The following is a 120,221-nucleotide window of genomic DNA, read 5'->3' on the forward strand; positions in this document are numbered from 1 at the left end:
GCAACCAGATTTGAGCCTGATCAATGTATATATCTTCAAACATCTTCATTTGTGTCTTACTTTGAAACTTCATTATGCTACAGAGGTTAGTTGAGTTCCATCTGAGAATCTAGAAAGTACAACATCACAAAGCTATACAGCAATGTGTAGCATCGATGGCCAGCAAAAACGGAAACATTAAGAAAATCTGCAAGACCTGAAGACCCATCCATGTCTCTTGCCATAAATACTTAAGCATCATGGAATCTTGCTCACAGCCTAGCATTGCACAGGGAAGGCTTTACTTATAGCTGTGTGGAAATTACTGACACATTGCTAGTTCACATGGAATATTCTAACAATGCTGGCAGGTGTTGCTATGTTTCTGTACCTTACTAAAAATATACAGTCAGACTTCGACTTAGTGTCCCTAAAACTCCAGCTCTCTGGAGAGAGATGGCAGGTTGGATGCCTCGGGTCTTTGGAACAGGACAATGACATTGCCTGGAGACTAAATGACGTGTGAATTTGAATTAGAAGGGGAAGGTGGACTGATGGGAGAGAACCCAAGAAAGAAAACAGGAGCCTTCTGTAAGCAGCACTAGGTGAAGGGAATTAGGTGGTCCAGAAGCTAGGGCTGTGCCAGCCACATTTTTCTGCATGAGAAAGAACCAGTAGTCCAGTAAGGAATAAGATATACCAGCCCAAAGTTGATATTAATCCTGCAACAGTAATACGGTGACCTGCTACAAATTAATTGCTTTTTCCTGTAGCATCATCTGAGGGCAAGTACAGACCCTGGTATGAATCCTCTGACTTTGTTCCTGACAGCCCAAGGCACATCTCAGTGAACTATTAGCATGAAATAGTCTACCGGCAGGCAAGGTAGAGGACAGTGTCTTTACTGCAGGACAGAGAGGTACCCTATTCTTGCTTTGAACTTCAGCTGTTAATCATCTGTTTAGCCCCAGGCCATACAGCCTTGGATGAGAGCAGGATGGTGGCCAAGGGGAAAAAAAGCAAGAGAGAAATCAGGATATATAGCAGAACGACAGAGGACAAAATTATCTATGAAGAAGGAAAAAAAATGGGATCCCAATGGGCTCCTCAGTTTCATTTAACATGGGTATCTGTGCAGCATTATCCAGTGCAGCTTCTTTCAGACAGGTGGTACAGTAGGCATAACTCTCTTCAGGTTGTGAGGGATGCCTTGGGGATGAATGTCAGCACTAGCAAGAATATGAGATGGGTATGCAACATGATTTTTGGACACACATCCTGGCAGCTGTTTGGCCTACTCCTGTTCCATCTCAGAGTAATACTGACAAAGATCCACTAGCTCCACAGAGAGCCCTGGGTGTCTGCACAGAGATATGCTGGTTTAGGTCCCTTTTCAGCTCCCTTTAGTTACAGAAAACTGTAACTTTCTAACTCTTACTCCCCAAACAAGTGTTTTTATTTGTTGTCCTCTGTAATTATCTGGTTTTCTGTCAAACTTCCTGTTTGCTTGTCTGCCTTCTCAGAGGGGCTAATCAGTCTTGCTAGAAGTCCCAAAAGAGAAACACAGCAACAATAGGTTCCTGAAAGGGAAATACTAGGGAAGAGAAAACAAAGTGGGAAGGTGAAATAACTCTCACCTGACATACTCCTAGGCTCCAGCTCTCCTCAACTCTTCTTAGGCCAAATGTGGTTTCTGAGTATTCAATAAAACTTGCTGAAGTGTAAGCAGCTACACTGCTGTTCTGGGAGAGGAAATGAAGCAGAGTCTTGGAGACAGCTGGAAGTTTTTTATGAAGGCTGTAACAACTGCAGCTGGAGTGTGATCAGGGTCCTGTGACCCTGCCCCAGTACAAGCAAGTTCAGGTCAAAGTGGTGAACCAGAGATGTGACCATTTGCTCAGCAGCATTCCTAGCCCATTAGGCAACAGTTTTGCGGTGGTGATGGTCCTGTAATGTGTAGGACTATCCCTAAGGGAGCAAGAGGACATGTAACAAAGCAGAAATGGTGAACAGGGAAGTGTGAGAGATGATGCCACACTCCTAGTGGAGCCTGGACTCTGAAGTGAACACTGTCACAGGCTGCTGTCTGCACTGGTCCCAGTTGCAGCTGAGTGTTGGGGCGTAATGAGGCAGAGATCTCTGGCATCTCCAGTCCATATCATGGGTCACAGTTCCGCTACTGCTTGTGTCAGCTCTGGACATTACCAACTCATTCAGCTGCACAGAAGTGCCTGTCTTAACTGAAGTGCACAGACTCATTTTTATGAATTAGCCACAGTGTATGATTCTTCATGGAAGGCTCAGCCCTTTCCCACTGAAGGCAGGAGGACAAACCTTCCCTGGTCCATTTGGTATCTTGCCAGTTCGAAGGTAGCCCGGTGAAGTTTTTTACACCAATTTTAGCTGCCAGACTGAACCTGAAATCTGCTGTATCCCTGCTGTGCCTCCACAGGTGTATAAAGGCCTATAGGTGGGTATACCACACTGCTAGCCTATAGAGGTAACCACAGAAGAGAGCTGATCTACTCTCATATTCTTCTGTCCCCCTGAACTGGTAAAAACATTGTTCCAGCTTATAGAGCAAGGTAGTTCTTAACTGTGATTAATAACAAGATCATAGCATGGATCACAGATCATCATCATAGATCATCAACATCCTCCCTGCCTTGGAACCTGGGTGCACTCACCCATGTGAGGACACATGGCAGGAAGATTACCTCTCTCAATATTAGCCCTGCACCTTTGAAAGCCACATCAATCCTTCAAATGGTATGCTCAGTAATAGTAATTACAACCACAGTAACAATGGTGGTGTATCTTATGCAGGTTTGGAAGCCTGAAGGGAAACCTGCCTATCACAAAAGTGTATGAGAGATTTAAAAGTCAAAAGCAGCCTTCAAAATACTCGCCACACACTTTGGCATCTACCTTTATGCTCTGACCTCTGCTCTGGCAGCAACCTGCTTTCTCCTTCCCTTTAGAAGCTCCGCTTATCCCTGCTGGTGTTGTCAGAACAAATGGTCTCTTCTGTGCCAAACCTCTCCACATTTCCTCTGTGCACAAAACCTGAGTATTTAATACATGTGTGATTAAATAATGTAATTTCTGCTCATAGAAACACCAAAGGGTCAGCACCAGGGAGGGGAGAAAAAACTGCTTTGAGCTAGAGGACAATGTTGGACACAAACATATATAGGCTAAAAACCCCTTAAGGGGCAAGTAGCAGGGGTCTGGACCCCATGACCCTGAAGCCCTTTCTGTCCTAGTTTCTGAGTACCCGCATGTAGGAGGGGGAGAGAGAACAAGCCACTGGGGTGAGGGGAGACACACTTTTAAAATCCCCCTTGTTTTTGCAAGGGTCTGGAGCATGTCTTTGCATTGTTTAATGGTAATCTGTTTCTTATTATTGTAATGTGATGTCCAAGGACGCTCTGTACTGACCTGGAGTAATGCTGTGTGCAGCTGTGGGAATGATGTCAGTGTCGTGCAAGCATGTTCTGAGGGTTGTAGAGAGCTGAACTCCTGGAGCCGATTGCAGCGAGGAACAACATCCCTACAGCCAACACCCTGGTAAAGTGTGCCAAACAGCCCCATGCACCAGGAGATGGCAGCCATGCCTGATTTTCCACATTTTACTGATAAACATCCCATCCCCTGTTTATCCTGTTCCCTCTGTTATCAAAGACCAACCCTGTACCTTGCTCTGCTGCAGAGTTGAAGCTTTCAGAGAGCGGGTGGTCTCTGTATCCCAGCCCCTGGGATGATAACGCACGCAGAAGTTGTAAGACTGTATGCGTCCCAAAGGTCTGATATTGCCAAAAGATCATGCAGACACATGCAGGATGACGTTCAGAGAGGATGAAGGAACTACCCCCAGCCTGTGTGCAGGATGATTTTCTAGAGCTCCCCAGGCCTCGTGAATGTGTGCTTACAGTAATGGTGTATAAAGCTTGAGCATGCAAAAAGCATTACTTGCATCAGTCACAGGACCAGATCTGATGAGAACGCATGTTTGTGCGAGATTTTCTGGCGATCTTTTATATCTTGTCATCAGTTGTGGCTTTAGTCCTTAGGGTGTGAGTAACAAGAGAACTGAGAGGTGGGCACCCTTGTGGAAAGCACGGCTTGGGGCAGCAGTTATACAGCTTTTTGGATGTGCCTGTGCGTTGTTCATCGCAGCAAGCCATGGGATGTTGGAACAATTAAGACTGAGGTTTTCAGCTAACAACGTAGGCCTGTCTCCATAAGGGACAGGTTGTAAACATAAGTGGTACTCAAGAGTATATAAGCAGCAGTGAAATGTTGCCTGTATACACAGTCTATTAACACAAAGCAAGCAAAGGTCTTAGGCTGAAAAAGTAATGTCACTGCATAACAGTCGTCCTCCAGGGAGGTATTCTTGGCAGAGACACCTAATCTGTTTGAGGTTGAATAATGCCAATTCAAAGAATACTTTGTAGCAAATAATAGGAATTGGTATTCGAGAACAGAAAAAATGCTGTTGAGACGAATCACTCTAGCAGGAGAGCCAAATTCCTATAGCTAAATCACACGGATTAGCTAAACAGTTCACTCTGAATTTAATCTGCTTTAGATTCAGAAGCAGCAACCTAGGATGTATTCTGAATGTAGTGCATGCTTCTTTGCATTCACTCTTTGCATTTATTCTCCTATTGTACAATGCCATCAATTGTCGTGTTTCAACAAGTATCTTCAGCTCAGTGTTTGACAGCATTTCAGCAAAAGTATCTCAACTGCGTTTTTAGAAAATGCCATGTTCTCTATCAGCTCTCCAACAATTTCACTGAGAAGGGCAATGGTGTTGCACAGGCCAACACCAAAAGCTGGAAGACAGTTACCCTTTTCCAACTCTTCTTCACTTCTGGTTTTGTGAAGTATGTTTAGTCAGCACTTCTGTTTTCACTTTAGTAATTTATGAATCATGAATGGGGATGATAGACTTTCAGTCAAAGGAAGAAGCATCTTGAACAACTTTAGCACTTACATCACAGATTTTTGGTAGCATTTCCAAAGTACCTATTGTCTGAACACTTTACCTGCCTTGATCTGCTGGGTGACATTGTCAACAATTTCAAAGTTACAAGTGAAAAGAATGAAGACATCTTAATAGGATAGTGCCTGCTTGTGTCTCCAGAAATCAGAAGAGATAGATTACACGTCAATCTTCTGTGTCAAATTTTACTTCCCTCACCCACATGCTACCAAAATAATGGCAAAAACAGATGCTCATTTGTAAGGCTTTTATTTATATAAATAATATCCACTATGTCAAACAAATATACAACACCATGCTTGCAAATTAATGCTTTGCAAAGAACTCTCATTGCTGTTCCTGATCAAAATTCCTCAAGCTGAGAGTGACTCAGGAGCCTGAAGTTGTAGGAAACTTGTGATGCACCCAGTTGTGACCTCTCCTAGCAGGTGGAGGCACTGTGGGCATGGGGTTCTCTGCTGTCTGCCTGGGACTGGCCTATTACCAGAGGAGGTGTTTTGAGGAGCAACACAGGAGCCTCCAGCCTGACCCAGGAAGAGGAGCAGCATGGAGCGGAGAACTCACAGCCATCCTGAAGGAAATGACAGAGCACCCCCAGAATGTGGGACATACTTAGCCTTGGCAAAGCCTCAAGAGGTTTAGATGGCAGAGGATCTATGATTTAGGCAGTGGGAAGGTGGTGGTGAGAAGGCAGGTACTATGAAACCATGTGTTCAATGTGGTAAAGACTGTGTCCACAAGATCAGGTGTTAATGAGGTTCCCCTAGTGGAAACACAGTGATTGCCATGCAGGAGAATGCTTTGATTTTGCCCCCTACAGAAGATGTCCATCTGCAGGCTATATAGCTTTGTACATGCTGGATGTTTTTTTCTAGTCAACTCTCAGTCCAGTCATCAACTAGCCATATCTGGCCATATTGTGGGCAGTAAAAGGCCTGAGAAAATCAAAGATTGTGGGACTGTTAAGGTGTCTCCATCAGAGGAAGCTAGGGAGAGAGCGTATTGCACATCTGATCTAAGAGGACACGTTCAGTGGATGAAGAGTACTCCAGTAGTGAGAGCTGTCATGCTTCTCCCTGACGTATGTGAAGAAACAGATAGTGACTGATGTGGAATCCTAGTATACCATCCAAAATGCTACAACCTCAACCTACACGTTAAGTCTGAGGGACAATACAAAATGGAAATGAATTGTGTTTTTCAATAGATGCATGCTGGAAAAAAAAAACATTGCAAAGGTGAAGTGTCTTGGTTGGCTCCTTTTCTGGCTGTGTGGGAGGTCCACACACTGATCAGTACTGACCCTGAGCTGCCATGTATCTCATCATAGTTAATAGGAGTTGAGTGGACTTCCTATTTCTGCAGGGCAAATGTCTTGCTGCACACCCATAATTGCAGCTCACACTTGAAAATGGCCAGCAAGTCTTCTGCTTTCATTTTAGGTTTTTATTGTCTAGATTCAACCTCTCCTAGGGCACGAAGCCTGGACCCAGATCTACTGAAGCTCCCTCTCTGGGCAGGAGGCACTACAGGGCCTGGGCCTACACACAATCCACTTAGAAGACTTGCTGGTTTCAAGTGAGGTTTTTAAGTTAAGCTACCTGGGCTGTCCAGGACTCACTTCAATACTCTGCCAAACTTTCCAGTAACTGCCCAGTTTCACTGTTAGGACATGGGCGACACCACTTAAATGGTGATGGATTTCTACTTCCTACCCACATCCAGAAGGACAAATAAACTGTTCCACAGGGTAGAACGCAGAGCAGCTCAGTGTAGTGCAGCTCTAAGAGACAAGAGACGTGCTCCCCAAAGCCCTCATGAAATATGCAGATCAGTGTGGTGCCAGTGAGAACAAACACAATTGCACAAACACCTTGCAGGCTGTCTGCTCCCACCTGGGCTAGGCTAAACCCAGAACTCCATTTAGTCGACCACTTGAATGAGCTCTGCAGGGACCGAGGGAGGGCAAATCACTCTCTGGCAATGTCACTGCAGTTCTGGCTATTCACAGCTAGCAATGGATGAAGTGTGAGTCTGGGGAATGTGTCTTCAGAAGTTCAGTCTAATTCTTCTTGGAAAAGAAAAAATAAGGATAGTCTAATCTGTAGACACAGGGCTGGAAGGGAGAGGTAAAGAGGGAAGAAGATAAAGATCTTTTGTAAGGGAGAGAGTTGGTAACCGAAGAAAAAATGTTTGTGAAGTCTTCTGGTTGCTGATGACTTTCACTTCAAAGTCCCAGAGTTTTAAAGGCATCTCGTAAATCATCTACTTCGTACAGCGGCTGCAGGGCAAAATATAAATGGCAGGTCAGTTGTCAAGTGAGCATAGGTTCCTTATGGGGAAGAAGGAAGGAATGGCAGGAGATGGGGTGAAGGAAGAAGAGAAGAATGAGGAGAGGATATAGAGGAAGTTGGGGGAGAGAGGAATGAAGCACACAGAACGTGAAGACACAGGAATGCATGAAATGGCAGATGGTAGAGATGGGCAGCAAGAGCAGAGAAAACTACAGGGAGGAAGAGATGAAGAAGCTGAAGGGAAGAGACACTGAAAGGAGAAGGAGAATTTGCCCTCACCAGGAGGATCCGTCGAAGTTTCCTGGACAGGTGTACAGAGTTTTCATGCAGCCCTTCCCAGGCTTCGAATGTCTTTTCTCTGTTTTCCACAAATGTGTTCCAGCAGTAGAAGTAATCTATGTAAGGCACAGAGGAGTTAAAGAATGCTCAAGGCTGTCCCAGAGAGGACATTGACCTCTCCTAGGATCACTAAAACATCACATCCTGCCATCATCTTCTCTGGCTCCTCATCCTAGCTTCTCCCATCCTCCTGGGTCCTCCTACCCTCTCCCCCCCCCCCAGCTCTCCATCATCTCTTTCTCACCTGCACATCTCACCTTTGAATGTCATGATGGCAATTTGGGCCCCTGCCCTGTGCAGGCGCCTCAGGCCCTCAGGCTCTGCCTTGCGGTCCTCACAGAAGTAGAGGCGTGCTGTGAAGATGCGGAGGGTCAGGTTGGGGTAGGCTCGCAGGAAGTCGGCCACATGTCGGGCGCAGTCATAACAGGGGCTCCAGGAGGTGAACCAGGTGATACGGTAGCAGCGGCCTGGGTCCAGGTCCCAGGCTGAGATGTAGCGCAGGAAGAGCACTTCCACGTGACAGCCCATCTTTGGGAAAGAGGGAGAGGTGCAAGGCGTAAGGCGGGGAGTGAGCAGGGTGTAAGACGATTGGGGAGGAAAGTGTGAGCAGCCCTCCTTTCCCTGCTACTCCAGGGAACCTGGAGCTGCATACACCTCAGCACGGATATAAGACCAGGATGTCAAGGTGTTCCCCATACCTTATTGCGTAGATATCCAAAGTCCAGGGAACATGATGTAGCACTGTCACGGCGCTTCACAACATAGCAGAGATAGGTTTCACGTCGGCCCTTGGCCCAGCGCAGGTTCTTGAAATTGTAAAGGAAGAGTTTCCTTTTCATCAGCAGGCTGCAGGAGGAGACAAGAGAGAGATTAGCTCCACCCTGGAGCCAGCAGTTGGCCATGTCTTTGTTGAGGGCTCAGCACCAAAAATACCCTCCTCTTGTCCAGGCCTCTCAGAACAAGAAGAGCATCAGTAATTTGCATGCAATGTGTTAGGGAAAGGGTGCAGACATGACTGTGGGGATGAAGCAGGTGACCTTGTGAGTGGAAACAGTAAGTGAATTAGTAGTGATCAGTCAAACAGCAACTATGGCTGGGTAGAGCGTGAAAATATCTGCAAATATCCAAAAGTTAGACACCAATGAGGGAGAAGGATGAAGGCATCTCAGAAGACCTGGGAAGACAAGAGGACCTGGATTTCAGTCAAGAAATATTATTTTTGCTGTATGAGATCCTGAAAAGAGGCAAGGGATGGATCAAATTAGAGCCTTTTATAGAAGACTGGACAGAGATTCTTCCTAGAATTGCTCAGAGGAAGAGCATGGTTGAAAGTGTGCAGGGCTAGGGGCTTGGATAAGGTGCCATACACTAGCTTGCAGAATACATAATGGGGTAGTCGTGCTGACACATCTCCAGACACAAGTAAAATTCACACATTAGACAAACAGTGAGACTAGAAGGGACTGCTCCCATGCCCAAGGATCCTGCTGGTGAGAGGCAGCAGGAGCACAGAAAGGATGATGTAGTCATGAGCTGTATCTAACAGCCTCACTGCCAAGTGGAGGTACACAGACAGTTGAGAACAGCTGTGTTCATTGAGGTGAGATGCTCACCTCCCCCACAGCAATGTAAAGCAAAAATTAATGGGTTAAAAATAATCCTGTCCCTTGTCATCTTTTCCCTCTGATAAACTGATATTCAGCAGGGAGATGGGAGTCAGTTTAAGTGACACTGAGCTGGATTTTTTGGGCGATCTCCAGTGAAATCTAGGAAAGGGGAATTTGAATTTGTTAGGAATTTAAATCCAATTTAAATCTGAGAGTCTAAGCAAGTAAAAGCTTCTTGAACAAACATCCTTCATCTGTTTGCCAACATCACCATAAAGCCTGAGCACTGCATAGCACTTCAGCTCCAGCTAGCAGTGGTATCCTCTCTGCCTCTCCAGGAGCTTCTATCATGTGTGTTTCCCCTGTCCACTTTTCTCTCTTGCACTGTGTGTTCTTCATCATCAGTTTTGGTTTATTTCTTACACTTAAAGCTGCCCCACTTCCCACCACCTTAGATTTACCCTGTTTCTCTGCCTTTGTACAAACTCTTATGAACATGTGTGTATTCCCTAATACACACACACACAAACACACACACATGTTGGTTCCCTCGCAAAACTGCCAACCAGTGGTTCATCTCAGGCTTCTCCCTCTCAGACATGTGTTATTGAAGAGAAGTGGGGAAGACTGTGTCCTGTAACAGAGGTGCTGGTGAGGCAACACCCCTGCCATGTGTGACAGATCTTCAGAGAGTATAACACAGACAATCACAAGGGAAATGAGCAGGTATGATAGGCCAGAGGGTTGCAAAGCTTTTACCTGGAATGTACCACAACAGCAGAAAACAGAGAGGAATTGTGAAAAATGCAATCACTTGTTGAAGAACCATATAAGCCAGGTGAAAAACGTTGACAATTATGTTGATGTTTCATCAATGGAAAAATGCTTTTCAACACACAAAAAAAGTTTAGGGAAAACAGGATTTCCATTTTCTCTCTCTCTCTTTTTTTTTTTTTTTTTTTTAAGTTTTGGGAAAAAAAAATTTGCTTTCAAATTGTTTCTGATTCTTCTTCTAACTTTCCCTTTTCTCACTTCTTCCCATTTTTCTTTATTAAATAGTTTTGCCCCGTGAAACAGCACGTGGATGCAAATAAGACTGAAGAACCAGAAATGACCCTCAAACCCAAAAAAATCAAATTATGATCACTTGGGTTATTTTTCAGTGTCAGAACAAAGTGAAGACAATTTTGAATGACAAAAGCCATTTGTTCAACTGGAACTGTTCATTAACATCAGTTCATGTTTTCCCTTCTATCTGGAGCTAACCATCCCAAGGTTTTTTTTGCTAAGGAGAATTTAGGAATGTGACTGGTACAAGAAGAAGAATAAATGAACAGATGTTGCATGAAGCAACTGAGCAGATTTGCGGTTAAGTACCAAGTGCTGGATACATGTGCAACTCCTATAGCTATAGGATAGTTCAAGGGAAAACAGCAAGGACACAGAAGCTGAGATTCTATGTGCAACTCCTATAGCTATAGGATAGTTCAAGGGAAGGCAGCAAGGACACAGAAGCTGTGATTCTATGTGGGCACTGAAGAAGCAGATTGAACAGGGACCTTCTCCTCAAATAAAGATTTGTGAAGTCAGTCCTCAAATCAGAGTGAAGGCCCTTGGGTGTGTGAATGATATGCAATTGTGGAGAGTGACTAGTGATAATTATCTCACAGAGCAATTGCAGTGCAAATAGAGGAATCCAGTGCTGCAACAGTCTGTGCTTACCAGCACAAATGAAATCTGGTGCAAGAGAAAGAACAGGTGGATAAGGAGAGAAGAGAGGGCAGGGATCAAGGTGTTTAAGTGGCAGATAGCATTCGAATATTTGTCTTTCTATTATCTTCTTTTGTTTCTAGAAAAGAAAAATAATGAAAAGGAACAGAGAATAGTCACGAGAAAGAGAAATGACAGAAAGGGAAAAGAGTACAGAGTGGCAGACAGTCAAAGAGAAAGAATGACTGAGACAGATGCAAGATACGAGAGCCGGTCGAGGCAGGGAGTTAGATCACTGAGTCAGATGGGGAAAGGGACTGTGAGCACCAAACAGGGAGCAGGTTAATTCTAAGAGAAAGACCCTCATTTCTTCTATGAGCAAGAAACTGGAGGCACTCATTTTACCTGTCCATGGCTGCCAGGGTCTCTGTCAGGTGGTGGTATTGCAGGGAGGTTGTCTTGCAGGCTCCCTCTGTGCAGCCCTCTGACTTGATGTACAGAAATGTGGATTCCCCTTGAGTTCCCTCCCCATTCACCCCTGTCTACCCTCTGCCAGATTTCATCGGGGTGTGGTTGAGGGAGGAGTTAGAAAGGTCTCTGGAGCTGCAGAAGCTGAAGAGCAAAGGGTTGAGATGAAAAGGGGCATCGGTTCTGAAAGATGCTCAGCAGTCATTGGTCACCTCCCCCCGCTGCACTCCCTATTGGGCCCTCTCCACCTGCAAAATTATTCTGAATTAATATCAATAACATAATGAGGCAGGAAGCATCGTCTAGTGGTTAGAGGAGGGCCTGCAACCTTGTGTACCACTAACGTGAATGTGGGCAAAACCACACTACCCCTCTGGGCCTTGGGCCATGCAGCAGTGCAGTGAAGGTGGTGATCCTGCCCTGTCCCACTACAGAGGGAGCTCTGCACAGTGCCCCGCAGCCATACAGCTGGAAGGAGCTCAGGGAACACCAAACTTGGCAGGCTTCCTCCCTCCTCCACATCCCCCTGAAAGGCCCAGCAGCTACTTAACAGCATGGGGCAACACCAAGGCCCAAGAGCAGACTGAGAAGGACCCAGCTCTGGAGACAGCCTGGGGTGTGATGAGGAGCACCTGGCCCCACTTCAGCACCTGAACATGGCCATGGGCACCTGAGCCATGTCCACACACCAGGAGTGGTAGCAAACCCGCATTGCAAAGCTGTATGCAAAGGACCTGTGGGGAATGACTCAGGGCCTGATCCTGCTGTTCCATGTGGCACCAGCACTGAGATCTGCCAGCAGCAGAGTGGCTGTCGGGACCCTCCATCTGACAGCTGCACCTGGCAGGCGTGTGGTTGTACGGTGGTGTCATGCCCGGGCTCACGTTCAGGATGCACACGCTGTGTTCTGCCAACATCACGCTCTGTTGCCCAGCCGCTGCTCCACCACAGCCCTGCAGCTGCTACCTGGGCACCCATCCACTCAGCAGGACTGAACGACAGCTAAGGGATAGGGCAGCATGTTTGGTCAGGCAGGGTGTGGAGGAGGCAGCCAGGGGATATTCTGCTGCTTTTCTGCCTCAAGTGGGGCATGGTCGATGCTACGGCTGAGAAACAGGGCCTTTGTTTACCTCATGCTAGGCTAGTTCTTCACTTTATTCTCTGCTTCACTTACTTTCCTTATTAATCTTACTGACATGCAGCATGCTAGGACTGTGTGAAACCAGTATATGCAAAAATATGAAAAGGAGAGATGAGTTGCCAGAACAGAGTAGGCGATTCTCTAGCCCAGCACTTTGACAGGACTTGTCTTTGAGAGTGGCTGTTGTGGCACAATTCAGGGAAAGGAGAAGCACTCCTGGAAAGTCCAGGGCTGGGCTGTCCTGCTCCTTGAGGAAATGTCTGGGAAGGGCATACACACAACAAAACCACATTTTGGAAGTTACATTGGTTTCAAGAGTTGTGGCAATTATCCCCTTCGAGGATCTGGCTCCTGGTGTTTGACCCAAGCTAGAAAAGCCTGCAGTCCTGCCCTATCCTACTTAGAGTTAGAAAGGACACTCCTGCTAATGAAACAGCTGTCTTCTTTCAGTCTTTCCCCTAGCAACACCTTGTGACAAACCTCCTCAGACAGACCAAGAGTCATTTTATCCCTCTTTCATACTAGTTTTTAATTTTAATAATGCAAGGAGGATGTTTGTTACACAGGACGTTAAAAATAAGAAAAGGAAAAAAAAATGCAACACACCCCAGGAAATCTGCTTCTTATATACCACAACTCTTTGTGTTACATCAGATAAATAAAGGTAGCTTCAGCTTTACTCTTGTTCTGGCTCCTAATTTCCATAGTCAAAACCCTGGAGAAAATTTAACACAACATTTTCTGCTCTGAAAACAGTCAATAAATATCTTAATGATCAGCCTGGTATCTCCTATAAATTAAATTTTGGGTAATGATTTTCTAAAAGGTTTAACATGTCAGGTGTCATAAAACATTTAACTAGATCCTTTCTCTGGTCCTGCCTGTAAGTGGAATTCCTTCTTCGATGTTTAAAACATCATCTATTTTCCTTAAATGTTGAGAGCCCCTTTGCTCTCCACAGAGATGAAAAAGAAAGAATGAGCAAATGAAAAGCTGAACTATATTTATGTCAGTCTTTGGCAGGGCTCTCTAGTCTAAATACTAACATAGAATTTCTAATGCCCTTCGTTTAGACCGGCAACTTCATACTGGAGGTGTGAGTGCACAAAGTCAGTGGCAGCAATTCTCTTCTTCTAGCTCTAATCCCCAGAGCATAAACTTCTTGATGTGAATGTGTTTTTAGTATCTTATAGTAAGTCCAGGGCGACACTTTGAGAGAGACCTTCAGCTCCTATGCAGTTCTGCCTAAAGTGGGAGGTGCAGCCTCTTGCCAAGGCAAGATCTTGCTCATTAGCAAATGTAATCTCTGCTCTGCTAAAAAAAATAGTTTGGAAAACCATGGAAAAGTTGCTGATCTGTGATCTAGGTGCTAGTCCCGCTTCCTCCTTGTCTGTGCCGTAAGTTGCCAAATCTTTAACACATGGTGAGACTACTGTGGCTAGGAGCTAATACACAAGGAGAGATGCTGGCCACTCTGGTTTTCCTTCCTCTCTCCTCAATGCAAACTTATTTGGAGAAGGGACTGGGAGTGGGAGAAAAAGACAGTTTTACCGAAGATTATTCCATCTCTGTTTGTGGCCAATTAAAGACTAGAGGGGAAGGCTAGAAAGGGTCTCTGTTCTCATGTGTTTGGAGTGTTGTCTAGCAAGAGACTGCTCCAGCTTATCAAGATCACAGAAGGGTGTTCTAGCATCCCTTCAGATTACTTGTTCTAGGGGTTCTATTCTCTGTCTTGAAGTGAGAAAAATAGATAAATAACAGCAGGCTGAAGAGCAGTGGTCAGGTGTAAAGGTGGAGGGGGAACATACTAAAGATTCAGAAAGAAAACTGCTAAGAAATCAAACAGCAAAAATGCGGTGAATAATTAAAAGTAATTACCTAGCCCCAAAGCAGAGGAGGTGTTGCTTGTTTAGTCAACAGGAAGCCACATGTTGGTGTGTACAGATATAAATACATATTTATTTTTTCCATTCACCCTTTGCTCAGAAATCACATATTGAAACAAGCACCCACGTTACCATTTGCTTGTTTCTTATGCTGAACACAAAAAATGCAGACACCTGCTTCCACTTGCCTCAAGCAAAAACCTCAAGCAGTAAAACTTTCTCTGCTCAACAAGTGCTGATGCACCATGGACACTGGCTTGCACAGACACCTCAAGCAGGGGGATGGTAGAGTTCCTTGCAGTTAGACACAGGCAAATAAATAAGCTGATGTGTTGATTTATTATAAGCACATATAATGTATTATGCTTATTTAATAAAATATTAAGAATAAGCACATACTAAAGCATTCCTTTATTATAAGCATGTTACATTATATTCTGTGTTCATTCCACAAAGATTTATCACCCTATTTTAAACAGGCCCAACACATAGGTAATAGGCTTGCTGAGGCACCTCTGCCAGGCAGATCATTCCCTTTACTCCAGTCCTAGGTGTAAATAAAAACCGCACTAGACGTAGAGGCAGCTTGCTGTCTAGGACATGGAGAAAAGGGCCTTGTCCTTAGAGCTGCCAACTCATATTGTGATACAGCTGTGGATGCCACGCATGGGGAGAAGATTTCAGCAGTGGCAAGGCACAGCATTGCCTTTCATGGTGTGGAATATTTGGCTCCATGGAGATATATGAAAGCTGTGAGGATGTGTGTGAGGTCTGCCTGGGTTGTACATCACCAGGAGGGGCAGGGGCTTGCAAACGCAAATCTAAAGCCCTGTGGGGTAAGTGTCGCTGAGGCTGCACCTATATTAGATAAGAGCAGGGATCCAAGGTCATGAGAAGGAAGTGGGAGAGAGAAAAGGCAGGAGTTCAGGATGTGTGGGGGTGCCACTGGGGGGGGTGGGTTTATGAAACCTGGACCCCCACCCTGTGCACCACTGCATGCTGCAGGATTGTAGGTGATGCCACTGATGCAGAATTGAGGGCAACTGGCTGCTGGGTGTACACTAAGATTATGCGTTATGATGCGTTTTACTAGTAATTTGGCTTTCCAGGCTTGCACTGCAAAACATTTACCTGGAGATTGACTCGTGGTTTATTTTTGTTCTACTGTTGAGCTTGTTTTGGTGCTGGGGGATAAGGCAAATTAGAGTGAAACTATTGAATTGAGTACACATTCTTCAACCACAGTCCTGTGAGCGCCTTTCATTCTTGCCCTGCAGTTCTCTACTGGCCCAGCCTTGGGCTTCTTATAGGAACTAATGACCCTTAATCCTGCCTCTGTGACCCCACAATATTTTCTCTCCCTGCCTATATTAATTCCCCCCACCACATCTTTAGGCAGCAGCAGTTCTATCCCTTGTTACCAGTGATTGACACCTGCTGGAATCACCAGCAGGAAGGGATGAAAAGGGGCTGGGTTTGGCTGAGGAGTTTAAGATTTGGTGAATGTCTTCCTCACCATGAATGCAGGTAAGAAATGTGACCAAGTTCCACGTGCGTGCACTAAATGTCCTCAAGTGTCTTCTCTATCTTGAGGCTGTGACATGGTTGTCAGCTTATCTCATTTACAGTCAGAAAAACACAGAGTCTGCAATCAAAGCTGCTGAGAGCTGGGGGTGGGAAAGTACCCACCAGAGCTGGTTGCACCTTGCTGCTTCCCATAGCAGTGCATGCACCTCCAACCTCCAGTGCACCCTGCCCATCTGACTTGGCTTCTGATTCAGTGCTGTACAGATCTGGAGAATACCCTGTTTTTGCACAGGGAACTGGAAGCTGCATTCCAGTGTTACTCTCTTCTCCTACACCTCAGGCGTCTGGCCTGGGAACCCTAGGCCCTGCTCCCAACCACATCTTCACCCTCCTGAATGGAAGTCACTGGCTCCATATCTCTGCAATCATCTGCTAGTCACGGGGAGAAACTCAGTTTTGCACCGCAGTTTTTCACAATGAGACTCATCTTGTAGCTGTGGTTATGCTTTCACAGACCAAAGTTGCCTGTTATTAGCTCCTGTTTGTGCAGGTGCAATAGCTCATGCTATTCAGTGCAAAAAGAGCTTGCACCTGGGGCCTGGGTGGTAAATCCTGATTTTAATTTCCCTGTTGTCTTTAGAGAAGTCCTTTGCTGGAGAGGCTGGGACAGAGGTGCTTGGAAGCTCACTAAGGAGCAGCATGTTGCACATTCCTTGGCTTACAGTCATGTGTTAAGAGTTCCCTGCAGTTGTACAAGCTTTCCTTGGCTGGAGATCCTCCTGAGCATTGTTTTTGCATCTTACAAAGTTTTCTTGTCAACAAAGCATGTGTTTTCAGAAGATTCAAGATCGCCTTGATAGTTTTTGTCTTCCTCCCCCCAAAGTTCAGAGCAGCCTCTGTGCACTTACCACGGGCTACATCGGGAAGGTTTGTGGGATGCCACCACTAACCTCTGTTCCCTAGTGCCAAAGTGTCAGGCAGTGGAACTAGGGTCTGTTCCTGCTACCTTGATACTTTTCCAAGGGCTTAGTGCTCTCAGCAATGGGGGTGGAATGGAAGACCCATCCTGAGGCCAGTGAAGAGAAGGAGAAAGAAGTGGAAAGTTATTCTCATTGCATGTAAAGGTCTCCTTTGCTGTTATGTCTCTGCTGTCTTCCTTGGTAGTGCACTGTCATGCCTAGCTGTGCTGACTGTTAGCATCAGTATTTCTTTAACCGTGACCATATGGGAGGCTCCCAAGTTTCTGGGGTAAGTTATGAGGTTAGAGTTGTGACACACTTGACTTGGCTGCCCAGGCATGGGAGTCTGAGAGCTTCCCAGCTAATTTTGTAGAGTTTAAAAGTACCTTTTCATGTTCCAGCTGAAAGCATGGGTGAAAAGGTTGGTAGAAGATTCAAGAAAGCAGTAAGAGAGAGAAGAGGAAGAATATGAAGGGGAAACAAAGACCCTGTGAAAGTACTTATTATGAATTATTATTATCAGATATTTTAGTTCACTAGTGCCCACTAGTTTTAGACAATGCTTGCAGCATCATGTCTGCTTCTCACTCAGAAGTGGCCCCAAATGACTATATCTCACTAAAATATACAGCTCTTGCATTCACATACACAAACAGTTCGTTTTCCTTTGCACAGTCTGTACTCAACCAGGGGACACCATGTTCACTCATCTGCCCTATCATTTCTTTGCAGGTACAGGTAGGTCAAGCAAGGCACAGACATATTTATTTTAAGATGGCTAGCTTGGTCCAATCTTGATTTGGAAAACTGGTGATAAGACCAAAAAAACCTCACAGATCGGAGATGCAAAAATTTAACCTGAAGTAGTGCCCCTGCGGGCTCTCAAATAACAGAAATGGCAAAGGGGCATATAGAGACTGTGAAGAGTTCAGCGGCCTTTTCTAAACTAAAGCAAAGGGAAACTACATAGATACCAGCTGATGGACAATGGAGCCAAGTGAAATGGTGTAATGATGGTGCTGGGCTCAAGTAGAGCTGATAAGAAAATTAGTCGTGACCACAGTGTAGAGAGTCTCAAGAATTACTACATTCACACTGCACCAGGCAGAAAAGAAGCTCTTTTGAACTCTTCCTCCACAGAAAGACCAGGCTGGCGTCTAAGTTTAGGTTGTGGAAGAAAACACTTTTTATTTGTTAATCCATAATAATGGCCAATGCAGCTTGCTTCAGCTGATCTGAGCTATTTGGGTACCAGACAAGACATAGTGAGGTGTAAGAATTTTCTAGTGGGTATGTTTTCTAATACATCTGACTGGTGCTACAAGGGAACAGTCAGAGCAGGTCATGCCCACAGGAATGCCTTTAGCATAGAAAGGCTTTGTAGGTACAAGGCACCCAATACATGGGTGGCATGCTGACATGTGCATTGGTGTGAAACCAAAACCTTGGTCAAAGCTATGCTGGTTATCATGTTTGAAACAACGGCTGCTGCTGCATGTGCCACTGGTGCTCCAGCCTCTAAGTCTAAGAAGCTGGAGAAGGTGGCAGGAAGATCCAAATCCTGCAAGCCCCCAGTCTCCAGGCGGGGGACTTATTATGAGTGCAATGACTGCCTCCAAAAAGCACAAAAGAACTTTCTCTCACCACTCTGAAAGGGAACTGAAGTACACAGCACAGAAGAATAACACCTGCACCAGGCTGGGACTCAGGAGCCTGGAGAAGGGCAGCACAAGAGGACTTGGTGCTTCTAGCTCCTTTGAACTCAACAAGCCAAGAGGCATGTACCAAGAAGCCAACAAAAGCCCAGAACCACCTGACCCTTGACTGGCACTGCCAAGAAGCCCAGAATAGCTGTGGCTGTGAAGGAAATCCCAAGGAAAGCCAAGAAACGTGCCACCATGGCCAAGAAAGCAATAAAGAGCTTAGAAAATACGAAAGCTGACAGACCAAAAAAGGCAAAGATCCAGCTAAGGGCAAAACAGTGAAACCCAAGACTACCAAAGCCAAAGCAGAGAAATTGAAAGTGGCCTCAGGCAAAGAAGGTAGGGCACAAGAAGTAGATGCTGTATGAGCACAGAGTCTCCTGCTTTAGGTACAGAGTATAAATCCTTTAATTGAACCATTGATAATGTTTATTCTTGCTATTTTCTTCAATTCTCTGCAGCAGTATTGTGGGGGAGATGGAGTTGTAATTTGCTCAGAGGTGCACAGCAAAATATTCTAGAATAGAGGCAACAGACAAAAACTGCAACAAAGGAATTTCTGATTTGACATCAGGAAAATATTCCCCGTCTTAAGCGTGGTACAGCACTGGAACAGGTGACCAGAGAGGTTATGGATTCTCCATCTCTGATGACTTTTTCAAAACAACCAGACACATCTCTGAGCAAACTGATTAGCTGTGAAGTTAGCCCTGCTTGCTAACTTTCAATGTAATTTTATCTATGATCTTAACTGGGAAGGCATACGATCTCAATAAGGACATTTATTTCAAAAAATTAATAACTTCACGTACATTTATTTTTATATTTAAGTAGGTGAGTTCTCTCATTTGTTATTATTTAGACACACTGAAATACATATATGTATTTATTACATCTTTTTACTAATGTCTAATTTGTGACAAGGTGCATTGGTATGGAAATGGCATTCTTAGTCAAATGCCAAAACCAGCATTCTGAAAGATAATTTTTTCATCAAATGAAGCTTTGCTCTGCCGATGACTTTCATCAATTCAGTTTTTTAGTATACTTCAACATAGTATTTGAAAACATATTTATTTGGAAAAAAATTACATTAATAGCAAAAGTAGACAATAAAAATCAGTCATTCTGTTTTGCACATTTTTTAATATCTTTTTTTAATGGACTGAAATATAGCTCTCTCTTTTCTGGGAATTTATTGCGGCTCGCTCCATTAAAAGAGCTAAGAATGGCAGGGAACGGAGAGAAACGAAACAACATACTGAAGATCAGAGAGTGGAGGTGAAGAGCAGATCCAGAAATGGAACTCAGTTCTCCTGTGCCTCGGTTAAGGGGTTGTTCACAACTGGGCAAATGTACACTACCAAATAATGTCAGACCATGTGGTGCCAGGAGTAAAAGTTTTGGGGTTGTGCACTTTTAAAATCTTCTTTCAAAACAAAACAAACAAAAACCAAACCCCCAACAAACAAACAAACATAACCAAACATCAACACAATGAATTTAAAACAAACAAACAAACAAAGCAAAACAAAAACAAAAAACCAAACCAAACCAAACAAAAAACCAACTAAATCCCTTTTGGTTTCAACCCACCTATTCCTCACATGACAGAGGTGCTCTTTCTGGATGTATTACAAGCAGTGCTGCTCTCTGTGAAGGAAAAGCCCACACCCCAGCCAGAAGTATGCTCTTGATGGATCCCTATCAGCTGAGAGGGCTGATGACAACACGTTCTATTCATTCTGCAGGTTCTTGTGGACAAGATCCAGGCAACATGGAGCTTCCAGGTGATGTGGCAGCTGCTTCCAACAGCCTCCCCATGCTTTCCTGCAGTAGTCCCCTTCCTCCCCACCTTGTTTCTGTAACCACGGGCTACCACCTCAAGGTATGCATTTTCTGTTCCCACAGTGCACAAGCTGATGTGAGGTGCCATTCTCTCCTCCCTGCTCTGACTGGCATGTTCTTCCCTTCAGAAAATCCTGAAATTGGCAGCTGAGGGAGCCACAGCTCATGAGAGCTGGAGGGCAAGAGAAAAGTAGAGCTGGCATGGGCCAAGCATTGCCCTCAGCCCCATCTGGCAATGCTGTGTGTCACCTCATCGAGCACCCTTCCTGCTGCCCACTTCAGCCTCACTGTCCTCCTCACGGTGTTTCTTGCTCTGAGATTAACATATGAACAGAGAAGAAAAAGATGAGGAAAACAGAGGCAGAGAATGAAGAGGACAAGGAGAGATGGGAAGGAGGAACAACCCTTGCTTTCTAGGTGCAGCAGAAAGCCCTCCCTGTGGCCAGTTTCCATTGAGGAGATCTCCAGATCCCTAGACCCAGCAAAGTGAGGTACCGCCTTAAGCTGGGGACCAGGCACCAGAGCACTGGCCTTGAAAAAGCAGCCTTCAAACTGGCAAGACTGGTTGGTACTTGGGAGCTGCGACAGCAAAATGACTCTTACAAGAACAACCATCGTGTAGAAAGCAACTGCAGGCCATCTAACTCCTGCTCCAAGTCAGAAGAGCTTATGAAAATCAGCCACAAACTCTAGATCATGCTTCTAAAATGGGATCCCGGCAGTTTTCTTTTTGGCTAGTCCAGCTTCACAAGAAACTAGACCTAGCTGCAGCTATATTTAAAACCATTTCCCTACAAGAGAAGGCAATATAAGTAAGGTTCTGGGAACAGGCAATGGCCAGAAACCAGTGACACAGCACCATGACAATTTAGGTTGGAATGGCAGGGGAGATAAATACATGCATGGGATAAGTGCTAATGAAGATGGGAAAGCTTCTCTGTGGACCCCCAGTACTGTAAGGAAAGGGAAGAATAAACCGAGTTACAAAAAGTGGATGGGATATGTTGTATTCTTGCTCACACAGCTGGTGGAACATGCTGATAGGACACAGCAAAGTCCAAGAGCTCATGAGTCAGAGCACATCTGTATAGATGGGAGCAACACCTACAGTCACCGGGACCAGGGCTAAGGCTGTTTTCAGTATAACAGTCTGAAATAGGGACACCACAGTGTTAGCCAGGAAAGAGCATTTGTTCTAGGGGACAGTGTTGTGCAATAACCTGCATTGTGTGGTTCAGTCCTGAAGAACTATGGGACACTGCTAGAGGCAGTTTAATGGGTAATTTGGGCCACAGCCACTTTTGTTCTAGAAATACCATCTAAATGCAGACTTGACTGCTCGCACATGAAGACAATGCCTGGAGTCCCCCATGCTTTGAGTGCTCCATCTTTTTGACCAAGATTCAATGTATAGATGGTGCCTGATGAATCTATGCAAAAGTCAGAACTTCAATGAAAGAGAAATTTTCCTAATCCTTTTGACCTAGATGTGTAATTTTTAATGTAGTCTTTCAGTTATTCCCATTACTGAATTAAATGGCTTTAGCGAACAAATTCTTCGTTGCTTATGAGGTGATTTATCACAGCTGTTCTCTTATTTCAGCCATCTTACCATTTTACTTGGAGATGGTAATTCTCCATTGGCAAGTCATGGCACATGCACAGTGAAAAGATGTGTTCTCAGCATAAATCTCATGGGAATTATCCCTGTGCTCAGCAGCTGTCAACTGTCAGGAAAACCTAGCACAGCCATCAATGCAAAAAATGTTGAAGATAATTTTCTGTGTCTCTAGAAAAATTAATGATCTCCCAGGAAGACCTGTGACAGGAGAGTGGAAGCTAGCAGGGAGAAAAGAGGTCCAAATGGCAGATATGGGCAGGAGGCAAGTCTGCTCTCAAATCTGGAAGGAAATACAGCTAGAGACAAATAAAGCCGAACACATGAGATTTGCCAAGAATAACAGGAAATAATTTTTCTTTTAATATTTTTGGGTGCATTATATGGACTCCAGCATTAAAGCAGTGTTCTCCTGGAGTGGAGCACCTCTTCCTGTCCCTGCTGAAAGCAAGCAACAGAAGGCTTCTAATCATTCCCCAAACTGTATGCATGTTAAATTTTTATATACTATACAGTAGATATGTTATACAGTTATATATCTATAGATCAGTTTACATTCAGCTCTAAATACAGACTTGAGACTTGGCCTAGTCCAGTTGCATCTAACATCTCAACTCCATCCCACCTTCCTCCACGAAGGCTAATTCTACAGGCGTCCCACTATAGAAGTCAGTGACTGCCAGTGGCTTCAACGTCTTTGAAATCAAGCTCTCAGTGCCCTCCTCTCTACAGAAACATGCATGCACTCAGTACAGAGAAATTCCTCCTCCATCTCTAGTCTCATGACCCTTGAGTACTCAAGAGGAACATGATCCTCTGTGTAGGGGTGTTATGTCCCTATGTATAGGATGAAATTCCAGTCACCACATAACTTGGAATTCTATCGCCTGTATACTGGATTAATATAGAGATTTAGCCCAACTATGGCAAATTTTGACCTTATATGGAATAAATCTGTGTCTGCACAGGGGTGTCTTCCTCCACACAGAGGATGTAACCAGCTTCCTGCAGCATATAGCAGAAACCCAAGTTCCTGGGAGAGACCCTTACATTAATTGTTTTGTTCTTCAGTTTTCTGAGGTATCTGCCTCTGTGAAGCCAACTGACCCCTATAGTGTGTGACCCTGACTCTGTGCAGCAGATTAGTGCTCCTGCAAGGTTGAATGGTACTCAGTTCAGCAGCAGAATACATTATGGGCAGGGTGTGAATGCCTACCCTAGCAAACTGGCTTTCTCTTAGTTGGGAACAACCCCTAGAGATCCTAGAGAGAGGGTCTTGCCAATCTTCTGCTGCAGTAAGCTAAGCTGCTCAGCTCTGGTGCTCCATGGAATCATGCCACTAAGAGTCATGTAAGTGATTAATACACTTCAGACAGCTCTTCCCCACTTACTCTACCCAGGCTCATAGTGAAAATGGCCTGTATACCTGGAAATGTTTCCCATATAATTGGAGAAGTTTTCCATACATCTGGAAAACAAAGTTCTCAAGCAGACCACAGACATCCATTGCTACCAGAGTGAATTTTTTTCCCAGGTTGGTCTGCTTCTATGCTTATACCTGCTGATATGTCTACCCCCCTACCCGCACCTGGCTCTGTGCAGATCAGCACAGCCAGAGAACCTGCAGGAAAAAACAGGGATCCCATATAACAATTCTTCTCCCACATCCCATTCCAATTTGTGCTTTCTGCTTTGTGCAGGAGCTCCCAGGTCAGCAGGTGGAACTCAAGTGGTGATATTGAAAGCAGGCTCAGCAACTGGAGAGTGTGGAGGGGGAGAGGGAGAGGGAGCACTCTGTTCCAACATGATCTTCTTGAGAGAAATATAATGCCATTCTAAATCCAGAATTCTTCCTTTCAGGAGCAGTTGTGTGTGAGGAAAGCAACAGGCTTAAAATGAAGAATTTCCCAGAGGTAGTTATAAATTATCTGCTGCCATACAGGGACAATGTTTGTCTTGGGTTAAGGACAGATCCCCTACCAGTTCTGTCAGTTCTCTGAGGCCAGCAGACACCAGAGGAGGCTGTGCTACCACACCGCAAGCTCAGCAGCTCAGGAGGGCCAGAGAGAGGTGCAGGCTGACTAACCATATCTGAATTCATACTGATGCAGTGCAAGAAACCTAGGCCAGGAGTCCTAGGGTATAAAGGTTTGCACTCCTCCACATGAGATGCAGCTTAAGTCATCTGTACCATTAGAGAGGACTACCTCTGATCCCCATGCATGTCTCTCTGCAGGGGCAAAGCAAGAGAAGATGCAGCACATTTATAAGGACCTCTGGGAAATGAGCAGTTCACAGCCTGTCAGAGTTTAAGAGAAAAGAGAGGAGCAGCCCACATTCTCAGCAACAGACTTAGAAGATTATAACAGCCACTATGTAGCAGAGAGGAGACTCTGTACTGCAGCACCTGAAAAAGAGGATGTGGGGGAAGGCAGAAAAGCAAGGAAATGGTGGGGAAATCACAAGCGAGGACTTGTCTTGGGCTGTAGGCAGTGAGAGATGATTTCTCTCCTCTCTCTTCCTTTTTCTCTCCTACTGTTGGTAGCTCACAGAGCGTCAGGCCTTTTGAGCTGCTGCTCCAGAAGTTTTCTGCAAGGGAGATGCATGGGTTGTCCAGATCGGCGGAGACGTGGAGAAAGGCCAGCCAGCTGGCGACAGATCTCATCTGAAGACATAGCAGACACACACATGTTGGCAGATAATCAAAGCTTCCTTCAAATTCTTCACCACCAGAACAGTTAGAGGTACATCCTTTACTGTGTCTACAAGAACTGTTGGAACTGCTGAATACTCATACACATGAGGCAAGTGAACAAGTCCTTGCACTTTTATTCATTTCCTTCTGGCTTTATTAATGTACAACACACATTAAAATCACATGTATTTTACTGCAACAAAGATTGCATAAGAAATTTAGACTTAATCCTGTTTCTATTCATGAATAGAAATACTGAGACTTATTCTTTAACCTCAAAGGAATGCAATTTTTAGTAAAGATGTCTCTGGGCCTAGTAGAGCATGATCAAGATCAAGGAAAGCAGAGCTCTCATACTTCTTAGTAGTACGATATCTACTTCCCAGTGTTTTTCATGGCATGCATGCTGGATAATAGGCTGTACTGCATTAGAGCTCCCCCAAAACAAGTCCAGGGAAACTACTACATATGAATTGGGACTGGGTAATTAGCTAGCTTTGAGATGGCCTCAGATATTCTTCTAGGCTAGCTTGTGCTATCACTCACCTTGCATGACCTCATTCTCCTTGCAGACAATGCGAGTGCACACCTCCTTGTTTATTATGTACATGCGACGTACACTGAGGGATCACCAGGAACACACCAAGGACAGTAGTGAAACGCACAGGGATGCAAAGAAACAAAAAAAGGGTACAGGCAATAAACTTGTATATTCACTAATGAGGAGGCAAATCCTACTATTTTAGGATTAGTTAGTCTAGAATAAGGCATTTGTCAATAGGAAAGTAATCTTTGTCAATACTTCATGAAATGGCCAAATACCTTAAATACAGATTACAATATAAGGTACATCAGAGCTCCTTAGTGCTGCACAGATAATACTTATTGTGCCATTATAATTAATTGCCCTGAAAGGACACTCTGAGGATAGGGCTCATCTCACCAACTGGTTCCCTGAGGAAAGCTCTAGTATTCAAATGGAACAATTGCTGAACTGGAGTTTTTAGGACTTTACTAAGGGACTGCTGGTTTCTTACCTTGTAACACAAAGGTAGCTGATACACTGCTTTACTGGTTTGTGAACAGAGTAGAGGCGTGTGCAAGGGAACTTTTCTTCGCGACAATCTGGAAACACACACACAGAAACAATCCAGCATCACTGGCATGTGCACTCATTCTGGCACATGTAACTTCATCACCAGGTACTGTTCTCCAGGCTTCTAGGGAAGGACTCTATCCTCTATTTTCCACTCTCTTGTGAGAGATGGGGATGGTTTACAGAAAAGAAAAATAAGGCAGACATTTCTGATCCCCTTGCCTCATAGGGCAAAACAAGGGAAAGTTGAGTGAAGTGTAAAACAAGCCCACTGGGAATCCTCAATACAGAAGACACATGCTGTTATGGGGATAGACACAAAGAAACAAAATGTACATTGCAGTCACATGTTTAAGACGTGTTTCTAATAGATCTGCAATCTCACACTTCATGACACAAACCTGGTTCCCTTATTTTCTGGACCATCAACCCTGTAGCTAACTATGATGGGTTTTCTTGTATTTCCTTCTGACGTGTCATGTCTTGGACACTGAAAATTGACAGAATAATGACCCAGCATGTCTTTTCTTGTGACCTGCCAGTTACTCCCTTCCTGGGTATGTCACCCAGGGTTAGACTTCAGATTCCACTACTGTCATTCTCCAGTACCTCTAACTCAAGGAACAGGGTGAAGGGAATTCTCCAGGAGACAAAGCTCAGTGCTCAGCCGGCATCTGCCTGGAGAGGTAACAGGCTGAGTGAAAGTGGGTCTGGAGGACGGGTACAGTAAACTTAAACATACCTGATGAAGCCGTTGTGGTTTCGCTATCAGATTGAACTGGAAGACAGGAGGTAACAAAGTTAGTCTGATTTACCATGATTCCTTCCCAGACATTAGCTTACACAAAACAAATAACTGGAAAGCTCTTTCAAGACCCCCCCATTTTAACTTCTAATGCAGAAAAAAGATTTCATTGTTACTGACATGAAGCTGTAAAAGAAGGTACAAATCCAATATGCATCTAGTGCCAGCTACCCAGCCAACAATGCTAAAAATCTGTCCAAGCTTTACCATAAAACATTACCACTACTGTTCAAAAATACACCATAAGGGCATCTTGACTTGTAAATCAAAAGGTCAGGTAAATGTATTTAGTTACTGTAATTGCCATCCATCTAGACAAGAAGTGAAGGAGCCTGTGACTGGCTCTTCCTAAGGAATGGTGACTCCTTTAAGAAACAGCATCGCCAGACCACTGGCTTTTTAATGTCCATGACAAGGGGTCAAAAGGAGATTCATTTGTTATTCCCTCTGATAAACCAATCCATCTGTACCACAGTAAACCAGTATATTTTATTATTTACCCAGTGACAAACTGGAAAGGGAGGACTGACTGCTAGGCACAAGTTTTCATACACAGTTACAGAGGACTTCTGCTGTTCACATGCCATAGTGTCAGCCAGAAGCATAGACAAAACACAAGTGGACGTAGAGTGGAGACTTTTGGGCATCAGGGCTGCAGTTAGGGTACGTCAGGGAAGGAAAAAGGAAGTGAGTTCCATAACATTTGGCTGTGAACTGAGAATAAACTCACCAGGACTAAGAAGCACAGGTGGTGTGACAGCTGCAGCTGGAAAAAAAAAAAATGTTCTGAAATATCTTAATTTGAGCTTTCAGTCTCTTTCCCTCTGCCACAGTTCTGCCAGTGGCTCCCTACTTCTGACCAGTAGCCATCCCACATCTGGTTCATAGACATTGCTGATTGTGATGTTGTTATCTCACTTGTCAGAGTAACTGCAGGCTTTCCCTGTGAATATGCTGAGTGTCCAAGAGCTGATGGGATACCATGGAGCAGAGCTATGTCCCATGGCACATCCTTTGTGAAGAGTTTCTTCTTGATCCCTCAACAATAAGCATTTTGAAGCCAAAGTCTACTGTAAAGGTTTCATCTTTAGTCTTTTCAGGTTTAGATGTAGGTTAGCCACCACCATTTTAGTCTGGACACCAAGTCTTATCTACCCTCCTACAGACTGACATGTCTCACACACTGAACACAAGACTGACTTTTACCTCCCATTCCCACCAAAAATATCAGGCACCTTGCATATACAATATTGTGCTTTCACTTTTCTCCTCTAGTGTTGTCCCATGACAGCTGGTCAGCTTGACCCACAACACTCTAGCCAGCAGATGAGCAGAGTCACAGGGCAGAGGAGAGACCATGGAACTGCTGTCCTGGTGAATGGGACACCACTGTCAGATGATCTCTCCTACACATGGCATGCTTCCCAGCAACAGCCAAGTGCTGCTGTCTCTCCTTTGTCTTTTGAACCATATCATTGACCAGATATGTTCTCCTTCTCCCTCTCCCTGCCCTGTCTGGTCCCCACCACCTCAGAGGGATGTGTTTGAGAGACTGCCCCAGCAGAGAGAGAAAGCATTTTGAGCCTGCCTCTGGCTGTCTCCTCCCCATTGTGAGTCCAGTAGGATCAGCCTGTCTTGTAAATGCATATGCTCCCATCAGCTCTGTGTCCTTCCCCTGGGCCTATCTTCACAGCAATACTTGGCTCTCTAAGGAGGTTCATTGAATGCTACCAATGTGCATTTTCAAGCGTCCTCCATCTACCCTGCCTTACACATACATTTTGCTGCCCCCCAGTGACATAGCCAAAGGCACAGCACGGAAGACAGTAATAAAAGAACATTTCCACTTCCCCATCCCACCACCACTCACAGTTTGCTTTATTACTGTCTTTTGTTTTTGTGCTACCTCTGTTTCCTGAGCACTCAAGCATTGCCAATGGCTGCCAGCAGACACGTACACAACCTGTGTCCCAGTGCCCCCCCAGTTAATTGGTGAGCCTGATCAATTTCTCTCCCTTGTCATTCAGTCTTTTCCTTTCTGCAACCTTCTCTGGAAGCCCAGGCTGAGCGAGCTTTGGATCTCATGGTTTTCTGCAGTGCAAACAGCTTCAGAGAGCCTTGGTAGGCCAGGCGAGATTGGCCTTTCCTTGGAAAACAGGCCATTAAGCCACCCCAAATTCATCTCTCTGCATGGAGCACAGAAAGGACTCCCAGATAGCCATAAACACTTGAAGAGTACTGCTAGATGTCAGAAGTGGGGAAGATGAGTTTCTGAGCATAAGGGGTAACTTCTGGGGCTACATAGACAGGAGTAAAGGGGAAAAAGGGAAAAGAAATCTGAAGTTGCTATGAGATAGGAGCTTACCAGAGTTGCTGATAAGAGCGTCAGTGCTAAGTTCACCTGGAAAAGAGAGAATGTCCTTGAGAGAGCTTGCCTTTGCTTTGTGGTCCATTACATATCTAGCCATTGCTAGCTTTAATTACTTTGGCTGCCATGGCAAGCTCATGGGACAACGGGATCCCACCCAGTAAATACCTAAATAAATACAGCACCCCCATCCCACCTGCATCCATGCCCCTTCTCAGTAGCTGGACTGGGTCTGGATTTCTTAGTGCACATGTTATATCAACCCTTACTGAACTCTGGATTTGCATTATGACTTCTCAGATAAGGCCACTGTGGGCATCTTGATAGGCAAGAAACAAGTCTGAAATTAAGGCGCTGATGGCTCCCACAGTGATAGAACAGACAGCTGAGGCACCTTCTGCACAGAAGGAGGGAGGCAACTCCAGAATCCAGCCTTGACTGCAGAAATTCATCAGTGGATGACTTTCTTTGAAAGGCAACTGATGGCAAAGATGGTGTGGATATGATGAAGAAGGAAAGGGAAGGGAAGGGAAGGGAAGGGAAGGGAAGGGAAGGGAAGGGAAGGGAAGGGAAGGGAAGGGAAGGGAAGGGAAGGGAAGGGAAGGGAAGGGAAGGGAAGGGAAGGGAAGGGAAAAGGAAGCTTGGTCGACGCATTTTGGACTGACTTCTGAGTAGTGCTCCAGGAAGCCCACATGACAGTATCATAACTGGGAGATGTCTGATGGCTTAGCCATGGACTGGACTTCAATTTGAAGAAAAGGCAGGCCTTTGTGGATGCTCTGGGTGTTGAAGCATGACACAAACCTATGTTAATTTTATTTTATCGTGTCACAGAAATGGAAAAAGGTCCAGAGGGATAAAGCAACCCCCAGCACTACAGTAGGTATGAAGACCAGTCAATATCCTTTCTCAGTGGCCCCACTGCTAAAGCACCGTGCCACTTGTGCACCCTTTGGCATTTTCCTGAGCAGCAGGAGAGTTCCCCAAGCATCTCATGGTTAAAGAGTTATCAGCTCTTGTGGATCTCCCACAACCCTTGACTGCAAACATAACTTCATGTGCTTCACCGAAGTGTTCTGGGCCCCAACACTAGTGAATTATTTGTAAAGAACACACAATGCTTAGCAGATTGTCTTGGAGGGCTTATTCAGTCTTCACTGAAAGGCAAGCTCACAATGTCATATGCAAGGAAATGAAGAAGAGCATTTGCAGTTAAACAGGCTGTAAGTACACAGGACAACTGGATCACATATGCAGTCTTTAGCACATAATACGCCTGTAATACTTACCAGTTGCACTTTCCAGTTCTTGCCCATTGACCATCCATGGAAACCAGGCTGCAAAAGAAGAGAAGGGAGTGAAGAAAGGACAGGGAGGGAGATTTCTGTAGCCTGCAGTCTTTCTGAGATTTTTTTTTTTTTTATGCTCATCTGTCCAGGAGACACCACTGCCCTCTGCTGAAGGGAGAAATGCTCTCCTCTGCCTCAACCTCCGCTGCTGGCTGGGTTTGCTCTTTAAGGACTTGTCCATACAGTGAGTGAGTCCTAATCCTATCCCTGCTGCTTCCACTAGGGTCAAAGGCTAGGCACAGAGACAAGACAGTAAATACCTCCAGATCTGCTATGAGACTTTGCATTTCTGAAACCCCATTTGATGCATTTTGAAAACAAATTGCATGTTGCCTCCCTGCTCTGGAGGTTGGTCAAAAGCCCCACCTCCATTTTATAAAAGAGGAAACTGAGTCATGGAAATCATTTGCTTGGGATCACAGATTAAGTCATTGGCACAGTAAGAAACAGACTGCAGGTCTTGTAGCCTCTTTAGGCAAATAATTTTCTGGTCCATCATCCTGCCTGGGTATGGAGCACAGAGCAGATGATCTTTCCCCTCTGAGGCTCTGGGCACACTGAAGAGGGCTAATGAAAAAGACTCGGCTGTGCATGCTATGTGGAAGAGAAATTGAAACTGAGCTAGACTGTTCATTTGTCCAAATATAGAGGGTGAATGAGCTGCTTCCTACAGCAGCCAGGAATAGGAAAATATTTCCTGCTAGCCACAGACAAGGGAAATGTCTGCATAACTGGGACGGGATGAAGGAAGGAGTTGGCAGGAAAAACCCAGTGATCTGGGGCACTGCAGGGATGTGTGTAGAACCAGCCCAAAAGCAGTACTCTCCTCTATGTCTTATGAACTCAGCCTTTAGCTTTCTGTTCTTAACGGGAGCACTGCATGGGTAAAAACTATCAGGTTTGGAGCTTTTCTCTTAATTCTTCCTCATTCCAAGAGCAGTTACTTGCAGGCTGCAGAGGGACTCTTGGGACCCCTATGTAATCCTGCTCTGCAGCATTACAGGAGTCACTGGACCCTGCTATTCCCTTCCCCACCTCGCTGCCAGGGCTCAGCTGCTGGTGACTGACCCAGGGAGAGCCAGAAATCTATAAAAGGTTAAGTGCACGAAAGAGTACAACCCAAAAACTTGTCCTGTTCTGGCTAATCTCTTAATGGTAATGTAGAGGAGAAAAATTATATTGAACTTTCTCATTTGTTTCTGATACAAAAGGAAGGATACAAATTCTGAAACCATTGCAGGGTCCAGCAGTCCCAGATTAGAAACAGGAGTCATATGGAAAAAGGAGGGAGGCTCCTTGAGGTCTGAGAAAACTGCAACCCGAATTCACCAAATCTGTAGCTCATTCAAAACCGAAAGAAACAATGAGAGACCAGCTAGTGATTCTTGTTTTCCAAGCTAAAACAAAAAACCACAAATAGAGATGCTAAAACAAAATAAACAAAATAAGAAATATAAGAAATATTCCTTTCAGGCCTCCCTCATGCATCATAAAAAACACAGCCTTTTTTTCTGCCTCTAACTTTGTAGGCTACTCACAAGCTCTCCTCACCTCCATGCTTCACATTCACAAAGACGACATCCTTTACTGTGCACCTTTACTGGAAGAGGTGCTATTGGGAGCAGAATCAAGCTTCAGTGTGAGGGGCGGACCAAGAAGAGTAGATTGGAATGACCTGATTTGAATGTGATAGGTGCAGTCATCTATCTCCTACACCCAGTCTTTCCTAGATGAAGCTTTTTCCTTTCACTGGAATTAATCCTATTTTGCTGTCTGATGCTGCCCTTATTTTTTCTTTTTTTTTGACAAATTTGATCCCACTTGAATTTTTGCCAAAGTAACTCTAAGCAACAAAGAAGTGGAACAACAAAACAGAAGAACAAAAGCAGACAGCAGTTTGAACTATGGGGGTTAGGTTTCTCAAAACAGATAGACAAAAACTACAAAACATCTCAGCAGCTGAGTGGCCTGGAATGGAGTCATTCCAACAGGAACCACTAGTGACAGCAAATGTTTCACAACTCTGACAGAACAAGTTTTGTGGAGCACTGGGAAATGCTCTGTAGGTCATGCAAACACAAGTGGTACAGCAGTCTATAGTAAGCACAAAGCACAGCTAACCCTCTTTCTCAACTCAAACTGTCTATTTTGCTTCCCCAAATACCCTTGCAGTGGAGGCTGTGGATCTCTGTCTCTAGCAACTCCCAGTACTTATGGGAGAGTGGACAAATACAGGAGCCAGTCCCCAGTACCTAAATTTTTCCTTACAACTCTATATCCACCTTGCCTTTCCTGTTCAGCCCTTCCGCCTTCATGATCATGTCTCCATTTTTCGGCTTAGGCCATTGCACATTAGCCTGCGTAGGAAACTCTGTAGGGCCAAGGTGGAGAAGAAATCCTCCCCCTGGCATAACGACTCACCAGCTGAGGACAAGCAGAGTGCTAAGAGACACAACAGTGTATGGGCACCAGAGGTCTTCATCCCTGTGGAACAGAGGAGAGAGGAGTCAGAGGAAAGCTAAGGCAGGAACAGAGATAGTCTCCCCTATAGCACAGAAACTCTTTTTTTTTTCTGCTCTGTTTTCCTCTCAAGACCCTTTGGTCTCCCCAGCCTCCGTTCCACCTGCCTCTCTCTTAACCTGGTCAGTTTTCAAGGTGTTTCTGAAACATATTGGACTGTACATATAACTCCATCTGCTTTCTTTCTCTTTCTACCTCATTTCTCCAGTCTTCGTTACTTTTCTCATCCAGGTGGCTAAACCCCCCTCCACACACGCCCCCAGCATGCAAAGAAGTTTCCCCTTGTCATCTTCCTCCACTCTCTTCTATTTTTAAATCATCTTAAGCAGCATTGATAGAATAGATAGGGTCCCCATCACTTACTGCAGCCCTCAGTCTCCACTCCCTTCAGCAGCAGACGCTCTGTCTTTCCCTTTCAGTGGTTCCCCCCACTTTGGCTATTGGATAAATCACAGGCAGGCACACCCAGAACATGTTCTACTTTTGGTTGTCTTCAAAATACGATTTTGGGGAAGAAAAAAAAAAAAAAGAAAAAAAAAAAGAAAAAAAAAAAAAAAAAAAAAAAGAAGAAGCCAGCGAGATGGTGGGATGTGGTGTCATCATGCATCTGGAATGAGGGGAGGAGCAAAGAGCCGCAGCCCACACCCTCATTCCAGAGTTTATTATCTTCCGATGGGAGCCCGCTCCTCCCATTCCCCCAGGATGGCCCAGCACCATGGACGGATTCTTGTGTCTACGCTACGCATCCGTGTATCGTTTTGGTTTTCCCTCCTATGCAGCTTCTCCTCCTCTCCCTCTTCCTCTCCCTCTCCCTCTCTTTCCCTCTCTCCTCTCCCTTACACCGCTACATTCAAGCCTGGTTTCCTCACTCAGTTCCTGCCTCTTTCCACCCCACTCCTTTGGTCCTTTTCTTACTGTTTTCCTGCCTGTCTCTCGCATATGGACACTGCAGAGCCCACAGCTCTGTTTGCCTAAAGGACGTGCTCAGCTTGCCACGGTGCCGGGACGGTCCCTCGCCCACCCCCGGGCTGTCACGCTCCGGAGACCCGGCTCAGCCGGCACGCCCTGCAAGTGATGCGCCTCCAGCCGCCACTACTGCGAGGCCTCTCCGTGCCGGGCGGGGCGCTCCGGCAGGGGGGGCTGCAGGCGGCCTTATGTGCCGCGGGAGCCGATCGCGGGCATCGGGGCCGGGAATGCGGAGCCGCGCCGGGAATGGGGCGCCGGCCGCGGGCAGACGGCGGGCTGGCAGGCAGCCAATCGGCTGGCAGCAACGGTGATGACATCACCCCGCTGCCCCGCGCCGGGGCAGCGCCCGGCGGGGTGACGCTGGGGCTCCGGGGCAGCGCAGGTGTGCGGAAGGGATGGGGAACAGACACCGGCGCACACGGTCCATTCTGCAGCGCTGGTGCCGTTCTGGGCAGCCTGAGAAAAGTGGGCGGCAGGGAAAGCGTGTGGGGAAAAGGAAAAAAAAAAAAAAAAAGAAATTAAAAAAATAGGAAAACGGGAGAGAAATAAACTGAGAAAGGAAGAAGAATGAGATCTGACCATCACTGTGCCATCCTTCAGACTGTCTCGCACTGCTTTGCCTCCAAGCTTGCTGTGTTTTACGAGTGAGGGAAGGACAAGCCCGTGAGCCCCACTCGAACACTCCCTCTCTCCTAAACCCATCCTCCAACAGCCCCACGGTCCTCGGTCTCCCGTTGCTTTCTCAGAGACTTCCTTTCCCTTTGCTGCTCCTAGAATTGCTTGTCTGCATCTGAGGAGGCACTAGCTGGACAGTGTCCCTTGTATGAGCTCCAAGGCACGATCTCAGTCCCGAAGCCAAGGGAGTTGAAGGAGAACGCTAGGAAAAGACACAAGCTCCCTCCCTCATACAGCCATGCAAGACAGAAACCATGTAGGGGAAAGCTGTGTCCCCTAAGGCTTATCCTGGTAGCTAGGTAACCGTCATTTGTTCTCAACAAATTGCAGACTAGGAATAAAACCCTATAATGCCTTGTACACAGCTACTAACGAAATCCTCACTGTTATTGCCACCCAGAAGAGTGCTACCAACATGGGACATAACTGAAGCCACCTTTTCTTACCTAACAGTGGCTGAGCATCAGTTGTGACAGTGCTCAAGACAGAAGACAGAACGACTGCTCCTTATCTCTGGTCCTCCCAAGATGGGGGTGGGGGGCAAGGCACTGGTGATGGGCAGTACCAGAAGAGGGGTAGACAGGATGGGGAAAGCTAGGCATTTCCCTGCTCACCAGGGCAGCCTTCTGGGCCAAAGCACCATCAGTCTGTATCACTGGAGCAAGGCATCACCATTCCCACTTTCAAGGGCCAGCTAAAACTCAGTCCACCAGAGATGCTCGAAAGGTGATTAAACAGCCAAAAAAAAAAAGTGATGTAAGTTCAAACCACATCCCAGTTTGAGGAATCCTCTCAGATCTTTGCCTTTTTCTGGAAGGCCACATAGTGGTATGTTTGGGCTAAATGTTTTCACACAGCTTGGTTTGGTTTTTGTTTTTCTCTGTGTCTTTGTTGTCACTTGAGCCTCTGTTACTGCTTAACTGGATAACTAAAATATCTTGAAGAACTTGTGTGTTCTGAACACACTTATTTGGAAACTTTCGTTGATGCTATATGTTTTGGTCTAGTGATGCACTGATGTACCACCATCTCCCACAGAGTGCAGGATTCACCTCTAGTCCTGGATGAGGTTCCTTCCAATTGCTTTTGAGCTTTAAATCTTTTTTTTCTGCCTGGAAGACCGTGTCCTCCCCCAGTTGTCCAGTCCAGGTAAGCCACTTGTGCTAGCAGCACCCTTCCATTTGGAGAGCTCGATGTGGATGGGTGGGATGCTCATGGTGATGGAATCGCTGGCTGGGAAGCAATTTAGTATTTTATATACCAGCCAAACTGCAGTGAAATAACTGGAGGTGTCCTGCTGCTCTTGCTTGCTGTGGACACGGGAGGGAGCTGCTGCATACTGGCATGCGAAGCCCTGTTTTTCTTCTTGAAGACCAAGCACATTGTTCAATAGATGTGGCCCTGTGTCTGCAGGCCCAGACCTGTTATGAAGGCCCTCCTCTTAGAACTGTTTAATTATTCTGCTTTTTGGGACGTAAAAGAATCTTGTTATTTTTACCCCATAACATTAACAAATATAGTTGGACAGCCCTCATGGCTAGAAGATATGAATAATTAACATCCTTCTGCACCTTCCCTTCTCGTTCATGTTGCTGTCTTCTGCTTTGCACACAGCCATGCTTCTGCAGCAGAAGGTAACTTGGGGACATCTACAGCAGATGACTCAAGGCGAAGCACTCTTCACCCTAAAAAGTCAGGTATCCATGCCACAGTATGGTGTGCTGCAGTAAATAGGGTGGGTGATTCACAAAGCAAACACTTCCATACATTCCCCTAAGCTGCTCTGACCCCAGTGTCTGTAGGTGTTTACCTGAGATCAGAAGCAGTGATAGTGATTCAGCAAAAACTTCTCTTCCTTCCAAGTTGCTACTGATTGCTTTATATTACCAGGGATGCTATAGTGATGGTAGTGTGGTATTTTGGATGAGAAACAAAATCACCCTTCCTAAAAATTAAAATCTCCTGGTGCATTTCACCCCAGAGGTTACTACATCTCATCAGAGAGGGAAGTGATCTTGGGACATCTTATTTGTAAAGGTCTTTGAGAGGCATATAAATGCCAGCTGATTTCTTTCCCACTCTCTCCTTGTCTCCCTGGCCTTCACATATCCTCACAGTAACCGGGCCTTAAATTACATCTGAGTGATGAGAAATTAATGAACTGCTGTAAGATATTTGACGGTATCATTTCAATAATGCAGCACTACTGGCCATGTGAATTGAGGTTGTAATGAATTTTCTTGGGACCCACACTGCTGATGGTTTCCATTAATACCTGAGGTCTGACACTAACCTGTAGTTGTTCCACTGGTGTTGCTGAAGTCATCAGTGGGAACAGACACAAGATCAAGGCCTGCTCCATCTGTCCCCAGTTTTGGGAGGTTCACATTTGACTTTTTATCCAACCCATTGTAGAATTGAAAACACTACAAAGTACAGGAGCCTGGACACAATCCGCTTCTGACTGACAGTTGTGCTTTCTGTTGCCCATTTACAAGAATAAGGAATACATCACCTTTACTTCCAAATCAACATGCCAGTGCTTAGAGGGCAGGCAATCTTGCAGTCACAAAATACCCTAAGGGAATACACAAAACTCTAATTAATACCTGCTCAGCTCCTTCAAATCAGTTCAACATTTGGGAAGAACTGAGCACAAGAAGAGGCAGACAGTGGGGTCTTTGCTCTTTGGTTGGAGATTTGGCTACATGCTTCAGGCTTCTCATGGCCAAGAAGTCAACAGTGAGAAGTTGTCAGGACCTTCCTTCTCTGCTCTTTCTGAAGTTCTTATTACCATAAATATCCTTCCTTTCTGGTCCTTAGGACTATCTCAGGGCTGATTCTTCCTGGCTATTTCACATCTCTCGGCACTTCCCTTTCTCCAAACAGCTGAGCTCAAATACAGCTTCTCTCAGGGTACTTTTTCCAAGACCACTCTCTCAGGGAGACAGGTAGTGCTTTAAGCTTAACAAGTATATAAATCCCCCCTGTAAGCCCAGTTATGTGTGCCCATACAGACCTTGGAGCACAAAGAAACACCACATTTAATTCAACTGTGCATAAGTTTTCCATACAGACAAGGTTGTGGCCACGAGTTAAACACCAGTAAAGACATGATGGATGCCTCTTCCCCTTCTCCCATCTCTTCTGGACATCACAGACCCTGAAGCAAAATCAACAGGATTAATCCTCCTGTCACAGCACAGCTATCGTGCACCCGAGCGGTAGCCAGAACTGACTAAAGAAGTCGCTACTAGGGAGCACAGGGGGGTCTTACACCTACACAGAGAGGTTTACCAGGGCTGATTTAGCAGAGTTCAAGTAACAGCTGATCTTTCCAAACAAGACGGCATCTGTCTCAATTGAGGTCCAGCCTTTTGTACCATTTCACTGTCTTTTAGTAGTCCTCCAAGGTGCAACAGATTTTGGTAGTTTTGCCTACTCTAACAGTCTAAAAAAATGAGTCATGCCCCCCAGTCCTCCTCTGTGAGCAGATCAGCTTCAAAAAATCACACCCTTAAGAGGCTATTCTGATATTCAAATGTTGCAGTGCTCAGGTATATGTTGCTCTGAGATCCTAACACAAGCTCACGCGTCTAGTAGTGTGGCTACAGAAAGTACTGGATACCATGTGATGAAATCGGGACAGCTGGCAGTGCCTCAATCAGACATGCCCTTTCAGTTAAAAATTACAACAGAAGGAGGAAGGTGTACAGGTGCACAGAATCATAGAATGGCTGGTGTTGGAAGAGACCTCTAGAGATCATCTACTCCAACCCACCTGCTAAAGCAGGTTAATCTAGAGCAGATCACAGAAGAATGCATCCAGGCGGACATGTCTCCAGAGGAGACTCCACAACCTCCCTGGGCAGCCTGTTCCAGTGTTCTGTCACCCTCGAAGTAAAGAAGTTTCTCCTCATATTCAGATGGAACTTTCTATGCTTCAGTCTGTACCCGTTGCTCCTCATCCTATCATTAGGCACCACTGAAAGGAGTCTGGCCCCCATCCTCTTGACACTCACCCTTGGGATATTTATAAACATTGATGAGATCCCCTCTCAGCCTTCTCTTTTCCAGGCTGAACAGACCCAGCTCTCTCAGTCTCTCCTCATAAGGTATTCTAGGCCCCCAATCATCTTTGTAACCCGCCATTGGAGTCCCTCCAGTAATTCCTTGTGCTTCTTAAACTGGGGAGCCCAGAACTGGATGCAGTACTCCAGATGTGGCCTCACCAGGGCAGAGTAGAGGGGGAGGAAAGCCTCCCTCGACCTGCTGGTCACATGCTTCTTAATGCACCCCAGGATACTGTTGGCCTTCTTGGCCACAAGGGCACATTGCTGGCTCATGATCAACCTGTTGTCAACCAGAATTCCCATGTCCTTCTCCACAACGCTGCTTTCCAGAAGGTCAGCCCCTAAACTGTACTGGTGCCTGGGGTTGTTCCTCCCCAGGGGCAGGATCCTACACTTGTCCTTCTTAAGCTTCATTAGGTTCTTCTCTGCCCTGTCCTCCAGCCTGTCCAGGTGTCACTGAATGGCACCACAGCCTTCTCGTGTGTATAGAGAGGATGTTTCATGTGCACATAGGGAGACTAGGGGTAGGTATAGCAATTTAAAATAAAATTAAAATATTCTATTCAATTCTATTCCTATTACATTGTACTACATTGTGTCATATTATATATTAAAAACTAGGCTATCCTATAAGCTTTTAAACATCATCAGAGAAGGGGGCAAAAGCAGCAACTTTAAAAGCAATTTGCTTTAAATTCTGTAACATTTAGAAAAATATATATTGTCAAGGCCTTTTTTTAAAACTGATGGCATCCAAAATATGCAAAGCGTTGAAAGCCTTCTCAGTGTCAGCATTGACAGTATTTATCTTGCTTCTGAAAGGATATAAGACAACAGCAATTGCACTGAGTAGAAGAAATGCAAATGATATACATGTTGGCAGGCAAACTGGTAAGATTTTATATTGTGGGGAAAATTAGGCAGCACCACCCCTCAGGTTATCTCTCCATTTCCTATACCTTCACACGGACTGTAAAGTCTGACTTATCTTTTAAATACTCAGTTATGTTCTATTCTACAGTTGACATTAGAGGAGTTTGAACAAACGAAAATTTTGGACGTTACTGCAACTGCATTGATATAAATCACTGTCTGTCCTGCAGGTACAGCTGACTTCAACCAGAGGACTTGAATTTTCTTCAGACCTTCCCCATGTATAGTCACTGTTCTTACTTGATGGCAGACTGAAACCAAGGCAAACGATGTTGATTAAAATCTGTCCTAATGTGATATGTATACATGCAAAGGACTTGTACTGATTTAGCTCACCTCTTGAAGAGACGAAAACAACACCAAATTCTGCATCAACATAACACATTTACAAGATCCCTGTAAAAGGGCAACAACACTGGTTGACGGAAAATCTAATCTGATATTATTCTAATCATTTCTTGGTTCTATACATCAATGCAGCTGCCCTGATACAGACTTTTTATGAAAAAAAGCCTTAAATTATTCACCCATAATTTTCTCATTTGTAATTGTTCTTAGAATAAAACCACACTGAAATTTCATTTGCATGCAGCTGTATAAAATATTTGCATTCAATCAAAACATGCTGGGTTTGCTTGTTAAAATATCTAAATGTTATTTCATTGTATCACCCTAGCCTCTTTAGCCAGGTTTCTTCGGCTATTTACTGTATCCTTCTTGAGTTCTCTTGCCATGCCTGCCATCTCGGGTTTCTCTCCAGTTTAATTCTTGGGTTTTGTTCTACATTTTATTTTTCCTACATCTAATCTTTCTTCCTTTCCCTGGTTTCTCTCTCTGCGCAATCTTTTCTAACTCTGGCTTTCTGTCTCCCTGGTTTCCTTTCAGTCACCTTCACTGGAATGTTGGCAGAAACGTTTTTTCTTTAAAAACAAAGAGGCTAAATAAGTAAAGGAACAAATAAAATAGCTGAAAGCAGACGGTAGGTTTCAGTTCCAGAAAGGTCTGTTATTTTGCCAGTTTTTCTCACTTTTTAGCAAAGGAGGAGATAGTTGCACTCCCTACCCACCCCCAGCCTCATAGGGAGTCAGGCTTCCCCCCCCCCGGCATGGGGACCTTGGCTGGGAGTGATGGATTGCACTGCAGTGAGGGCTGGGAGCACTGCAGGGAGAGGAGGGGGACGGATGGGGAAGAGAGGGTGGGAGGAGACAGGCTGCCAGCTTCAGGACAGGATGTAGTCGGGGCTGATGAGGAGGAGGGGAGAGCAGGAAATGAGGAAGGGGAGAGCATCGCTGACAGAGTGCGCCTTTCTGCAGGCTGCGCCGTGCCGAGCAGATTGGGGAGCGCAGGTCTGAGGGAGACTGAGCCGGGCCGGCACAGGGCAGAGTGGCCAAGGCTGTCACTGGGTAGCGGGGGAGACAGGCAGGGAAAATGGAAAAGCCACAGGGAAAGGGAGGACAGCAAGTTGGAGAGAGCGAGAGAAAGTAAGGCTTAGGTTGTACAGCAACGACAAAAGAACACAGCTCTTGCAATCTGAATTTCTTTGGAGCTCTAACAGGGGAGGCAAAGTCAGATATGTAGAAACACTGGAAGGTCAAACAATGCATACTGCAAACAGTACTGAAATGTACTTTCATTGCATTCCCATGGGTGATAACAGTATGACCTTTGGGCAGTAGCGAGGTACATCTGTACTGCTGAAGTCCCTGGTGATGGTAGGCATATTGGCATAGACTGGCTGCAGCAGCTTTATTGCCTTGTGGATTTTGGCAAGGGTGATATGTCCTTTTGCCTGGCCACTGTAAGGAATGCAGATGACCTTCTCCCCATTGCACCAATTATAAGTGCTGAAACATCACTTGTCATTGTTGCCTTTCATGCTTCTCCCTTTTTTAAAATATATATGCTTCCATCTGTTCCTTATTCATTGTCCAGATTTTTCTCCAGTTTCCTGTTTCCATGCACGCTCCTTTCTCCATTATTAACATCATTCTCTCAGCATTACCTTCCACCCTCCCCTTCCCTCCTCTCCCCTTCGCTGACCTCCTCCTGCTCACCCCTAGGCTTACTTCCCTGCTGGCTAAACGCGGTGCCAGGGCAGTGCTTTGCACGCCGGGGGCCCGGGGCAGGCATGGCAGATTGGTGAGGAAGGGGCCGGTGGCGAGTGCAGGGGGTGAGGTGCTGCAGAAAGATGGGGTGCGGGGTGTGTGGGGAGGGTGCTGGCAGCCATGTCCCGCCCCTGTAACTTCTCGGAGAGACTCCCCCCGCCCCCTCTCCACACAGCATGGCTCCTCTCACTCGACCCCTCTGGCTGCTGCTGCCTTTCCACCACCACCCCTCACCCCCGCCCCCCGACATCGCGCTGCGCCAGCTGCAGTTCCCAGCTACGCTGACCTAGTTCCCCCTCCTCCCTTAGCACCTGGCCGCGGGAAGAGGGAACGCGAAAGGTCCCCTCGCACTGCAGGGAGCTCCCTGAGCACATCTCCCGTAATGGCGCCAGACCCTGCCACGGGAGACCCGAATTTGAGATGCGGGCACCTGCCCCTTAATCTCCTCCATTGGTTTAAGGCAGGCAAGCGGGCACTGGGTGAATAACCACACTTGGTAGTGGCGAGAGCTAGCATCAGGATTAGATTAAGAAACCGCTCCCCATGAATAAGAGAAGTCTTAAAAACCAGATTCCTTGCAACATGGTCTTATCAGCTCTGGGCACAGAATTGCTGGACGCAGAAGGAAAACACCAACACGACTTGGGAGAAGCTCAGGGACATTTAACCTGCCACCTGAAGCTCTTTAGCTCACAGGGCAGATGTTTATCAATCTTAATGCAGCAAAGTACCTGCAAGGTACAGCCACCCTGTGGTTGCATCAGATCCTTCCCATCTGGCACTGAAATCTTAAGTCATCACTGCAACGGCATTCATCAAAAGACAACGGGGGTAAAGACAGAAAAAGACAGAACATGAGTCAAAATGATGGAGAGGAAAAGGAAACAAACAAAAGCAAGCAGACAGAAAAGAGAAAGGAATTTTCTCACGATGATAAAGGAAAAATGCACAAAGTGAGAAAGTAGCTGGAGAAGGAGACAAGCAGACAAAAAGGAGCAGCAGAAGGGAGATACAGAGAGAAGGAAACGTTTTCCTTCCAAATTATTGTTTCCCTCAAAGGCACATTTTTCCTTTTGTCCAGCTCCTCAGTACTGTTCCCTGTTTCCCTGCAGCATAACTGCAACTTAGCTGTGAGAAATGCACTCCCGTCTTCTGGAACTGGGAGCTGCTGGTTATACACCGGTCTTTGAAGCCTACCAGCTGCTATTAATCCATCCCATTGTTTCTGTTGTAAGTCTGCCTGCCTGAGCTTCTTTGTATCTCTCAGTTCTCCAACTGTGCCCAGAATAAGGACAGCAGAAGTCTCTGACCTTCTACAAAGTTACCTATTCAATGAGATGCATGCTCTCCTCTCTTATGTCCCCAAACGGCTGCCGTCTGGCAGGAAAAGTCCTTCAATGGCCCTGCGGAGACCCTTCCTTCTGGCAGGGTTGTGCCCTGAGCTTTTGCAGTCCTTGTTTCCAATGCTGGGAACAAGGTGGTTCCCGCTTCTTCTGTTCCACCACCTGCACAGACCCCTCCTCTTTCATTTTGTCCCAGTGTATACACCAAAGGAATTATTTTCCGCCCTAGCAGCCTCCTCGCTCCCTTCCCACCGCCCAGCGTAGGAAATGGACGCCGGTGCCCCCCCCTCGCCAGCCCGTTAGGCAGCAGCCGCACCCAAACAGGACCGGTCTCCATGCCAGGGTGGGGTGCAAACCTCCTTGGATCGAGACAAACGAGCAGCACACCCCCTCCAGCTCCTCTCCCCCCACCCCGGGTCCCCCCGCCGCAGGGCACTGCCCGAGCCGCGGGGGGAATTGGCGGCAAGGCGCGGGAGCGGGCGGCCGAGCTGACCGCGGGGACCCCACTGCTGCCGCCGCCGGTTCCAGCCGGCTGGGCCGGGAGCGCGCGCCGCAGGCAGGGCCGAGCGCCAACCGCCACGCCCCGCCCGCAGCCCTGCGCGGCCGCGCGCCTCCGCGTGCTCGCGAAGGGTCAGGCTGCGCATGCGCGCCTTCCCCAGCCGGGGGAACGGGCTGCTGGCGCCCGCGCCGCGCGTGCAGGTGGGCTGTGGGGGCGGGGTTGGGGCTGCGCGCGCCCTCGCCCTCCCGCGCGCTGCCCCCCAGCCGCCCCGACTCCTCCGCTGTCCGTCTGTCCGTCCGTCCGTCTGTCCGTGCCGGCAGCCCCGGGCAGCCCCCCGCGGCCGGCCACACCCCACCCCGCCATCCAGCGGCTGCTCTACGCCTGAACGCGCAGGGCAGAGCGGGGGGCAGCGGAGCAGCTCGCCGCAGGGCGTGGGCAGGGTAGTCCCATGCGTGGGAAGCCCTTGCGAAGGGAGCAGTGGATGGGGTTTGTTCGAAGGCAGCGGGGGGTTCAAGGTGAGGAAGCCCATGGAGCCGACGGGTTACGCGTGTGGCAGAACCGGGTGCCGCGTTCTGCGAGGGGACGCACAGTGATGAGTCTGTTCAGCCTCCGCGACGTGACCCCAGAGCAGCTGGTTAATGAGCTCGGAGACGTGTACGGTGCTGGGTGGAAATACTTTTGGGGTTGAGCGAGCGAAACCTGGGACTCCTGCAGACCCCCTTAGCTGTGAGTCCTTTGTGTAGGCAGTAATGTCTCCGTTTTCTGCTGGCTTATGGTACTTTATTCAGAACAGGAATTTGTATAACAGCAGGAAACAATGAGAAACTGAGGTTGTACAAAATTAAAGATGATTTTGCATATTCCTCATTTTACGTAGTGTGAAACAAGGACGATACGGCCATTTGGTCATTGAAACACAATCCAGAAATTGTTTCCCCCCATGTGACCATCTGTGTTCATATGTGAACCCAAGCATTCATGTGTGAACACTGGCACTTACCTTGCCCTATATTTTTTATTTATTGTTCAGTCATCCAAGTGGGCAGCAGAAACGTATCTATGAGACTTAGTTGACCAAATGAGTAGATACTTGCAGAGAGAGGCAGTGCACAGGCTTAGGCAAATTGGTATAAATAATTAAGCTTAGCAACATTTGCAGAATGGATTTTCCGCCATTTTTCTATCACAAGCCCATACCTCCACCCAGAAACAGTATATGAAACTTTCTGATGTGAATGACAGAATAATGTGCTGCAGACTATGGCTTCAGGAATAAACATGTGATTTGCATTTTTAGTGAACTCAGTGACAAAAGATGTTTCATGGAATCAACTGTGAAATCAGATTTTGCATACATTAAGGCTTTGGACCATTCCCCACATTATGCATTTCAGAGTGCATGAGAAAAATCTCAAAAGAAAGCTGCCTGTCTTTCCTGTACTTGTAGAATGACTTTCTCTCAAATGTCTTATAACCAAATGCACATTTGTGCTGCCAAAAATCTATATTACAGGATTTCTCAGGTGGGCAATTCTCTTATTTCCACAAACTGTTAACCATGTTTGGGATGTCGCGGTACCTGCCTTAAAGCTTGTCTGCTTATGAAAATACAAAAGAAAAAAAGGCCATTATTATTATATCACTGTTGTTATAGCTATATAAATCCCAATGTGGACATTGTCTTTCCTCTTTGCTTTATACTATCTTAAAAGCAGTATATACATGAATCCAGAAGAATTCTTACTCTGAAATATGTGTGCCTGCTAGATGATGTGCAGCAGTTACACACATCTTCAGCAGAGTAGTGATACCACAGTAGTTTTCTGTTAGTAAATTCCTTGTGTAAACAAACCTGTGCACCTCACAACCTGAAATTACCACTTTTGGAAGTGTGAACTTGATGGATGTGGGAACTGTGTTCCAGGAGGCTTAGAGCAGAGGTGTCAAACTCATTTTCACTGGAGGCCACATCAGCCTCGTGGTTGCCTTCAAAGGGCCAAGTGTAGTTTTAGGACTGTATAAATGTAACTACTCCTACATTTATAGAATCCTAAAATTACATGCAGCCCTTTGAAGGCAACCGTGAGGCTGATATGGCCCCCAGTGAAAATGAGTTTGACACCTCTGGCTTAGAACGTAATCATTCTGTTAAAGAAGGCATTATTTTGTTACTGTCAATGTAACAAAAATACTGTCCAGCATTTTGGTCTAATTTATTTATGTATTAATTTACTCTGCTGCAACTTGCCCACAGTTGCCTCTTGCTCTCTAATTGCACTTTCAGATGGCATTTAAGTGAGCTAGAGTATTTTTCCCTATACTGTTGTACAGAGTCAGGGGGATGGGAACTTGGAATCCAGAAGTGTTTTGCAGCCATGAGAAGACAGAAGTCTTGGTGAGCAACTAGGGAGACAGGGGTGCATCAGATTATGTCTGTAAACAGGGATTTTGGCCACTGACATAATCTGTGAGGTAGCCTTTTCTACAGGGTACTCATAGGGCAAATAGTTTTCAGAAGAGTTGTCTGAATTGCAGCTGAGGTTTGGGGAGTAGGACCCAGATGTTTGCAGAAATGAAGCAAATGAACAAACACACCCTTCAGTAAAGTCATTCTTAGAAACGCTCAGTGATGTTTGGGTTATGAGCATTTTAACTATCGGCTATAATTTTGCAGAACGTATACTGAAGTAGGAGCATATGATAACATGGTACATCATTCTGCAGTATGAATGAATAAACATTGCAGCAGATTTCAGGGCATATTTAGATTACTACTGTGGAAACTGGTCACATCACGTCAGTTAAATATCAGGGGTACTGCATTAAAGGTTTGGATGGCACATCTTTATTCTGCAGCCACAGGTTTTATAGCCTGCTGGAAATGGCTCTGGTTGTATCGTGTAGATAAACTATGCTGGGGAGGCAAGGTGTATGTAAAGTGTCTGTTGTTCAGGTGGGAGAATTAAGATGGTGCTGAAGAGGCAGAAGAAAGCAATTGGTTACATTCCTGACAGGATGGGTATTTGGGAGTATCAGACATGACCAAGTGGGTATATGCTATCTTTGCAAAGTTGGGAGTGTAACACAGGTTGTTGACCAATATATAGGTTGTTCCCCAGGGTCACAGACTGTGTGTGCTGTTATCTAGAGGTTGTGAAGGTGGGTGAAGGAGGAATTCATACTGGACAGAATCGGGACAGTAAGTGGAGTATGTTTGGTGTGTGTGGTGAAGCCTGGTGAGATCACATCTGGAGTCCTATGTCCAATTCTGGGCTCCCCAACAGGAGAGAGACATGGACATAACTGGATGAGTCCAGCAAAGGACCATGAAGATGATTAGGGACTTGGAGCATCTTCTCATAGGAGGAAAGACTGAGAGAGCTGGGTTTATTCTGCATGGGGAGGCTCAGGGAGATCTTATCAACGTGTATAAATACCTGTTGAGGGGTGGGGGGTAGTGAGGGAGGTGAAGGCAGACTTTGCTTGGTGATGCCCACTGAAGAATCCTGTCTATTCAATTAGCACAAACCGAAACATAAATAAATTTCATTTAGATGTGAGAAACTTTTTTTTTAATTTGGGGGTGATCAAACACTGTAACAAATTGCCCAGAGAGATTATGGAGATACTCAAAACCTGACTGGGTACGAGTCTGAGCAACCTGTCCTATCTGACCCTGCTTTAAGCAGAGGCGTCTCCAGATATGCCTCCCAATCTCAACTACTCTTTGATCTTGTGGTGATGGATGAAATGGAGCTCAGCGTGCAACATACATGAACAATGATTCATATTTGTGCAGTTCATGTATGTGTATGTGCTCCTTGGTGACTGTGAAGCCGTAGTATGGGTTTGGTGTACAGGTAGCAGACATCAAGTCAATCAATACCAGTGCATACCTGGGAATTCTTGAGAATATCCTGCTAACCATCGTGTTGGACTAGGCAGTCGGTTGTGCTGGGACTGCCAAATGTGACAGTTTTGCACAGGCAGCATTTTGTTTATAATGCTCAGGTGAAAGAAATAAGGCAATTAGAAGATATAAAGTAGAAGTTTGGGGATTTTCAATGTGTGTTGCTTAGCAAGTAGTGGTATTTATTATCAATTATCTGGATGAGGGGATTGAGTGAGTGTACCCTCAGTAAGTTTGCAGATGACAAAAAGCTGGGTGGGAGTGTTGATCTCCTGGAGGGTAGGAAGGCCATACAGAGGGATCTGGACCAGTTGGATCAATGGGCTGAGGCCAGTAGTATGAGGTCCAAAAAGGCCAAGTGCTGGGTCCTGCAACTGGGTCACAACAACCCCAGGCAGCACTACAAGCTTGGGGAAGAGTGGCTGGAGATCTGCCTGGAGGAAAAGGGTCTGGGGTGTTGATTGACAGCCAACTGAACGTGAACCAGCAGTGTGCCGAAAAGGCCAACAGCATCCTGGCTTGCATCAAGAATAGTGTGGCCAGTAGAACTAGAGAGGTGATCGTCCCACTGTACTTGGCACTGCTGAGGCCACACCTGAAATAGTGTGTTGAGTTTTGGGCCCCTTATCATAAGAAAAACATTGAGGTACTAGAGAGAGTGCAGAGGAGGGCAAAGAAGCTTGTGAAGGGTCTAGTGAACAAGGATTATGAGGAGTGGCTGAGGGAACTGGTGTTATTTAACCCGGAGAAAAGGAGGCTGAGGGGAGACCTTATCACTCTCTACAACTACCTGAAAGGAGGGTGTAGCATGGAGGGTGTTTTTCTCTTCTCCCAAATAGCAAGTGACAGGACAAGAGAAAATGGCCTCAAGTTGTGCCAGGGAAGGTTCAGATTGGATATTAGGAGACATATCTTCAGGGAAAGGGCTGTCAGGCATTGGAACAGGCTGCTCAGGGAAGCGGTGTAGTCTCCATCCCTGGAGGTGTTTAAAAGACATGTAGATGAGGTTCTTCGGGAAAGAGGAAGGACTGCTGATGGGTGTACCAGGTGTTTTGTGTCAAAGTGTGCTTGGTGTGTGTTTTGGGGGCAACATGCTTTCAATGTGGAATATACAGCTAATATGATATAGTAAATAAAAGGCTTTGGTGTGGAGAAAACTGAGTAGGTGTGCCACAGAAAATGATAAACAAGGTGTATTGGTTCATACACTGGATGTGTCCTATTTGTTTGTTGGCAGCAGTTATTATTTTAGATAAATGATACCAGCGATGGATGATGCAGCCCCAGTTGCACACTGGGTATGTCAGACATGTGATGACATATGGCAGGTGGTGTGGGGGACGTCACACATTTATCCATTACACGAAGGCCTAAGGTTTTGGCTTTGCATGCCACCTACCAACAGCAGCAGTAACAAATTCAACAGGTGTCATACGTTTTGCCATACCACCCAACAGCACAGCTGCCGGCTACCTGTGCTGTGCTGTAGGCAATCACCCGTGGCAGTGGGACCACATCCGCACCCATGAACTGGCAGCCAAGGGGCGGAAAGTGGGGCGCATGTCCCTACACAGCCTGGCATGATTGCACAGTGCCTGAGCGGGCATGCCAGTAACATGGTGCTGCAGCCTGAGCCGTGTGTCGGGTCGGGCAGGGCACTGCCACGGTGGGCTGGGCGAGGTGGTGAGCAAACCTCTGGCTTGGGCAGGTGAAGAAGGGCGGGAAGGGGCAGGAGGCCTCGGCCGTTAGGCAGGGGCGGCCTCAGCGAGCGTGTGGTGCCGCTGCCCAGCCCCGGCGCACCGTGGACCGGGCGGGGCACGGGCAGCCGTTCGGTCTTGGCCCGGCCGCCTTCGCGCCCCCGAGGGGCGCGCGGAGCGTGCGGCTGGAGCACGCCGCTGCTGCCGCTTCGCTCGGGAGCCGGGCGCCCCACCTCGCGCCCCCTCCCCTGGCGGGTGCCAGCGCCGCTCGGCCGTTAGCGCCGTCGCCGCGTCAGTCAGGCGGCGGGAGCGAGCGCGGGAGGAGGCGGTGGCGCCCGCGCGGTGGCTGGAGCGGCGGCCGCGGGGGGCGGGGGTGTCGGTGCAGGGAACAGCCGGCCTCCTCGCCCCAGCCGCGGGGAGGAGGGACACCGAGGAGGGGGAAGGTGTGGGGGGGCGAGTGTCGCGTCGCGTCGCCCACTTGCCTCTAGGACCGCACCGCCGCGCAACCGCCGCGCAACCGCCGCTGGCGGGGAGGAAGGGGCGAGTCTAACCGGAGCCCTGTTCGCCCCGCGGCTTCCCTTCCTGGGCCCAGTGCCGGAGGGAGGGGGCGCCGGCGGGGCGTCGCAGACCCCTGCGGGTCGCCTCAGGCTCGGGCTCGGCGGTGCCCGGGGCGGGTGAGATGTCGGGCTGAGCGGGTGCGAGCCCCGGGGTGGGGTCCGCCGTGCCTGGGGAGGGGGGGGCGGGCAAGGGGTTGGGATCATCCCCTCAGCCGTCCCGCCCCGCCGCCGCCGCCGCTCTGCGCCCACGGTGATTGTGCATCCCCGGGCGCGGAGTGGGGCAGCAGCGCTCCGACTGCCGGCGCCTTCCCGCCGCGCCCGCGCGGGCCGGGCAGCCGGGGCGCCCAGGTGGGTGGTGTCCGGGGCCGCTTCGCGGAGGGGAAACGGTGGCCGCTCGTTGTGCTCCGGACGGGGCTCCGCGCCGCGGATGCCGGGTCGCCGAGCTCTTGCCTCGCCCAGCGTGTTCCGCGGCGGGTCGCGCTCGGGTGTAGCGCTCCGTGTGCGTGGCGGGAGACGTCGCCTCTTCGCCGCCCGCCTTGCACACCCGGGCTTGCACGCCGTGTGCGTGTTGACACGCGTCCGTGGGTGCAAGCAGCCGCTGAAAGGGGGAGGAAAAACTGCTCCCGTACGCCTGAATGTGAAAATCTGCGCTTGCTGGGGGCATTTTTTTCACGTGATGTTGTGTGTGTCTGTCGTGCCTCACAACGAAATCTTTACAACTAGGCTTCTTCTCTTTTGTTTTCTGATATTTAAAGAGCTAATTGCACATGGGTGACCTAATGCGTAGGATCTATCAGGGGCTCCGTTTTCAAAGTGTGCGACTGTTAATTTTTAATTAACTTCATCATTTAAGCAGGCATCCTCATTTTTTCTTTCAGAGGTGGGTGTAATGTGTAGAAATATATGCTTCTGACCTGAAACATACTTTTCTCCAGTCTCCTCATCTGAATTCTAAATGTTATTCTGGGGGAGGGGTTTAAGGACTGACACAAATAAATAGGAATAGTTTTTGTAGGTTTAAAAACTTGATTTCTTGATATGTTCACGTGCAGTTACAGATTCATTTTTCGTAATGCACATTCTTCAGTAAAGGAACAAACTGCTTAACCTTTTTTTTTTTTTTTCTTCCCTTAGAATGAGTTTCTGTGATAGTGTATTTCTGTAAATTATTTGAAGTTGCACATTAACCCATATTGTGTCGATCCCATCTTTTTCTTTTGGCTTTGCTTGCTGTCTTGTATGGTACTTTTTCTTCCATTGAGATTTAGTTTATTAGATGCCTTTATATGTTTGTTTATGTCTAATAGGGTTGTTTCTCCTTTTTTTCTCCATAGGTGTTGGTGACTTCAGAGTCATTTAGGGGTTTAGCTCTGAGGAAGCAGACACACGAGGATTGAATCTATTTTACATAGAAAGCTACAGCTCTTCAGCAGTACTCTTTTTCCTCCTTCCCATCCTTCCTCACCCATAGGGGAGGACAATTTGGGAATTATTTTAACAGTAATTTACTCCCCCTTCCCCCCCCTCGAAATCCATCTTGGTCCCCAAGGCATCAGCTAGGCATTGCCTGTCTGTTATAGTACCAGGAGAACGTTATCATCAGCAGCCCTTGCTTTGGGAGCTTCAGTAGTAGCCTCTCCCTTCTTTGGAGTGCAGTGCAGAGCGGCATCCAGGAGACTTCCTTGCCACCCTTTTTGGTTAGTGGAAGATCCAGGAAAAGGGGTACCTAGCAAGACACGTGACCTCATCAAGGGATTCAGGACTAAAGAAGCAGCACTTGGCACACTGAAGGAAGCACCCATCTTTGGTATCTTTTTTTGTCTTCCACTCCTTCCTCACTAAATTTCTGGTAAGTCTCTTCAGCCCATTCATTCATACAGTGCATGTTTCCCTTCCCCCACTCCAGGCACCAGGAGAAGCATGCACAGAGACAGAGTGGGGTGGGGGAAGGGAGAAGGGAAATCTGGCTGTGTACGCATGGATCGGGGAGGAGAGGGTTGTATTGTACCACATTGCAGGGGAACCTGGACAGAGGTGGAAGAACCTCTCTTCAGTAAAGCAGCTGATGTGGGAGGAAATGTTTTATTTGCACGGGCGTACATGCACGCACGGGCAGAGTGGAGGAGGGTGGAAAAGCTGAGAGCCTGTTGTAAAAAAACACAAAACACTAAGACCGAATTAGAAGGGTAGCTGATGCTGACCAGTATCAGGCTAGTGTTGCAGAGTAGGAGGAGAATACATTATTCACTGGAGATCAGGAGCTGGGGTGTGTGAATGAGGAATGTTATCACCTACTTGCAAGCATGAACACAGAGGAGGAAAGATGAGGCGGGTTGCATGTGTGTGGTTGTCTGCCCTTTAGAGGCAATTGTGCCTGGAAGGATTGCTGCTAGCATCTTTAACGTTACTCAGTGCAAAGGTGGGGACAAGCAGATTAAAGCCATCGCAGGGAGTAAAGTTGCCTGTCTGTCTGTAGGGGTGGGGATGTCTGTAGGGGTGGGTATCATACTGGGAATGAATGGGAACGGTTAATATATTCCCATATCCTTTGACTGTTGCAGTCTACAAATCTCACAGGGAAAAGGAGGTGAATACCATGCTGAGCTTTCAAAGAGGTGTGTTTGGGGTTCACCTGCCTGCAGTGACTTGAAATTCTACGATGCATGTGTAGAGGGCGGATGATAATGCAGCAGCATTGAACAGGTTGCTCTGCAGCTGCTCAGTATATTATATAAAATGCATTTAAATAAATATTTTATTTTTCAGATGCTTCAATTTTTTAAAAATGTTTTCTTTACTAGGATTCTCAAACAGTTATGTGACAGTCTTAGGAAAACTGGTCCCTGGTAGGTAAGAGAGGAATTTTCCTTGAGGTTGTCCTTAAGCATCGACATGAAGCAGCAGTGTAAAGAATGAGTTGATTTTATCTTGGATTTATTTTTTTAAGGCAATTTGAACAAGTGGTTCAAGGTGACAGTTTTTTATCTCTGTATATATCATCATAGGTTATATTAATCATCTGTACTTATTTCCTTCAGGTTTTCTTTAGATGATCATGATTCTGCTATCTTTGTGTGGAAAAAAATAATTGTGCTTTATACTTGAACCAGCTGTGAACTGTTTTCAGACCTGCTTTCTCTATGACATAGGAAGTAATATTTCTGTGATGTTTCAAATACTGCTCTTTTCTCATTAAGATGAGACAGAGACTTCCATGACAGCGTATGATGGGTCGTATTCTGGGTCATATGCCAGGTGACCCCTTCATTCACTGTTTAACCAGTCTGCTGCTTAAGATTGACTTTATAATTCACATCAGCCTTGAGGTATCTCCTAAAGGAGATAATTTACAAGCATCTGCCAACTGTTCTTAGGTCTTCAGCATACTGAGGTGTGGCCTCTGAAACAGCATTCTAGAAACTGCTGTAATGGTAGAGACGTTTGGTTTATTGGAAGTGTGTACTCCGTTTCAAGCCTTAGCTAATATATGATAAAAAGGAAAGCAAAATAGCTTTTCCAATTTGAATAACACTGTTCTGCAAACAAATATTAAGGGATATGCATTAATGATAAATGCAAAGGTGTGTTGTTATTCGTAGTGAAGTGAGTGCTTGTAGCTATATTTTTTCCTAGTTCTCCATTTCCCATGGCAATCATGGCTGTCAGTATCTTTGACCTTTCTTTCTCACTTCTGTGAGAATTTTATTATGCTAAAACTAAGATTAGGTTTTATCTCTCTATTAAACTGCTGAAATCCATGGGGCTGTGTTAGCCGCACAGTGCTACAGCAGGCTGAGAGTCTGAACCAAGGTATAGAAAAGAGGTGATTCTGGGAGAGGCTGATGGTAGTAATTGTTCTGCTAACTTGTTTCCCAGGTTGCACTATGGGCATTGGGAGCCTACTGCAACATCAGGTCACAAGTCCAGCAGTTGAGATACCTAGATCACATTCATTCTTAATACTACAAAACATCTGGGATTCCATTTGTCATTCCCATAGGGAAAAAACCAACCTAGCCTTTTTACTTCATGAAGGCATTCAGTAGTTACATTCTGAATAGAAAAGATATGGAATGATCTTTTAGTGTACTATCTATATTTTTTGTTACACATTTATCAATAATAGATAAATGTATTATTATGTATCTCCTAATAATTGGTTTATTGATTTAGTGTAGGGGAAAACACATCATGATGAAAAACAGGCTAGGCTGTTTTTCTCTTGCTTTTGGGTGTTGAAGACAGGACAAGGAGTAAGTGGGCAGTGGAGACAATCTCCCATCCTAGAGGCAGGTCTGAGGCTCTCTCTGTGAAGAGAAGACCCCTTCAAGGGAGAAAGAGTCATCTTCAGAGATTTCCAGGTGTCTCTGGACGGCTGATCTGATTGGCTAAATTCCCTGTTATGTCAGTAAACATATTCACATGTGATGTAAAGTAGAAAGGTAGCACAGTGAATACTTCTGTTAGAACAACTGCTAAAGGTGTATTACAGATTTGAGGAATGCAGGAGGAAATACATTTGCATGTGATGAGGAGGAGAGGAAGCTTCTGTGTGAATGCCAGAATAAAGCCTAGCTTAAGCAATACAGGGATGCCATAGCTTGAAGTTGAGATGAGTGTTCCTGTTCCTTCTATAAATTGCTAAGAATCTGTTCCACACAGCATCTTCCTGAAGCAGATGCAGCAGTGACTGCTTGGCTGGAGTGCCACACAACTAGTTTGATTTTTATAATAGAGTTTTCACTTTGATGTTATCCTTTAACCTCTCCCTGTCCGTTTTATGTAGTTTATGATGTTTTTTTGTTCCTTTTCATTTCATAAATATGTTAGTTTTTGAAACTTTATACTTCATTTACCATGGTAGCTTTGAGTGAAAACTGCTTTTCAACCAGTCATCTGGAAGACACTTCAACATCTGCTGTTCCCCTTATATATACTATACTTACTTTGTAATAGATGCTCTCATGGATTAGGAAGTGTTCCATGCACACCCAGCATTGTCTGAGGCTGTGTCTTTCAGATTGAAATGGGTGGAGTTTTTTTTCAGGGAAAAATTCTGGAAATTGTATCCAATTTGAGAGCTCTTTTGCATCTGACTGCAAGGCAAGCTTTCCTCCTACAGGCTGTTTTCTTGCGAATGTGGGAGGGATTGTTAAGATGTTTGGGTTAATAGGGTAAATTGCAGGTTTTGTGTTCTACGAGTCTTCTTACACAATCAAAATAGAGATTAGAAAGAGATGTTGAAACTGTTAAGTAAATTCTGTGTTTAGGAGCAGAATATTAGCATGAAAATGATACTTCTCCAGGTGGAAAAAAGATACGGTATTGGGTCAGCGGTCAAGGAATCTATAATTAGGATTACTAGTTTGTCTCTGACACAGGCTTGTAGCTTGATCTAAAGTGAGTTTCTTAATCTCTGCCTCCAGACTTGAGGTTGTTACCTGCCTGCCTCATGATGAGATGTGAGCCTTTGTATATACATTTATAAAACTTTTAAAATTTAGAGGAAATTAGTATTGGGATGGAGATGAACACCCATACCCAGGGCATTTTTTTATATGCCTGCTGTACTAATTGAGGTATTTGGATGGTTCTTCTTGATGCTGCTCTAGCTTCTTACAAAAATAGAAGAAAGAAGGAGGAAGGAAAAGGATATATTTTATTTTTCTTCCTCAACCCTTTGCTGATTTTTAATAAAAAGTGCTGAAATGGCAATCAGGGAGAGATGATGGCACAGTCTCTGCAGATTTAAGGGGGTGGAGGTGGGGCCATGTAGAAAAGAGATTTATGAAAAATGAGAGCAGATCCCTGTTGGCAAAGAAATCAAGGGCTAGGAGCAAGCAAAAATGGGGAGAAAGGTATTGGAGGGAAAATACTTGTTTTTTTTGCACCACTGTTAGAACCACTACTGAGGAAAAAAAAAAATCTCAAAAACCCCAAACACGATGAAAATGTATAATGGCTTCTGATTTTTTTTTATATTATGACAAAGTCTGTCTAGTATATATTTTAAAATGTAGCCAGTGTTACATAGCCATTTTTTGATAGGAGATAAGCCAGCCCATTAGGTAAAGCTGCTTTTCAAAAATGAGGCAGTAGGTGGGGCTGTTTGGTCTCCCCAGTCATCTATTCAAATAGCAAAAATAAAGATAAATTGACAAGAAGCCTTCTGAACTGTGCTGCAGCAGTGCCACTTCTGAAGAATACAGCTTGTCCCAATTTATAGCTGAGGATGTTGTTCCAGGAAGTTTTCGGTAAACTACCATATAGAGAAAATCCGTCGTTGAGAGAGTGAAAAGTGGGGCAGGATCAGCCATTGCAAGCCCAAGCCTTATCTTGCCCTTTTCACTTTCAGCTGCTTTGAAGAAAAAGGGATTCTTTGAGATATCAAAAGATATTATTTATAACCTCCTAAACCCATTTTCCTGCTGGGAACAAACATTCCACAGCCTGCTTTACCTTGAGCATCTTGAGTACTGTGAAGGGCTGATCTGATCTGTGATTGTCTTTCTCTAGCTGCTGCTTTCTTTCAGTCTGTTAGTATGAAGAACTTCAGTCCTTGGCTTTATTGTTGCTCCTAATTTACCAAAGCAATGGAAAAAGTGTCGTTGTCATTGTGATTCTCAGTGCCAGGAATAAGCATGGCCACTTGCCTCAGTCTTTAATAGTAAGACCAGTTGTGCTCCAGGTGCACAGCCCCCTGAGTCAGAAGACAGGGAGCAAAATGAAGCCCCAGTAATCCAAGGGGAAATGGTTAGCGATGTGCTACACCACTTTGACACCTACAAGTCTATAGGGCCAGATGGGATCCGTCAAGGGTGCTGATGAAGCTGTCAGAGGTGCTCACCAAGCCACTTTCAATTATTTATCAGCAGTCCTGGCTAACTGGGGAGGTCCCAGTTGATTGGAAGTTGGCAAATGTGATGCCCATCTACAAGAAGGGCTGGAAGGAGGATCTGGGGAATTACAGGCCTGTTATTCAGACCTTGGTGCCAGGGAAGGTCATGGGGCAGATCGTGAGTGACATCACATGGCTCAAACAGGACAACCAATAGATCGTGCCTAGTCAACATGGGTTGATGAAAGGCAGGTCCTGCTTGACCAACCTGATCTCCTTCTATGACAAGGTGACCCACCTAGTACATGAGGGAAGGACTGTGGATGTTGTGTACTTAGCCTTCAGTAAAGCCTTTGGCACTGTATCCCACAGCATTCTCCTGGAGAAACTGTCAGCTCATGGCCTGGGTGGGTGTACTCTTCGATGGATAAAGAACCGGCTGGATGGCTGCGCCCAATGAGTTGTGGTGAATGGAATAAAATCCAGTCAGTGGTTGGTCATGAGTGGTGTTCCCTAGGGCTCAGTATTTGGGCCAGTTCTGTATAATCTCTTTATCAATGATCTGGATGAGGGGATTGAGTGCACCCTCAGTAAGTTTGCAGATGACAAAAAGCTGGGTGGGAGTGTTGATCTGCTGGAAGGTCACTGAAGACTCTACAGAGGGATCTGGACCAGTTGGATCAATGGGCTGAGGCCAATTGTATGAGGTTTAAGAAGGCCAAGTGCCAGGTCCTGCACTTGGGTCACAACCACCCCAGGCAATGCTACAAGTTCAGGGAAGAGTGGCTGGAGATCTGCCTGGAGGAAAAGGACCTGGGGGTGTTGATTGACAGCCAGCTGAATATGAGCCAGCAGTGTGCCCAGGTGTCCAAAAAGGCCAACAGCATCCTGATGTGCATCAAGAATAGTGAGGCCAGCAGGACTAAAGAGGTGATCATCCCACTGTACTTGGCGCTGCCGAGGCTGCACCTTCAGTACTGTGTTCGGTTTTGAGCCCCTCATCGTAATAAAGACATTGAGGTACCAGAGAGAGTGCAGAGGAGAGTGATGAAGCTGGTAAGGGACCTGGAGTACAAGTCTGATGAGGAGCAGCTGAGGGAACTGGGGCTGTTTAGCCTGGAGAAAAGGAGTCTGAGGGGAGACCTCATTATTGTCTACAACTACTTGAAAGGAGGTTGTAGCTGGAGGGTGTTGGTCTCTTCTCCCAAGCAACTAGTGATAGGACAAGAGGAAATGGCCTCAAGTTGTGCCAGGGAAGGTTCAGATTGGATATTAGGAAATTTTTTTTCACAGAAAGGGTTGTCAGACATTGGAACAGGCTGCCCAGGGAAGTGGTGGAGTCACCATCCCTGGAGGTGTTTAAAAGATGTGCAGATGAGGTTCTTAGGGGCATGGTTTAGTGCTTGAGTTAGGTTATGGTTGGACTTGATGATCTTGAGGGTCTCTTCTAACCAAAATGATTCTATGATTCTATGAAATCTTCTTGCTAAGAATAAGCTGTACTAGCAGAAAAAAACTTGAATTTTAATTATAAAATAGTCACCTTGTTCTTATAATTGTAGCAAAACAAGACCTACTGCAGAAACTAAAATTCTTTGTAATATTAAATGAAAGCAATTGTATACCTATGGTCTTTCTGCATTTACATTTTCTGCAGACATCAGGTCCTGTTGTTAAGACTACTAGGTATAATTCCTGTTTCTGTCCAAGAGTTCAGTTGTGTTTGAAACTCATGTAAGCTATGTTTTTCTTCAGAATTCTTTTTCTCTACACCGTACTGCTTCTTGTTTCTCTTGAGTGTGTTCATTAATGTACCTGCTTTTAAAATATTTTAGTATATAGTCAAAAGTGGTCCAAATGCTCTGCATTCAAAGCAAAAGGAGCAGTACCTAGTCGTTATCACTTGTAACACCATTGAAATTCTTCAATTTCAATGATGTTTTCTGTTTCTAGTGCTGAATTAATTAGTGCTGTTTATGTATAAAGGTGATTTTTTTGTTGTTGTTTTTTTTAATTTGGAGCAAGAAAGAGCTAGCACTGAGGTTCAAACCTTGATTTTGCTTTAGGTTACATGTGTTAATGTTCGGTATTCTTAACATTTTGTCAATGCTTCTTGTTCCATTGGTTTTTCCCTTAATATATTCTTAGATAATACTAAATATCTTTCACAGTAGATGTAAAGTATATGTAAGAGCAAATCAATCTTGAAATACTTTTGTGGAAAATTATTTTTTAATGGATTTCTTCCTTTCTTCTGGACTGCTTTTTTAACATAAAAAATTTGGCACACTCTGTTGTCTTCCATATATGATAAAAAGGGGTACATCAAGTCTGTCAGCAGTGTTTTAGCAGTACCTAGGGCTGAGTTATTTCCAATTGTAAGGTATTATGCCAATTGTGAAGTTGAAATTCTGACCTTCAGAGATGGCCATTTAAAATGTTTCAGTCCTTGGCATGCCTCTTTGTACTGTCAAGAAAGGGGGATTCTAGTGTCAGTACCAGCAGTTACATCAAGTGTGTGCTTCTTATGGATGTAACTAGGATGAGGACCAAAACCTTTTTTTTTTTTTTAGCATTTACATTCCACTGAATATAAATGGATTTGTTTCTGTTGTTACTTCTGTTGCAGATTAGGGGTAGACATTATTTTCTCACATGGAAGTTGGAAATTACACTCTATTGAAAAGGACTGACTTGCACAAAGGGAGCAGGACTTGGTAGGGTGGGGAACATGAACTGATGTATAACAGAGTCTTATCTTCTCCACTGTTTAGAAGTTCCATTGAAAGAAAACCTTGAAGGTTGCAAGAAAAGTCCAAGATGTGCAGTTCAGTTGCTCCCAGGCTGTGGTTCTTAACAGACCGTCGCATCAGAGAAGATTACCCTCAGCAGGAGATCCTGAGAGCTCTGAAGGCCAAGTGCTGTGAAGAGGAGCTAGATTTCCGGGCCTTGGTGATGGATGAAGTGGTGCTGACCATTGAGGATGGAAATCTTGGTGAGAATCAGCTAAGGCTGGGAATATGCTGAAAGGATATTTGGGAAAATACTGTAAAATGAAGCATCGATACCCTTTATAACGAATTCCATGCATGTCATACTACCATACATAATCTAAATCATGTAGATGTACATGGTATCATGTTCTTTATCATTTATTTTGATAATCAAATATAATTGTTAATTTTGCTAATTTACATTAGAACTATTTTTGCTTCTCTCTGTAGAACAGAGAGAAAGGTTGCTTTAGTTTGTTGATTACAGGATCAGGACTGTGAGACCTCTGAATTAAGAAAAAATAATGGAATTTCATTTTTGCATAGGTACTTGAAGTTTATGGGTCACATTTAAGAGTTTCAGGGGGACTTTTTTATTCTGTTTGTGTTCTGACTCCAAGATAACAAACACATTTGAAATAAAATAAAAAGAATTTTCAATGGATAGTACAGAGTTTCATGGAGCTAGATGTAATAATGTGGCATAACTAAAGCATGCTTCTTTATGGCTGTGTAGTTACATATATGCCAAAAGAGAACAGGGCTGAAAAACAAAGTGTATGCATCAGAATAATTTGAATTATTATTACAACTTACAGTGTTTTATACTAAACCATGAGATTTATGTTCCGTTTTCCAGTTAGCTTTTTTTCTTCTGTGGTGATTAAAAAGGGAAAAGCAAGATGTAAGGTGTGTTAGAAATGTTAAGTAAAACGACTCTGTAGATAGTAAGCTTATGTTATAGGAAGCATATTAATACTATCAATGTCAAACTGTGTAACGCTATTATTCTTTCAACTTCTACATTTGGATTTCCTAAAGGAATGAGACTGAAGTGTTTTTTTGTAACTTTACCTTTTCCATTTATCTTCTCCATATATCAGTCAAGAAAAAAAATCCCTGGAGATCCAGGGAAGAATTATATTTCTGAAAGTTGTATTAGAAAAATTCTGTCTTGGAAGAAAATGTAAAAGTACCCTCAGCCCTGAAGAAGAGACTGCTGTGTGACCTTTTGCCTTGTTCCTTATTAGGAAATCTATATAGGAGGGAAAAATTAAAACTGACTCTGGGGAAGAACTTTGGTCAGAATTTTTACCTTAACGTGGCATGAAACAATCAGGCACGAAACAAATGCATGGAAAACCAGGATTTTTGATTCTGATATTACTATACTTATTTTTGTATTGTGTCTTTTATTTTGAGGTGTCCACGATTTTTATGAGAGACTTGATATTCTGTAGACTGTCTTCAAATCAAGGCAACTTCTTGTCAGAAAGTCTGAACACCTTATTGCTCTAAGTGTGTTGTCCTTTGGACAGTGTGTTCTGTGAAGGCAGCCATCCTGGACTGTAGCTTAAGCCACTAAGAGGCATGACTGGTCCTTCAGCATTTCAGTATTGTTATTTCTTGGTGATATTCTTTCCCGTCTTCTGCCTGTTTTGGGGCAATTAAATACAGCAAGCATGAAATGTGGGCCTTTCTGGTCTCTTCCATTTAATGTCTTCTCATGCTGCATCTATTAAAAGAAGAAAAGGTAAAGTATGCAATTTGGAAAATAATACTGAGGAATGTGTAATATAAGAATGAGAAAAATTAAGGAATTGACTAGAAAGAGAATGCAAAAAAAGGAAATAATTTTCATAGAAAGTGTTCATTCAAAACTATGTAAATAACAGACCTTTTGAAAAGGAGTGAGATAGAAATGCTGCAAGATTTCAAATATAAATTTTCTTATGAATAATCTTGACTAGCTAATTGTGATGATTTTTTTTTTATTGTGGGGGGTGGGGAGGAGAGTTTTCTTATCAAACAATTCGTTACCTTGGAGAAAGATTAAAAATCTTCCTCCTTAATTTTTCCAGATTTCTTTTTTGTAGTGCTTGCTCACATGTTTTGAGATAAAATTCTAGGGGTGGGCACAAGCAAAAGTTTTGTGTTTCATTTTTCTTGTTAAAGTCTTCAGCAGGCCCAGGAAGAGGTGTCCTGGGACAAAATCCAGGAGGTAATGCATTCTGTACCCTTTCTGTTATGTCCTGTTTTGGGGGGCGTCCAGGTTGAGTAAAATCTTGTACAACATAGAGGAGTTGATGAAGTGATCTTTAATGGTTAATAACCTTTTTTTCTTCCAGTTGTACTATTATTTGTCTTGAAAGTGTAGCAATACAGGGCTCAAACTGATGGTAATACACAGTATTGGAGGAAGTAATAGGTTTTCACATAGGCATGTGATTAGAGCTTTTTTTTTTCCTTTAAAACCTAGGCAGTTTCTTACGTAAATTGTGAAAAGCATGTTAACTTTACAAAGTCAAGTTGGAAATTACAGGATGCTATTTAAACTTTAAAAATGTGGTATTTCTGTAAATGTAAATTTCTGTAAATCAGTGGTACTTCTTTGTGGACTTGCTGACCGTAAGGAACATGGCTGAGGATTTCAGATGCCAAAAATTCAGTATAGGACATGAAAAAGCTTGAAATTATTTACCTCACAGAGGTAAAGCAGAGTGGAAAAGACACTTCTAAAGCTTAGAAAATTGAGCAGAACAGTGATATACATACCAAAATTCAAAATTGGCCCTTCTACGAATTATGTGGTATACACCTTGACAGTAAAGCACATTGATGTAAATATCACTGAAGCTCAGAGCCAAAGACAGACATGGAAAACAACTGCGATGCTGAGACTCTTACAAAATCTATGTATGTTAGAGAAGGGTAAGGTTTGCCATGTACCTGACATGACGAAAAGAGAGGGACGGTTGTTTCAGTCACTGGGCACAGCGGTAGAGACTCCTCAGGGCATTGCTCTCCTGCACAGCAGGGCTGGATGGGAAGCGTGGCTGGATTCCCAGGCATGCCAACAGTGTAGCCCCAGCAGTCGCTGCTGGTTCCTTTTCTTCAGCATCCAAAACTTGGGATGACCCAGCTTGCCAAGCACCTCTCATAGCCCTAGTATTACTGGCCACATGATGAACCCTTATGCAGCTCAAGATGCTTGTTAGGTGTCTCAACACAGCGTAAGTCCAAAAATTATTGTAAATGCAAGTTAAGAGATGTAGAATTGAAGTTTTTCTGTTAAGTTGAAAATGAAACTCTTAAACTGATTTATGCTTAAGCTATTTTGGAAATAGTTTAAGTTCAACAAGTAGTTTTTGAAAGTAACTGTGGTTTATGCCTTATTTAAGTAAGTGCCTGCTTACCTGAGTCACATATTCATGTTTCCTTTGCACACTGGCAGTAGTACTGTAGAGATCTCCAAGGCAAAAGATGAGTTAAAATAAGTGGCAAAGTTGAGCTGCATAAAACAATGAATATTTGTCTGCTGCTTTGGTAGGTGAACCTGCTGAAATGGTTACTGAATTAGACATGCACAACATTGGTGCACAGGAGTGGACAAGAATGCATGTATGCAAAAAAGTGGAGGGTGGTATTGCGGCTGTTCTGATTTAAACTAACTCAAATTATGATGTGGCTGTAGCTTACATTTCTTAACAGCTAAATTCTTGAAGCTAAACCAGTCTACTATGACTTACTGTAGAATGGAGCACCTGTGTTCCTCTTGTCCTTTTCCAGTGTTGCTGTTGCTGCTTGACTTATTTAAGGACTTCATGTCTCTCTTGGTTTGCTTTCATGTTGTAGTCAGGCTTCATCTAGTTCAAAATGGCTTTGCTTGTTTGAAAGATCTGACATATGCGTGAGTTGAGTTGGCTAATGCAATGGAACACTAACTCCGCCCCAATAATTAACAGTTTTCTGTTGGAATAGCTTGGTGCATCAACCTATTTTGTGGTCACACAATTGCTAGCTCTAGTACACGTGGGCAGGGGGGAATGGGTTTTCTCTATTTATGGCTCCTATTTATATTGATTTAGTTATAGCTTCAAGGCATACTATAGAAGAGAGGAATTTTCTTATGGTTGGGATGCTTGAAGTTCAAAAACTGTTTGTTGGTGAAGAACATGCTAGAGAAATTTGGATCATTCCTTTGTTAAAATTATATACAAGAATATCTTAATTAAAATTCTTCACTGCCAGAATAGCGGAAGTTGGAGATCACTGAGCCAGCAGCTTACCAATTCCTTTAAAGTTTTTGGAATCTCCATATTTTCTGATACTGTCCTGTGAAGGAAAATATTTTTAAGGCAAGTTGCTTTCATGAGCTTTCAATTACTAAAGATGCTGGAGTGAGTGGAATTGGAGTGTCCTAAAGTGTGAAGCAAAGTGAAGTGAAGATTTTCTTAGCTTTTCCTTTGGGAATGTAAAAACAAGTGATCAGCCTTGGTGAGGAATAAAAAGGACATAATAGTCATCCATTCTTAAACAGTGACACTTTGTGCATGTTCAGCTAGCTTTTCTTAAGCCAGATGAATGACTTCTGGGAACTGATCTCTTCATTTTTCTGCAGAGAAGATATTTAGAAGAAAGAATCTAACTTGGTAAGGGTTGCTAGTGTGCTAGTTTAGGCATCTGGGTTTCCTTTATGGGCCTGAAATTTGCAATATTAGTCACTATTTTGTTTAAGCCTTTAATCTTGCAAAATCTGATTTTGTTTCATATGATCTGTCTTTCTAATTTGCTCTGAGGTAGTAAGAAATAGTTGTGATCTTTGATTTTTTGTTTTCTCACAGTGGGTTCTATAGTATTTGAAATAAACATGGAGGGATCAGGGCAGTTCAAAGATTTCTGTAAAGTGTAGAAAGCTGGGGAAAAAATGGTAAGGTTGGATAACAAATTCCTGTGTTTTCAGTGTAGTGTTAAGAAAAGCACTCTCAGCTAGATCCATGAGAAGAGAGGGCTTTTACATCTACAAAATGGTTGCTATTTCAAAATATCAAAACTCCTAATATTTTTGAATCATCTTGAAGTCACCTGAAGACTGTCTTCTATCACATGATAGGGAACATAATCACCTCCTCTTTCTGCTGACTGTTTCAGCAGTCCCCTGGCACTTGTTAGTGCAGCGGCGCACCTTACTGCAAGAGCTTTTCCTGCAGTGTGCAGCAATGGCTCTAGGAGTGGTGGAGCAGAGGCGAGTGTCCTTGGCAAGGTGCCTTGTTGAGCACTGCAGAGTTGGCCTGCTTCCTGCTACTAAAAGCCAGAGCAGCCATTACTTTCTCTGCAGAGGTGGGAAATTGGTTTGTAACTCAATAGTGAGAGCTAGAGAAGAAACTGCATTGTGTGCAAAGGACTGGAAGGTGGCTACACATGAAGTGAATTTTGTGCTTTTCTAAGTGCTGGGCTCAGAACCACTTGAAAGTGTTTCTGGTGTTCTTTCAATGTGGAAACGGATCACTTGCCAGCTTGATTGCTGTTAAACCTCATTGAGCCATAAGCATTACTAGTAGGTAGTTACGGACCATATAGAGGGGATTGTGGAATGGCAGCTGTATTTAGAGGTGGGGTGACTATGTGACCACCCCAACATTAGATAACCCAGACAAACACATCTTGAGTAGAAAAACCAGCAATTCGAATGTTTGCCTTAATAGCATAGAAACATAGATTAATAACAGTGCATTCTAACAGCTGCCACATGTTGTAGGAAGAATTGTTTTCTCTCAGAATTGTGATACCAAACACAACTTTCTTATGATGCCTAAGAAGGAAGAAAGGGATTTATACTGTGTCCTTGAGTATCCTTGCATTTTTCTTCCTTATTAGCAAGGATTTCTATTCTCACATGAATGACTAAATATTATCTCAACCTGATGCTAAATAACAAAAGCTAACAATTAATTTGATCTTCTCAAAATCATTCAGTTTCTTCAGTAAATGTCATTATGTCATCAGTGGTAGATATGGGCTCAGTCCAAAGCTACTTTTGCAAGGTGGAGAGCTAAGAATGTTTCTTCATGGAAATATTTTATTATGGTCATTTCAGAGGGCTGTGTTAAGGACTGAAGTTTTTCATTTGCACGTGTTTTAGAACAGTCAGCCAGGAAAATCAGACTTGTAGGGAACATCATGTTGAACGTACATGCATGTCATCATATCTGAAAGTGCCAGAAGGCATTGCCAGATTTTTAATTGTTATAAGAATTCTCAGGAATGGCCATCTGGGGGAAAAACAGTTTAAAAAGACAAAAGCGGGATGAAAGTGGTGTTTCCACGGTCAAGAAATGAAAAATAGCCTAACATTTCACAAGACAGTCTTTAATTGGCTGGGGATTTCTGTGTCACTTTTCCAACAATCTCTGTTCCAGCGCTGTGTCACGTAAGTGAGTTGTGCTGGCACAATTGTCTGAGCAGTTGCATTGTGAACCATGTCTGCATACTGATGTAGTTTTAAACCAAATCAGCCTCTTCTTGGTGGAGGGTATTTTTTTTAATGCTGCATCAGTCCATTGACGCAGGTAACAACATGACTGTATAAGCAGTGGTGTGCTGCAGGAGTTAAATCAGGAGGGCAAAGCATGTGTGTTGGGGTGTGAGAGATTAGGAGATACCAGAAGTATTGATGTGAAAAGCTTACATTATGAAACTGATAACCCTGCTTGCTTTACTGGATTTGTGATCAGAGAAGTGCTCTATTATGTGTTCTTTAAGCAATGACAGTAGCTTGAGTTTCCTCCACCTTTTCTCCAAGTCCAGTTTTTATCCATTTGTGAATGATGGGCAGGTGACTGATGCTCAGTGACTGTGAATATTAGAGAGACTGCTACTACTGAACTTTGTTTGGTGTTGAGATGGGTCTTCCAGCGTGTAGACCTGCGTTTTAACGGTTATAGACTTCTGGGAGTGTCGGTGGCTGTGGACAAGTCCCTTTATTTTCTTATTCTTATAAACTCCATCTATAAAATGTGGTGAAATATTGGTTTCAAGAATTACACTTTCCTTTTGTATCTGTCCTTTGCTGCGTGAAAAGACTGCTCAAGCTCACTGCCAGCTCAAGCCTATTGCTCTCTTCAAAGCTTTTTTGGGTGGTCCAGTTTTTATACTCTAGGTTGGGTTGAGCCCTGTGTACGCTCCCCCCATGCTGGTCCAGTTATCTCAGGAAGACATTCAGGCTCTTGCTGCTCTCCTGGATTAGTTGATACACTCAACTGAGAGTCAGCCAGTCCCCCTGTCACAGCCCCTTGTCTTAAAAGCCACTTTCTGGTTTCCTTTTGTCATAGTGTAAGGTCAGCTTTCTTTGCCACAGGTATGGTCAGTCGCTTCCCACATTCTTTCCAGAGCTTCACAAGTGCACCCTGAGCCTTCGTTGAAATTTGGGGCATCTGCCTGGGTGTGCGAGACTTCTTTTAGGACTTCTGTCTTAGGTGGAGGGAGTAATGAAATACAGGTGTATTTCTTCCAGGTTCATGCCCTGACCTTAGGGATGTAATATTTTAATCTTTGATCTGGTATAGATATTTATGTAACAAAAACCAGACTGATATGAAGAGGGACCAAACTAGGAAGACTCTGTAGCCTAATGACTGTGTCAGTATTTGCAATCCATATCCAAGTAACTGTCCTTGCATGTTAAAAGTAAAAGAATATCTCCACCTGCACCAAATGCTTGCTGTGAAAATTAGCAAAATCCCTTTGTGAACCCTTTGTGAATAGTCAAGCTACTTCTTCCAAGTTTCTTTTTATGCTCAAAATAGTACTGTGAAGGTCTTAAATTAATGAATTGATTTTCTTGCTTTCCCTACCCCCAATAAAAATTACTGACTTCAATTTTCAATTAGCTGTTGAAGCTGCTTAGATCCCCAATTGAGAATCATCTGAGGATTTAATTTTTGCTAGAAACATTACTGAAATAGATTAGAAGAATTAAATTTCACACTCAAGGGAATCATGGCTTTTAGAGTTTTTGTTAGCTTGTTTTTGCCATATTGGGACCATTTGTTCAAACAGTATTTTACAAAGAGACAGTACCATATATCATGATGTAACATGAATGTATATGTTATTTCAATACAGAAGAGTCAGTAGTAGAGAGTTTTTGGAGATTGAGATTGCACGATTTTTTTTTTTTTCAGTTGTGTAACTGTTTTATTCTGTAGTCCCCAAATAGTATCAATCTGAAAATTTTAGGACTTCTTGAAAACACAGGTTAAATCCTCTGTAATATTCTTGTAGTACAAATGCAATGGTTTGCCATGTTTGCTAATGCAGAAACAATATATAGGGAAGTTAAGAGATTTATCTAAGGCACCACAGTAAGTAGAAGACTTGATTTATGCCTATGACTATGTTAGCTGCTTGCTTCTGTGTACTAAGACTAGAGTTTCTAACATAATTTGCTTGTTTTATGCTTCGACATCTGAGTAGGTGACCTAACTGCTGAAACTGGTGATATACTGACATGATGTTTACTTCCTGTGAAAGTCAGGATTTATTTAAAAGTACAAGTTCAGACACTCAAGATGGTAAATGAATGAGATGTCCTAATCTTTAATGCCTTCCTCCACACTTTCCAGTAAGAAAAGCATGGTCCTTACTTTCTCTCTTACATCTGAAACACAACAAAACCATGGTTTCATCTGTTGGCCAGGCAGGTGACACTGATATAAAACTGATACTTTGCTTAGTGAGCAAGGAAATCTTGGGTTTTAGTGCTGATTCTGTTCCTAAGCAACATAATGTATCTGAGGAAGTATGACGTGTTTTTTGACCCTGTAGATGGGTCTCATGTCACCCATCTTAACATTACAAGGGCCCAAAACTTTCCATTATAAAAGAGACTTTTATTGCTTATAATTTGTCCCCTCCCCCTTGCCCCTTAACTCTTAAATGTCTTTTTGAATGAGTTTTTGAGAATTTTCTGCAAAATGATTCAGTGGAAGGAGGACACTTCAAGGAAAAAATAATGTTTTTCCATTTTCCCCTAAATTTGTAAGGCTGTTTTTGGAAGAACTAGCTTGGAACAGGAACTCAATTTGGCTGAAGTGGCTTTTGCTTGTTACAGCTGTGAACGTAGACATAAATTTGTCCCAAATTATTACCCTTTCAAAAAATGGTCTGTTATGCATCTTAGGGGCTTGTTTAAGCTTCACAGCTAAAACATTTGAAACATACTCTTCCATTATGCAAAAAAAGGACTTCTGTTGTTGTGGCCTTGTCTGCTGTGGGGTGGACTATGGTTTGGTTTGAGCATACAATTTAAAATGGAGTTTTTCTTTCATGTTCGTTATACCTCCTCTCACTAACATGAAGAACTGAATGAAGTAAATTACTCCATTCAAATGTAGTGGGGACAAGAAGAGTGAAAGTGGTTTGGGATTGGGGGCTGTGGTGTCAGTGCGGAAAAATCTGGTGTGAAGGCAGCATGCTGTGCAAACATGCTAGAACAAGAAACGGTAACAGGAAGTGATTGCAGTGAAACTCTTGCTAGATAAGAAATTGCTTCCCTCAAGAAGGAAATGGGAGCTGGAAACCAATGGGAACATAGGTTCTATATTGAAACTTCCTTGGGAAGAGATGCAAACTGAGTAAGGAGCCTTAAATGGAAAACAGGTCGGAGGTAAGGCAGGGGACCAAATGGTTGATGTTCAACATTGCAGGCAAAGAAGCTACTTGACAGTAGGAGAAATCTGTAGTTTGGAAATGAACTGTAAAAATAAGGAGAATAGAATGAAGGTGGGAAGTGGAAGCACAGGTGTTATAACTAAGGGGATGAATCCTATGGAGGGTGAATGGGGAGTGAGAAACTGGGACAGAGCAAGCTGCATGCAGTGCTTGCTGACTTTCTGTGCCTGAAGTGGAATAAAACCTTCCAGAGCTTTTCCCTTCTGCAAGAGAAACATTCCTCTGCCAGTTGGTTACAGATATTTGCTGACAATGGAGCCCATTCACTCTAAGTGATGGTCCACAGAGGCTGCTGACAGCTGTCAGCTCAAGTGTCACAGATCTGTATGGTAAATGAAACTGTTGTAACCCTCATGTGCTATTTGACCAACATCATGCATGAGTTACATAGGTGCCAAGTGAGGAAGTTTGCTTTTGATTATGTGCAAATATAAAGATAAAATATTACTATGAGTAGCAACAGCAAATACCCCCAAATTAGAAATTGGCAAAAGCGAATTTGCATTTTTTACTCCTTTGTTGTGTATTTGTTTTCAGATACTACATTGTGAATGACTTGATCACATGCTACTTTTTCATCAGCCTCCTTAAAGTACAGGGTGTTGTGCTCTGGAAACATAACTTGTAGCGTAGTGAAGGAGAGGACAATTTGTAGGATTCCTTCTTTATGGCTACAGGAATTTGTGACAATTGAAGCAGAATATTGCTGGAAGAAATATGTTAGTTTGGTGATTTAAATTGGACTGTTCAGAAATTGCCTTTAATTGCATGATTTTACATTGTCTGAGTCCCCAAACTTTGGATACTAGGATCAGCTTTGTGAAAGTGCTGAATACTTGCATCCACAAATCGGTTGGAGCAGCATCAGCAACTGAGAAATCCTGGTTTCCCAAATGAGGCATCTAGAATTCTTTCTTTAATACTTATCTTCCCCATATGGGAAATCAGTAGAATACTCACTGGTTTCTTGTGGTGTTGACAGAATGAGTTAAGATTGTGAAGCACTTTAGATGTTACTGTGATAAGCACTATAAATAAAACTCAAGAAGAAATTAATAATGGTGTGTTTCAAGCAAGGATTTCGGTACACCAATATATGGACTACACATTGAACAATATAAAAAATACAGTGCTGAGTAGCTGCTTGTTAAGTGAGCGCTGTACCTGTGGGGAAAAATGATGTTCGTTTGTCTAATTGAAGACAGTATGTGGGTAGGGTAGCAGATCAATGCTACAGAAATATCCTTAGTTGTGGCTTTTTCTAACCTTTATGTGCTTGACACTGTGGCTTCAATAGTTTTCTCTTAATGTGGTGTTTTAATGTGGTACTGTAGACATGCATTCTTTGTAAATATGCAAAATGTACAATCACATGGGGACTGGGCTGGATGCATCAACACTGTTTACTAGCCAGGCTTTGGAGGACGTAAATGCAGGGAAAAACAGGAGTGATAACCAGTTACTTGGATAACCCAGCACTCTGTCTAGTATGGATCCTGTCAGTGAGACTGAGTAATTATTTTAGCTGCCGAAATACCTGGAGAGGTTGTGCTTGTACATTTTCTCATTCATACTTGTTTCATGAATACATAAATTTGTGTGTCCCCATTGTTATTGCACTTCTCTACTACTTTGGAAATGGCTTTTTCCATTCCTGGAATTCTTTTTGTTTGGTTCTTTTGACAACACTGCTTTCAGTGTTTATGTTTCATATTTTATGAGGTGCCTTGCTGTTTTTCATGGTTAAGAACATGTTCACATATATATAAAAAAGTAATATATTACTTTTGGATATCAACATGAAGTATTGGACATTCTTTTTCCTGGACAAGGAACAGACCCAGAGGGTGAGCTACAGTTTTAGTTCTGTGGCCAGGCAGGATGCTGTGCTTTGAGTTTTTTTCTTAATCTGAAGCAGGAAGGGAGCACTAGTGAACCTGAATGAGCCTGCCACGGTAGAGGCAGTCAGTTGTTATGATCTTGAAATTATTTTTTAGGAGTTCATGTCAATGCGGAAGTCATGGACTAGTCACACAATCAATATGATCAGATGATAGCCAATTTTATTAGCAAAATCATCCGACTTATATATGCTATTTGTTTCCTCATCATGCGCTAGCAAGTATCTGATTGGTTACATGTACTGTTCTCAAGCTGTCTGCATGCCAGAAAGCTTCATATAATTGGATAATAGCTACTGTTCACGCGCCGCAAACTAATAGGTGATTGCATTATACGTTTCTGCAAGAGCTCTAACATTAAGTAAAACATATCTATATTATAGCTAAGTTGCTGATTTTTTTCTTCACTAGTCAGTCTTTCTTTTGTTTTACTTAAGGTTCTACAAAGTCACATGAATCACGTAGGCTGCTCGAGGAGACACGTAGGCTGCTCAGCTCTTGCTCTCTTGCTGTCTTGCTCTCTTGCTGAACACATAGACCTCAGAGGCCTGTTCAGTTCCATACAATGTCCATTAACTTCAAGAAAATCCCTCAGATCTCCCACAAGTTCAGGATTTCCTGCACCAGCCATATGTATCTTTTAGCTCACTGTTCTAGAAAGCAGAGACATCCAAATCTGACCTCTTCATGTTGTTGAGAGATAGCTTTCATTTCTAGATCATGCCTTGTCCTTCTCCATGAAGAAGGTTTTTATTAATAATAAAAGAGGCCATATGAAGTTCTCCTACTAGTGTTACTATCTGTCCCTGTTTATCTGAGTCACATGATACTCCTGAATATCCTGTAGACTAAGATTTAAGGTTTAGCTGTCCTTTGTCTGGGTTGCAATCCATCTCTGCTATTCTCAGTGTGACAGTTTTGTTAGTTGCACCTTGAAAATTCTTTGAAGAGTAGCTCTTACTTGTTCCACAAAGCTAGATTCAAACTCACGTCAGGACCTAAAGGGAACTACCATTTGTGCCCCTGATAACTTTCTGCAACTTTCTTTAAAGGACTATATTGTTGGATGACTGCTTCTGCCAGGAGGACAGAATGGTGGTGAGCAAGACCTGTTTTCAATTGTGTATTTATAGGTGAACAATAAATCATCAAAAGTATTTTTCCCCTTTTGTTACTTTGCTTTCCAGACAAGGTTTGCCTTTGCTGTATAATGAATTTCTTCTTAAATCTCTTTTCAGGAATCAGGTTGTGGTTCCCCTTCCAGCTGTCAAACCTATGGAGGCATTTTCCACTTTCATAATGAAGAACTTTATTTTTTATTTTTTAATGATGGTAAAAATTTGTCAGATGATCTTGATTGTGCAAAAGAAAGGATGTTTCCCATTGAACCCACAAATCTAGTTTAAGCTTTGAAATAGTGCATGGTGAAGCATGTGTCCTACTGTTGCAGCCACACAAGAGACCAGGCATGCTGTAGGAGAATGCCACAGAGAATCAGAATAATTGAGATTGGAAGGGACCTTTAAAAGCCATCTGAACCAGCCTTCTGCTCGAAGTGGCCAATTTGAAAGCTAGAGCCAGCTCTGAAGTTAGATCGGGTCATATCCAGCTGGGTTTTGAATATCTCCAAGGATGAAGCCTCTGCAGTCTCTCAGGGCAATCTATCCACCCTAATGGAGGGGAAACAAAACCCAAATATAGGGTCGCAGCTGTGTTAGCAAGTTGTGTTTGTTGCTAGTCTCTTGACTAGCTCTGTGCACTCTAAACCTGGCATGTATGTGATCTGCTCCTTTGTGTAGAGCACAAACCCTTCCTCCTCACTTTTACAGCCTGTACTTCTGAAGGAGCCTTTATCCATTCACCACAATACTCCAGGCATGCAAACCAACCAGCTGCTGATGAGCAGAGATTATGGGTTGGAGTCAAGGTGTAACTGTAGGTAGAAAGATGGAGAGAAGTTACTTAATATTGACTGGAAGTTTTTGAGATGCGCCTGTTCATATCGTGCTTCCTTTTGTTTTTCTGTCAATCTGGGCTAAGATTGAAATGGTTCTTTGTGCGCTCTGCCTTACATGCTTGGGACTAAAGGTGAGGCAGGATTCTGAAAGTGCATGCCCTTTGTGGAGGTTTTGAGGTGGAGAAGGTCTGCGGCTGCAGGTGAAAGAGATGCATAAACTGCATGCTTTAATGCTTGTAATTGTTTGTCATTCTCAAACAAGGCTGGCAGCTGGGCCTTTGTAGCAACTTTGCTGCAATTTTTTCTTACCCATCAGAGCGGGAACCACTGGAAAATGTGTTACCTGCATAGGACGGGAGAGCAAGAGTTGGATAAAGAGAAATCAGTCTGATAGGCTTGTTTTTACAAAGTTGGAAGCTGGGCTAGCATAATGACCATAGAGTTGTAGGAAGGAATAAAATAATCTCACTATAGACAATTCTGCATTCTCAAAACAGCAAGATCTTGACAATTTAAGCTGTTCAGATCATTGCTGTCGTTGCTACAATCCAGCCTCCTCTGTTGCAGTTAACACCTGGATTGATCAGATCCTACAGTGAGCTGGTTCAGCTTGTGACACCCACAGAAATCAAATTCCACAAAAACCAAAATAGTTTCCTGCTGTTGTAGGAAGCTTATCTGCTCACCAGTCGGGTCTGATGAGCACTAGTACAAGTGATAGGGAGTGGGTGGTACTATGTGCTACTCTAGGATTGCTTAGAGTAAAACTGTTGCAGCAGGAAAGTGACTTAAATTGTCTTAGAGCCACAGCCTTACGTGACACAGGAATTTTTCAAGAGGTGCTCATTTCTTGCCCTTTCTTGCTTGGATCTTCCAAGATGTGCAAGCATGCAGTTAAACCTTTCCGTGTAAGAATTTTTAATATTTTAAAATTGTTAGAGGCAGAATCTAGAAGTGAATGTAAATTACCATTCTGTTACTGAGAACAGATCGAGAGTGGCATTTGGTAATGAGATTTCTATGACTGTCTTGCTGTAAAGTGGAAGAACTTGAAGAAAAATGTAATCTGCAAATACTTAAAGGCAATTCTTAGAGGAATCTCTGGAGGACTAAGGTAAATGAACTAAGCAGACTTGTCATACCTCATGCTGGTAAAAAAAGCTGTTTCCAGTCTCTGCCATTGATTTGTTTGTGATAAGATCAGTAGCCTGTCAGTGTTTTTTGTTTCTTTGCAAATTAGGCAGATGTTTATTTCAGATAAGAAAATACAAAGAGAGCTTTAGAGCTTCTAGTGCAGAGTAAATGCATATAAAGGTATTTATCAATTTGTAGGTATTGGTAAACTCAGGACTACGCTTACAGTGTAGAGATTAGTAGTAAAATAGCTGTCTCTTAAATGTTGCCTTTAAAGGTCAAAACAAGCAGACAGTGGGGGATGGCTCTTTTGCTTGACTTAGTCTGCTGTCTGTGAGTACAAACTGCCACTGCACAATTTTTTTATTTGACTGATCTGGTTGGGAGGACTATATACCTGTGTAATTCTAAGACCATTGTTTTTTAAGAAGATAGTTGCAGATTGTGTGGAGTGGTTTAATTAGGGAACATACTAAGCAAATGTCTGAGTTAGTTAACATCTTTTTGGCACTTGGTGGAAACTTCTGCATCCAGAGCAGGTAAGAAATAATACTGTAGTGCGATACTCAGATTTTCATCACAGCATGGGCATGGACGCAGATACTGCAGTGTAGTTTTAATTCTCTAGCACTAGGAAGAGGAAACATGCCCAATGAGTGAGTTACAGAGGTATGGGAAGAACATAATTCTTCCTTCTCTAGCTTTGCTTTGTGTACAGTCTTACATTAATGTCTGTCAAAACTAATAAATTTTGGGTTATATCTTTTACTCTATAATTTTTTTTTTGTTTTTGTTTAGGAAAACACTGTACTCATGGAGAGACCTGAAACTGTTGTATAGTGTGTATCTGAGTGCAAACAGTAGTGAGATGGGTACAGGAGTATCTTCTTTTGATGGGAGCACGTGTTCCTTCTGTTTTTTTTTTTTTTCTTCTGTGTTCACTTTTTTCTTCTCTTAGCTCTGCTGACTGCTGAGTCTCTGTAACTCACAGGTGTTTGGTTGGGTTAGGACCCTACTGCTTTCGTCAACTGAAGCAGGTCAAAGAGATAAAGAGGGGGGAAGAGGGGAGCTATTAATTCAGATTTCAAATAACCGTTCTCTAAGTTTCGGTTCTTCACTACTTACTAAGCTTTGCATGGTCTATTGCAGTCACATTTGTTTTCTAGACAGACTTTCCCTTTCTTTCTTCTCCCTACTTTTTTCTTAGACCTGATTTGTGCTGCCTTTGAGTTATTAATATGATACTGGCTTTTCATTTGGGAGTGCTCATTTGTGTTTTCAGAGTATTCACAGATTGTTAAAGCATTCAGTTTCTCAGACCATTAGAATAGTGTACAAAGTATTTATCATAAATATTAATTTTGAAATAGTTTTGCTACCATTTTGAAGTTGTTTGGTTTTCAGTGTGGTTAGGGTTTTTGCTACTTATTAGTGCTAGACATGAGACATCTCAATACCTCTTTGGTTGACACAATGGTCAGTTGTCAGATTATCATGTTAATTTGATATTCACATTCACAGCACATTGTCTGAATTTCTTTCTTAATTGATTATCTTATTTTAAAACCATAATGCAAAAGACAAACTATAATCTAAAGAAAATAGTACAGAGTCCTCTGTAAATAAATAAAATCCTTAAACATAGGGCTGTATTCTTAACTGTTCTCACTGCTGTCTCTTATTGTTTTTGACAAGTCTTGTTGAGACTTTTCTGCATGATATGTAATCTCAGTAGATCTAGACAGGTGTCTGCTCAGTTGTCACGCTGGTTTCACACTTGGCTCAAACATTTTTTGTGGCTGTGTAACAAACAAAAACCGCTCTGAGGTAAAAAAAAAAAAAAAAGAAAAAGTGGTACTGGTTTGCTATTAATTCAGAGTAATTGCCTCATCTGATTCACTTTATAGCCTCATCAATGTTGCTACTAGCACAAGAGAAGGAGCAATGTGAGGAGATTAAATGTGAGTACTAGAAGCAGAATAGAACCACTTTTTTTGAATACTAGTGCAGACTTGGGTCTTACGATTCTGCAACTACAGTATTAAGTGAAAAACATGATATAATGCTTCCCAACATAAATGCAGACCATTGCTGAAAGAAATGGTCCTGCTGTCTCCTCACACATAAGCGTTCCTGTTGCTTCCCTTACAGTCTAATGATTTCATGACCGCTCAGTGAGCTGAGTTAGCTAGTTATGAAATGCAAAAATAATCACTGTTTTTCTTTTTCTCTGTTGTGTTTTTTTTTTTTTTTTCCCCTCCTCTCAGAGCAACAAGCTGACTTCCTATATGGTTCTATGCCTAGGTCTGATGCAAGGTGAGAAGTATGGGGGTACTGGATATGATATGACTTGTTTCTGCTGCGGCACACAGTTGAACCAGGTTAAATATAACATTAAATTGTATTTTATTTGAACAGTTCTCTTTTCTGGAGTCTTATCCATGTTTTATGAGGTCTGCCTATATAGAAAGGTTTCTGTGTTATCTTTAGCAAAGACCATGTTCTAGACATGTTCTAGACATTTCTGAAGAAACTGCATTAACCACCCTCAAATTCATCAGCATTCCTTTATACTATTTTTGAGCAGGTGAAGTTACTGAAGATATTGGCACAGCATTTCCGTGGCCATGGTCTACACAGTCAGACTTTGAATCAGTATGATAGCATTGAAACACTCACTACTGCTGATGTGCAAGCTTTTCCTGATTGTTGAGACTATTCTTAACAATCTGTGTAGCTGTCAAACTTCGGAATTGTTATCATGCATCAAAAAGGCATTATTTGTTTTAATAAATGTATTAGTCTCAATATATTAAATGAATGATGCAAATCCTTTCTCCCAGCAATCTTTTGAGCTTAAAATTTGGAATTTACTTTGCAGTTTTTGACACTGTTGATCATTGAGGAAAACAACACAAGAAGCTGGTAAAGCACAGAGTGCTGTGTTAGAACCCCTTTTAAATTACTCTTGAGAGCTTCCTTTCATATAGAGTTTCTTGAATCTTGCTTTTCCCATTACCTTTTGCTGTTTTGCATTTGTCATTCCCTTCTGGCTAGAAATTTTTTCTTTCCTTCCTTTTAGAGAAGAAGCTAATTGTGAAAAGATAATAAAAATATTAAATGACCTTATTTTTTTTTCTTACTAAGGTTAAACTGTCTTGTGTTTGGTTGTTTTTTTTGTTTGTTTTTTTTTTTTGTTTGGTTTTTTTTTCTGTTTTTGACTGAGATTCCTTAAAGAAAACTAAATTACTTTACACATGCAACAAGCTTGATAGTAGCAGTAGTTGATTAATCTGTTTTTGCTAATCCAAATAATAATAACCTCTAAAATCCTGGTCTACTTCAGAAATCATCTGAAAGGTTTTAAGATGTAGAAAATGTTAAGATGACAACGACACTGAAAGAAGTAGAGGAAAACCTTTCCTGTTATTCTTACCTACATGTTACCTGCTCTGTGCTGCCTTCTCTTTCCTGTGGGTTCAGGTCATCATGTAGGTGTGCAAATACTTTTGCAGGTGAAGTGGAGAGGCACTGTGAGATTTGGAAGCAGCAGATGCAATAGCAAAAGAGGACTGTTTTTCTTTTGGTGGCAGTGCTGACTGGTGCTGATTTTTGTTGTTTGTGTCCAAGTGTGATGGTTTGTCAGATGTTAGAACAGATTGGATTTTCACCACCCCAAAGGCAGTCTGTCTTACTCCTCACCTCTGCTTGTTTGTGCATACCCAGCCTTTGCTGTTGCAGTATGGGATCTGGTTAACTGAGGTCTTGTCTTGCGAGTGACCCAGGTAAGTAACTAAGTGAAAAAAAGCCCTGAATGGTGCTCTGCAGATGACCCAACTGACTGAGAAGATGAGACCAGTGCCAGAAATTGAGCAAATGATACTGGAACTATATGATCAGAATAGGGCAGTCGAGACAGACTCCTTTGGTTTTGGTGACAAGTTTGTTCTCTTAGCTATCTTGTGAAACCTCACCTCGAAGTTAGTTTCGCTTTTTTTGGCTTATACTGATTTAATACCTTTCTATTACTCAAAGCAGCAGTGTTGTTCTCTCTCATCAGGCCTTATTTGTTTTTTCACAATGTAGTATCAACTGCAAAGCTATGGTAAGCTGAATATTTAATACTGCCCCCCACCGCATTGGCTTCCTCTTGGTCACTAACACCTTAACATAAGAGAGGTGAGGAGACCACAATGCTGGTACTGTGGTAAAAGACAAGGTTGTCCCCATGTATTTCAGCACTGGCTTAGATCAAATCAGCTTAAACTGATCATGAAACTCAAGGATTTTTTTGTTTTCTACTTATAAAAACAAGAAAAAGAATTTTTAGTGCAGTTGCCAAAAATACATTTAGAAGCACATAGTGAAGGCAGAATACATAAATCCTGTTTGTGAGATTGAACTTTCTCTTAATGTCGTTATATTCATTGGGATCTCTGATGGGAAATCTATTAGACAAAAGACAATCTAATCACTGCTTATGCGGTGGCTGTTTAGCATAGGTACATGCATATACTTGTGTAAGAATTGGCAGCCCTTTTTGAAATATTCAAGTCCAAACCATCTCCCTTGCACTCAGAGTCATTCACTTGAGCTGTGAGAGGCTTTGCTTTGTTATAACTGAAATAATGTAAAACTTTGATCAACAAGTACACTTGATTTTTAATTTCAGTAAATTTAAACGGATCTCATCCTGAACATTTTTTCTTTGAGTTTGTGCTATGGAAAATATTTAAAATTCTTCTAACTTTGCCCAGGAGTAAATGTGATGAGAACTTAAATAAACTCAGTGGGAAAACCAGAAATTGACTTTTCAAGGTGTTTGAAATCCCATCTTTTCCAACACTATTTTGTTTTATTTACAGAATCTTTTGATTTCCCCCTTTATGGCATTTTTCTTTAGAGTTTTTCTACAACACACTATTTAAGATGCATCTTAACAGTTATATCATTAAAATATCCATTTTTGAGAATAGGGCTAAAATACTGTTTATTTCTTTGTATACTTGTTCGAATATCCTTTAGGTAGTCTCTGGAAATGTGTTTTTTGTTAGTGATGCAAAGTTTCTTGTGTGATTGTTTATATACATATAATAATGGTAGCTAAGGCTTTAACATTATTTCAACATAGTTTCCTTGTTTATATACCTACCATAAAATCAATTCTTAGAGCAAGATGGTGGTCTAGAATTAATTTGTGTTTATAATATACCTTTTATGTATGTTTTTATATTTGAGTCCCTTGACATTTATGCATGACTCTGAAGAAGTCTTGTGGTTTGGGATTATAAGCAAACAATGTATTGTGACTAGAAATGTAGCTCAGAAACACAGATCTAGCCATGATCAGTCTGCTTAGTATTGATTTAGTGAGGTATGCATATAGGCATCTGGTCTGTTTCCCCTTTGTGGTGGAAGAGAACCCCTATTCCAGAATGACTATAATCACTTTGAGCATTGTCATCCTTCCCAAGTTTTTCACTGTTTTCAATAGCCTGTGCATTTCTAAGAATGATTCTTCCTGAGGAAGGGGAGAGGTCTTCTGAGTCCAGGAAGGGACATGAAGTAGAGCTGGTTTAACTTCCATACCTGCTTGCTTTCTGTTTGGAGCTGCAGCAGTGGCCTTTTGTGAAAGTTTTCACAGTGCTTGCATTAGCAATTTACGAATTGAAGCTGAAGCTGCTGCTCTTTATTTCTGTGTTTCAGGACAGAATGGCATGGTACTGTTCTAGAGAGATCAGTTTTGTCTCTGCTACGTGTGATTTTATTTGAACTGCTGAGCTATGGAAGTGTGTCTTGGTGAGAAAGCCTCTTTGGTTAAGTTTGTGTGGAGGAGATTGTGGTGGTATTAAACCTGTAGGGTTAAATGCCAGCACTTGTTAATTTGGTTTGAAAAACTAGTAAGTAGGACAGGAAGGGAGGAGAATACGAACTTAAAACAGCCAACACAGAACTGTTGTAGAAATGTGTTTCTGTGTACAGTAAAAGATAGCTTGGTAATACTAGATATTAAAGGGACTTTTGCATGGCAGTGAAATTTTGGAGAAATTCTAACAACAAAGTGTTCAAACTAATGAACTGTGGCTGTCAGGTGGTAAGTAATGCAGAGGAGAAAATGTCTGTGCAACTCCATGAGGGGAAGTTTAGTTTTGTGTTAATAAATGGGTGGATTTCTAAAATTCCATTGCCTAGATACTATTGCAAGGTTAAATTCTAGTTTAAATTCAAATGGACTTAAAGTGCTAGATTTTACTATGTGTCTCCCAATTTGTTGGAATTTATGTTGCTTACAGTTGCTTCATAAGATAGATACGGTAAAATTAAATCAACGTATTGCAGCAAGCTTTTTTGAGGTATAAAATAGTATTTTGTTAATGTTAATTGAACTTATGTTAATTATTCCTAAATTCTGCCATGCTCTTGGAAGAATGTGTGGTTGAAGTATGCTGAATTTTTAAAATTGTAGAGATCTAGTTGTGATTGAGTTTGGTGAGGGAACATGTATCTTGTTATTGCCAGTAATCTGCTGTTAAAGGTTGGGGTATTTCCCTTCTGAGCTTTAAACTTTTTTTATATGGCACTTAGGATGAAACACATTTGATTATCTGCAAATAACTGTAAGTAATTATTAAACACTTTAGAACTTTAACACAAATATTATGCAGCGTCTTGGGGCTGACAGATATCAGGAGGACAAATGAACCAGAGATAGTAATGTTCCGTTATGAGAACAGGAGTGAGTCTAGATTTGTAGAAAAAATCAGTGATTTTTGTTAGAATAACTGATTAATTGGGAAAAGCAGGTAGCAGAATGACACGTCCTTAAAATATGAAGAAAGGTTTGTGTGACGGAAGGCTAGCCTGTTTCTCCCAGCTGAGTAAGTTGAATTCATTATAGCTTGCTTGCTGAGTGACTGTTCATCCGGGTAATGTTAGCAACTCCATGGATAGATGGATAGATGAATTAATTGGTATAACAAAGCTGGGAGAGCTGGAAGCTTTCAGGATAGCATACAGATCTCTGAGGAAAAATCTGGGTAATATTTTGCAAGTTTTCAGTCCCTTATAGCTTCTGTTGGGAATGTGATTTGAGCTGGTGTGTGTTTGGTGCTTTTGAAAATTTGTTTCAAATTTCATTTTTTTGGAATGCTGCATGCGTGATGACCATTTGACTTGTATGCTATACCTGTTAGAAATATATTTCACATATTGGATCTGCCTGAATACTGAAATACTTTCTTCCTGTTCCATCTTACTTATATATGTCAGAGCAGTGGCATTTATTAGGGGTTTCACCAAGGACAGAGGTGGTCACTGAAGTTAAATTCTTCTGAGAAGTGGCTGCATGTGGCAGCTGTGGCCACAGACGCCAGGTTTCCTTTTGTAGCTGTCCATGCTCTACAAGGAACAATTTAACTTTGTTCTCATGTTTGGGCATTTTTCATAGTCACACAGTTCTCAGATAAATTCTGCGAAATGGAAGTCTGAAAGAAGATGTCTTAATGACTAGAATGTTTTGTGTTGCTGGATTCATGGCAGCACCGAATAGGGAACTTCTGCAAACCTACTTTTTGTGCTTTATTTCTACTCTTTTCATCTATGTGGTCAGAAATGTGATACAATAGGTCATGAAGTAGCAAGGCAGTTATCAGTTGCCTTCAGGCACAGATTGAAAGGCTTTTGTTGTTTTTCATCATGGAAACCCCTTTACGGATTTAGGTTTTTCTAATGTGTGCATGGAAGTAAATGTAAACATAGTATTTCTCCCTGGGAAATTTTCTTCTTTGTTACTGTTATGTCAGTGTCCTTTGGGTTTTTTCCCCAGCCTATAGCTTCTGACATTTCCAGGTACTTTAGTCTTTTCATCTGTCATAGTCTATCAATTAATACTGATGATGCAGGTTGTGTAAAAATAGAAGAAGCTTGATACCAATAACTTGATTTACATGTAAGCCTATCCAGATCTCCTTCTGCTTGTATATTAAATACTTTAAACATTTAGCTTGGTATCATACCATTTTATTCAAGAAGTTAGCTATGGTTCTTAAAGTCACATGTTGTACTTGAAGACCTGAGTTGGAGTTCTAAGTACTTCATGGTCTTGGTGACTCATTTTGCTTTTTTTTTGGCTGTTTTCCAAAATTATAATTTGGAGTGAAAATACTTTTATAGATTTATTTGATATTACTGAGATTTTTTTTGTTAAAAATGTCTTATGTTTACTGTAATTAAAGCTATAAAAACTCTGTAATTATTTTTTATGTCCTTGCAAATCTTTGAAATTTTAGACCTGTCTTCTAAAACTATGTTCCTTCTTTGAAAGCATCTGCATTGTTTCAGCTGAAAATACAATTGTTTGTAACATGCAAACTAGAAAAGAGAGATTGCTTTGCACTAGGTATAAATCTGCTGATTAACTGATTTTGTGTAGAGATTAGAAGGGATTTGTCTAGAGTGCAAATTGAACAGAATGAGTTTAAAAAAATGTGTAGCAATTTCAAATGCTGCTTGGTTGTGCATTATGATGTTCAGAAGCCACACAGAGTTTCTTGAAATCTTGATCCTCTTTAACTGTCCATAATGCCATCAATGCAGAAGTGTTTCTTAGAGTTTCTAAAAGACAAGAATGTAGGATAACTGTAGATGAAGCACCAGTGCTTATGGATTGTAAAAGGTGTGAGTCTGCATTTTTACGAACTCTAGCTGTGGTTGTGATTGACTTGCAGAACTGTTTGTCTTGCAGGCTTCACTGCTTGTATTTGGGCACTTAGCTTGTCGCAGTTGTGCAGTGAGATTCATTTTTTTAGAAATCCTTTGCCAAGGCTTAGGGTCAAACATTTTGCTTTGTGTTTTGCTGTAGCGTGGCAACATGCACATAGTCAGCATAGGAGTCTTAGCTGATGGACATCAACTTGTTCAGTCAGGATTTGTTTGTATGCCTGTATTTTGAGGCATTTCATTTGGAATGTGTGCCACCTAAATGATAACTCTCTTAAGAGAGTGAGGCTGTTTAATTGAAAAATTGTGATCATGAGATAAATTTGTTACGGGGAAGAAGGCAGAAGTTACTAAAAAAAACCCCAAACCCTCGCAAGGGAAGTTCCAGAATTTTTTTTTTTTTTTTTTTTTTTCCCAAGGTATGCATATCTACCCTAAAATTGTACTAAATCACGTTGTCGAGAGGCAACTGTTGTCCTGAGTATCTTGATATGCAAATAGGCTCTACCATGTTAGATATTAATGTCTTGAGGACTTCCTTAGGGTATAGATACAGGTCTTCTCATCTCATTGGTAACAGCAGTAGAAGTTTCTGCCTCTTTCTTCTGTCTTCACTAGAGTTTAATACTGCATCCATTTTCTGTGAACTTTATGGGTTCATTTGATGGCTTCTGATCTATTTGAGTCAAAATAGACATATTTAGCAGTGACTAGCTACTTGCACTTTAAACTCACCTGCTGTTCTTTGGGAATGAAAAGCAGCAGTTGGGCCAACTGATGAGAAATAATGGATTTACCCATTCAGTTCTGTCATGTGCTGCTCTGAGCTGTCTTTGAGAGAAACTTGAGACTTTTTTGGTTTATTTGAGGGATGTGGTATAATTAATTCCCAGGTGGGACCAGGATGGTACTATTATGGCAAAGAGAGTTCATCGCCATTTAAAAGGAAAAAAAAAAAGTTTCATTAAACTACCCTTTAGGTAACAACTCTGTAACATATCTCTTTTCCTTTCTCCTTCTTTCCGTTCATAAATTGATCCTTTGGAAAAGAAATTAATTGTATGCGGTAATATCTTCTGTGTTACTGCTTTCAGCACATCATAGTGAATAAATATTATTTAATCAGCCATTTGACAATAATGATCATTAATCTGACCATTGACTGCTGGCTTTCGGATGGAATGCTGAATACAAGCTTGTTCCAAAATGGCAGAATCTGGCTCTCCTTTTAACTGTAGTAAAGCTGCTTCTTTTCACAGCACTGTGTTGCTGAGAGACTGCAGCTAATTTTTATGGCACATGTCAGTGGTAGTGATTCAAATTATACATTTCATTGAGTAGCTCTTTTCTTTGTTTGTAAACTGTCTCCTATGAGGGGAGAGAATTTATTTTTGTTCTGGGGAGAACAATATCCAGACCAGAGAAAATGACTGAATCTGGAACAAAAGCTCATTTTCTTCTGTTGATAAAATTATTGTACATCCAAAGTCACTCCAGGGGGGATGGTGGCCCGGCTGAATTTACACCAGTCTGATAGTCAAGCCTAACACAAGCATTCAGGAGAATTAACAGGTGAGGCATATGCATCTCCTCAGACTGCTGTTTTTCAGACTCCATGGTACAAAACTTCCATATGTGGTGTGACTTGAAAGCAAAACAACAAAATAGATTCTGAGACATCATTAATTCTGAGACATTATGAATTAGAAAACTATGTAGTTTAGTTTCATAGCAAAGATACAGTGGCAGTTTTGGGGCTCTGTGGAAAATGCAGTCCTTTTAAAAATGATTGTTACACAGCTTGCACGTGCATCAGGACATGCATACAATTACAGTGGCAAAAAGTGAGTGTAATTGGTCATGCACCTAAATGAGAAAATACATGTGTAAGATGGGATCTGACTAATAAGTTAAAAATCTTTTGCTCGCTGAGTCTGTACTCCTTTTCTGGCTAAAGGAGATTGTAGTGCATTTCCTGATGTTCACATTCTGCTTAGGGTTTTAGCAGTGTCTTGTTTTTAATCTCGCTTGAGATGCCTATATAAAATGACATGTGTGTGTGTGTCTGAAGGCTGCTTGCTTAAACACGCAAGTCATGTCAGCTGCAATGCGGCAGTGCTTGGTGCTAATGAGGTGAGCAGCCAGAGCACCCGCCTGCTTATGTTTTCTCATCTCTGTGCAATCATGGCAATGGGGATTGGAAAAAGGGATTTGTATTGGATATGGTTCTGTTTTGGCCTTCCCAGAGAGTGGTTTTGTGTCCTCCTGAGGACTGGGCAGCATATTTCTGCTTCCATTTTGGGAGTTAGATGGTTGCTTCACTATATTTAAGGCAGCTAAACTATATTTAAGGCAAGCTCTAAAGTACATCCTGGTTGGGAGAAAAAAATAAAACAGAAGTACAGAGAGGGGGACACCCTCTCTTCTCCTCTCCCCCCAGTTATAGGGAATGTATTGTCTGGCAATATGTGTCTTCGGGTTGAGTAGATACAAGTCTGTGTTTGAAAAGTAGCATCTTCAGAATAGAGCTAATCAGGTAATTAATTCGGGCTAGATCTGAATGCTATATAGTTGGCCTTTCATAGGCACAGGAATTCAGATGCACTGTGATTTCTCAGCTCACATTCTTTCTCTTTTTTAACCCTTAAGGTGCTGACAGCAGCAAGCTGTGTATTTTACACTGAAGTCTTTGAACATAAGGCAAATACCATGAATATCAAATCTTATTTGTCTTTTCCCTTCCTCAGATGCCTGACTGTCGTAACTGAGCCTGATGCCCTCCTGTCCGTTCCTATTGTAGTGCAGTTCCTGCAGCCTGTCTTTCAGTGTTTCTTTTTCAGAGATATAGTCTGTAAAACTATAGGTCATGATTAAGTAATGCATTGGTCTTCGTGGCTGTCTTTCCTTCTCTTTCCTGCCTTAATGTCACAGGGTGCTGCCCAGTTAGCTGTTATAGTTATTTCTGAGTACTTATTTAGTATAAATCAGATTGTTGAAATTATCTGTGTTAAAAATACGGCTTTTTTTTTTTTAAGGGTCATGTACATTCTCTGTTACTCTGGCAATATGTTGTGTAACATGATACTACAAACAGGGCTCAATATGGCTGGGACTGGAAAAGGTGTGAACTGTATCATGTAGGCAAGAACCAGTGGCGTGAGAAAGTAACCTCCTGAACTATTGATACTGTTGATGTAAATGTAGTGTGTAGCTAACACCCATAGAAAGGGTCATGTGTCAACCTATAAAAACAGGCCTTCAGCCTAGGAAGGAGCCCAGGATTCTGTGCCATAATACAGTCTGTTCTTTGCCTAGTCCTAGTTTTAAGTGAGTTAAGAGTGACATGTATGAAACAGCACAACTGACAAGATACATATTAGGGAGAATTGTGTTGTTTTAGTGGTCACTGTTGATGTTTAGTATCTCTGTTGTGATCACATACAGTGCCGTATTTCTTTGCTTGTTTAACTTCTCCTGAAGACCTTGCAGTTGATTGAGATGTTTTTATCTTCCTTCTTTAGGTCTCCGGGTAAATGGGGAGCTCATTACTGCTTACCCACAGGTGGTGGTTGTGCGTGTACCAACACCTTGGGTCCAGAGTGACAGCGATATCACAGTCCTTCGCCACCTAGAGAAGATGGGCTGTCGATTGATGAATCGTCCCCAAGCCATCCTCAACTGTGTCAACAAGTTCTGGACGTTTCAAGAACTTGCTGGTCATGGTGTGCCTCTTCCAGACACTTTTTCGTATGGTAAGGCTTTTGAATCAAAAGGATAGCATAGTTGCCTACTGTAATTTATGCTTTTGCAGTGCAAAAGTTTTGGAAATCCATAGAATTAATTAGTATGAGGCTCATTTCACAGATACGTGTTCAATAACCAGAAAAGGCAATTAAAGTCACAAGACTCAGGTTCTGGTTTTGCCTTTGTTGCTTAGCTGTGATGCTTTGGGAAGAGTACTTTAACTGTACCTCAGCCTCCCAAGCAACTGATTTTGTTACTACTGAAACCCTTTGAACTGCTTTCTAATTGCCTGAAACAGCACACAAGAACCTGGGGAACAAAATGTCACAGGATACTATAAAGATCTATATTTTGGTAAAACGTGAAAATAGATTAAACTTCTATATGAATAAAAGTATCTGCAATCATATTAATTATTATGAAAGAACAAAAGAGTACAGGCCCTTGTGTTCAACTTTTAACAATTGTTTGGGGTTTGTTTCCCACCAGAATTATTCCCATCAGTTAAATATTAATGTTTCTTGTGGCTGCCTCTGGAGTCCATGGTTCCTGACAGAGTACTAGATTAGAGGAACCATTTTTCTACCTTGATGATATTTCTCCTTTTAATTACAATATATTAAAGAATTAAAGATACCTCTCAGCCTTTCTTTCCTTCTTGGGAAACAGCAGGGCTTTCCTCCGCTTTGTGTGGTTGTATCAGTAGGCTTTTGTAATGGGAATTTAACAAAAAAACACAAACAAACTTGACAAAAACAAAGCTATGGGTTTTCATCAATTACTAGGAATTATTGTTTCCATCAGTTACTGTGAAAGCACATTTGAGAAGAAGCATACCCTTTCTTTATAGATGTTGTTGCTCTAGCTCTTTGAGAAAGGAATGGGTTTTTATTTCTTTTGAGAGGGAGACCACTAATGATGGGGTAATTGCAAAGCATCTCTTGTTCATAACTCCCTGCCACTTCTTTTAATGCCTGCCTCTGGAATTTGACAGAAGCATGACCTTTTTTTTTTAACACAAGTATCAAGTTATCAGTGAGAGTTGGCTTTGCCAGGAAAAACAGGATATGCTGAATGACATTTTGTTCAATGACATGCACTAAAATCCATGCCAGGGTAGTGATGGCTGCTGCTGGCTTTGTGACCAGTGTCTATGCTTGACTTCTGTGCTTTACTGCACATGCTGGTAGAAGAGTCTGATCCTTTTATCTGCTAACTTTCCCTCCTGTATTTCTTGTACTGTGGTCAGCCTTCTGTGAATTGAATTGAACTCAAATAACCTTGAAGTATCAACCCTAATCATGTGAATGGTCATTTGTAGTGAGATGAGAAGGTTGAAGTACTACTTCAGGTAATAGGGAGAATGAGATGCAGGAGACTTAAGTCTTGGAAAGGAGGGAGCTAGAGTGACAAGATTTGGGTTATTACTGCTCTCTGGATTATGCCTTGTCTTTGTATTCCATGTTGCCTTCCTGGTTAGTAGTTTGAACAGAACTGTTACTGGTGTTGTTCCTCTACTGTTTTCCTGGTACACATTTGAAAAGGTGGGAGTTGGAAAAGTAAAAGGGATAAACTGGAACAAGATAGTAGAATTGGGGCATTCAGATTTGGAAGACTGGATTGAGCCTTTTGTGGTTGTTATCAAGTGGCCTTTGTCAACTTGTGTCTTTAATTTCAAAGGAAGTAGGAGTTAGTATCCCGCAGATTGCTAACACCTTCAAAATCTGATAATGCTCCGTGACCAAGTTCCTCTTAACTGATAGTTTTTTCTGCATTATCTAAGCTGTAAGGAGGGAGGAATATGCGGCTATTACGTCCCCAGTTTGGCCACACCAGACTGGTGGCATATAACGTTCTTGGTTTTCTTTTTGCCAGGTGGTCATGAGAATTTTGCCAAAATGATTGATGAGGCGGAAGTGCTGGAGTTCCCTATGGTGGTGAAGAACACACGGGGTCACCGAGGTGGGTGTGAGGTCAGGGGTGAGCACAAGGAGTGTTCTGTGCAGCACTCTTAAGATTTTGTCTCATCAAGTGATGATAGTTAAGAGGGTCTTCTGTTAGCTGTTGGACTTATTTGCGGGACATCTAAATTCTACCACCCTTAGACTTCTGAATGTTGAGTAGGCTGAAACACTGGGAAGCAGTTTTAGTAGAACCTAGTCTTGCAATAGCAGCGGGGATAGGGGTTCAAAAGTATAGTGCATTGGTGGCTACTGTGAGGAAATCTTTGAACTGGAATAACAGAAGGTCTGGCCTTAGAGGAGTAGAGAGACGCCTACATGGATTTTAGGGATGTTTCGAAATAGGCATAAGAAATGAAATCTTAGTTCATTCAGTCTTAATTTGATTTTTTTCTATGTGATTTTGTCTATAATTAGGATTCTGATTTAAATAAAATTATCACATGTTGTTCATCAAACTGGATCTCTGTTTTTCAGAAAAATATCCTGACAGTGCTGGTGGTAATACAGCAGATGAAATTGTTCTGTTATCAGTCTTTTGTTTTATACGTTGAATATGAAACAATACGTCAATTTCATTTAATATTAGGTAGTGATCTACTAAAGGAAACCAGGTTTCAAATTAGTTTCAGACGTTATTTGCCCGGGAGTTTGCACTGTTTTTAATTTACTTTAAAACCAATTTAATAAATACTGGAAGTAAAGAGAGACTGAAACCAAAGTGTAAATTCAAAAACCAGCAGTTACCTTAAAGAAAAGCATACCAAAAAGATACCAATTCTTCCTTCTTATTGTCTGTCATTTTGTTCCCACTCTGTGCTGCTCTGATGCATCTATTCTGCTGACAATGAGTGTTTCTGTAGCCATGTTGTAAATGGATTCAGGAACTGATGTTGGATGAATCTAGATGGGTTATTTTTACTTGGATTAGTTCTTTACATGGATTGTCATTTACTCACACAAACGCTTGTGTTGATGTAATGGAAGAGTAAGAGCAAAAGGCTGAGGCAGAGGAAGATCAGACCTGCTTCTGTTGGCTGTGATAACCAGTTTATATGGCTTTAAAGTACTTGCGGAGCTATGAAGCCAAGTTGGAATTTGACTTCGCAGCAAGCTGAATTTGACAACTGTGTAGTGTCTGAGGCAGTGAATTTGACTTGACACTGCCTCTTGTTAAGATCTATTAAACAGTTGCAGAGTTTTCAGCTATTGACTTTCTTCTCCCTTTTTTAGCCAGAATTCATGTAAATCTCTGTTTACAAGTTTATCTTAGAGCACTTTATATTCCAGGCATTTAAATGCAAATTTATGCACAGTACATGTCCTTTCACATTAAGAGAGATGAGGAGACTCTTTCAAATTACTTGAAGAGTAGCCGTTGGCAAATTTTATTTAAAACTGGCAAACTTGGTCACAGGTACTGGCTGATGAACATAAGTCATACTCATACTATGCTCATTTTCTGCGTAGTTTGCTGCTGCAGCAAATGTGCTGATCTTATTTTTGCCAAGATGTCATGATGCTGCATAATTCCCAAGAACTAACTAGCTCCACTCCAAGATACCATTCCGCCTGTCCCATTTTAGGATACAGTGTGATCATTAGGTACCTGTAGGGGAGCCAAAGTTGGGAATGGGAGAAAGCACATGGAGGTTTTTGCTTTCTTGTAATGACTTTTAAGCCTACATTCTGATACTTTGTCATGAGGAATTCCATGTTCCTCAAGCAGTGTTCTATGTTATGGAGACCTTAAATACTGATGAAGCAGAGGCCGCTCCAGTTAAGTTTTGGAGTACCTGTTGGAATTCTTCTTCACACATTTTTTTTGTCCTAGTTGTGCTACAATTGCATTTATGTTCCCTTTGTTAAGATAGGCAGTTTATCGGTTGATTTTTGTACTCTGTCAATAGTGTATCATAATTCAGTGACAATTCTGTCACCAAAAAAAATTGTGCAGCCTTTTCGTGAAATGTAAATCTATTATGGCACATAAAGGAATCCTTAAGAAAAGGATAGAGGACTTGGGAAATGTAGCTAAAGATGGAAAGGGATGCCATCTTGTGAGACTAGAAATGAGATGGAAAGTGTGAGAATCTGTTTCAGGAGTGACTTTTCATCAGTATTAGTAAAATTGGAAAAGAACAAATAAGTCTTTGATGTGCTCTAGAAATGAAGGGAAATCAAGTGACAAGTTTTAGGTTAAACAAAACAAGTCCTTGAGATGTTTGCTAGCAGTAAAACTAGTGATTTCTAAACAGGTTTTCTTCAATATTGTAGTACATTCCATTCATTTTGTGTGTTGTGTAATCCTCTGCTAAATTATCTTGGATACTGCCTGGTGTTTTGCTCTGAATGTAGTTGTTCCACTGCTCTCATTCTGGAGTTGTGAGCTCTTGTAAGTATTGGGAAGAGCAGCCCTTGGCAACTTCCCAACAGAGAAGCTGTTGGTTCTGCAGTGGCACCCTAGTGACTTCAGAGTTTTTAGCTGCCTGGGGTTTGACATGTAATTGATCCCATGTGTCAAGCTGTAGGTCCAATCCTCTTGGATAAACAGAACTGTGTTATTAATTAAATGTCTGCTGCTCTTTAAGTATCTCTTCCTTTTTTCTCTAATTAAGGACTTGTACCAAAAGGAGTTGAAATTACAAGACCACCTCCCTTATCTAAAGCTGTTTCCTTCTTCTTTCGTTCTTTTCATTGTTTTTTTTCATTCTCATATGACTTCTCAACTCTGTCATTACTTGCATACCTAGGAGCACTGAAACACTGATGTCCACAGAAGAATTTGTAAATGGATATAAGCTTCAGATGAGGCCTGTGAGAATGGGCAGCATACTGGTCAGAGGTTTTACTTTTATGTGCTGACTCATTGAGGCAGCTTGAATTGGTAGCATCTTCCAATCTTCCAATGTTCTTTTCTTCATACAGGTAAAGCTGTGTTCCTGGCACGAGACAAACACCATTTGGCAGACCTAAGCCATTTGATCCGTCATGATGCCCCTTACTTATTTCAAAAATACGTTAAAGAGTCCCATGGCAAGGATGTACGTGTCATCGTAGTAGGAGGCCGCGTGGTGGGGACCATGCTCCGCTGCTCAACAGATGGGAGGATGCAGAGTAACTGCTCCCTTGGTAGGAAAAGCATTGTTCATAGTTTTGATCAGACTTTTTCAATCCAGTTGAAAAATCACAAAGTCAACTGAAATAAGCTGCAGGTTTTGTTTTGTATTAGTTGTGCTTACTGTTGGGGGTTTACAGAGGAAACATGAGAGTGAAGGTTAAGTGAGATGCGTATTGAGCAAACGTAGAAGGAGAGACAATCTGCCCAAAGTGTTAGGTGGATAAGGTGGGTGAAAGGGAGGGGAAAGTTCTAGGACCACAAACGAAGCCATTGATGTGGTAGTGGCAGTGTTATGCTAATGCCATGTTATCGTTGATTTCATCATGTTAAGAGGAACAGAAAAAGAAGACAGAAGATGAGACTGAGGGAGGTGGAGGAGACAGCCAGTTGGCAAGAGTGTAGAAGAAAGTGTTAAGTGAGGAAACTGTTGGATTGCATTGTGAAGCTGCTGTGATGCCTTATGTCTATCAGGCTCCTCCCTGCCACCTTTTACCCCAAAGACCATGTCTGGGAGGAAGGTTACTGCGTTGTTTGTAGCATACTCACAACTTAGTTTCTGCATAGCTTTGAGTGGAGGACAAGGGATGTTCATAAGGTAGGAGGAAAGAGGGTTGAGGTTCCCTGGCTGAACCTGAGCAAGGGATGGGATAATATGTATTCATGTGTAGTACTGTTTTGGTTAGTCAAAATGCCTGAGAGGTTTTAGTTACGACTTCATACTGAGGAAACAGAGCCTGCTGAATTTCTCTGCTGAATGTTTTTTGGTTTATTAATGTTTGCTTTATTTAAACTTAAGAGTTGTGACAGGTGAAGTCTGAGTTGGTTAATACTTAGATGATAGACAGTGAACTGGACCAGCTCAGGTTCAGAGACAAATGTTCCCTAATTCTTGCTTTTGAGACAGTAACCTATGGTAGCAAGCTGAGAGGGACTTGAGCAGATGATAACGTATTAACCCGTATCCCCCTCAATTATATCTGCTGGAGCTGTAGTCTTACCAGGAACACTTGGTTTAATTTTGCTGGAAGATTTCTTGTGGTAACTTACAAATATGTATGGAAAACCTTGACTTTAGAAGGAACAAGAGTGGTTTGTTAGGTCATTTTTTTAATATCCTAGGATCACAAAAATGTATTATATCTTTCCTGACTAAGAAGGCAGCACTTAACTGTTTTTTAAACAAGTCATAATCTTTTGAAATCCTGCTGTGGCTTCAGGTTCATTAGTAGTCACTGTAGAAAGGAGGTTGCTTTCTCAGTAGTCAGCAGTATGCTCGCAGGCTTGCTTTGTAGCTTCCCAACCAAGAAGCACAAACCAGTTGACAAGAATGTTAGTTACCTGTGACCAGACTACAGACAGCAGTTTTTTTTTCACTTTTTCCAGGTGGCGTAGGGATGATGTGCTCACTCAGTGAACAAGGCAAGCAGCTGGCAGTCCAGGTGTCAAACATCCTGGGGATGGACGTGTGCGGCATTGACCTGCTGATGAAAGACGATGGTTCATTCTACGTCTGCGAGGCCAATGCAAATGTAGGTTTCATTGCCTTTGACAAGGCTTGTAATCTAGATGTAGCTGGTATCATAGCGGACTATGCCGCTTCTCTTCTGACCCCCGGTCGCTTGACGCGACGCATGTCCTTGCTCTCTGTGGTGTCCACGGCAAGCGAGACTAGCGAGCCAGAGCTGGGCCCTCCAGCTAGTGCCGCTGTCGACAATATGAGTGCTAGCTCCAGCTCTGTCGACAGCGACCCTGAGACCACGGAGAGAGAATTGCTCACCAAGCTCCCGGGGGCTTTATTCAACATGAACCAGCTATTAGCCAATGAGATCAAACTTCTTGTGGAGTGATGCCACATGTCAATAGATGACCAACAGAACTCTCTCCTGTAAATTTTTTTTTAAACCAACTTGCAATGCTGTTTATCAGAGAAGCTCAGAGGAATGAGGGAAGGGGGGGTGTCAATCAAGAGAGCAAGAGTAAAAGGCACATGTGCTGTGATTGCTGCCCCTACTTTTTTGCAGAACATAAAATTGTGTGTGTCAGTTTTCTAATGAAGATGCTCCGTTCACAACCTAAGTGAGAATTTTATTTGGATGCTGCTTTGGTCCCCAGATGTATTGCCATTCATGTATGGTCACAGGCAAGCATTAAAGCATGATTCACACTTCAAGATTTTCAGAAAGCTGTCTGGCAGCTCTATAGAAACTTCAGTGAATTACTGCACCAGTTAAGTCTCTTCTACCTCTGTAAGGCTTGATCCTGTAAATTGCTGAGTGCCTCAAATTCTGAACGTGAGTTGAAGGTGTTTAATACCAGGTATTTCAAAGTTCCTGGACACCTGCTGTTCCTACTCTTGTAGATGAAAACTGTAGGTTCAGGATACTTTTAAAGTCATCACTTCATGACCTTGCAGGATATGGCCTTTCAAATGATGAGGCTGAGAGAAGTATCAGTTGACTTACTGTGAGCTTTCTGTACAAATCTGTAATTTATGCCATCTTGATATTAACTGGCAGCTTTCTGTCTATATTTCTTTATAAAGCTTTTGAAGGAGGATTTTAGTGCTTCTGTTTTCCTCATTTCAAATCCTGATTTTTGAAAGGTATGTAGGGCAGTTGGTCATATTCTATTTGTGGAAGAAGTGGCATGGTTTTAACTATTTTTTGCATGATTGGAGGAGATAAACAGCACTGTAATGTTTGGTATACAAAATAATGTTTGAGGCAAACGTGCATCAACTTGTATTTGTTAGTGTTTTAGTCTTTTTGAGAGAGATCTGCAATGTTAATGTTCCTTTTTCTTTAATACATGCTAGTCCAACAGTCCCTTATCTATGCCTGCATCTTTAATGGTGGCCAAAGTGAAAACACTGCAGACTATTTGTTAAGAAAACACTGAGTTAAAGCCTGTACATTGGTGGGGTGGTGTGGGTTTTTTCTTTTTTTTTATTTTTGCTTTTCTGGGAGGGGAACATGGTAAGGTGTGGAGGAGGGAAAAGTTGGTGAAAAGTGATTAGACATTTAAAGGTACTTCAGAATAAAGCTGCAGTTCATACAGTAGTTACCAGGATTAATTTTTCCCCACTGAACATAAAAGCTGGTGTTGGCAGGAATCTGAAGTGTATAACTGGGGAGAAATAGTCAATTCTTAGCTTTGGGAAACATGCAGCAGATTAAAAAAAAAAACGGGAGAGAAAAAAAGAAAGAAAAAGAAAGGAAGAAAGAGTGAGCAAGAAAGAACGAGCTTAGCCAGAATAAAAACATAAAATATATAACTTAGGTCCACAAACAATTAACAAATTGATCCTGGACCCTTACATGTGTGTGGTGTGAGTGCACACACTTGTGTGTGTTTGTGCATTTGCTTTGCTTTATTTCTTCTTGGGTTTTGGCTGTTTAGCTCCTAATTTTTTTCCACACTGCCTGATTTCCCCTAGTCCTTCTGGTGTGCATTTTCTCAGCAGCCTTTAGCTGTTTTGGAAAACAGATAACCAGAACAGATACTGAGTCCATTTTTCAGTCCCTATCTTCGCCCTCCTTTTCTTCCTACTTCTCCTCCTCCCATTTCATTCCTTTCTCGTTCTCTGGGTTCATAAACCCCTGGAACTATATATATATATATATATATATATATATATAAAGATATATATATATAAAGATAAGCCTCTTTTTTAAAAACAAAAAGTAAAACGTTTACAATTGAAAAATGATCTTGTGAAATAGGGTTTGTTTGGAGGGGAACTATGTGTGTGCAATGCTGCTGTTTTCTGGATACTTCAATGGAGCATGTCCCATGTACCCTCTGAGGCTCTGCACTGCCCACCTCTGGGGCCCTTCCTCACCTCTCTGCTGCTCTGCTGTTTTGTCGTCACTTGGACCTTAAACACAACTCATGGACACTATGCAGAGAGTCTTCAAGAGGCAATAAACAGAACAGTATTAACCTGATTTATGGAGGTTTGATCATACTTCTTTGTACAGTTTGGTTTTCTTTTCTTTTCTTTTCTTTTTCTTTTTTTAATTTTAAAAGGAATGTAATAAAATGGCGCTCTTTTTTTTTTTGTAGAATTAAATATTATTATTAAAATCAAGTGAAAGGTTGGCTGTTGGTGTTAAACAGGAGAGTGGACTAGCTGGTCCAGCAATAAAAGGAGCTTCATCAGTAGAGGTATTTTCAAATCTTTCTTCCTGAGCCTTCAAGTGCACAGGTTATACCTGAAGAATATGAAGGTCTTTAACTTCCATGAAGAGTTGCAGAACCACAGAATATGAAAGAAGCGTGATTTTCTAGACACTGAGCAGTACACTGTCTCTTTCAGAGGCTCTTCTCCCCTTGCTTGTTTGTCTAAAGAGAATTTGGGTGGTGGTGTTTTGTTTTCTTCTGTTTTCTTTTTACTGGTAGGTGCCTGCACTCCTTGAGAGGCTGATAGGGTCAATCCTTCCCTTTTCAGACATGGCACACATTGTGCACATGTGGAATAACAGCAGGGAGTAAATATGTGCGAGTTTGGATAGTGACATCTCTGTATTTCTATCACAGGAAACATCTTTTAGAGGAAAGAGCCGGTAACTGAACATTCTGGACTCTTTTTTGAATCTCCATAGTATTTTGTGGCTCATGGGAACTTTACATTTCTGTCACCCTTTCAGAATGTCCAGATTACACCTCACAGTGGTAAACATAAGGTGTTTTGAAAGACAAACAGTGGATTGAGAGATTACAGTTTGGCTCCCTTGGGATGAGATGCTCCCCTGTGGTAGATGCTTCCATTGCTATTAATAGTTTTGAGATAAGTCTATACATAGTGGTCAGGGACGGAGCCAGGATTTGAAACATCATGTACAATTGTTTGGACATTGGGTATTGATACAGCATAAAAACCTTGCTTGAGGGTTCATTGCTTCAAATGGGCACACCTGTCTCATATTTATTCCCTACTTACCTATTGCTTCTGAAATAGTGAAATGTATAGAATGGGCTGGGAGTATGAGGGGGGTGTCTTGTTTTTACTTACAGGAAAAAAACACCAACAAATCTAGCCTGTGGTAATCAGGTAGTGTTTCCCATTGAAGGTGAACTTTACAGACATCAGCTTTATACATTGTATTTCCTTCAGTTCCATATGCTGAAAAAACACATGCTAAACTTTATCATCATACAGTTGCACTAACACTACCTCTGTATGTGGGTTTGGAAGCATGTGCTGAAAAAATGGTAATGTAGTGCTGGATTATAATAGTGCTAATACAGCTGATGGTGACACAACTATTTTTGTATATTTTAATGTTTGAAAGAGCCAGTTAGAAACTCTTGTTGGCAAGAATAAGTTTCTGAAACTAATCTGGTGATTTGTTTGTTTTTTTGGTAACACTGGATATCTTCTGTTCAATTTACTATGTTTATAATTGATGTCTTGCTATGTCAATGTACGGATTGTATCTTAAGCCTTGTATTTAATGCTTTGATTTGTTTTATAAAAATCTCTTCTTGGAATGTTAGGAAATCTCATCTGTAACACAATGTCAATGCTTGATGCATTTATGGACTGTTAACATTTGAGCTGATGGTCACTCTTGGAGCATTTTCTCCCACTTCGTGTGCTATATTTCATGTGTGATACTTAGTGAGGAAATAACCTCTGGAACATCTGTGTATGTCAAACGCAAAGGAGATACTTCTTCAAATGTTATACTGGATGTCAAAATCCAACAAATGAAGCCAGTGATGTTTGCTAAATCTTCTATCCCCCATATTGCCAAAATTTGTCAGTTGAATACATAATGGACCTTTAGGGCTTAGAGAGACTTGGAAAACAAATCGCATGTATCTTTCTCATGGCTCACTCTTTTTGAGAAGGTTTATGGGCTTTATGGCTGGTGTGACACAAACGACCCGCTCCTGTTCTCTCTATGGAATAGTAGGTGCTCGGACAGGTAACTTCTGTTGCTACTGCTTTTTTCATTTTTAATTTTTTCACTGTTCTAGGAATTGTTTTAAACTGAACACTGCCAGATTTATAACCAGATGTTTGCTGCTTTTTCATTTGTTTTATTTCTTTAAGTCTGTCTTAACGGTTGAGGGTGACTTTTGGAGCATTCTGATGGTGGATCTTGGCCTGCTGTTGGAAGTCTCCAAGCCTCTCATATTTCCAATTTGAGTTGAAAAGTTTTTGGTTTGTTTATTTGTTTAAACTGATGACACAAATTAGATGCACGGATTTTGGTTGGATTTGTTGTTGCTCTGTATTATGTGACTTATTCTCCCCTTTTTTACAGAAATGAGTTCTAACAGTTCACACTTTGTTACTGTTCTTTGCAAAACTTTTCAGGAGCCAAAAAAGCCAAACAATCCAGAGAAAACCTTCCCTTCTCCCCTTTCTGATGGCGAGAATGAGAAGTTATGAAAAGTCCTTGAGAATATTCCTTCCTAAACTTTTTCCCCCAATAATGCAAGTGGGTAAAATGGTAAACGCAGCAGTTTGGTGACATCCAAACCCAACCTGTTGTCAGGTAAATGGACTCTTTTCTGCTCTTACTGTAACCTTCATAAGTTTGCTAACTTGTTTGTCTTCGTTACTTCCCATCAGTTCATTTTGGTGAAACTTCTTGAATGATTTCTTTAACAGTGTTATTTAGAGAAAATCCTTCTTCTTTATTTCTCCTCCTTATACATGTTGACCTTTAAGAGAACTGTCATTGTCCTTTGTTTTACTCAGGTGAGACAAAAGTGAGTCCCCTCATATAAGTATATGAGGGATAGTTTTGTAATATGTTAATTCCACCTCCTCTTTATCACTTCAAGGGTACTATTTTAGCTTAGATTTTAAAGTTATGATGCTTTCCATTTGTCAAGTGAACATAAAATATAACGGCATCCACTAAAAGTTGATAGATGTGAAAAAGCAGTACTAAGAACATTAAATCTATTAAAATTCAATAGAGCCTCTTACAATTCCTGTCCTCTTACAATTCCTGTAAAGAGAACAGATGGGAGAATATGGGTGCTAAAGAAAAAGACTGTGGGGCCGATTATTTTTTTTGTGGAGAATGGGGTGGTACATTTTTTGTTGCCCTTATTGCTATATATATACTTGTACATTTTACCCTCCTTTGGTAACTCCCTCCCGTAATCTTAAACCGCTTAAAAGTGCTGGGAACTTAATATTTTTTTACTTTGTCTAAGGAAGAGAATCTGTATTTTACGGAGGTAAGTATTAGACAATTCGAATACCATTCAAAGTGGAAGAGTAGGAGCCTTCAGACAGGCTTCCGAGTTTCCTGATGCAGTATTTCATTTCCCATGACACCTGTAAAGAATTAGCACTCGTTTCACACTTTTTTTCTGTGTACATTAATAATTCTTCTATATCGTCATAAAATAGTCAACTTTTAATGTTCTCAGTTTATATTTTCCCGAAGCACAGCAAATTTATCAGCAATACCATAACTTGCAGCTTTAAATTAAGGTGGGAGGGTGTAGTTTTAGAGACGAATTTTCCTCTCAATTACACTGAGATAAACTTGGAATCGCTCTGTGAATGTTAGTGGAGTGATATCCAATTTCACTGATATAATTGAGTGTATAATTTGTGTCTTTAATTTCACTTGCAACATAATTCTACAGACCTGTTACACTTATGTTTCCAATGCTTTTTCCTTTCAGACACACCCTCTTCTTGCATCTCAGAACTGGGCAGGCCTATTCGTTTATTTGTGTATATTTTCATGCATCAGCTGCTGTAGGACACAGGTGTAACACTTTCAGACATGTGGTTGGGTGTCTCTTTGGTGGGAGACATTTGTGGGTTTGTAATAATGTCTGAAAAGAAAAATTTCTTGTCCTCAAATTTGTTGAACAAATTCTTGTTGGCTTACAGTTTTGCACGTCTAACCTGATTTTATATATATTACGTGAAGATTTTCTTGAAAGAAAGACAGTACTAGTTCTTTGCAGTGTCCGCAAATGATCTTTGTGTAGGGAGAGTTGATCAAAATCTACCATATTCTGCAGAAGTTAATGTCTTAATGTTGCTTGAAAGGTGGTTTTACGGATGATGCTCCTTCCTCTTTATGGAATAGCTTTCAAAGCCTTGTATTGATCTTAGTTGTGCCCCATGCTTTGCCAGTGTTTAGGGAAACATAGAACTTGAATAAGCCATGACATCTTAGACAAAGGATGATGATTATGTGTGTGCTGAACAAGAACTTCTTCTGTATGCCCTTCTGCTGCAACAGAGTAATAAAACTGGTAGGTGGCAGCAGCAACAGAAGAAACTTATGTGACTGTGACCTGAGAAACCTCCAGTACTGGGAGAATGGATTGCAAAGTATTAACTGAAGTAAGGGGGACGGAGGAGAGAGGCACAGTCCCCGAACTATCCCTTTGAATGGTGAGTCTAATTTACAGAATTCTAACCATCAAAATACTAGCTGTAGTACAGTAGACACATGGATCTAACTGATTTGGTGTTTGGTTACCAGGTGTCCTAATTCTGATCTTTGATTCAACATTCCAGTTTCCCCACTGCCTCTGCAAGGCACAGTATATACCTTAAAAATTTAAACTTCAACAAAATTGCCACATTTGAAGAGTACTGAAAAGTAAGGCTGGAAGGAATTCAATCTATCCATTTCTCTGCCCCATAGGAAGATGAGTCATAGTTATGCCATTGGTAACGTGTTTTGACCTGGTTTAAAAATCCAGGAATAAACAAGGGAGATTCTGCAGTCTTATCTATGGAATTTTATTTTATGAAGGTAAAAAGCATCCTTACTCTCAACCAGTGGTCAACTTCATGGGCTGAGCACCCATCTGTTTTTGTTTTTTTTCTTGCCCATCTGCAATCTAAAGCTGCATTTGGCGTGATTCTCTGCTGTATTTCTTGTACATACAGATCTCCCCTTGAAATATTCTTGAGGGTTTTATCAATGCTACTTGCGGATAACCGAAATGACGTGTGTATACGTATATTTAACATTTCACATCAGATTTTGTTTCCTGTGAGTCTAAAGCTTGGTACCCCTTGGAATGTGAAGAACTTCTAGTATTGTCAATATGCATTCTTTTTGTGCAAGGCAAATAGTTTGCAAATGCATATAATAAGCAACCAGTGTCATGCTGTAATGACACTTTAAGAACTCAGAATTTTCACATGGTATGTGATGGTTATTTGAGATTTAGGGACAACAGCAGGGAATCACATATAACAAATAAATAGGCTTGTCATTAAGTCTAAATCAAATCACTCTAATTTTGTCCAGTAGGGTGCAATGGTGTACACTTACTCAAATGAATTTGGATGAATTTTTCAGAATTCTGGTATGAAGTTTCCTATATATAAAAAGCCTTTTTGAGACTTTACTTGAGGAGAAGGACTTGGGGGTGTTGGTTGATGAGAGACTGAACATGATCTGGCAATGTGGACTTGCGGTCCAGAAACCCAACTGTATCCTGGGCTCCATCAAAACAAGTGTGACTAGCGAGTCGAGGGAGGTGATTTTGCCCCTCTACTCTGCTCTCATGAGACCCTATCTGGAGTACTGTGTTCAGCTCTGGGCGCCCCAGCATAAGAAGGACATGGAGTTGTTGGAGTGAGTCCAGAGGAGGGCCCTGAAGACAATCAGTAGGCTAGAACACCTCTCTAGGAAGAAAGGCTGAGAGAGTTGGTCTTGTTGAGCCTGGAGAAGAAAAGGCTCTGGGGAGACCTTATAGGAGCCTTCGAATACCTAAAGGGGACCTACAAGAAAACTGAAGAGGGACTTTTTACGAGGGCATTTAGTGATAGGACATGGGGTAATGGCTTTAAACGGAGAGTAGATTTAGATTAGATAGAAGGAAGAAATTCTTCACTATGAGAGTGGTGAGGCACTGGAGCAGGTTGCCCGGAGAAGTTGTGGATACCTCATCCCTGGAAGCATTTAAGGCCAGGTTGGATTGGACTTCAAGCAACCTGGTCTAATGGAAGGTGTCCCTGCCTTTGGCAGAGGGGTTGGAACTAGGTGATCTTTAAGGTCCCTTCCAATGCAAACTATGATTCTATGCTATGGGAGCTAAGCTGAATCTTGAGTTTTTGATATTCAGGCAACTAAATAGTCTACAGTGTGCATCAGGTACCACTTAGGATTACAGACAACTGGTGTTCTTTTTTCAGTAGCTTTTAACTTTTCATACAGCTTTTAAAAGTATTATGTAGACTGCAAAGGGAAAGGAGATCAAACGTGCAAAATGAAAATTTTTTTGTTAAATATAATGATTATCAAAATCTGTGTGAGAGATTAAGCTCATGAAGAAAGTTTTTTTAAATCCAGTCAGACTAGAGACATGAGAGAGAGTGAATTCTGGTAGTAGAGGCAAAGGAGTCTGCAGTATATGTAAGTGTGTCAGCAGAGGGAGATGAGTTAGTAAACCAGTTTTGCTGATCTTGAGCATTCCCAGCTTTTTGTTGTAAGAAGGAATCTCATGATACTTTATGTACATAATATATGCTAGGCATGCTACCCTTTGGGAACTGGTTATCAAGGAGGAGAGGTGAAACTCAGTATAGAGCTGTTGATATGGAAACTACCTATTGCACTTGCCTAGTAGAACAGACGGTCACGTGGCTTAAAGATGTTATTGCACTGAGTTTAAATGACAGTAACACTTGGGAAGAATGGTGGTCTTCTGGCCCTGGACATGGGCTTATTTGCCCAAATACACCTGTAACTTTTTGTTTTTCAACATAGTAAGGGATAGAGGCATAGAAATGTATGTAAGCCTTTTGAATGAGGAAGAGGACTATTCCAGGTGACTTAGAGTCAACTGTTCAGGAAAGAGTTTTTGGATGTAAACTAGCAGGAATTTAGAGTACTCTCTGAGATCATCCATGTTTTCACATACAAAAGGTGTTTGTTTTTTGTGTGTTTTGTTTGTTGGTTTGGTTTGGTTTTCTGCTAGATGTGACTCTGCAACTTTGATGTGGTAGACATTTGAATAAGGCAGAGTATTTTCTATTCTTACCATAGACTTCCATGGGCAGGCAAGGGGTATTATGTATGTGAAAGGAGGAATGGATAGGTTTCTCACACTGACCTAAAAGCAGATTATGGATTAGGTTGATAGAAAAGTTAATGTTTACTTTGGAATTAGGCAAGGCATTTTCAGGGTATTTCTGCATCCCCCTTTTGTTCCATTTAGAACGAGTACAAATGTTACTAGAATGTTATACAGAGTCTGCACAGTAATATGTCAGCATATTAAGCTCTGCCAAGTGTGTGTGAGGGGGAAGGGCTCATAAAAGATTTATGCGAATTTCTTTGTGTCTGCTAAGTCTACTTTTTTATTTGGAGGCAGTTTGCTCAGTGTAACTGAATATATTAACAGTCTTAGTGTAATAGATTTTTTTTCACTTGTTTGTTTGGAAGAAAATGTGTTCAGGGAGTTACATATGTCATTCTGTTGTCTTTTTCTATAGGAAGCAGAATGGTTAAAGGAAAGCAGTCAGAATGCATAGGAACTGCACAACTAGTTATATCCAAAGTCTATCAGTTGAGTACTCATTGATGTTGCTGGGTAGAAGGCTTCTTGGTCTATCTTTTAATAAGAGGAGGCAAAGAAATATCTGAGAAATTTCTTTGAAGGTGCTGCATACATTGAATTATTATACATCTTCTCTTGGCATTTCTTTTTGCTTTCAGAACTCTTTGATATGCTCTGTACATGTATCTTATTTAAAAAGTATTAGTTGTTGAAATGTTTCACGTTCATAGGGCTGAGGTCAGTCGAACAGGGGGAATAGGTGTAGAATGCTCTCTAACCAAGAACAGTCAGCTGTGCTTATATGAGCCTTGACCAGATGAGGACAGAGAGTTAAAGTCTAACAGATTTTGCTGATCTGTGTATTTTTGTTGCGATACATGCAGTAGTAGCAGAAGTCTTTGTCAAATAGTATTCTGTGTAGCTGTCACTGGAAGGTGTAGTTGATTTTGATGAACAGTGAAGCTTAAAATTTCCCTTGTGTAATGCTTTGCATTTTCCCAAGTATAGGTACTGTATTATGTTAACTTGTGGCTTAATGTAATATGATGTATACAGTTTTACAAATCTGGACTGGATTTTTGTCTTAGACAAATTGCAATATAATTGAGTTTTATTAGAGGTAATTGGATTTTTTTTCAGTAAAGTATTGTAATCAGAAAAAAACCTAACTTATCACATTCATACATTTTCAGAGATATATGTTAATTTTCAGAATTTATTGGGATTATCCCCCTTGTACAAGACAGCATTTTTGTTAGAGAGGGGGGCAAAATCCGTATTATATTAGCCAATAACGCAGTTGTTGCTACGTTTTTGGCCAGTCATGCATTTTTTCTATGCAGATTTCCCTGTTTATGGTGGAAGCAGTGATACTACTGAGCTTCCTTGATGCTTAGTTTATCTGTGTCGTAAAATACTTACATTTTGGGGACAAAGGAGCTGGAGAGGTGTCAACTGTACACAGTGCTACATGGACTAAACAGGAGGGTGTCATGAAGCAGAGAGAGAAGACTAAGCAGTAGCTGCATACACAGGTATCCTTTCAACTCTGTCCTATCAATGTAGTGGGAGGCTGGGAGTTACGGTGGCTGTTTCAGTTATACCGTGATGAGGAATGGGAATGTCACATTGACTGTCTGGGCAACTGTAAATATTAAATACCTGGTGTTTACAAGAAGTGTGTTTTGCCCAAGGGTGTGCATGCAGTTTCTCTTCCTTGCTACTACTGTGCAAAGCACTGCCTGCAAGTATTTATTATTCTCTGGGTTTTGTTTGTTCAGTGGTATTACGTATTAGGCCTGAAACTTGTATTTTGAAAGTTTCAGGAGGAAACTTGGTATGCTTGTGTGTATATTTTCCCATTCCTCTAACAACCACAAGGCTAACAGAAACAACACAAACGTTATGGTTACTGTCCCCAGCCATCTTTACAGCGGTGTGTGGGAGGAGTAGTGCAAATGTGATGTGATGTAGAAATGCTGAATGGAGATGTTTGTTTACTGAACGGCAAATACTGAAGTTTTATCAGTGAGAGAACAAGGCAGCATGAGGTGGCAGTTTGACATTGCTAAACTTTTTCTACAATTCTTCTTCCACGTAAAATATTTCCACAGGAATGTAGTGCCTGTGGAAGATACTGGATCAACAGTTGCAGAAATTGAACTCCTCTACCTGCAGGAAAGGTAACAGGATCTAGATTTTCCCTTCAGAACACAGTCTTCAGTCCGAAGAGGAGTTCGGTACCCATGGGTCAGTCCTTGTTGCATCTCTAATGCAGCTGTCAAGGAAGGCAGACAGATGCCAGTTACAGAGATCTTTTTTTATGATGTCTGCTTGAATTTCTGATACTAATATTTCTGGGGAAAAGACTAACTTCTTCAATGGTTTGTTTCTCTAGGTTTTACTACACCAGCAGGAGGTGATGTCCACACTTGGGGTTAACAGTCGTAATGAACACTGTCCTACTAACATGGAGAGCTGAATAAAACAGTTGTGAATTTGAATTCATAAGAGTGTGAGGTTCTTTTTGCTTCTTCTGCACCAACTCTCCTTTCTTGAAATGCTGGTATATTTCAGAAATCTGTTGATCTTGCAGCTTTGATACAGCTAAGCCAGAAAAGTAAAACCTGTTGGATATTCGTCATATTAGCCTTTTTTTTTTTCCCCCAGTAATTTCATTCCTAAGCGTTCTAAAATGCTTTATATTGACATTAGTAATTTTCCTGAATGCCTTGGAAACCTCCATATCAGGACTCTAGTTTTCAGCAATGGGTTCACCTAAGTCGTTGAGAATACAAGTCTCTTGAGTTTTAAAAGGAAGATCATACTATACTGGTCATGCCATACTGATAGCTTTGGTGACTGCTAGAGAGACACAGAACTGCAAGTCTGTTAACCTGTTAGAGATTCTTTAAACTATCACATAATGTGCGTGTGGATTTTGAGGCCACAGTGGCAAGGGCATGTTATAGGCATGGTCACGTGAATTCTCATTATGTATTTTTTTTATATATAGATATATAGATCTTGCATATATCTCTTTTGGTTTGTTGTTAGTGGAACTGTGTAAAGAGTTAGACATACACTGATGCTATTTCTATAATGTCCTTACTGAAAATTTGCATTATAAAAGTGAAGCAAAAAAGGGAAGCAAGATACAGAGTTGGTACATCATCAGTACACACGTCTTACTCTTTACAAGACAGAATGTTCAGTTTCCTTGTAGTATTTTCCTTCTGTCCCTGACATCCTGGCTAAATCTTTCAGAGGTGATGATGCATTGTAAAGCTTGACCAAATTAAATGTTAAAACAAAAAATTGGTGAAACTGAAGTGGAATATGGAGCCAAAGGTAATACCTTTAGCTCACTGGTAATTGCAAGAGGGACCATAAGGAAATAAAAGGGTAGTATCCGCTGGGACTATTTTTAAGTTAGATTGCATCATTCCAGGCTGAAAGCTAGCACAATTTGGATAAAATTAGTATAACACTTTTTGTAGATAGTGCCCTTAGATTAGAAGATAAATTAAGGAATTGGTTTCAAGGTGCTCTTTAGGTCAAGAGTTTAGCAATTGTTTTATTTTTATAAACACTTACATGACTGTCACCTGCATGATGACTGAACCACCAATGTACTGTAGCAATTAGCAAGACTAAAACAATTTAGTGCTCGTGTGTTTCTAAAGAAGTGGAGAGAAAGAGGCAGAGAAATTCAGTACTATTGTGCAAGGTCAAACTGAGATGTCACCTCTAATGATGTAAACAATTCTGATGACTCAGATTTGAAATGGAATTCCTTGCAATGAGGCATGTCTTGTAGTATAAGGAGTGAGGGTTGCTACTGAAGAAGTTTCTGTGTGGTATAGCTATTTTCATTCCAGTTTTCTACATGCTTGTTATTATTTACGTGTTGGTGGAAACAAGGAAACTGGTACTCTGCAGCTATGCCTTTCCTCAAATAGCTGCAGTTTGTGGTTGGTTGTGTTGCAAATCTGTATGTCAAACCATACCTCTTGTAGCACTCTGACCTCTGTAAGCAGGTAAAATGCCTGCCTATGCAGACTTTTAGCCATTTTCTCTCTTGTGGTTCAGCACTAATGCTTCCATAAGTGCTTTTCTACCATTTCCCTTAATATTTAATGTTAAAAAAGTAGAGCAGCTGAGAACGTTGTAAATTCCTTCTTAAGTTCATATATGCCATCTTACTAAGCTAGTTCCAGGCCCCCATCTGTATTTCAGTTCTGTTTTCTTTGCAGATGTTCAGCAATGTTCTCCCTATTCTGCTGCCTAAAATTCACAGATTTACTCCTCCCACCTTCATAGTCCAGAATTTTCGTTTGGAATTTCACAGCTCAGAATACATTAGAAGTTAAACCGAAATTAAAATTAAAATAAGTTAATGAAAATAGAGATGTCTAGTTTCACTGTAATGTCTCAAGTGATTGAGAATTAGCAAATTGCAATACTGAAAAGATCAGTCGGTCCCTGGCTCTTGCACTCCCTCTTTGATCAGAGGAAGTGGTCCACTTGTAATCTACCTTTCCATGTACCACACTTATGAGCTCCAATTTAAGAGGTATGGTCAAGAATGTGTTAGTAAACATGCTAAGTTTTACTTTACTTTGTCTTTCTTTTGTTCCTCTGAATTTGTCATTTTAAAGTGAATACCAGGTATCAATAATTAAATAGAATTGTATAATAGTTTGGGTTGGAAGGGATCTTCAAAGTTCACCTAGTACAACCCCCCTGCTACGAGCAGGGTCATCTTCAACTATATCAGGTTGCTCAGAGCCCCATCTAGCCTGGCCTGGAATGTCTCCAGGGATGGGGCACCTACCACCTCTCTGGGCAACATGTTCCAGTATTTTACCACCCTCACTGTAAAAAATTTCTTCCTCATGTCTAACCTGCATCTCCCCTCTTTTAGTTTAAAACCATTAGCCCTTGTCCTGTTGTAACACATCCTTCTAAAAAGTCTGTCCCCATCTTTCTTATAGGCCTTTTTTAAGTACTGAAAGGCCACAATAAGTTCTTCCTGAAGCCCTCTGTTCTCCAGGCTGAACAGCCCCAACTCTCTCAGCCACCATCCAATAATTAGGTATTCATAATACAGTATTTTTATATTATTGTTTGTACAGTAAAAGCAGAGTAATAATAGGTCTGTAGTTGTAATACTGACCTGTGATGTGATGGTTAGGGAAACCTGGTATAAACAGTTAATTTTGCACTTCTGCTGCATTTCCTCTTAATTGGAATGGTGATTTTCTGCTGGCTATAGAAATACAGTACTTGTAAAACACTAGTTTACTTACAATAATGAGATCTTGGGGTGGAGTGTATTTGTACTGAGGCCAAACTAGGAGAGAGGTTGCAGTTTTGTTTAGTATAAGATCTGGAAAACCTCTGTAACTTGGTTGGCCTGCATTCCGAGCTGTGCATGATAGAAGCAGACAGCTGTGTTTTGACCACTGTATTTTTAGGTTTTGTGGGTCACTTTCCATATTTTTTACCTTATCACCTTTTTTGCTTCTCCAACCTGCTCTTTCCCCATCCAAACAACTTGGTTTATCACTGTACACTTATCTCCAGGGAGTCTGCAAAATCTGGATGTCACACTGGAGCTAGACATCACATCATCTTCTCTGTGACTCATCCCATGCTGTCAGCTGTCAACATTTTTCTAGACGTTCTACTCTGGAGGACTTCATCTGCTGAGATAGTAGTGTTGAGAGGGGAGAGCATGCAATGGAATTATGAAGTTGCCTCAAAAGCCTCAAGGGTGAAGTCCATGGGAGAAAGGGTGCCGTGCTGTACTTCGTTTCACTCCCACCATAATTCAGCACAGGCTAGTAAGCAAAGCACAAGCTAATAAGCTACGCCCTACACTGTTTATTGGCTTATGCACTTTATCTTAGACATTGCTATGCTTCAGTGGTTGAGATAAACAACACTTCTCCCTGCCAGCTGGTGAGATCAGTGATTACTGTGTCAGTACTGCTGTGCTCTTTCGTGCTTTGCAAATGCCTGGTTCTAAGATTCAGGCAAGTCCCTTGGTCTCCTGAACATTTGCCCTGATCTGCTGTGGATCTACTATCCCAGTTTATGAATGGAAGGTGTGTAATACTGGGCTCCAAAATTATGTGAAACACACGCAGAAGAGTTTCTGTCAGAGAGGGGGTTACAACTGCTCCATAGCTTTATTCAGCTTTTTCATTAATTTTTAAAAATATTTTTTGTTACAGTGCTTCTGAAGATATCTAATGAAGGAAAACTTCTTCCTAGTTCTGCCCATCTGCCCCTCTTTTCGTTCCTAGAGAGAGCATACAGCAGCTCTCAGAGCCCTTAGGATCCAAGATGAAGAGATAACAGAGGCATATAGTGGTGAGCTTCCACAAGGAAAGAATGGGATTTTGCTTTCTGGCATTCCTGATATCCATCCACATTCAGTTGCTTAGTGGTGACCATGTTTGTCTCTGTAAGAAATGAAATTGAGAGAGGAGGATGTGGGGAGGGAAGGGGCAGAATCTTTTCCAGCTGTGATAGGTCACTAATGGACCAGTGGTTGCCTGTGTGGTGAGCGAGAGGTGGGGTGTAGAGCTTGTGCTTTTGGAGAAATAAAGCAGCAACCTCCACAGTTTTCTAGTATCTTCTTTCCAGCCTTGTCGCCAGTGCTGTGTTACAGGGAAGAATACCTCCTTAGGCTTCGCTGTAACATCACACCTCATGGCTTTCTGTGGTTCTATTTGCAAGGTAACACTCTGAGAGAAGATCTCCTCCGCAAAATCATTCAAAGCATTCCCTGCAGCCTGAATCCTTTCATGGCTTGGATTGATGATCTTTTGTCTTAGTCCAATCTTAGTAATAGCTCACATATTTTGAAAACAGCTGAATTTGTGAACAGGGAATGGAAATGAAAAATTGCAGCCCAGTTATGAGACTTCACTCTGGAATAGGCAAACCCTTAAATAAGAGGCCCACTAGAGGGAAGGAAAAAATATTTTCAGTATCTAAGTTTCCAGATTTTGTTAGGTGGGTGGGTGTAACTTTATTTTACAACACCTCTGGTTCTTATTTGATCAGTTGTCACTTTAAGTTGGTTTGCTTGGATGTGAGATGTTAAAGGAGTATGTCTTTGGTTAGATGCAGCTGACTGCTTGGTGGTAGTGATGACATAGTAGCAGAAGGATAAGAGGGATCCCTAAAGATGCTTTTTTTTTTCTCTGAAATGAACTGAACTCCCATTGCTCTACTCAGATACTGTTTTGCAGAGTGATTTAGTAGATGGGTTTTTTGCTTTAATTTCAAAGGTTCCTTTTTTTTGCAACTGAGCTATGGCCTTGTGGCACTTCTAACAAGACTGATCATTAATTTAAAAAATCTGTGTGTCTGTCACCATGCCCGAAAGGTTGGGGAGGGTGAACACTGGATTATATTTTTCTTCTTTGTTTTAATGGCTTGTGGTTGATGTCCCTTTGTGCAAGACTGTTTTCTATCATCAATGGTAAGGAGCTCCTGCTGGTTTTTATACCAGCTGGGTTAGCTGTGTTTCCTTGGAAGTTCAGTTGCTTATTGAGATGAAAGTGGCATTGAATGCATGTTATTCTAGACTGTACAAAAAGATGCGGTACTTGTGAAGGCATACGGTCAAAGTAGATGACAAGGTGGAAGGACACAGGGAAAGAGCATGTCAATAATTAGTTCTTGTAACACATCTGTGATGCAGTGACAGCTGCCTATTCTGCTTTAGGATCCATTGGACTGAGAGAGATAGAAAAGTAGCAGGATTGTTGGGTGACTTCTATAGTTTGCATGCATCCTGTGTTTCACTCTCATAGATGGTATTACTGCCAGAGTCGTATCGCATTTGCAGGTAGAAACCGTGGATGTCTGTTCTTGAGCAGATAATGTATTTCCTAGCCTGCATACTGACAGGAAGGGTAGTGTTGGCCCACCTTCCCAGGCTGAGTTGCCACAGTTTTCTTTGCCATGTAGGGAGCTCCCAGTGAGCTGCATGCAGCTGAAGGTGCCACTGACAAAAGTAAGGATGCAGTCACAGGAATTTAACATTTAGGACACTTTACAGACCCACATTTATGACCAAAACTCACAAGGTCACATCAGGTCTGTGCACACAGTGGCACCGAACTCTGCTGTGTGGTGGGGGGCAGGAGTACAGTAAAAGTCAGGAGAATGCATTTGTGGTGCTCTGTGGGAAATGATTCAAGATGCTTAATTTCGTCAGTGCCTCCTGACTTCGGAGTAAAAAGATGGTACTCAAAACTTCTATGATTAGGCTATAGCTGGCTTTGAATGTGGGGGAGGGAAAGAAAAGAATGTGTTCTTAAGGCAGCCAAATCTTGCAAAATTGCTCGTCATAGCCATCAACTTTTAATTAAACTTCCACCTCTTTCCCTTAGTCCAATTGACTGGTATTTAATGTCACTGCATTCAGTGTCCCTTGGAACAGAGCACACTGTGGTGCATTGTTTTGTTTGTATAGAGCTGGCAAGCTGGTCATAAGTGTGCTTGCTTTGGTTGCCTGGAGGAGTTCAGCATCTTTGAATTACATGTTTTCTTAAGTGTCCTTTAACAAATGTAGCCCTTAGGAGCTAGAGCAGCGAGTATGAGAAGCAAGCTGGTTTGAAGGGATTTGGAAGATGTTGTGAGCCCAGAGTGGTGAAGGGCTTTCAGAGAGGTGAAATTCATGCTTCTAGGCAATCCCACTCCTGGAAGCTTTTTCTGCAATTCATACTTCCCCCATTAGGTTTTGGAAGCCCTCCTAGTGTTTTGGGCATATGCTGTCTGAACACACCTCCTTAAGGCAGCATTGACCCCTGTTGAACGTCTACTAGCCTAAGGCTATACTTCTCTGTTGCAGAGAAAGAATGTGGGTCATTGGTGTTTGGGACAGAGACGCACTGAACTGCTGTGCTAGAAGTGCTCTTAGAGCTTGCTGATCATACCTGTTCATTGTTTCTTTTGTCTAGAAGTGACTTTGTCACAAGCACATACTGCCGCAGTGTTTGACTGACATCTTCCAAGGTGAAAGATGTGAATTCCAACATCCAGAAGTCACTTCTAGCTGTGCTGGATTTGGATCATATTTTGTCAAGTATACTTTGGACCCATTAACTAAATGGAGATTGGGATACATTTATAACCTTGAAAAAAACAGGCTCAAGATGCCTGAGTCATATATTAACAGATACAACTCAAGGCTGAGATCACTTTTATTTATTTATGTCAGCTTACATAGTAAATACAAGATACAAGACAACATATCCTGCCACATCTCAATTGGTCCAATTTATCCCTGGGTAAATCAGTTTCCATGGATGTGAAGGGTAAAAAAAAATATCTCCAAGACGGCCAGTTAGTTTTCTTGAGGCTGTGTTTCCCTCTGCTGGCATGTAGTTAATACTGCCGACTTTTTTTTTTTTTTCCCCTCCCCCCCAACAAAGCTTCTGAAGCCAGTGCTTCTTTGTAATCCCAAGAAACATTTAAACTGTCTTCAGTGACCCAATGTAGCATATTAATCAAAATAAAATTAAGAAAGAAACAGCAACAGTGCTAATGAATGAAACAAGCTTCTGTTGTAAACAATATCTTTAAATACAGTACATAAATACAGACTTGAAATGCTGAAGGAAAACACTAAGAGACACTAGAAATACATACAGAGCAAAATAAAAATATTTCCTTGGAATACTAAAAAAATAATTAGAGTGAAACTATCAACAGAAGTAGAGTTGATGTAATTAACTGTGTTCTTCAAGTGTTCGGAAGTTTTATATGGAGTTTTTAGTCTAGATTATGTAAAGACAGTGTTTTAGGTTACTAGTGTTTATAGCCTAAAGCTACAATTAAGGAAATTTGAATTGGACATGGGAAGAAATTGTTCACCATGTGAGAGATACAGCACTGCAGCAGGTGTCTGAAGAGGCTGTGGAATCTCCTTGCCTGGACACTGTCCAAATTTTGACAATGATATGCAAATTTGGACATGAGATGCATGCTAGCTCTTTTTCAGGGGAGGGGGTGTGTGAGGGTGAGGAGGGAAGGTGGGGGAGGAGTTACACTGAAGAGGTGAAGTGACAGTTTTCAAAGTTTCCTATTTTTATTCATCTAGGGTAATTATTAATACTTTGGTAATCCTCAAACTAGTAATATTTTTGAAAATGCGTACTGCTGTCTGACATGATTAGTTAATCTAAGTTAAATGGAAATTTGTAAAATGCATCTGAACATTTGTTGCACTTCCTGTTAAGATTAAAACATGACATTACAGGCAGCACTGTTTTAAAATTGATTTTACTTGTTTCCATTTGCAAAACTACTATAGATTACAAAAAAAAAAAAAAGAAATTTGGGCCTAGAGTCATTTGGAAACTGAAGTGTGTAGGTTTGCAAGTGAGTAATACTACTGATTTCCTGAAACTCAAATCAAGTTCGTGTATTTGTGTGTATGTTTAAATGAGTAAAAGCTAAAACCATACTTCAGATTTCCCTTACAAGTAGCAATAGTTAATAAACATGATGCCCTCTTATAAAATTATTAGATTATATGGTCTGGATAGGCCACATAAAATCTTTTTTCAAGTTGCTCATAAGGAGTTTTAAAATGTGTTTTTCCATACCTTGTTTTTATTATTTAGATTTTCATGCCTATCGTAGCAGTATTTCTTAGAACTGCTTTGTATCTGCAATTCAAAAACAATTGTTTTTCTTCACATGATTGTTCTGTACTCAGAAGAGGAAATTTGTAACTACAAAAATCTGTACAAAGCTCTTTCAAAGCTTTTTGAAATACCATAGTAGTTTTAAGTACTGATTTAAGCGCTTCCATCTTCCATGCTAGAAGATGGATGCAATCCGTGTGTATGACTTGGATGAAGCTGTAGAGTCTAGATACAGCAGAGACTCTGCAAGGGTCATGCTAAATATCTGAGATGTTCAGGGGAGTGATGTGAAAGGGACAAAAGCCAGTGCTTGTCACCTGAAGTTCTGATATGAACAGAACATGCTGTGATGGGCATCTTGTTATGTGTCTTAATAGGGCTAGAGCGTAAGATTTTCACACAGTCCCTTGTGTGGCCCAGCAACTCTAAACTCAACACCAAGTGTGGCAGCCGTGGCCTCTCCTTCCAAAATTGCCTGATGGTGGAGGAAGAAAAAAAAATTGTGTTACTTCCTTTCAAGGTGCTGAGAACCTTTATCTCTATTTCTTATTCTCACAGTGCCTATACCGTGGAGGTATAGGCAAGTCAGGTGGGGAAGTCTTGTGAAAGTCTTTCTGTTGAATCTAGAACTGCATAGAGAGAAGTAATGTAAGACTTGGGAGCCAAAGAGGGAATAAGAGGAGTTCTGACTGCGTATGCTACAATGAGGATACTTTCTTGGTGTGAGTGATGAAAGGCTGAATTTTTCTCAAGTCCTCTTAGAATGTCACCATTGATAGGTTTGAGAGTCAGCCTCTCTTTGGTGTAACAAATCTTCAATTTGTTGCTGCACACTTGCTAATAATCTCTATGGAGATCTGCTCTGTGGGCTGATTGCTCATGGGAGATTCCTTTTCCCGTTTCCACCAAAGGATCTGAGCCACCTATTGCTACTTGAGATAATGGCAAAAGCAGTGATAGAAGGTATTCTGCATTAAGAACAAGGAGGTTGTATCAGAAATGGTACACACTCCTTGGATGAAACAGGTCCTTGAATGAGCAATCTCTGTAAGATTTTTCTTGTCACTTGCACCCTAGGGAGAATAGACTGTAGAGACAGTCCCTTCGAGACCTTGGGGTCTTGGATTTCAGAATCATAAGGATTCTTTTCTCTTAGCCATCCAGAAAATTTCAGATAATAGGACTTGCAAGCTGATCCAGTTTTGCCAAATGAAAACAACAGTCCTTTGGGATATCTAGCAGTTTGCGTATTCGTGACAGTTTGCTTTGTCATACTTCAGACCATTTTAGATGTCAGTAATGTCAGAATATTAACAATAATAGTCTTCTGGTAAGAATCTGGAATTCTTCCTTGTTCTTTCTCTGACAGAAAGAACAGAAAAATGTTTACCTGCAAAGAGCACTAAAGCCTACTAATCTACCAGTCATGTAATCTTCTGATACATGGAATATGATGAAAACCAAATTTCAGACTTCACATAGGTGTTTGGGGACTGAAAGCTGTTGTGGCTGTTGTGTGAATCTTTCACTGTATTTGGAAAAGCAACATTTTGTGTGAGAGCCTGGACTGTCTAATAGCTTTAAGCAAGCAGGGGGAATGAAACCATTTATGTTTGGAAGGTAACAGGTCTTCAGAACTGAACATCATAAATCAAGTACATTAACTGACTATGCATCTCTGCAAGGAGAGCAAGCAATTGACAGACCAGGTGAGCAAGGGACCCTGTGTTTCCCACAAATGATCTCTGCAGGCATATTTTGATCATCAGCTTAAGGTTATCTAAGACCTATCCCCCTGTTTAAAAGGTTGATTCTACTAATGTCAGCAATATTACAGCCAGAGTTTAAGATGGTGTTCAAAGTGCATCCTAAAGGTGCCTATAATACCCCAAGTATTCCATAGATAGTGATCCCTATGGTGAACCTCCTTGTGACCAAAGACAATGCACATTATTCTCCCTTGTTCTCAGGAACAGAAAATCTCAATACTGCTAGCAAATAGTTCAGAGGTTTCCCTAGCTGATACAGGCCATCTTTCAAAAATCATGGAGTTAAGGGAAAGAGCAGTGCTCAGATAACGGTATTAATTTCATCTTAACCCTGGTAGCTCTTTTTTTTTAATATTTTCTGTCCACACAATTTCCAGAAGTCAGTACTGCTACCCCAAATGATGGTTAGAACCTATTTTACAGTTGGACATTTGACAGCAATATCTGCCTGCCACTTACCAGTAAAATATGAATGCAGTTTCTCAAACCAAACCTTTATTGTCTAGCCAGGAAGATTTCATCACTGTAGGACTTCAGGTCTTTCAATACATGAAAAAATAATTGTTTGAACCACTCTTTTCTTCTTTAGTCCATTATATATCAATGAAGGTGACTTTTTAGTGGCTGTTATTTCAGTTTACAAAGACAAGATATATGTCAATCTTTCCAGACAAAGTACCCCATTCAGAGCCATGAAACATCACCCCACATTTATCTAAAAAAATGGTGCTAAGCTTTCATGATGATCAAGACTTGGGAATATCAGTGCTTTTAAGGTGTGGGGCAGGTTTGTTTGTTTGTTTTTGTTTTTCCAATGAGCATAATCATCTTGAAATGAAGCAAGACTGTCAAAAAGTAGTAGCTGATCATTCAGGCAATTCGTGTTAGAGTGATCATGTTCCTATTCCCACTGGTTTTCAGGCAGAGAGCTCTGCCATACTCTGCCTTGCTCCTTCCCTTTGAATGGTTTTCCCATTGTTGGCTTCTGGACATATCTGAACTTCCCAATAATTTCTTTCCTTATTTGCCCTTTAATTTCAGTCCACTAGTTCTGGTTCTTACCCAGTTCTGTGGCCTAGTCTGGCCATTCTCAACTTGTGTTTGCAGGCTGTCCTCTAATAATTCTCTTTGTGTGCTTCAGGGTGGTGCTTTTGACACTTGTGCAGTGACAGTCTGGCATTTGTCTGTCTTGTACTCTGCATGGTAATGTAGAGAAATAAGTGAGCATTTAGAACAGACAAGGCCAGCACCTTGCTCAGCACAAGCATTTGCTTCTTGCTGTTGAAGCTACATCTATCCTCACTTTTGGAGCACTAAAAAGGAATTTGTTAAGTTGCTCTAAGTGGATGGTACACATACTAGGTTAGTCAGCGCTAGCAGAGAGGCTTCAGCAAGCTGTTCAGCTCGAACAGGTTCTGGCTGAGACTGTACTTGTTTCCAAGCTGCAATTCCAATGTGAGTTATAAGGAAGGATCACCAGAAAATTTTGTTGTTAAAATTCCCAGTCTTCATCCTTGGGAAAGCATGCACCTTGTGGCAGAAGCTCTCAAAGAATTTGGTGCAAGGAAGATACATGCCCTGGAAAACGTCACCCAGGACTGCTAACTGAAGACAGCTTGTTATAGTGAGAACTAGCTTTAATAAGATGTACTGCAGTTTTGCTTAGAGTGACCTGGATTCACAAGTCGGTTCTGTCCTGCTGTATCTTATCTAAGGAACAGATTTTGCATGGTTGGTGTGTGTGCAAGCACACCCTATGATTATTACACATGCAGACTGACCCCTAAGTCTGCTCAGAAGCAGGAATTGCAGCCACAATTAATGGATCTCAGTAGGTAATTCTTTCTGAAACAATAACTGCTCAGCCCTTGTGTAAAGAGGCCATGTTTGCCTGTAGAGCACAACTATATTAGTCACATTCCCTCCCTCCAGAATGTGGATGTTCCTTATGGAGCAAACAGTCTAGTGGTTCCCAGTTACCCACATTTGAGAATTTGAGTGGAGACAGCTCTGGGCAGAAGTCTTGAGTGCCTGGTATTTTGCCTAGGCTGTAGACAAGGAGAAAAAGGATTATAAAAGCCCAGTGAAGACTTCTGTAATAAAATGCTCCCTACTTCTTATTATCTGATGTGGTTCCCTGACTTTAAAAACATCTTGTTAATTGGTTCAGCATGTCAAGCCATTATTTGTCTGCAGCCGATCTCATTTTGCTTTGAGGCAGAGAAGCATTTTGCCTTCAGATCTGTCTGTCTTCCAAATCTGTTGCCTGTAATATCTGAGTATGCCTCTGTAGTTAGTAAGTCCTAATAAAAATGAAAACTTAAAATTACCAGTAGTTAGTTTCATGCAAAGTCTTGAATAAAAAGCAATAAACTTAGATTCTCTCAATTAAGGAAAATGACTCAAAAAATTACTTGTCCTTCGGAATATTCAGCTTTTAGACATCGCAAGCAATGACAATGATGCCAGTTACAAATGTTATGACAGTAGTGATACTCTGTCTTTTACCTGTAGCTGGTGGTGGGTGTGTGTATAGAAATGCTCTCTGAGAAGGGTCTATGTGTCATTTTTCCTCACCTTTTTGGGTGCCTTAGTTTGTGGAGACTAGGTGTTAAACACAAGTAGCCAGTTTTTGGGTGTTCAGCATTTTCACTCTTGCCTATGGCCATGTGCTGGTTTGACTGAAAATGAGTTAATTTTCTTCATGCAGTTAGAAACCTTTCTTTTTCATAGCTAGCACGGTCATTATTTGGACTTAGTTTGACAATGAGATAACACCCCAGCACAGAGTTAATATTTTTAATGCTCTGGTCTGAGAGCCAAGGCCTCTGAGCTCTGCCCACAGGTGTGAGGCAGCTGGGAAGGGGGACATGGATGGGGCAGAGCTTGACTGACATCCAGACTGATCAATGAGAGTATTCCATCCATTAGCGTCATGCTTCATATTGAAGGAGAGTCAGGATCTTCCAGTCTTTCTCTCGGGCGCTTGCTCTGTCTGTCTCTCTCTTGTCTCTCTCTTGTGTTCTTTGCTGTTTTTGTTGGAGATGGGGGAGTTTGGACTTTTGCTGTTTCGCAGAGGCCTTTGAGCCTTTTTCCTTTTTTCTCTCTCTGAGATCAGCTGTTAGAGACCAGGTGCTGCTTCCTGGGACTTACTGATCGGAGTGGACAGAGTTCATGAGGAATTTCCTTAGGTATCTTTTATTTCTATTTTACATATATATATATATATTTACTAGTAGTGTATTAGTATTTTGTTATTTTATTAAATTGTTTCTCTCAATCCAAGTTTCTCCCTTGCCTTTCAATTCTCTCCCCTGTTTGGGGTGGTGGGGTGGGGAGGGGGATGAGTACGCAGCTATTGTGGTTGTATTGCTAGCTTGGGTTTAAACCATGACAGGCCATTGCAGTGGTGTGAGTAGAGTTGCAGAGCAAAGACCACGTAGAGAGGCTGGGAACTGAACATGCAAGTCACTGGGCCACATAACCCTGCACATGCTGTGAAACCCCTGGGAAATTAGCACCAAGTTCCCAGAGTTTCATTGCAGTAGTTCTGGAACTCTTACTTTTAAAAATGAGGTGAGTCCTCTGGGGAAGTTCTTGGATTCCCAGTTTGTCAGCAACTTTTTTTCACTTTTCTCCTTTCAGGTTTGTCTGCTGGCTGTAGAGTGTTGAAATTCGAACAATGTCAAGCAGCGTGCTGTGTCTTGTATTTCCTGACAGCTTCCTATAAGCCAGAAATTGGGAAGATAATAATCACCTTTGGTTTGGGAGGACTTGGCTTTTGAAGTCTGTAAGCGAAGATAAGACTTCCCTAGTGGACCTGTTAACATGGGAAGCAGGTTGCAGGGGCAACATGTGATGTCTGGCAACACACAGCACTGTGAGGATATGGCAGGGATGCTGTGGGAAGAGGACTGCTACCTTAGAGAGGGCATTTATGAACCTTTCCTCGCATCTCTCCAGAGTTAATTGTAATATTCCTCTAGGCCACGTATGGGAAAATGCTTACCTCTGGCTGCTCTGGAAGAAGAGCTCAGGCTCTAACTCCACAGTAAATTCTACTTAGTCAGAGTGATGCTCTGTTGAAAGGCAGGCTTACCTGTTAGGAATATCCTTTCACCTAATTAGACGTAACATCATCTGTGTTGTCCATCTCAGTGCAGGTCTAGGGAGAGGCAAGAAATGTGCCATGTGGTGAAGGCAACAGTGACCATGACCTGCTTGAAACCTCGGTATTGCTTTTTGGCAGCATAGCTCTAGTCTGTACATGTTTTTGCATGGATCTTTGGTAAAAGTGTGACAAACCAGGAGCATGTGTGGACTCTGAGGGGTTGGAAATTGATCTCGCACTGTTCTGCTTGCATTCTGCTAAGGAGATCTGAAGTGGAGGCAGAGGAAATAGTAGGAAGTACAAGGGTAAAACAGATTAGAGAATGAGAATGAAGGATAAATCAGGGAAAAAGATGTGCAAAGAGCAGGGTATATCGCTTATACTGTAAGCAAAATGTCCTATTTAATTGCTGTAAGTATGTGGGCTTGGGGACCTCTGTCGTGAAACACATGAATTTCATTTTAGTAGAACACACTTCATTATCACTTCTGTAAATGTGTGAGAGATTAAATTGACTCAAATATCTTTAAAAAAACTTCAGGTTAGGGTCTGCTTCTCAAAGAATGAAGAAGCAGTTCCTTAATGTCTTATTCTTTTATTGTACTTACCAGAATTGCCAAGGAGTCTTATTATTAAATAAGATTTCCTGTATTGAGCCTGAATTTGCCACCATCCCTCAGCTTTACCAACTCTACCTCTCCAGGTTCACTATAAATACTTTTCTGCTGCCTTGGTCTTAACAACTTTCATATAGCTTCTATGTTGTGATTCTGCTTCCCTTTCTGGAAACTCATGTTCTCTTTATGAAGGTAAAATCATGTCAATAAAAGCCAAGTGTACTGTAAATAGGCATAATCTTTGTTTTCCTCTCTCTGGCCTTTCTGAGTTCATTTTAGCTGTGTTCCTACTGTCCTACCCCACCTCAAACTGGAAATTCTCAAGCAGATCTGCCAGAGCAGGTCACATTGTTAAAATAAACTACAGTGTGTAATGTGGCTTTGTAGTAGCTCTAATGTCCTAGGAATCTGAATGCCACATCCATGTAAGCAAGTTTAAATGAAGGAGATCATTTAAGATGGACA

At 42.3% G+C, this 120,221-nt stretch overlaps 3 protein-coding genes across 5 annotated transcripts; 1 reads left to right on the forward strand and 2 right to left on the reverse strand.

Moving 5' to 3' along the window:
- Positions 1–7,220: 7,220 nt before the first annotated feature.
- Positions 7,221–11,426, reverse strand: AICDA (activation induced cytidine deaminase; the record flags this gene model as incomplete). The annotated part of the gene is made up of 5 exons (XM_082076358.1): positions 11,349–11,426; positions 8,325–8,472; positions 7,884–8,154; positions 7,567–7,682; positions 7,221–7,274 (listed from the first exon to the last, which is right to left on the reverse strand). Exons 1-5 carry the CDS (start codon positions 11,354–11,356, stop codon positions 7,221–7,223), a joined length of 597 nt encoding a protein of 198 aa, XP_081932484.1. The 5' UTR covers positions 11,357–11,426.
- Positions 11,427–19,389: 7,963 nt separating this feature from the next.
- On the reverse strand, positions 19,390–33,418 carry MFAP5 (microfibril associated protein 5). Its single transcript, XM_082060072.1, has 9 exons — positions 33,290–33,418; positions 32,828–32,890; positions 30,347–30,394; positions 29,055–29,090; positions 27,420–27,455; positions 26,627–26,662; positions 25,826–25,913; positions 25,335–25,408; positions 19,390–24,758 (listed from the first exon to the last, which is right to left on the reverse strand). Exons 2-9 carry the CDS (start codon positions 32,886–32,888, stop codon positions 24,640–24,642), a joined length of 498 nt encoding a protein of 165 aa, XP_081916198.1. The 5' UTR covers positions 32,889–32,890; positions 33,290–33,418; the 3' UTR covers positions 19,390–24,639.
- Positions 33,419–49,519: 16,101 nt separating this feature from the next.
- Positions 49,520–95,665, forward strand: RIMKLB (ribosomal modification protein rimK like family member B). 3 transcript variants are annotated; one of them, XM_082043756.1, is made up of 7 exons: positions 49,520–49,570; positions 51,019–51,533; positions 59,297–59,517; positions 86,260–86,490; positions 88,358–88,444; positions 91,372–91,575; positions 92,948–95,665. In XM_082043756.1, exons 3-7 carry the CDS (start codon positions 59,343–59,345, stop codon positions 93,409–93,411), a joined length of 1,161 nt encoding a protein of 386 aa, XP_081899882.1. In that variant the 5' UTR covers positions 49,520–49,570; positions 51,019–51,533; positions 59,297–59,342; the 3' UTR covers positions 93,412–95,665. The 3 variants fall into 3 exon arrangements, with proteins under 3 accessions (XP_081899882.1, XP_081899881.1, XP_081899880.1); XM_082043755.1 differs by lacking the exon at positions 49,520–49,570 and adding an exon at positions 49,639–49,801; XM_082043754.1 differs by lacking the exon at positions 49,520–49,570 and adding an exon at positions 49,910–50,032.
- The last annotated feature ends 24,556 nt before the right edge of the window (positions 95,666–120,221 follow it).

This window comes from Streptopelia decaocto (assembly GCF_964273445.1).
Source record: "Streptopelia decaocto genome assembly, chromosome: 1".
Taxonomy (NCBI): Eukaryota; Metazoa; Chordata; class Aves; order Columbiformes; family Columbidae; genus Streptopelia; species Streptopelia decaocto.

Excerpts from the sequence above, each read along its gene's own strand:
- MFAP5 (XM_082060072.1), bottom strand. The coding sequence starts at position 32,888 with ATGAAGACCTCTGGTGCCCATACACTGTTGTGTCTCTTAGCACTCTGC. Across the intron at positions 26,663-27,419 it reads ACCTGTGCTTCTTAGTCCTG|TTCAATCTGATAGCGAAACC; the intron begins GTGAGTTTATTC and ends CCTGTCTTCCAG. Across the intron at positions 25,914-26,626 it reads AACCACAACGGCTTCATCAG|ATTGTCGCGAAGAAAAGTTC; the intron begins GTATGTTTAAGT and ends GTGTGTTTCCAG.
- RIMKLB (XM_082043756.1), top strand. The coding sequence starts at position 59,343 with ATGTGCAGTTCAGTTGCTCCCAGGCTGTGGTTCTTAACAGACCGTCGC. Across the intron at positions 86,491-88,357 it reads TCCAGACACTTTTTCGTATG|GTGGTCATGAGAATTTTGCC; the intron begins GTAAGGCTTTTG and ends TCTTTTTGCCAG. Across the intron at positions 91,576-92,947 it reads GCAGAGTAACTGCTCCCTTG|GTGGCGTAGGGATGATGTGC; the intron begins GTAGGAAAAGCA and ends CACTTTTTCCAG.